A 137,626-nucleotide genomic window follows, 5' to 3' on the forward strand; every position below is an offset into this window, starting at 1 on the left:
GGCAAAAGTCAGGCTATAAGAAAAAGCTTGAATAGGGCGAATCCCCTCGCAAGTACTGTCAGCCATGGAGGGCTTCCTGGTAGAGGCTGTTGATGAGTTTGGGGATGGAGTGGGTACTGGGCTGGCCAATTTGGATGGGTCATCCTTTGGGCAGGTGTAGGATATCTGGCTTTCCCAATGGTGGCCAATGCCGCTTCCCACCATATCCTACTGTCTGCCCCCCTTTGGCCACCTGTTACCTCCACCCCCCTAGCCAAACCCCAGGAACCCATTTCGGGACCCTCAGCTCCTGGGACCAGCATCCCCAGCCAGCCACCCTCCACCCCCACCTCTGGGGCCTGGGAGGACAGTATCCATGGAGGAGAAAGTCTTCCTTAGTCACATCCCTGGACTAGAGCCTTGGGCTCCACCTGGCCATACCTGGCCTTCCCCCTACCCAGGGCCTTTGCCAGGTGTTCCCTCTGCTGGGAATGTCTGTCCATCTGTCCCACGGAGTCAGCCTTGCCCACTGCTCACACTCACCCAGCCTTCTTCCAGGCTCTTCCCAGCACTTTGCCCAGCTTGCTACCACAAGTTCTGCCAGTGGCACCATCTTCCCTGGGGACTGGGGAGGGCCCAGATGAGCCCAGATGGGAAGGAGATGTTAACTGAAAGATCAAGGGACTAAGGGATGGAGGGGTAGGAAGCAGGGCTCAGAGCCCTCTGTCCCACCCACCCCCAGGAGCCATTTCCCAGAAGCCCTCCAACAGGCCAAATGGATGGAAACGTTTTCCAGATGTGAGTGTTGGGGGGGTGGTAGTGAATGCACAACTGGGGCTCTCCACCTCCACACCTTAGCACGGGGACGTGGGCTGAGCAGTAGGCCCTGACCCCCAAACCTGCTCCCTCCTAGATCTCCTGTCTTCCAACCGTTCTGCTGTCTTTCTGGGTCCCCGGGGCTCCCTGGACCTTCGGGCCATGTACCTGGATGAGTACCGGGACCGCCTTTTTCTGGGGGGCCGTGATGCCATCTACTCTCTGCGGCTAGACCAGTCGTGGCTGGATCCCCGGGAGGTGAGCGGGACTGATGGAGGGGAGGGTCTGTCTGAGAGCTGGGAGGCGAGACGGGGAAACCGGCTGTGAGGTCAGGAGTCAGCCAGGCTCTGTTTCAGGTCCTGTGGCCACCACAGCCAGGACAGAAGGAGGAGTGTGTTCGTAAGGGAAGAGACCCTTTGGTGAGTGCTGTCAGGAGTGACTGCCCCCCAGCCCTGACCAACACCCTGGGCTTGACCCCCAGGACAGCCTGTGGCCACTCTCCCCAGGTACTTGTGCTGGGGGCATTTGGAGCAGATCCTGAGGGCTCTGGAAGGTCTGTGAAGAATGTCACCCCCGCCCTAGATCCCCAGAGCCGATCAGCCAATCAGGGCTGAGTCCCGGGGCCCAAGGAGACAGTAAACACCTCCTCACCCCCTCCACCACACCCCTTCTCCCTGCTAGGTGGAGTGTGCCAACTTCATACGGGTGCTGCGGCCCCACAACCGGACCCATCTGCTGGCGTGTGGCACTGGGGCCTTTCAGCCCACCTGTGCCCTCATCACGGTCGGGCACCGTGGGGAGGTGAGCCTGGGGCAGGCCCCACAAGGGACTGGGAGGCAGTGACATTTCTGCCCTGCTGTCTGAACACTCCCCATTGAGGCTGGCTCAGGGCAGAGAGGTCAGGGGCCTGAAAGGCATCTTTGTGCCAGGCTGACCCCATTGGTGAGGCCCTGAATGAGGGCGCCTTCCGCCCACTCTCCAGCTGCACGCGATGGCCACTGCCCGGGTGGGGGGCTGGGGCTGCTTTCCCAGGTGACACCCTTCCCTCCCTTCCTCCCTCTCCCCCAGCATGTGCTCCACCTTGAGCCCAGCAGTGTGGAAAGTGGGCGGGGGCGGTGCCCGCATGAGCCCAGCAGTCCCTTCGCCAGCACCTTTGTAGGTGGGTGATGCCCAGGCCAGGACGGGCATGAGGAGGGTGGGTGCTGGCTGATGTCATTGGGAAGGGTTGGGGCCAGCTATGGGGCCTGGCCCTCCTCCGCTGATTCTGCCCCTTTCTCGCCCAGGTGGGGAGCTGTACACAGGCCTCACGGCTGACTTCCTGGGGCGCGAGGCCATGATCTTCCGGAGTGGGGGTCCCCGGCCAGCTTTGCGTTCTGACTCTGACCAGAACCTCCTACATGGTGAGCCCAGGGTCTGTCCGGGGCAAGGCTAGCTGGGGTCTGCCCCCGGAACTGACAGGGAGGCAGGAGAGCCTGGCACTGGAGTGGGGATGGGAGGGATGGCCCAGCCCCACTCTACTTCCTGGAATTCCAGCCTCCAGTGGGATCCCTGTGCCTCTTCCCCTCCCTGCTGGGTTCACCACCTCTCCACCACCCCCATCCTCCCCTCTGAGGCCCCCCCCAGCCAGCTGCACCCTGTTACCTCCCAGACCCGCGGTTTGTGATGGCCGCCCGGATTGCTGACAACTCCGACCAGAACGATGACAAGGTGTACTTCTTCTTCTCGGAAACTGTGCCCTCGCCCGATGGTGGCCCAGGCCGTGTCACTGTCAGCCGCGTGGGCCGTGTCTGTGTGGTGAGAGCTGTGAGGAGGCAGCGGGGTTCAGATCCTCACCACACCCTCTTCCTACACCCGTCCCCACCAGCAGCAGGAGGGAAACTGAGGCGAGGGGGTGAAGCCCGCATCCATGCCTCTCCCCCCAAAGGGTGAGGGTGGAGGAGCAGGAGGGGGGCCCATCCCCGTGGAGCTCGAGGCTGACTCTGACCCTCACCCCCCAGAATGACGCAGGTGGCCAGCGAGTGCTGGTGAACAAATGGAGCACTTTCCTCAAGGCCAGGCTGGTGTGCTCCGTGCCTGGCCCCGGTGGTGCCGAGACCCACTTTGACCAGCTGGGTAAGTGCACGGCCAGGGCCAGGCCTGGGTGTGGGTGCGGAGGGCCCAGAGCCAGTGAGGGGGTGGGCATTGACGGTGGCCTTCTGTCTCCCAGAGGACGTGTTCCTGCTGTGGCCCAGCTCAGGGAAGACCCTCGAGGTGTATGCTCTGTTTAGCACAGTCAGGTGGGCACACGGGCCTCCCCTCACATCCCCATCCCTGGTCCAGTCTCTGCACCCCCAGCGTCCTCTGTTGAGCCTCTGCTTTTGTGTCCCGACTTTACCATGGGTCCCTGTCTCTGTCCCTGACTCAAGGACTCGAAGGCTCTATTCTCTCTCTCCCTCTCTTTGTCTTTGCCTGGGTACCCTCGCTTTCCGGTCTCTGTTGTCTGCAGGCACCACCACCCTCTGTACTGTCCACGGAGCCAGGCTGCCCCCTTCCCACCTGTGACAGCCACCCTGGCCTGACTGTCCCTGTCTGCCCTCGGCAGTGCCGTGTTCCAGGGATTCGCCGTCTGTGTGTATCACATGGAGGATATCTGGGAGGTTTTCAAGGGGCCCTTTGCGCACCAAGACGGTCCCCAACACCAGTGGGGACCCTATGGGGGCAAGGTGCCCTTCCCTCGGCCTGGAGTGGTGAGTGTCTGCCTGGAGCCTGACCAGGGGAGAGGGCTGAGCGGTGACTAAAGGGACTCCACCTTGGGACAACTTTGCGGCCGAGCTGGGGCTCCAGAGGGGCCAGGTGGGGTAAGGAGGGGAGCCGAGCCCCGACCACATTAAGGAGCCTCTGCTCCGGCCAGCGCAGCCCCTCCGAGATGGGCATGCCCGGGCAGTGAGGCCTGGAAACAGGCTGGGGCGGGGAACGTGTGGTCCCAAGATGCTTCAGGTGCTCCCTCTGCTGCCACTCACAGTGTCCTAGCAAGATGACAGCACAGCCGGGACGACCCTTTGGCAGCACCAAGAACTACCCAGACGAGGTGCTGCAGTTTGCCCGAGCCCACCCACTTATGTTCCGGCCCGTGCGGCCACGGCTGGGCCGCCCCGTGCTTGTCAAAACGCACCTGGCCCAGCAGTTGCGCCAGATCGTGGTGGACCGCGTAGAGGCAGAGGATGGGACCTACGACGTCATCTTCCTGGGGACTGGTGGGTGGGCCGAGTGGGGAGTGGGGTGGCCCGGCTGGGGAGGTGTGCCGGTCGGTGGGGGGAGGGGGGGCTCTCCCTCTCCACTGACCCCTCCTCCCCTGCCCCAGACTCAGGCTCCGTGCTCAAGGTCATGGCCCTCCAGGGTGGGGGCTCCACTGAGTCTGAGGAGGTGGTCTTGGAGGAGCTCCAGGTGTTTAAGGTGAGAACGGGCTGTGGGGAGGGGGGACTGATGGGAAGGGGCCCCTCCAGCCCCACTGCTGGGTCTAGGCCTGGCTCCGGGGACACAGGAGCAAAATGCAGGGGCCGGGGGCCTGTTCTTACTGACCTCGCGGGCAGCAGGAGGAGAAAGTGAGACGCTCGCTGCTGCAGGGCCTTGATGGTGCTCCGTCTGGCCGTGGGGCCCAGAGAAAAGTTGGAGGGCCCAGGGAGGGTGTCCAAGGTGGTCACCCCTTGACAAAGCCCTGCCAGGCTCAAGTCGCAGTGAGGGGGTGGCTGAGACCCCAAGTCCCTAAGGGCTTCTGTGGGCCCCTCTATAGAGCCAGGCAGGGCGTCATCTGTATCTGGGGGACTGCTGTGCTCCTGACATGGATGGGTGGTGTGGGACAGTTGCCTCATTGCTGGAGAACAGGGCTGTGGGAGGGGACGCTGGAGTTTTGTGCTTTTTGCTAAGCCTCCTCCCTGGAGGCCAGCCAGCGTGAAGGGACCTTTCTAATAACCCAGCGTCTGGGAAAGACTGTCTGGCCTTGGTTGCCAGGGAGTGCACTGACCCAGGCTGGGAGGTAGGTGGCTCCCACGCTGGGGCTGGAGGAGGCTGAAGCAGGGACACAGGGGAGGTCTGGCCCCAGCTCACCCCTCTCTGGGACCCTCCTCCTTCTGCAGGTGCCAACACCCATCACTGAGCTGGAGATCTCTGTCAAAAGGGTAAGAGCAGCTGCTATCCCGCCCTTCCTCCTTCCTCTAACCCCTACCCTGCTGAAGCTCTTTGAGCGCGACAGGCTGGCCGCTGTCTGCTGGAAAGCGGTGCTGCAGCAGGCCCCGGGCTGCCTGATAATGAGGCCTTGTAATGAGGCTTGAGAGTCCAGCGGGGAGCTGAGATGCCCATGTAGGAAACCAGTGGGCAGTGGGAGCCCTGAGTCAGTGAGGCTGTGTTCAGAGAAGGGGAGATCTACAAAGGCCAGTCCCCCTGGGGAGACAGCTTCATGCTTGAAAACAAAATCCAGAATTTAAATCCAATAGGGGAGAGCCACTTTTTAGAGGCCTGCTTCGTCCTTTCACAAGTGGCAAAATCTCAAGCCTATCTGCCCCGGTTTATCTTTGGGTAAGTCCCAACTTTTGTATTGGGATTGCTTAAAGCAGAGTGTACTAAGCTCAGAGGCAAGTCAGGATAAAGGTCATCGAGGTAAAGAGCAAAAGTCAGCAGCAGGAAGGGCCTGGACAAGCCCCTTCGAGAAAAGGTCTGCCCCAAGCCCTCCGTGTCCTAGCACAGGATCTGGTGTATGTCAGGTGCGTGATAAACATTTTTGGTATCTGGGGATGCATCCAAGAGGTTCTGGAAGACTGCCTGCAAGTGGTGGGGCAGTCTCAGGAAGCCCAAGGGGGCCAAGAGCCTAGCTGCTTCTAGGTGGGGGCCGAGGCTCACGCTGGCCCTGCTTGTGTCCCTCCCAGCAAATGCTGTATGTGGGCTCGAGGCTAGGCGTGGCCCGGCTGCACCTGCACCAGTGTGAGACTTATGGCAGTGCCTGTGCCGAGTGCTGCCTGGCCCGAGACCCGTACTGTGCTTGGGATGGTGCCTCCTGCACTGGCTACCGGCCCGGCACCAGCAAGCGCCGGTTCCGCAGGCAGGACATCCGGCATGGCAACCCTGCCCTGCAGTGCCTGGGCGAGAGCCAGGAAGGTGAGTGGTGGCAGGCACGGGGGCACCAACTGGGCTCCCATAGGCCCCTCCTCGCCCCTCTGGCCTGGGCTTAACCCCTGGGAAGTGTGGCCTCAGACTGGTCCCGTGTTAACAACCCGCCCCCCACCCCCGGTATTCCTACGTGTGCAGTTCCCGTCCATGTATGGGTGGAGGGTCTTTGGACAAAGTGATGGACACCTAGGTCCCTGTCACACCGGTGGGGGCCCCGGGGTCCCACAGTCCTGAGCTGAGCCCCCCTCCAACTCCCCCCCAGAAGAGGCTGCAGGCCCCGCGGCAGCCAGCACGGTCTACGGCACGGAGCACAACAGCACCTTCCTGGAGTGCCTGCCCAAGTCTTCCCAGGCTGCCGTGCACTGGTTCTTGCAGAGGCCAGGAGGCCAGGGGCCCGACCAGGTGAGCAAGGACCCGGCCTTGACCCAGTGCAAGGAGCCTGCACGTGTCCTGATGCCACATCCCTCCCTGAACCCCAAGTCCTGAACCCTAGGAAGGGGCTCTGGGGGGAAGCTGCCAGGGCAACTGAAGAAAAGTATGTATTAAGTCGCTGGGGTGCCTGGAAGAAGGTGCCCTTCCTCCTGCCTCCGGGAATCCCCAGGCGAGATACGGCTGCAAGCCATTCAGTGACAGGGAGCCCGCTAACTCCCAGTCACTGAGCTGAGCTCTGGGAGGCGGGTAGCAGAGATGGAAGAGAGGAAGGGGGGCTGGGCGGGTCAAGAAGTCCCCCATGCTTACACATATGGCTCATCTGTGAAGGGATCTCTTTCCCAGGGGTTCGTGGTTCTCCTCTGCCCAGGGTGGCGCCTAACTTGCACTGAAACTTGCACACACATACCCCCCTACACCCACACCCACTGCCTAGCTCAACACTTCCTCCATGGAGTCCAGCTGTCTGCCCAGGCCCCTCTCCTCCCCCATCCGGAAAGGTCTGTCAACCCCAGAAATGGCTTCAGGCTGGGGCCTGCAGAGGGAGTGGGTGGGGCAGGGCGAGGATCCATTCTCCAGCCTCTCCCAGGGGCAGAGAAGGGGAGGGAGTGGGTTGATTATAGGAGGGGCTCTCCTTCCAGCTTGGGAACTGGGGGAGGCCAGCTTTGGGCCAGCTGTCGGGCTAAGCACTAAGAAGATGCCCCCAGGAGGCCAGAGGCAGCGAGCAACAAGACGGTTACACAGTACTTACCACCCAGGCAGTCCAGAGTCCATGTGCAGATGAGCAGACAGGGTCCAGGCTGGGTCAGAATAGCACTTCGGCCTCCTGCACTGTGATGGGCACTCAGCCCGCCCCTGGTTGGGGGAAGTGAACAGTGCAGACAGGGGCTGGGAGGCTGTGTGTGTGTGTGTGTGTGTGTGTGTGTGTGTGTGTGTGTCTGTGGGGGGCGGGCAGAATGGAGGGGACTTCTGGTCCTAGGGCTATGGGTATAGCCCTCCCTGAATAAAAGCCCATAAATACCTTTACCCACCCTGGTCCCTGGGACTATGTGGCGGGGCCCCCTAAGGCCAAGGTAGGTGCCCCAGAGCTCTGACTAGGGGAGAAACCAAAAGCCTTCTTTGCAAGCCCCGTCCTGGGTCCTGGGAAGGTGAGACCCTGCCTGCAGGGTCACAGTCTGGAGGAGGAGGCCAGCCTGGGCAGGAGAGAGCGGGGAGGGGGCAGTGCTTCAGCGTTGGGCCCTGAGATGTGAATCTGGAAACGAGCGCGCCCCAGAGAGAAGCTGATGGTGTGTGTGCGCGCTGCTCCCTGCCCCCCTCACACCCTCCCACGCTCCCAACAGGTAAAGACAGATGAGCGAGTCCTGCAGACAGAGCAGGGGCTGCTCTTCCGCAGACTCAGCCACCTGGACGCTGGCATCTACACCTGCAAGACACTGGAGCATGGCTTCTCCCAGACCGTGGTCCGCCTGGCTCTGGAGGTGATTGTGGCCTCGCAGCTCAACAGTCTGTTTCCTCGGGAGCTGAGGCCAGAGGAGCCCCCAGCCCGGGGAGGCCTGGCCTCTACCCCCTCCAAGGCCTGGTATAAGGACATCCTGCAGCTCATTGGCTTTGCCAACCTGCCGCGGGTGGACGAGTACTGTGAGCGCGTGTGGTGCTCCTCCAGGAGCCGAGGCAAACAGGCCAAGGGCAAGAACTGGGCGGGGCTGGAGCTGGGCAAGAAGGTGAAGAGCCGGGTGCAGGCCGAGCGCAATCGGACGCCCCGGGAGGTGGAGGCCACGTAGAAGAGCGTGGAGGAGAGGGTGGTCGGGATGCACCGGGTGGCCCAGCAGCCCCCAGAGTCTCCCACCCACCCAGCTAGGGCAGAGGGGGCCCAACATGCCCGATTGCCTCTTAGAGATGGGAGTCCCTGCCCCCCATACTTCTACCAGGCTGCCCACAGGAAAGGCTGGGGCCCGATGGAGGGGCCCCATGTCCAAGGCCTGTTCCCTGCCCCTCTGTGCTCCCAGTCCTAGGCTGGAGCCAGCACCCTCTGGCTGCGGCCAACCCCGGCGGGCCTCCTGTTTGTTCTCAGATATGGCCCCCAGAGCACATTTCCGGTTGTGCCCGGCGGTGAGAGGGCTGGGTGGTTCTTTCCCAGCCAGCAGAACAATGGCCATTCTGAGTGACCCTTGGAGTGGGTGTGTGGGTGCGTCCGAGGAGGTGCCTGGGCAGGGGGCCTTAGGCAGCCAGAGGAAGATAGAGGTTGCCTCTAAGCTAGCACCCATTAAGAGGACCTAGTGTAACTTGGGGTGGGGAAATAGAGGCGCTGGGAGGGTGGAACAGCAAGACCCCCCCCCCACTTTCTGCCCTGATATCTTGGTGGCTCCCTGCTGCTGCCCACCACCTCTTCTCCATCACAGAATCGTAGAAGCATTGGCAGTCAGAGCTCTCTGGCACCCGGGGGGTGGTCTGGGTCTCAGGCCCTACTTCATAAACCAAGCTGTGTCCCACAGCCTGACTTGCCTCCCCAGACCCCAAGCTGCCAGGCCAGGTTCCCTGGGATGCCCAGACCTCCTGATGGGATCCTCCCTTCCCACCGTCAGGGTCTCCATGCTGATGAACAGGGAGAGGGTGGGTTCTAGGAGAATGTCATCCCTCTCTCTGTGGACCAGACGTGGGGAGAGGGGAGCTGGGGAAGTATGGGGCAGGAGGAGGGGGCTGTCTTTCACAGGGCAATGCAAGCATGCCCACAGCTGGGGAGGGCGGGAATGTGGCAGCTCCCTGAGCAAGCTGCAGCTGGTGGGAGAACCAGGCACAGGGCTTTGCCAGGGGCCACAGAGGACTGGGAGGCTTCTGGGATGGGGAAAGGGTGAGAGACGCTAGGACGGGCTATGGGACCCCGGAGCAGGCATTCTCAAGAACCCAAGATAGCATCAATTAGCTCAGGAGGCACAGGAAACCCAGATGTTTCCCAACCTGGAATCTTTGGTTTCTACTAAGTCAGGGTTGGTGGTGAATGGTTTCATTTATGAAGACTTTTCACTTTTAAGGGAAATAAAATGGAGGGCAAAGGCCAGTTAAGTCCTGCTGGCTCTTGGGGGTGAGGCTCAGGTGGCCAGGATGCACTTTGTCTGGGTGCGTAGGGGGTGTTTTGGCCATCAGCAGTGATGTGTTTCTTGGGCTGGGGGGCACAGATGGGAGGAGGAGAAGGACTGAATGAAAAGTCATTCCCAGCCGGCATATGAGCAGGTTAGTGACGCACAAAACCAACAGGAGGCGGACAAGAGCATCAGGTTCAAGATTCCCTCCATGAAGACAACCAAAATGAAGAAAGGAGGAAAAAAAAGAAAGATAAAAAGCAGGACCGGGCTTCCTGCTCCATTGAACTCGAACCCAGACTGTGCATCTGCCTTGGGTATTATCTGAGTCACCCCATCACGCCCAGAGAACTGGGATCCAAAACAGGTCCCCCCTTCCTCTTTAAACTTCACAGGCAATGAACCAGAGGCACTGAGACCGACCTGACAACCCTTTGGGAAGCCTCGGGCCTGGGGCTGCTGCGGCTGGGCTGTCCGCAGGTAAACGCAGAGGAGAGGAGGACTGTGGGGAGTGGGGCCGGGGAAGGGAGCAGAGGGAGAGGTAGGGGCCACGGAAGAGGGACAAGTAAGAGCCCGGAGCCCCAGGAATGGGTGTGCAGAACTGCAGCCCCTCTGTCCCAGCGAAACAAGGAAGAAATGCCGAGGCTCTCAGAGGCCTCTAGGCTGGACCCAGGCATCGCCCGCTCCAGGCGTGGGCCACCCTACGCAGGGTTCTCTGGGGAAGTGACTCTGGAAAATGGAAGAGAGGAGCTCAAAATCCCGAACAACGAACACCTGCACTTAGAAAATTATGGACAGCTTCTGCCAACTCCCCACACCTCCCACCCCGGTGGTACTGTGTGTGATTAACTCCTGGAGATGCCTCTATGTGTGAATTCTATTTTTATATTCATATGTTGAGATCGGCCTTGTGGTTTCTCTGTCTTCAGAGCACCCTTCTCATAATTACTATTGTTATTTTTATTGTCACGACCACCTCTGTGCTCTGAGGAGGATACACGGTGGTCTACCACACAGACCTACAAGGAAGGCGATGGAGTGAATATTTATATCACATAATTATATCATTATTGTATCTCTTTATTTCTGTTCTAAATTGACTGATGCCCTCTGTGTGAGCTAGAAAGGAAGAGCCTTTCCATCCATTCCAGGAGGGAGACGGCCACCCTAAGGGGTATATTCTAGAAAGGAGGGAGATGGGCAGGAGGGGAAGGAAGGAAGGAGTCAAAGGGCTTTGTCTAGGAAACTGAGTTCGCTTATTAAGTTAGGAAACTCCTGCCCCTCAGGCTTCTGAACTGACCTTCTTGGGCTTCAGGAAGATCTTGAGTCAGAAAAAAAAAATGCTGGCAAAGGGCAGCTGGGCACGTAGGCAGCCCTGTTCCTTCTCCACAATAACACTTGATATTTGTAACAGCAACACTTGGCTTGGCGCCTGTGTTCCTCGCAAGCCACATACCAACGTATATTAAGGCTGGTGCTCTTGCCTGGGGGGCTGGGCTGCGCTGTGGGGGTTGAAGCTTCTGAGGAGGAGGGGATGTCTGGATGCCGCTGAAGGCGCCACTGACTGTGCCCCCCCCCCCCAAGTGACATCATGCCCCTGCCCAAATAGCAGAGCCCAGTGTGCCGGAGGGAGATGGGAAAGGGCAGGAGCGATTCGAAGGTGGGAGGGGTATCTTGCCAGGGAGACTAGCCTCTTGCTAGTATGCTGAGTATGGGCCCCTCAATCCATACTAGAGAGTAGGGGGGCTTAACAAGTCAGTCATCTGCCCCATCTGGCGGCCCAGGAGCAGGGCCCCGCCTTTTGCCCCTGGGCCTGACAGAACTGAGCCTCTGTGTCCTGCCCTAAGCTGCCACCACCACGGCCTCCCCCCACCCGCGGCCTGAGAGGCATCAGCAGCAGTCCCTCGGCCCAGAGTGTGGGGCTGGGAGGGACTTGACCTCCATAGCCACTTCTCTCCCTAGGCCGCAGCACCTCTGTTCCCACCTTCCCACCCCGTGGGCCTGGACTTCTCCCCCTCATGCCTCCCACCTTGAGCCCTATTTCCTGCCTCAGGGGCCTCCCTCTCTCTCTGGCAGCTTTTTCCTCCAAGTCTCATACTTCCCCTAGTCTTTGGGTCAGTGTCATCATTTCCCAAATGGGTTTAGCATGACAAAGGTCAAATAAATATGGGGATCTCTTTCCCTTTAGTCCTGCTGCTGTGTGTGCAGCCCTTTTGCCCTGTGAAATCCCTAAGAAGCCCACGATAATGTCTGGTTAACTTCCATGTCTGCTATGAGCTACATGATTCTCCCAAACCTGGGGTCCTTTTTTCCCATCAAGTAATCACCACCTCATGTTTCTAATGTTTTGAAGCACACTTTGGGAAAACGCGGATTTGATTAATTCCTTCCCCTGCCATGTGGGATTAGTTTATTCATCTCTGCTTTCTAAGCCTGTAAACTGTGGAGGCCCTGGCCTCCCAGATCGAATAGCCACAACTTGGCTTCCCGTGGCAGGCACCGGAGCGGGACCCGCCATCCCAGGGCCAGGGCTGCCAGGCCGCCAGTCTGCTGGCCCCTGGGCCTGGCCTCTGCCCATCCTCCCACACTCAGTCTGCCTCCACAGGCCACTTCCCGGCAAGATCCTCTGTGGATGGCTAGGGTTCACCCCAAGCCTGTGGCTGTCCAGCAGTCCAACAGACTCATTTCTAACGGGGGGGGGGGGGAGCAGAATAGAGGAGGAAAACAGCTCTTTTCACTTCCTCAAGTGGCCTCTTTGCACTCAGCTAAGCCCAGGTCAGTTTCTAGACATCCCTAGAATCCCCCAGTTGGAGGAGGGAGCAGGCAGTAGCCATCAGGAGCCAGGCTGTCCTCTCCATGGGGCCAGGTGCAGGTACAGCTGGGGTGGGGGGCTGACCAGGGAACCCACTGACATGCCTCTGCCAGTCCAGGGCACTGAGGCTTCCCCAACCAGCCACATCTCCTTCGTAGAACTAGGAGACACTTGCTCAGAAACAGTCCGATTTCCATTCCTAGTTAGGGATCCACCCCAGCCTTCCCCAAGTGCTGGCTCTCAGGGTCTCCCAGAGGAGAAGTTTCAGGCCACACCAAGATCAAATCCCCAAGGTTTTCTGAGACTACAAACTTGGCCCTGGTGTAGGGAGAGGGTGAGTGGGTGGGGCTAGGTTTCATACAATACCTGACTAGGAGCTTAAGGATTGTTGGGCCCCTGCCCTGGCTCCTCTCCAGGACTCACCCCGCACCCCTGGGGAACAGATGAGGCAACAGCAGCTATGGCCCTGTGCCCACTTCCCACTGCCCTGCCCCTGCCCACCCTTACCATGGCTACCACTACTGGGCCTGTTCCCTAGAGGCCTCGTCCTAATGAAGCCTTTCACTTTCCGCTGGATTTTCACTAAGGAAACTCCTGGTTCCTCAATGGAGCCTTTTAAAAGGTCATTCTCCACCAAGGATGGGAAATGTTGCCCAGACTCACAGAGAGGCCTCAGAAGGGACACCTGCTCCTATCCTCACCCAGACCTTAGCAGTCAGCTAGGAGCTTGCACTCAGGGACTCTGCTGAGGGGGACTCAGGTGACCTGTCTTGACCCCTTTCCCCCAGGGAGGAAGATGACTGGAGTGTACCCTAATCCATCCCAACGGGGTGTGTTTCACTTCCATAAGCATCCCGTTGGGCAGAGAGAGACCAGGAAAAGGGGACCGTTGTGGGCTGGCAAGGATTTCAAAATGGACCAACAGAGGCCTGCAGCAGAGTCCAGGTATCTGTCATCAAATGGAAAGAACTACAGTAGTAGGGACACATAAAGCCCAGAGAGTTAGGAGGACAAGGAGGGCTCTGCCCTCACAGATAAAGGTACAGAAGAATGATGTGGCAGACCAGCAGCTTGCTTTATGGACATGACCTCATCTGTTCACGCTGTCCCCCACCCCCAGCTGATAAGAATCTGGTGCTGTTTCCTGTAGTCCAAGGGTCTCAGACAATGGTGTGAACAGGCTGGCCCTCCTGGAAAGGACATTGTTTAGGGAAGAAAAAACACACCAGCACAAAGACAGGGCAGGACCTGTCTAAATGTAAGGGTCTGTTTACAAATCCCTGATTTCCAAGAGGGGGGAACACAATGGGGAATTGTTTTTGGTGAGTCTGGAGTCCCCTCCAGAATGCTCCTGGGGTCTGGGGATGGCTTTGATGGCCTAGACAGGTCTCAGATGCTCTGAGGGGGATGGACACTGATGGCGTGGATGTCTTCCTGTTTATCAGAGGTGCTCGCAGGGCAGGGTCAAGGAACAAGGTTACACCAAAGACAAGAGGGAGGAGCCCTGGGCCTCTCTCCTTCCAGCCCGGCCTCCTGCTGTTGCACATGCTGAGGTGGTTTGCTACAGAGAAGCTAGAACAAGGTTTTCGTTTTTTGTTTTCTGAAATATATCAACTTTTTGGTTTATGGCCTCCAATTGCCAGATTGCTTTTTGGAAAAAAATGTACAAGGCATGAGACCCTTCCAAATAGCAGACCCTCCCCGCCCCACGATGGGGCTTCCTAGCTTAGTCAGTAGGGAGACTTCTCATACCTGGGCACCCCACCACCACCACCACCATGATGCTGCACTTCACCTCCAGCCAGTCTGGGAGTATATAGGAGCTAACACAGTGTCCCTGGGGGCCGGGCCAATGGAGATGCTATTTCTCATAGCAACCTCCTGTCTGGTCCACAGGTTAGAGCCTTTGATGCCACTAACCAGAGGCCTTAATATCAATGTGTGTGTGTGTGTGTGTGTGTGTGTGTGGAGAGTGAGGCAGAAGAAGAACAGAACTGTATCATCCATTTCCCTTGGGACTGGCAGTTCTCATTTTGCGGGGGGGGGGGGAGAGGAGGGCAGCTGGAATTAGGAGGATCACTTTGGGTCTGGAGGGACCATGAAGGCAGACCTGTCTGAGAATACGACCTGTGATGGAAGTGTCATTGGTAACTTTTATACTAATCTCGAAAGCCAACAGGAGCACACCTCTTGCATAAACGCAAATGGATGTGTTTAGAACAAGTGAAGAGCAGTAAGTCCTATGCAATCCCAAAATAGCAGCAAGCTTTCAAAAATAAGCCTTTCTCAACCTTCCAGCTCCTGAGCGGGCAGCATCTTCTCCCTCGCTATGCTAACAGTGCCCTCTGGTGTTTGACAGCAAAACTACAGGCTCATGAGTACAAGGTCCAAGCCCTTCCATCTCTTCAGTAGACATCAAACTGCCTCTGAATGTGAGGTCTGGAGCCACACACCCCGGGAGGGAGAAAGGTTAATAAGACAAACAGGCCCCTGCCTTTAAGGGGCTTCCCATTTAGTGGGAGAGACAGATACACAACTGTAGGACCAGGTGGAGAATGATGCCTGCTCTAATAGGAGTATAAGCAGAGACCAGTGCAAGTGAAAAATGGCCCTTTGGCTGGGTTCAACAGGCCGAGGAGAGAGGCTATGGCTCTCCAGAGTGCAAACCTTATGCTCAGGGCCCAGTGTTCCGGGGTAGCCAGGGCAGAGTGCCCGTGGGTGGGGTGTCCAGGGAGATGCTGCTGAGTAGGCCCATGTTTGTGGAAGGTCTTGGATGCCAATCTCAGCAGAGCCATCCTAAGAAAAGAGCTAGCAGATGTTTATGGTAATTAGCAGAAGGGAAAAGGGTGGATCTGTCAGCAAAGCAAGTGGACATAGGAAACCGTGCAGGGAGAAGGCTTTTGCTGCAGTCCTCTGAGGCACAGGGGTCTGAGCCGAGCACTAGCAATGGGATAGCAAAGAAGGCGAACATTTGTAAAACAGTCAAACTGACAAGAAAGAGGGTGGTTGAGGATAAAGGGAAGTAGAAGGAGATACTGAGATTTTTGGCTCTAGTTCATGGTTCCTACAAAGGTAAGAATGAAAGGAAGTAGAGAAGGTGAATTTTGGGGGAATTTTTACTTAACATCTATTTCTACCCTCCCCAAGCGAACTATCTGTTCCAGGTCCTAAGTTATAAAACAGTAATTAATTCTAACAGACGGATCCCTTGTGAAAACATGTATTTAAATCACACAAGAGGAGCCTGGAGCATCTTGTAGTGCCAAAAAGTAAAGAAGGGCCCAAAAAATCCCCAAAACCAAAATAACAAAACAGAACAAAACACACAATAATGGGGGTATGTGAAAAGGACTCAGGAGCTCCCAATGGCCAGAGCTGGAATAATTTGAACAACAAAATAAATCAAGCAGTATTGGATTATAACCCAGAATACACTATGCAAATCCCTAAGTCTAGACTGACATAAACGAATGGCCGAATAAATAAGTGGGAGAGAACGGGTAAATCTCCCATGCAGAAGAATTCCAAATAATGTAGATATTCTGTTCGCAAGGAGGGAGGGGACATAAATCGCCACTCATTAATTGTGGGCTACACAGAGCGACTTCCTTCCAAAAGGCACAGTCTGGAAAGTGGGGAAAAGAAGTAACTTTATGCTGGAGAAACCTGACAAACATACCTCACCAGCTGATCAAGGTCACCATCAATGGTGGAAGACATGCTGACAGTCGGTAACTTGGATATGATGTGATAACAGCACTTTACTTGTGTGGTCTCCCTCCCCCAGGCCCATAACCCTAGCCTAATTGTGAGAAAAACATCAGACAATACCAACTGAGGGCTCTCAAGATACCTGACCAGTACTCCTCAAAACTGTCAAGGTCATCAAAAACAAGGAAAATCTGACAAACTGTTACAGCCAAGAGGAACCTAAGGAGACAGGATGATTCAATGCAACGTGGTCTCCCGGATAGGGTCCTAGAACAGAAAAGAGACATTAGGTAAAAACTAAGGAAATCTAAATAAACTCTGGGTTTGAAAATAATGTATTGGTTCATTAATTGTTACAAATGTACTATATTAGGGGCACCTGGGTGGCTCAGATGGTTGGGTGTCTGCCTTCGGCTCAGGTCGTGATCCCAGGGTCCTGGGATCGAGTCCTGCATCAGGCTCCCTGCTCGGCGGGAGGCCTGCTTCTCCCTCTGCCTCTGCCTCTCTCTCTCTCTCTCTCTCTCTCTGACTCTCATGAATAAATAAATAAAACGTTAAAAAAAATGTACTACTTTAATGTAAGATGGTACTAAGGAGGGAAATAGGGTTTGGGGTATTTGGGGAATCCCCGTACTATCTTCACAATTTTTGTAGATCTAAGACTATCCTTAATTAAAAGTTCACTTAAGACAAAAAACCCAGTTATTTAGTGGGGAATGACTGATTAGGTGAAGAATAGAACATTTCAAAATTGGGGACTTTCCAGTCAGCTATTAAAATCAATGGAGAGTACAGGGTATAGAGATGAAGAAATAGTTAATAGGGAGGAGTGTGTGTGTGCGCGCGCACACGCACACACACTGTTTTCTAGGTATCCATAAGGTCAACTGCACCCAGAGATCAGGCAACTGAATAAGTGACAAAAGCACGCTCATCCTCCCCCCACCACAAGCTGTACCTCCCACCCACTGCAGCTGGATTCCAGAGGTACTGCCAGAGGACCACTACTTTCGGTTAAGATGGTGTCTCTCACACTTGAGTAGTATCCAAGTGGATCCTTTTTTCCTAAGTTTTATTTATTCATTTGGGAGAGTGCGCACACGAGGTGGGGGGAGGGGCAGAGGGAGAAGGGCCCGGAAAAGCAGGCTCCCCACTGAGCAGGGAGCCCAATGTGGGGCTCAATCCCAGGACCCGGAGATCATGACCTGAGCCGAAGGCGGATGCTTAACCGACTGAGCCACCCAGGCGCCCCTCCAAGTGGATTCTTTTTAAAGGGAAAGATACTACCCCAGATGTCTGAGAATATGCCTGGTGACCCAAGTTATAGAAATTCTAGATTAAGAATCTGAAGTCTTAATCTTGGAAGTGTCTTGCAGTTGTGAATTATCACTCCAAGAGTTGAGTCTTTAGGATAGGTAAAATATCATTTGTTTTTGAAATGAAAATCCACAATTTAAAAACTGAGTCACTTGCAGAGCTCTGACAAGGTGTCCCTGGAAACCCAGGTTAGGAAGCACAGCATTGAGTCATCAAAATCATGGGAGAGAAAAGGAAGAGAAAAGGCATAGGTGCTGGCCGCCCTGGGGTGTTAGCTGTGCAGGAGGCCCAGTGAGAAGCCGGCTCAGGAGTAGGCTCTCGGAGGCCGGTCTTTCAGAAAAGAAGTGCAGCTAATAGTGATCTGGTGTTTGGCTTATGAGGAAGATTGTATTTTGAGGCAACTGTCATGTGGAACATTTGGGAAGAATTAGCCATAGGTACCTAACAAATTGAGCAAATACAAAAGGGATAGGTATTCATTTCAGGAAAAAAACCCAATTATGGGAGAGGAAAAATAATCCTAGTGTACTGCCTGGCTCAGAGGTGGGCAGCATTTACATGGTCATAGCAAGTAAACTGAAGGTTACTAATGTAATCACTGAAGGTTAATTCAATAAAAACTGTGATGCAATTATAAAAGATGGAGAGAATGAAAGTGGGAAAGTCTTAAAGGAGCAAGATCTTACATGACATAATCGGAAGTCAGTAACGCCTAAGACTAATGAATCAAGAAATGGCTAAAATAACGGACAGTAGTTGCCTTTAAGGAGCAGGATTGAGGGTAGGGAAGGATAAGACAAGAGACTGTTTTTCGTTATAATCCTTTAAGTACTTCTTGACTTTTAAAATTCTGTATTACTTTGCCTGCATACTTTGATAATAACAAAAACACACAAACACCCTACCCCACACCCCATGTGACTCCAAGTGGATCTGGTCAAATTTGAAAGTGATCGCTGTAAACACCAAGGATGGAAGTCTCCAGGGCTCAGCAACTTTTGAACCAAGAACCCCGTCCTCCACCATGGGTTACAATGACTCAGTGAGACCCTGAGCACTGAGTATCTGGCAATGGTCCTGATTTCCCCTGCTAATCTAAATCCCACAGAATCATTAAAAACAAAAATATGTGAGATAGGTTCCATTCAATTTCTCCCAAGACCTTCTGCCAGATTCCCATACCCGCTGCCTTGCCTAATGCAACTGTCCTGGCGTGGTTCCCTTACCCGAGACGGAATTGCCTGAGCCACCAGGCAGCGAGGTTCTGGGTGGAGGTATGCTGCAGACCACACGGCCTGCAGTGGACAGAGTCCTTCCAACCAGTGTGAGCATGGCCGTCCCTGCCCTGTTTGAGTCCAGGGCCCCGAGCCTTGCAATGGTGGCCTATTCTCAGTCCAGTATGGCCTCCTTTGCTGGCTCACCTCCCTGGTGAGGGCCTGTGTTTATTTGTGCAATGATGAAATCTCTGTCCCCACCCATAAAGTTAATTTCCCAGCAAACTGCTTCCCTCCAAAGCAACATGTCTATGTTGGAAGTTGAAAATTCTACATTTATTCACTGAATTTTATGGATTAGAAGGGTGCATTTTCTGTTTCCTCACTCTACCCTCCAGATTCCTCAGGATGCTAAGTTCCAGAGTGAATTTGTAAGGAGACACCGATGGAGAGAAAACCTTTATTTGCATAATAACAAACACGGGTGAAGTAAGAAGCAGCATATGAGAAGCAGATTAGGGTGGGAGAAGAGGAGAAGGCTCTCTAGGGCCCAGGCAGAAAGAGCAGAGGCGCGCTCATGACTGCTAACACATTCCGAGGTTGGCATCTGGACTCCACTCTGTCCTCACGCTCCCCTGGGACTTCTCTTTCCTTGGTTCATGCTCTCACTGCTGGCCCTCTTTCCTTGTCTCACAGTCCCAGAGGGCTCCCTCCCTCAAACCCGGTGGAGGAGCACAGCTTCATACCCAAAATGTGCTTGGCAGCGACTACTCAGAAGCTGTTACTTAGATTTTTTGCAGCTCTTAGAGATTTTGACACGCTTGGACCGACAGGAGTGGCCCCTCCTGCCACCAGAGGACTCTGGCTTTTCTAGTAAGGAAGGTCCTGGCCAATCAGTCCAAGAAGGGCCTGGATTCCCTTCCAGGCTGGTGTTTCTGCAGAAATGCCCCCTGGGGAGGAAGGTGCTGCTGCAACAAGGGATGTCACCTGAGTTTTCAGGTGTATAGTCTGTGGTGGTGGAAAAGCGGAGAGGGAGACTCAGGCCTCCTGTCTCTCCAGGCTCAGGTCCTTGAGCCCCTCCCTAGCCACTTCCCTTCCCGAACCAAAGGCACCAACTCCAAGTCCCCATCCGGTGGCATGCCCTCCTCCTTTCCCAGGCACCACAAGGCGCCCCCAGCCCCCGCCCCCGCCCAAGTTCTTAGACCAGACCACCCCTCCGGTCCCACCTGCGGCTTCAGCGGAAGGTGCACACTCCTCACACTCCCACTTCTTACTGTTGGATCTAAGAGAGGAGCAGTCCCTGTGGGTTCCGTGGGATCCGCAGGTAGTGCACAGAATGAGGCGCCACCTCCTGCAGGAAAAGCCAAGGAAGGGTTGTGGGGACAAATATTACACTCACTACCACTCTCAGAATGTCTGCTACAGGCCAGGCCTTTGCCGAGGGCTTCCCAGGCAATTTTCACTGTACATTTTACCCAGGACCCATTGTGGCTGAGTGCCAATCCTTGGACCCTCACTTAGGCACAGATACTTGAAAGGTGGATTTGGAAAGGAACCGGACCCAAGGATTGCTCCACTGGGCACAAGGAGGAGCAGACCCTGTAGGAACCTGTCCCCTTGTGCATGAGTGAGTCCTGGGCTGGTCAAGTACAGAACTTGGGTTCACCCTGAGGTCTGTAGACAAGAGCAAGTTTCTTGCTCCTGATAACTGGGCCAAGGTCTAACTCCAGGATGGCACCAATGAGAGATCTTTCTAGCAAGGAGTCTTTCCCTACCCTTCTTCCTCAAAGCTGTCTCTGCCTTTTTCATACAGACAGATGGGGGCATCACAATGTTGATAGCGCTCATACAACTCTGAGAAAGCCCCTGGCTCGAGCTCCCAGGCGGCATCTCTGCAGTGGGAAAAGAAACAGTGAGTAAGGGGCACATAACTGGTGGTGAAACCTTTGTCTACCCGGGAGGAACTAGAAAGAACTCAAGCTAGCACTGCAAAAGAGCTCAACAGGCTGCGTGAATACCTTAAACAAGATGGGCTGAGTGGTCTGGCAGTAGGAGAGGGTGGACGCAGGATGAGTGGAACATGGGGGTTTCTTAGTTCCACCCTGGAATTCAAGAACCAGCCCCCAGGGAGTTCTGATCCCCAAGCACCCTTTTCAGGAACATGTCTACCCCATTCCCACAGTGCACCCCCACCTCCTTTTCTTTTGATAACTCACAAGCCCTCCCTCCACTCCCTCCCTCTTTGCCATAAGCCGGTGCCTGGGCTGCCTCTTCATTCTCTGAACTAACCTCACACTCACCTCCTCTCTAGAAATCTAGGCAACCCACTCCCTGGCTCAATTCCTGCCTTCGAGTGTCCACTACCTGTCTGGAATATGTATTCCCATTCTTAGCATTTCTTGAGGAAACTCTTCTCGATTGTTACACTGTGGACATTTGAAGAAATGTTTTGCCGATGTGTGGGCATACTTCTGTAAGAGAAACATGGAAGAGCGTTGTGCTTATAAAAACACCATCTTTGATCACCTTCTCTCCACCCCAACCCTCATCTCACAAAGAGGATGTTGCCAAGAGAGCTTGATGGGAGATTTCCATAAACGGGCTACGGGTGGGCTAGTGGGAGGGGTGCAGACCCAGGCATCAGACCAGAGACCACGTTCAATTCGAGAGAGCTCCCAGGAGTGGCTCAGCTGTCATCTCTGGCTGTGGGGCCTGCAGTACTGACCCATTCAAGGGTCTCTTTCCTTCTGTCCCAGGAAGCAAGGCTGATTCTGAGGCTGCTTGACTCATTCCAGCTTGTCTGCTCTAGCCCTCCTGAGGACTTTGCTCAGTCTAAATGTTATCACGGATGAGGTCTTACAGGTCAGGGGTGACCAGAGATTGGGCTGACTTTCCTCTGATTGCCTGGAACCTTCCCTGCATATAGGCCTCCAGGATGGAACACAGAAGCTAAGACGGCCTGAGCATTCCTAGGGTGCTCCGAACTAGAGAAAATGTGGAAGGTCCCCAGGGCGGAGAAAGGCCCACCTGTATGCACTTGCGGTGGTAGATAGTTTGACTACAACATGGACTCTGGATATTTTCGACACTTGCTTGGGATAAGTCTTCACAACACAAGACACAGCTTTCCTCCCCTGCCTTCCCCCATTGGATGTCCTGTGTTGGGCGATGTTTTCCACAAAATGATCTGAGGCAGAACAAACAGACTTGATTTCTGGTTTGTCACTGATGCAGTCTTCCGGCTGCCTGGCCTAGGAAGGGCAGCCACCCAGGCCGATGCCCAGCGAACCTCCATGCTCACGGGGAGGAGGAGGAGCAGGGAGGGGGAAAAGCCACATGCCTTCTCACAGCTGTTCCCCCACCGAGCAAAACTCCCGGGACTAACCCCACAGTCTCCTGTTCCTGAAAGCCCTGCTGAGCTCTGAGCAGCTGTCTAAGAACAGCAGCTGCTTGTAATTTAAGAAGGGGCTGGGAAGCAAGAAGGAAGCCCTGGGAAATCGCCAAGTCAGGACACTGTTTCTCATTATTGAATGGTAGGACAGATTCACCAGTGAATCAAAACAGGCCTGTGAGAACCGGACTCTGATTTCACTGGTGCCTAATTAAGAGCAACTTGCAAAAGGGCAGCCCAACTTTTCCCCTTCATCACTCACTTGTACTCTCCAAAAAATTGTGAAAGGCAACCCCTTTCTTGGCCACAAGGAAGATGGAAGTTTCTGATGCACTGATCCTTCTGGCAGTTGATGGCAGCTCCCTTTTTCTTGCACACAAAGCAGATCTGCAAATGAGATCCCGGGCAGTGCTCAGGGCCCCAAGAAAGACAAACAGACATTCTGCAGCACATCATTCTATGGAATGGAAATTCTAGGAAGCAAGAGCCATTTCCTTTCCTCAGTTGACCTGAAAGTTCTTGGGGGCACCCTGAAGCTGAGCTTCAAGCAGCATTAAATTATTTTTTCCCCCTAGGATGTTGCTCCTTCTCCTCACTTAGGATACTACACCCCAGAGAAGCATGCAGCTTAAGAGAAGGACCTGTTGGGAACTCCAAGAGTCCTTTGACTTCTGAACTAGCAGCTAGGGAAAAGAACAGAAACAGGGACGATCAGAGAGGTGTGAGAAGAGACCTACTCCGAGGCCCCCATATTGGGGGATTCTAACCTTCCTAGAAGCCCGGGCTGCCTCCTTTTTGATGTCTTCAGGCAGGAATCCATGGAAACCTCTGTTGGACTGGCCCCTCTGAGGCAGCTTGCTAGATAGGATCTGGGGGAGCAGTAGAACCAGGCTGTCAACATTGATGATGGGTGAGTCAGTGCAGTGGGGTGAGGAGGGTGACAGGGTAAGAGAGCTAGAATATAGAGCGCGGTGGGATATACGTGCATTTACAGGATAATTTACTTAACAAAGGCTTATACAGCATTCAATGCTCTAAGTGCTCTTCAAATATTAACTCATTTCATCCTTGTAACAACGACAGGAGGTAGGTACTGTCATCATCCCCGTTTTATAGGAGAGATTATGTGATCTGCTCAGGGTCACAGGACTCCAGAACCTGGGCTCTAACATACCTCTGTGTTACACTGTCTCTCATTTACTGAGGATTGCTTTTCTGTGCTGAGCCCTTTGGGGAAACACTCCCTGTAGATTGACTCATCTTATGTTCACTACAACCCTGTGACAGATGCTATTGTGACCCTCATCTTACAGGGGAGCTCTCTGAGGTGTAGGATGGTAAGTGACACGGCTGGGGCCACACGGCAAGGAGGCAACAGAGCTGGCATTCACATCCAGGCCCACAGAATCCACACTCTTCCCCTGCCCCCTGTACTGCTCCTTAGTGCAAGATAAATACTCTTTTCAGAGTGTGTTCTCTACGGGAAGGCAAACAGGGCTTTAAAATCTGACTATAAGGGTGCCTGGGTGGCACAGTTGGTTAAGTGTCTAACTCTTGGTTTCAGCTCAGGCCTTGATCTCAGGGTCGTGAGGTGGGGTGCAACCCACATGGGGCCCCATGCTCAGCACAGAGTCTACTTATGACTCTCCCTCCCTCCCTTTGCCCCTCCCCCCGTGCTCTCTCTCTCTCCCTCCCTCCAAATAAAATAAAATCTCCCGACTGTAGCCATTCTGCCCTACTGGGGAAGGGGAGGAATTGAACTTTTCTTTAAAAACACAATTTTAAGGGCCTGGGGAAGGGGAGGAATTGAACTTTTCTTTAAAAACACAATTTTAAGGGCCTTTGCTTCTGAAAAGCCCCCGAAGCAGATTCTAGAATGGAAAATCAAGGAAGAGGCCGCGAAGCCGTTCATGTACCCATAAACTGCTAGGTCTGCGCAGGTACATCGGAGGGTCGTCAGCACCCCAGCCCCACCCCGAGAGTCTTCCAAAAACATGGGGAGGGTGCTGGACCTCCTACAGTGATTACATGTAATGTGTAATGGGGGCCCAGCTTATTTTATTTTGACATTATAGAAAAGATGACCCTACAAGGTTAGATGACTTGAACACCCTTGGATTATAGCTATATGTTCTGAATTAGGATTAAAACGTATCTGTTCCACACTAGTTTTCTCAGGGCTTTAGGACTATATGAGTGATTTCTGTTTTATTTATATTTTTAAGTATTACTAATGTTTTCTACAATGAGCATGTATTATTTCTATAAACAGAAAAATCAATAGTGAAAGATTAGAAATAATCTAAATGTCCTTTAAAAGCAGTTTGTTTTAATGCTTTTTGGTACCCCCATCCCATGGAATACCGATTAGCTATTAAAAAGAAAAAAAACTAGATCAATATGTTCTACGTGGAAAGATCTTCATAAGTATTAAGAGGTAAAAAAAAAAAAAACAGGCAAAATACAAAATACTGTATATAGTATGTTTATTTTTATGTTGAAAATGTGTATGCTTGTAAAGGCACTGAGATTAACCAAGACCTGACACCCAAACCAGACAGGATTTACAAGAGAGGAAAATCACAGACTAGTCTTTCTCACCAGTAGAGGTGTAAAAATGAAACAAAATATTAGCAAATTGAGTCCGGCACCATATAAAAAGGATAATACATCATGATCAAGCAGGGTTTATACCAGAAATGCAAGGTTAGTTTAACATTAAAAATTCAATTGACGTAACAAGCCCGTAAACAAAATAAAGGAGAAAAATGATCATCTCAATAGATGCGGAAAAAGCATCTTGACAAAATTCAATATATATTCATGATATCCTCAGCAAACTAGAAATATAAGGAAACTTCTTTAATCTGATGAAAAGTCTACAGCTAACATCATATTTTAATGTTGAAAAATTGGATGCTATCCTCCAATGTTGGGAGTAACACAAGGATGTTTACTCCTGTAACTCCTATTCAACACCCGATCGAAAGCCCTACCTAGTATAAGGCAAGAAGAAGAATTAAAAGAATTGAAAGAGTGGAAATGAAGAAATAGAACTGTTTTTATTCACACTACATGATTGTGTACACAGGAAATCCTAAGGCATTTACCAAAAAAATTTAAAAATAAAAACAACTACTGAACTAATAAGTGAACTGAACAAGATTGCAGGATATAAAATCAACATACAAAATAAACTGCACTTATATATACCAACATCCAAAGTTGAAACTGAAATTTTATTTATTTATTTTTTTTTAAAGATTTTATTTATTTATTTGAGAGAGAATGAGAGATAGAGAGCACGAGAGGGAAGAGGGTCAGAGGGAGAAGCAGACTCCCTGCCAAGCAGGGAGCCCGATGCGGGACTCGATCCCGGGACTCCAGGATCATGACCTGAGCCGAAGGCAGTCGCTTAACCAACTGAGCCACCCAGGCGCCCGAAACTGAAATTTTAAAATACCATTTATAATAGCATAAAAATCACAAAATATTTACACATTCATTTAATAAAAGATGTGCAAGGCTTCTTCACTAAAAAAACACTGCTGAATAAAAAATAAGGAAAAAATAAATAGACATTGCTGAGACAAATTTTAAAAGACCCAAATAAATGGGGAAGTATATCACTTCCATGGATTGAAGATTCAATACGTCAATTCTTCCCAAATTGATCTATAAATTCAATGCAATCCCAATATCAATCCCAACAGGTTTTTTTTTTTTTTTAAAGAAAAACTGACAAGCTAGGTGTAAGATTTATATGGAAAAGGACCTGATAGCCAAAACAATCTTAAAAAAGATTGTAGAGGGGCGCCTGGGTGGCTCAGTCATTGAGCGTCTGCCTTCGGCTCAGGTCATGGTCCCAGGGTCCTGGGATCGAGCCCCGCATCGGGCTCCCTGCTCAGCAGGAGACCTGCTTCTCCCGCTCCCACTCCCCCTGCTTGTGTTCCCTCCATCGCTGTGTCTCTCTCTGTCAAATAAATAAATAAAATCTTAAAAAAAAGAGAGAGAGATTCAAGAACGTATAACACTTAATTTCAAGACACTATAAAGCCACAATAATGAAGATAGTGCAGTACTGTTGTAAGGAGGATGCACAGATCAATGACATAAAATAAATCAACCAGATCCACAGATATATGGTCAATTGATTTCAACAAAGGCATCAAGGTAATTCAGCGGGTAGGCAAAGATATCTTGGGACACACACAACAAGCACTAATGATAAAAGAAAAAAGATTGGTAAACTGAACTTCATCAAAACTAAAAACGTTTGCTCGGGCGCCTGGGTGGCTCAGTTGGTTAGGCGACTGCCTTCGGCTCAGGTCATGATCCTGGAGTCCCGGGATTGAGTCCCGCATAGGGCTCCCTGCTCGGTGGGGAGTCTGCTTCTCCCTCTGACCCTCTTCCCTCTCGTGCTCTCTATCTCTCATTCTCTCTCTCTCAAATAAAAAAATAAATAAAAATTAAAAAATTAAAAAAATTAAAAAAACATTCACTCTTTGAAAGACACCATTAAGAAAATGAGGCATGCCACGGATTGGAGAAAATAGTGACAATACACATATCTGAAAAAGGGTTTGCCTCCAGAATATATAAAAAACTCATAAATTGATAAGACAAAATAATCTACTTTTACAAAGGAAAAATACTTGCACAGACACTTCACTAAAGAACATATGTGAATGACCAGTAAGCACACAAAAAGAAGCTCAGCATCTTAAGTCAACAGGGAAATGGAAATTAAAACCATAATGAGATACCAGTACACACCTAATAGGATGGCTAAAATTAAAAAGATTGACCATATCAAGTTCTGGCAAGAATACTGTGCAATTGGAACTCTCATAAATTGCCAGCGCGAGTGTAAACTGGTACAACCACTTTGGAAAGTGATTTGGCAACTTCACAAAAAGTTAAACATACGGTTAGCGCACAACCAATAAATCCACTCCTAGGCATTTGCCCAAGGGAAGTGAAAATACGTGTTCACAAAAAGACTTGAACATGAATATTCATAGCAACTTTATTCATAATAGCCCCCAGATAGAAACAATTCAAATGTCCATCAAGAGATGGATAAAATAAGCCATTTACAAAATATTCATACAACACAATACTACTAGGCAAAAAAAGGTACAAGCTACCGATACATGCAACAACATGGATGAATCTCCAAAACGTTGTCATTGAGTAAAAGACTCAATGTCTACTCAAAGTAAAAGAGTAGAAGACAGCAAGACTACAATTGCTGTATGATTCCATGTATATGAAATATAAGAAGAGACAAAAGTAATCTATAGATCAGAACAGTGATGATCTCTGAGGGGACTGACTAGGAGGGTACGGGAGGGAACTTTCTGGGGTGATGGAAATACTTTGATTGGGGTTGTGTTTACACGAGGATATACATTACGTCCCCATGATATAGGAGCTTATCAAAACTCATCAAACTGTACACTTATAATCGGTGCATTCTATAGTATGCAAATTATAGCTAATAAAAAAAAAAAGCATTGGGCACCTGGGTGGCTCAGGTGGTTAAGCGACTGCCTTCGGCTCAGGTCATGATCCCTGGAGTCCCGGGATCGAGTCCTGCATTGGGCTCCCTGCTCAGCGGGGAGTCTGCTTCTCCCTCTGACCCTACCCCCTCTCATGTGCTCTCTCTCTCTCTCTCTCATTCTCTCTCTCAAATAAATAAATAAAATCTTTTAAAAAAACAGCATAGTGGGAAAAAACAACTCGAAGGACAGTTGACAGCATGTGCTTCTGAGGAGAGGGAGAAAGATTGGGAACACTGTTTGGGAAGCAACTTTTTATTGTACATACTTTATACTGTCAGGATTTTATAGCAGGTACATACATTACTTCTTAAAGACTAGATTTTAAAAAGAGAAAAGCTATTAAGAAAAACAAGGCCATGTATTTGAGGCTGGACGAAAAACAGAGAACAGACTGTGCAGCAAAAGCCATGAAACATTCAAAGCAAAGGGGACCTTATACTCACAAGACAAAAATAATGCACGCTGAGATTATCTTTCTGAAGAAATTCCCCCAGTTTTTCGGGATCCCCAGGTTCTCGAAGGCATAGCCGGCAAACTGGAAGAAGGAATGTTAAGAATTCATTTTGGGAGCACAAGGAAGAGTCATGTATTGGGAAGAGGACATTTTGACAAGGATGGAGGTTGGGATGAAGTTTTGCAGGGTATCAGTTAGGCCTTTATATAATTTTGGCCACATGTGAGTCGGCTGCAGCTTCTCACTTTATATACTTTTCTCTCAAGTGGCTTTAAATAACTTGTTTCTTGAACTTTGGATTAGTCATTTAAAAATCAAGGACCCTGAGTTCTTCAGGATCTTAGAGAAGCTGGGAAATGAGTAGGACGGACAGTTGGAGAAGTAAGTTTGCTGCCCTACACAGGTGACCTTTGCTGAGGTCGGAAGGCAGCAGTTGAACAGAACCTCCAGTCTTTCTTACCAGGCCCTGAAGATGGCTTCCTTTGGGTTACCCTCCTTGTCTTGGCAGATTTTCTATACAAGAGAAGGAAGAAATATCCTGTCAACATCCCTTGTAATATTTCCCTCAAAATGCCTCCCTGGGTCTGATGAAGGACCAAAATATCAAAAGTCTAAGACATCAGTTTCTTTTTTTATTGCATTTTTTTTGAGAGCACAAAACATACCAAATCATTTGAATTATGTGAGATTGTAATTATCTTTGGCTGTGCCACCTGTGTAGACTGAATGAATGCAGGAGCAAACCCCCTTTTGCTCTTTTACTGTTTCTTCTGCCACCTACTCTGAATCTCTGGCGGCACCATGTTCACAAAGCAGAATGAAATACTAAAATTGAGGGACGCCTGGGTGGCTCAGTTGGTTAAGCGTCTGCCTTCGGCTCAGGTCACGATCCCAGGGTCCTGGGATCGAGCCCCGCGTCGGGCTCCCTGCTCGGCGGGAAGCCTGCTTCTCCCTCTGCCTCTGCCTCTCTGCCTGCTTGTGTGCTCTCTCACTTTCTCTCTGTCAAATAAATAAATAAATAAATAAATAAATAAATAAATAAATAAACAAACAAACAAACAAACTTTAAAACAAAGAAAAAGAAATACAAAATTGAGTGTGAATATCCTATTGCAAAACACTATTCCTGGCTCTGCACATGTATCAGCTCAATGAATCTACATTCATTGAGGCTCGAAAAAGTGGGTGCTATTATGATGCACATTTTCCAGGTGCGGAAACTGAGGCATCAAGAAATGAAGTAACCTGTCCCAGGTCACCTAGTGTCGGCAAGTGTTAGAGCCCAGATATGAATCTAGGCATAGGGCTCCAGAGCCAGCACTTTGCTATTAGGGACGGCCCTGGGGGCACAGGTTACCGGCCAGCTTCCAGGGGACCACTGGTGTATGTTTCCATGCTCCCCAACCCCAGCCCTCAAGACCACGCAAAGGGGACAAAAAGTGCAGCATATACCATGGGTCTTTGGACAATTTCTCCCGAACTCCCTTATGTCACCTGATCTACCTCAATCTTTGACGTTCCTTCTTCTTTTCTTTTACAGTCTTCATTCGCTGCTACCTCTCCCTCCTAACTTGAATTCTTCTATACTATTATGAGGACAATACAGGCTCTTCCAGCTATAAATATAAACAGGGCTTGATCAGCAATTTAATTCTACATTTGGTTCCACAGGGTCAAAGTAACAGTGTACCTCACCTCCCAACCCATGTGACAAAACAAAAGGGACCCACCCAGTATCAAGGCGAGTAGTAGCCAATAAATATTAAATTGCATCAAAACTGTTCTAGGCCGTTCACCTGTGTTAACTCACAAAAACTCTGTGCAGGAAGTACCACTGCTATCCCCATTTTCAAGATAAGGAGACCGAGGCACAGAGAGGTCAGAGAGAGGCACTTGCCCAAGATCAGAGTTACTGCTATTACTCAGCAGAGTAAGAATCAGAACCACTACCTGACCTGACTAAATGGGTCTTCGTTTTCTTTGTGCCTACTAAATGCACAAGGTAGCCCTCAGGATAAAGAGGCTCATTTTGCCTCCAAGTATAGGTGCCTTAATTCTACCCAGTAAAGGCTTAGAGAAGGTAGCTCTTTCCTAGGAAAAGGCACCCCTGGCAATTTGGCTGCCCGAAGCAGGCACTCCCTCTAGTGGGAGACAAGAGAGAACACGGACAAATCACCCCTTAGCTCTTCTCACTTGTCACCAGGCTCGGCTGGCCATTGAGGTTTGGTCTGTTCCCAACCTTTCTCTAGATCTGAGCCAAGAGTAAAATGTCCCAAAGTGGAGACGACATCCTGCCACCCTTCCCCCACCACGGTCAGCAGACCGCAAATTTAGTTTTCATTGGTTAATGGGGAAATCCCTGAAAGGGAAGAGACCATTGAAAAAGACATAAAATCCACTCCCATGAAGGGAGGACTGTGTCTAGCCAAGGGAGAGGGAGAAGGACAGCATTTCTTCGAAGGAGAGCTGCGTGAATCAGGTCACTCCAAGGACAGACACTCCAGCACCCATGTCCTCAGAGCACAGCTGGGAAGCGTAAACATCTGCAGGGGCTGTCAACTGTTCTCCTTGGATACAACTGCTAAGGCAACTAACTAGCTGTTCAGAAAACTAAGACTAGACTACGCTTCCTCTCATTGTGTTTGCTCCATCTCCTCTTCCGACCCATGAGTTGCGCTTGCAGACAGCAGTCATGGCACTTGATGGCTTCTTATTCAACAAAAGCACTTGGCCAGGCTGGAAGAGGAGGGAGGAGGGCGCGCACTAGGGGACCCGCTTTTGGGACTGCTGAGCGGCTCCGGGTCGTTGGGGGGAAATACCGGCCATCTAGCAATAGAAATAAAACCTTGAAACGTCAGTTCTTTGCATCGCTGGACCAAGACGTTCCTTGAGTGGGATTCTGTGCACACTGGTAATTACGGGAAGACGCAACAATCTTCAGAGCATTTGAGGAGGGACGTTGCAAATGCCGGCTTCCACGAGCAGCTCAGTCCGAGATTTCCTAACCGAGCGGATGCTCCCTTGGAACGGTTACCAAGCTCTTTCACTGGATGGTAAAGGCTTGTTGAAAAAATTAAAAATAAATTAGCGTGTTCGGCCCCGCCGCCGCAAGAATAAACAATGATTTATTTGGAAAATACGTGTCGGTGTGGCCACAACCGTCCCCCGGAGGTAACAGCCGGAGAAGGGGCTCAAGGAGCATCCCGCGGATGCCAGACCAGGCTCATGTCGCGCCTTCCGGGCGGCTGGTGCGGGGCCGGGCCGGAGGTCGCCTCCGCCGCTCGCTCCTCACGGTAGCGCACAGCCCGCCACTCCCGGTCGGGGCCGCCCGCCCAGCTGTCGCCGAGGGCGCCGCTGTCCGGAGCTTTATTCGTTGTCACAAGCCGTGGTAGCTACCTCACGGGCGGCCGCCCCGCGCGGTGACTGCGCCGGCAAAGGGGGCGAGCGCGCAAACTGGGGCCGGGTCACGCGGACTGCGACCCAGGGAGACTGCGGCCGCGGGGACTACCGCGTCGCGGACAGTTGGTAAGGGAGCACCGCTAACGGCTGCGCGCTAACGGCCACGCGTCTGCCCCGCCCCGCCCCTTCCTCTCGCAACAGCCTGCGTCCGGCCCCGTCTCGCCCCGCCCCCGCCCCGCCTTTTCCTCTTGCGCGGCGTGCGCCCAGCACCGCCCTCGCCCCGCCCCTTCCCCTCGCCCCGCCCTCTCACGCGAGCGCCCGGACCTCGAGAATCGATCCCGCGCAAGACAAGCCCAGAGGCGGGGCGGAGAACGTCGCGCCGTGGTGACGTAGTGTCGCCGGCGCGGGCGGGTGACGCCAACTGGGCCCGTTGTCTGTGTGTGGGGCTAGGGGCCCCGGGGCGGCGGGGGCTCCCGGCGCGGGCGGCTGTGGGTCGGGAGGGCCTGGACATGGCGCTGAGGGGCCGCCCCGCGGGAAGATGAATAAGGGCTGGCTGGAGCTGGAGAGCGACCCTGGTGAGGAGGGTGCTGGGCGGGCCGGGGGTTGGGGAGGCCGGGTGGGCCCGAAACTCGCCCGCCTGACCACCACTTGCTCCTCTTGTCGCCCCACCCAGGCCTCTTCACCCTCCTGGTGGAAGATTTCGGTAAGAGCCTTTCCTACCCGCCGGATCCGGGCTGTGGGGGCCCATTCCTGTGCCCTCGCTCTACAGCCTGGGGCTGCCCTTCCCGACTTCTTTCCTTCCCCGATCGCAGGTGTCAAAGGGGTGCAGGTGGAGGAGATCTATGACCTTCAGAGCAAATGTCAGGGGTGAGTGGCTTGGTGCCAGGGTCTTCCCTTACACCCCGAGGGCAAGGGGAGGGCCAGGAGAGGAGTGCCCCTCAAGGGAGGTAGTGTAGGAATCCCAAGTTATAAAATCTCATACATGGAAGCATCCCTGATCTTTGGGTGCCCTCCTCATTAAGCTGATATTTTTGTTTTCTCCCAGTCTTCCTTCAGCACTTCCCTTTATGTAGTAATCCCTTTCCCCCTGTACAAATCTAACCATCCTTTGGAGTACAGTTCAGCTGCCTTTTCTGGTCTTGTAGCAGGAAGGCAGCCCCTTCTCTTGACCCAGGTCACACAGTGCCTGCTGTAATTTATTAATTACAGTTTTCATGTACTCGTGTGCCGGTGGCTTTAATCCCTTCACAAAGGTCTTGTATTGATTGGTTGGTGTGTGGCATCTGACAAGGCCCCTCTAGGGTGACCAGCCTCAGGGTCTTGGTCGTCCTGCAGAATAGAGGTGTGGAGTGACTACAGTGCATGAACTGAGAGGTCTGTTTTTATCTTCTAGGAAAAAAGGGACTGATCTAGGTGTTCATTTGGTTTCTTCACTGCACTGGGGCCCAGGCCTTGGGGTTCACAGTGAGAATTAGTGTTTAAATTCCTCGATCAGAGTTTTTTTTTCTTTCCTTACCTTCTGTTCCCACCTTGTCGTGGGCCGTGGACTCCAGCTTTTCATCTCTTCTCCAAAAACCTTAGACTTCATGAGGACATGGGGTATTCCGGAGCATCACAGCCAGATGCTTGACTCTGGCTTCTGGGTGTGAGGGCTCAGGGCCAATTTAGGCATTGTTGGAAAGAAGTGAGGGTAGAGGTGGGATCACGGAAAGGGCACCTGAGTTGTAACACAGTGCGGGGGGAATAGGCAGGAAAAGAAAGGGGATGCTGATTGCCTTCCCCCACTTGGCTGGTTTAGCTTTGCCCCTTACTTTCCCCAGCCCAGTGTATGGATTCATCTTCCTGTTCAAATGGATCGAAGAACGCCGATCCCGTCGCAAGGTGTCTACCTTGGTGGATGATACGTCTGTGATTGATGATGATATTGTGAATAACATGTTCTTTGCCCATCAGGTCTGCTGGGCTCTGTGTGCGTCTGGAGGGTGGGATGCTGCCATTGTCTTTGCTGGGAAGTGGAAGTGGGGGAAGGCAGGAGGAGGAGATAGGCAGATACCAGGAGTGGCGGTTAGAGAAGTCCCCTGGCAGAAGGAACTGAGCTCTTAGTTCATTACAAAAGGGTGTATCTTTAGAGCAGGCTGGTGTTGAGTCCCCTCTGCATGTCCCCAGACATCTGGTGGGTATTTAGTTGAATGAACAAATGTTGGGTGGAGATGAGGAGAGCTGATGAGTTTTGTTGTTCAGATAGGACTGCCCCTCTCTGGGTCCCTGTTCTCAGTGAGTATGGCTTGGGGTAGGTATGCTGTATATGAGTGACTGTTCTTGGGTTTCACAGCTGATCCCCAACTCTTGTGCCACTCATGCCCTGCTGAGCGTTCTCCTGAACTGCAGCAATGTGGACCTGGGGCCTACACTGAGTCGCATGAAGGACTTCACCAAAGGCTTCAGCCCTGAGGTAGGCCGTGCGCAGTCCCTCAATCCTGGCTCACAGCTTGCTGGGCAGATCTGACTCCCAGGCCTACTTGTAATGCTACCATATGGCATATGATACTATGAGGCCCTTTTCTTTCAAATGATTTACCTTATGTTTGACCCTTAAATTTTAAGCTCAATTGTCAGGAAAGACCTAAGGAGGAAAGGAACATTCCTTAAGTGACACTATGTTAGGAATTTCTTTGTCCGGTCTGTATCAGGCCACGTTGCTCTCCAGTGTCCACTCATTACCGTGCAAGACTAACCCCATCCTTCTGGGGCTCCGGAGTTCTTTTCTGTCCTTACTAACCTTTCAGGAAAATCCATCTATGCTGCTTCAGGTTCCTGGAATGCCTCCAGGCCTTCTCTCTAGAGCTTTGCTTCCTGCCCAGAGGCCCACCTGAGAAATTGTTTTGATGTCTTATTTTCTTCTCTAGAGCAAAGGATATGCGATTGGCAATGCCCCAGAGTTGGCCAAGGCACATAATAGCCATGCCAGGTGTGTGGGAGCCGTGGGAGCTGATGGGAGTGGGGGCGGGGGGGGAAGGATTGTCCCATTCCGGGCCCTGAGTATGTCCTTCCCCAGGCCTGAGCCACGCCACCTCCCCGAGAAGCAGAATGGCCTTAGTGCCGTGCGGACAATGGAGGCGTTCCACTTTGTCAGCTATGTGCCTATCACGGGACGGCTTTTCGAGCTGGATGGGCTGAAGGTCTACCCCATTGACCATGGTAGGGACCCATTGGGGTTTTCTGCTTACCTTCTAGGGAGCTAGGGCTCAGGGTCCTCAGGTGTTTGGGGACCCAGTGGCAGGGGGGTGGTGTTGAGGGCATCCGTCTTTGGCTGGATGGCACCCTGCACCGTACTACCTGACCACCTCTCCATCTTCCTTCCCACTCCTGGCCTGCCCAAACTCAGGGCTTCCCACCTGCTGACTCCTCATCTTGGTCTTCCCTAGGGCCCTGGGGGGAGGATGAGGAGTGGACAGACAAGGCCCGGCGGGTCATCATGGAGCGAATCGGCCTCGCCACCGCAGGGTAAGGGCTCTGGGCTTGCCCTTCCCTCTGGAGCTGTGCCCCTGTTGGAAGGACACAGAAAAGGGAAAGCAGAGGGGTCAGATGACTCGTGCAAGGCCACATGATGAATCTGGCCAGGTCAAGCTTAGATCTTGGGCTTCCAACTCCTTTGCCCTATTTCCCGCCCAGGCTGCCTATGGCCTGCTTTGGGACAGGCTGGGGAGGGGCAGGCCTTGGTGGAGCCCTAGGTGGCCCAGACGTGCTGGCTCACTTGCTGATAGGCCCCTCACGCAGGTCGTTGGAAGGCACCCGCTCAGCTGCCTGGCACTCAGCTGCCTGGCGTGCATTACTGGCTGCTGCCCGCCGGGCGGGGCGGGGCCTGTGCCTGTGGCTGCAGTTGTGACTGCGGGGGGCCTTGCCAGATTGTTTGTCCCAACCTGATGGCGGTGCTGGGCGGGAGCTGCTCTCACGGCTGCGGCTGTGACTGCAGGGAGCCCTACCATGACATCCGCTTCAACCTGATGGCGGTGGTGCCCGACCGCAGGATCAAGTATGAGGCCAGGCTGCATGTGCTGAAGGTGAACCGTCAGACAGTACTGGAGGCCCTGCAGCAGGTGGGGACCCCTCCCGCCATCCCTCTTCCCCCAACTGGGGCGTGGTCTCTGATTCCCAGGTCACTCTTTATTATGGATGTGTTGAGCTTCACCTGACCATTCCTTTCCTTTGCTTTCCTTGTGGGAAAGCTGGGACTTGGGGTGGAGAGGGGCAATCGCTTCTAAAAGGAGGCTTGGGTTCAGCTGTTGTATTTCCTTGTGAGCGAGTGGGTAGAACCAAGGCCCTCTGCTATCCAAGCGAGCGGCTGGGTCTGCTTTCACGACTCTGAGCCTTGGATTCTGTTTTTAGCTGATTAGGGTAACACAGCCAGAGCTGATTCAGACCCACAAGTCTCAGGAGCCACAGCTGCCCGAGGAGTCCAAACCAGCCAGCAGCAAGTCCCCCCTGGCGCTGGAGGCAAGCAGGGCTGCAGCTGCCTCTGAGGCCACTCACACAGGTACCAGGGATCTTGGCGCCTCCCCTTGGCCTCAGAGCTTGAGCTGAGAGGCCCAAGCAGAGCAGGTCTTTTTGTATGGATACACTTGGGCAGAGGTTCAGAGGCTCCTTTGGGAGGCCTGAGGCCCTGGTGCCTGCAGCCCTCTCCCCTCGGATCATGGCGGGAGAGCAGTCATCCCCTAAAGAAAGGTACCTGTAAAGGGCTGACATCACCACAGTTCCTGAACCTTCTCTATAATAGATACTCCCTTTTTGGTTTTCTTAAGAGGCTTTTCTTTTTTTCTGCTTCTGTCTCCCTCCCTTTTTCCATCTCATCCTTCGTCTTGCTGTGAGCCCATGACCTAGAGCTTGCGGGCTCTCATCCCGTTAGCTAGTGCATCTGTTCTTCTCTGGCAAGGGAGGAGGGAGCTGTGCTATGTCTGGGGAGATGGTGGGCTGGGGACAGGTTTTCTTGGGGATCTGGCTGAAGGTCCCGCCTGTGCTCCTTGTCCTCTCAGATGGTGTGGAGGAGGTGGCTGGTTCATGCCCCCAAGCCCCAACCCACAGCCCTCCCAGCAAACCCAAGCTGGTGGTGAAGCCTCCCGGGAGCAGCCTCAACGGGGTTCCTCCCAACCCCACTCCCATTGTTCAGCGGCTGCCGGCCTTTCTGGACAATCACAACTATGCCAAGTCCCCCATGCAGGTGAGCTGGGAACATCCTTGCCCAAGCCCCTCTGGTACTTTCTTGAGAGGCTGCAACAAGCCGTTTCCTTAGGTGGTTCGTTGGTGTTGATCCTGTACCGCCTAGGTGGCCAAGTCTCTCTGCTACCCAAGAAGCCCCCACAGGGGCTTAGAGAGGCAGAACTCCCAACTTTCAGTCCACTCACACAGTAGTGGGGCAGGATGTTTAGGGCATGTTCCCGGTACCACTCAATGAGTTAGGTTTTGCTGGCAAAATAAAGGCACGTGTTTCAGGGTGCTCAGTTTGCCTTTAGGTGGGCAGCAGCCTCCCCAGGAGTCACGGGTGGGCTCGGAACACCTGGGGTTCGGTGGACTCGACCTGGAGAGCTGTGTTGGTTTTCTGGCCGTGAGAGCTGGGTCCAGCCCGGGCCGACTGGTCCCTGCTTACAACTGCCCTCGGTCTCTGCCTCAGGAGGAGGAAGACCTGGCAGCAGGTGTGGGCCGCAGCCGAGTCCCCATCCGCCCCCCCCAGCAGTACTCCGACGATGAGGACGACTATGAGGATGATGAGGAAGACGACGTGCAGAACACCAACTCTGCCATCCGGTCAGCCCCGGCTCTGGAAGGCTAGAGGCTCGAGTGCTGCAGATCCTATCTTGACTATTCCAACCCATGTCTGAGGTTGCCCAAAGCGTAGAACACTGAGCACCTGGGGGAGGCTGGCATGCCAGGGCTGACTCCAGATCCCTGGTCCCCAGGACTCCAGGAGGCCTTGGGGGAGTGTTGAAGACATTTCCCCAGATAACAAGGCCTGTCCTGTTGGGAGGTGGCCTTTCGGCTAGGCCTCAAAGGACTGGATGAAGCAGGGATGGAGGAGATGGGGCGGGGTGCAGCCCTGTCAGGGCACGGCATTGTCAGAAGGCCAGAGTGAGGCGGCTGGCGTAGAGGTGGCCTTTGAGAGTATGTGGCTGTGGCTTTTGGAGCTTAGGGAGCCAGGCTCAGCACGGCCAGGTCAGGCTGCTGGGTCCAGTGTGAGGAGCCGCAGCGTCAGTCCCTGGGGGCCAGGACACGTCCAGGGCTGTTCTGGGCACTGCTGGGCGGGGTCACCTGGCCCCTTCCCTTGGCTCACCTCTCCTCGGCACCCCCGACCCCCAGGTACAAGCGGAAGGGCCCAGGGAAGCCGGGGCCACTGAGCGGCTCTGGGGATGGGCAGCTGTCAGTGCTGCAGCCCAACACCATCAACGTCTTGGCTGAGAAGCTCAAAGAGTCCCAGAAAGACCTCTCGATTCCTCTGTCCATCAAGACAAGCAGCGGCGCGGCCAGCCCGGCCGTGGCGGCCCCCACACACTCACAGCCCTCGCCCACCCCCAGCAACGAGAGCACTGACACGGCCTCCGAGATTGGCAGCGCTTTCAACTCGCCGCTGCGGTCGCCCATTCGCTCAGCCAACCCGACGCGGCCCTCCAGCCCGGTCACCTCCCACATCTCCAAGGTGCTTTTCGGAGAGGATGACGGCCTGCTGCGTGTTGACTGCATCCGCTACAATCGCGCTGTACGCGACCTGGGTCCTGTCGTCAGCACGGGCCTGCTGCACCTGGCTGAGGACGGGGTGCTGAGCCCCCTGGCACTGACAGGTGCGCCCGGGACTGGCTCACTGGCCGCTTGGTGCACTGGGGGAGAGCGGGGGGTGGCCAAGTGACTGCCAAGTGGCCTGCACTCTGAGGGGTCTTCTCGTGCCTTCTCTTCCCAGAGGGTGGGAAGGGCTCCTCCCCCAGCAGCCGACCAAGCCAAGGCAGCCAGGGGTCCAGCAGCCCGGAAGAGAAGGAGGTAGCGGAGGCTGTGGACAGCAGAGAGAAGCCTGGCTTGGCTAGGCCTGGTGAGCCCTTGAGCGGAGAGAAGTACTCTCCCAAGGTGAGTCCCTTTGTGGCTTGCTCTTCTAATCTGGCCAGAGGGAGGGGCCTGAGGCACTGCCGCCCAGGGGCTGGGGCCTGCGGGTTCTGGCGTAAAGGTGCGTGGCGGAAGCCAGGCGCCAGGAAGCCTGTCTGGGTTGGGGAGCTGTCGGGGCCTTGGTAGGCTCTGTGGACGCTGGCTGCTCGTCCTTGCCTCCAGCTGCCTCCTGGTGGGGGAACTGGGATGCTGGCCAGCCCTCCTCAGGGCTGCATTGCGGGATTTTGGCAGGAGTTGCTGGCACTGCTGAAGTGTGTGGAGGCAGAGATCGCAAACTATGAGGCCTGCCTCAAGGAGGAGGTGGAGAAGAGGAAGAAGTTCAAGGTGGGTCATCCCTCCAGTGGCTGGTCCTCTGCCCCTGTCTTCCCAGACGTGGGACCTCCCGAGGCCAGCTGGTGGCTGCTCCGGGGAGCTGGGCTGCGGTGCTCTCATCCTTCTCTCCCGCAGATCGACGACCAGAGGAGGACCCACAACTATGACGAGTTCATCTGCACCTTCATCTCCATGCTGGCCCAGGAAGGTGAGGGCACTTACCGCCGCAGCTGACCTGGCATATGCCCTGCCGAGGGCCATGTCCCTCAGGCCTATCTTGGGGCTTGAGCAGACCGGGGGGCCCAGGGAGGGCCGGGAGAGCCTCAGCTCCTGGCCTGAGGCTGTGGCCCATGGAGCAGGTGGCTGCTGTGCATCCAGCCACCTGTTCAAGGGCCTCGGCCTCTTTGCAGGCATGCTGGCCAACCTGGTGGAACAGAACATCTCGGTGCGGCGGCGCCAAGGGGTCAGCATCGGCCGGCTCCACAAGCAGCGGAAGCCTGACCGGCGGAAACGCTCACGCCCTTACAAGGCCAAGCGCCAGTGAGGACTGCTGGCCCGTACTCTGCAGCCGCTCTTGCCGCATGGCCCCCGCAGGGGCCCCTTCCCCGCCCCACTCCCCCTCTTCCCAGTATTACTGAAAAGTTCCACCCAGAGAGCTCAGCCCCTGGCAGCGGGAGCCAGGCTGGAGCCCGTGCACTGTGCCCCAGGGCCTGGCAGGGCAGGGCAGCCCCATAGGGCTCTGGAAGCAGCAGCTGGAGCTGGGGCACAGTGAGGTGCTGCGGCTTCCTCCACAGCCGGCTGTGGAGTGGCAGGACCTGGCCTTTCCGCCTCGGCAGTAGAGTATATATTTTACCTACAGAGACGTCTATTTTTCTGGGCTCTGACCCATCTTGCCACCACTGTGTTGACATAAGCCAGCTTCCTGACTGCGTTCTTTCCAACACTTGTCATCCTGGTGGGCCCAGGTCCCTGCGTCATGCTGGAGTCATGACTGCAGGGTCCCAGCTGGGGGCCTGGGTGGGCATTTGGGCCCCGCACTCTAGCCCCAGCCACCAGTCGTCCCTGTTGTGAGGAAGCCAGGTCTGTTCTTCCTCCCGGGAGAGCTCCAAACTCAGGGACCCGGCTGCTGGGCTGGATTGGGAGCGGGGTGTCCTAGTAGGGGTGGAATGAGCAGCCCGCTGGGGTCCCACGGCCTGAGCAGAGAGAAGTATTCAAGCTGTTTATTGGCCTGTAAACTCCCGCCCTGGCTTCAGCCATGCTTGTCAAGACTGCTCTCTGCAGCAAGGCTCTGGGCTCTTTGCCTTCAGTGTTGTAGCCCTGGCAATGGGCCTGCCTTGGGCTCCTGCGCTCTGACCCTGGAGCCTGGGCTTCAGAGGAGCCCCTGCCCCGCCCCTCAGTATTAACCATGTCTCCCTCCTCTTAGGGATAGCAGAGACAGGGCTGCTTGCAGGAAGCTGACTCCACTTGGCTCTCCGTGCCACGCCAGCTTCTTCAGCCTCTGCAGGGCGCTCAGGGTGGAGGGCAGCAGGACTAAGACAACCAGCTGGAGCCCCCGTGTTCCCCGAGGGCCTAATGCCAAGGGGCAGTGGGCCCAGCACTGTCTCTGGAGCTCGGGCCCCAAACAGAGCCCCAGGGACTCTGCCAGATGGCTTTGAAGGTGATCTAAGCAGGCCCCTTATCTGTACATAGTGACTGGGGCAGGGGATGGCTGGCCAGTGTAGAAGCCACCTCTGTGCTGAGCACAGCCTGACTTCTCTGGCCCCTGTAAATATTGGATCAGTGAATAAAACTCTAAGAAATGAACTGTCCTGTGGTTGCTGGCCAAAGATTTATAGGCTAGGCTGTGGTAGGAGGGAGGACCTAACCAAACCTGGGCCCAAGAGCCTGTGACCAGAGGGGTGAGAAGTATGCATTCTCAGGCATCCATCCTTCTGGGGCAGAGATTCTTGGGACCCTAGACCCAGGATTTAGGACCTGAGCTGAGGAGGGGCTTTGGGTGGGCTGTGGAACCTGAAGAGGACACTTTGGGAGGAGAGAGACCTGGCTTTCATCCAGATCTGATGGCCTTGCTACCTGAACAGATGCCAGGGCTCTGGGCTGAAGAGGCAAGGTAGCCTCTAGTCTCACCAGGCGCACTGTCCCTGGAGGGGTCCCCTTGGAGGGCGCAGCTCTACCCTTGTTGCATTTGGACAGGTCCAGCAGGCCAAAGCTGCTAAGCACATTCACTCCTGAGGCCGCCGCAGCCCCTCACCCCCACCGCTGCCCTGGCAGGAATCCTGTGGAGGGGCATAGACATGAGCAGCGGGGACCCAGCTGGACTGCTTAGAAAACGGCTTTAATGGCCCCAACTCTTCTGTCCCGAGTCTAGTAGTCCAGGGCACAGATGAGGGCCACACCACGCTTTATCCAGTGTCGCTGGGGCTGATTGGAGGGGAGCTCCACAGCAATGATGTAGTTGGTGGAGTGGCCTGTGGTCGATAGTGTTCCTGGAGCAGACAAGAAGGGAGGGGTTGTCTGTCACGAGTAGGAACAGGGTAAAGGCAATGCACTCAGCAGATTCAGACGGTGACAAGCAGGGGCCCTGACCCGAGAGGAAACCTGCCTGGTGAATGGGTCCGGCCAAGGCCTGCCCAGGGTTATCACACTGACAGTTGAGGACAGGAATGGGAGAGTTGGGGCCACTGCTCATTCCCTGTTGGACCCGGCGCAGGCCCACCTCCCTGCCAGGTCTCCCTTACCCCCTCTGAACCTTCATTAGCATACTGGGGCTCCCAAGACCCAGGTGGGTCTGCTGAGGGAGGCAAGAGGATGGGGAGCTCAGGGGCCACTTATCACAGACTGAGCGCAAGCTCTGGGCATTACTCTCCCTGCCTCCTGGTGGTCCAGCTCTGGCCTGGCCTGCTCACTCTCAGGAGGGCTGACTGGCCTCTGTCAGCCATCCTGTTCAGCTAACCTGACCAGTTAGGCTGGCCTAGTCCTGGGCCCCCACCCATGGTGCAGGTTCCGCACCCTGGGCCCATACCCGCTCGGGTCAGCGTCTTGTAGATGGGGCACAGGTAGAAGTCCTCGTTCTGGATCTTGCGGTTCTGCGTCGGCAGGAGCCAGATAACGGCCATCTCTGTGTATAGCTCCTTGGGCCGAGATTCAGCCAGCTGGAAGGCTGCAGGGTCCCAGCGGGCACCTTCCAGGAACAGTCCATGGATGTAGCACCCCTCACTGGGCCTTTTCTTGAGCTCTGACACTGACTGCTGCATTACCTGTGGTGGGCACACAGACATGCCCGCACACGTGGACTTGGGTCAGGAGGCACAAACTCCCTCCTGAGAGTCCTGCCCACCAGCCCACTGCTCGCCCACCATTTTATTTTGTTTTATTTATCTGTTTTTCTAAGACTTTTGTTTGAGAACGAGAGATAGAACACGAGCAGGGTGAGGGGCAGAGGGAGAGGGAGAAACAGACTCCCCACTGATCAGGGAGCCTGACGCGGGGCTTGATCCCAGGATCCCAGGATCGTGACCTGAGCCAAAGGCAGACGCTTAACCAACTGAGCCACCCAGGCAACCCACTCACCCACCATTTTAGTTGGCAGCCTGCAGTCTATGCCCAGCCCCTAGGGATTTCCTGGGGGCTCACAGCTACTTCTGGCTTGGTTTTCCCTGCCCCCCAAGACCCACTCAGGACACCCAGCCAGCTGTGGCCTTGGCGCCCTTCCTGCCTGGCCCCTGTAAATAATGGGGGCCTGACCCAGGCCATACTCCAGCCTGACCCTGGCCTGACTTTGGCTGTGTGCAAACCTTGAAATCAAATGAGATGGTGTCAATGGAGATGACAGACTTGCGGGCAAAGTTCTGCAGCGTGCCTGTCAGGAAGGCCTGGGGGAAGAAGAAGCCACTGATCCAGAAGACAGCTGGGATGCCCCCTTGGATCCAGGCCTGCAGGAAGTCCAGGCGCTGCATCAGGTCCATGACCCATGAGGACAGTGGCTTGAGCGATGGGTAGGCCTTAGCGTTCCAGAGCTCAGGCACAATGTTGTTGTACAGGCTGGTGGCCATCAGCTCCAGCTGTGAGGACATCACCACCAGCCCCTTGAGTGCCTTGAGCAGGTCTCGCAGCGTCTCTGTGATCACCTGCAGCAGCCGGTTGTACCTACGGGGCCAGAGGCAAGGAAGCAAGCATGGCTGGGGGTGCTACAGCAGTATCTGTACCCCCACGCGCAGGCCATAGACAGAAAAACAATGGCCCAACGTGGGGGCTAAGAGCATGGAGCTGAGTCGGGCAGCCTAGGTACTGATCTCAGCTCTGCTCCTTAGCAAACATGTAACCTTAGGTCACTTCACCGTTTGGGGCCTTGGTTCACTCATCTGTGAAGTGGGAACAGTAAAATGTAGCTGTGTTAGAGCAGAGACATGGCATGGCGCCTGGCCCAGAAGAGCTGTTGCTGACACTTCTCTATAATAATAACTCTCCGTAATAACTCAGGGCTGGGGGTGGCCGGGGGGTTACCGAATGACCTCCTGTACTAGCACTGTGTTCATCGACTCCTCATACAGCACGGGGTACTTGGCCATCACCAGCTGCAAGTTGACGGGCTCAGGAATCTGGAGCAGAATATTGTGAGCCACATCCTCCACTATCTGTGGGGGCAAAGGGATACACACAGGGGTATCAGGGCCAGCACCCCTTAATTCTTGCAGGATTCCACATGCACAGAGTTCCTTCCCACGGCGAAGCAGGAGGGATGGTGGGAGACTGGCCCTGCCCAACACGTGTGCCCCTTTCCCCTGCGGCCACCTACCTCCTCCCGGCCCTGGCCGCCCACAGAGGATGATTTGGGCTGCAGCTGGATGATGGCACCAAGCAGGCCGTAAGTCTCATTCTGGGCGAAGGTGATGTTGGCATTGTCGTGCAGGCCAAAGATCTCAGGCATGTCATTGAGAGGGAGGCCTTTGATGTAGGAGAGGTAGCCCTGGAGAGTAGGAGGGCCACAACTGAAACCTCGCTCTACCCCCAGCCTGTGGGGGGTCCTCCAATTGGGCAGAACTCCCACTTGCCTCCCCGACTTGTAACCCTTATGCATCTCCCTCTTCTTAGGGCTGCATGGCTTCTGAGGCGTGGTGTGGGGAGCCTTCTCTTCCCTCCCAGCCCTCCGCCTGCTGGCATCCTGCCCCCCACCCCCGGCTCCTTCATTCAGCCTCTCCAGTCAGTGACGCTCCCCTCCTTACAATGATGACCCACACTCCGACACCCACCCCGGCCCTGCAGTCTCCCTGCACACATCTTAGCCGAAGCACCATATCCTCTGGGACCCTTGGAGAGGCTGCCCTGCCTCGACTGAATTACACTCAGGCAGCAGCTGAGCGGCCAGACGTCACCTCTCCCCACAGAGACAGAGCCCGAGCTCCAAGGGGCAGGGACTGGGTCTGCCTCCCTCCCTGGGGCTCTCTTTGTGGGATGGAGTAATCCATGGAAAGCAGCTGCTGGGGTGCCGGGGCCACGCCTCCTCTCATTCAGCTCCCAGGTGTTCATGGCACCCCTGCAACCCGGCCTGGCTGGCTGCCCACAGCCGCTGGGGGGCACGCTCACGTTGAGGTCGTAGGTAGGCTGGATCTGGTGGTAGATGCCCGAGGCACTGTAGCTGTGATCATGGAAGAGCACGGAGGGGCTGTAGTAGTCCTCCAGGATGTTCATGACGCAGCGACGGTCCCAGTCATCCGTGACACGGCCCCCGTAGTTGATCTCCCCAGCCGTGTACTTGAGGACCTATGGGGTGGGTGGGTGAGGGCCGCCACAAGCGCCCAGCGCCCCGCCCCAGCCTGTCCCCGGCCCACCTTGTAGGGGATGTCGTCATACTCATCCAGGAACATCTTGAGCTGGCTGATACAGATGCGCAGGTCCCCGTCTGTGAATTCGTAGGGGATGTTGAAGCCCAGGGGCCCAAACTTGCGGCGCTCCAGCGCATTCCCATGGAACAGGCACAGAGATAGCAGCAGGGACTTGAACTCCATCACCTGCGAGAGGCGGCGGGGGGGGGGGGGGGGGGGGGGCAGGAAGTGAGGGGCGGGCCCAGGCCGAGGCAGTGAGGAGGGGGCGGGGAGCGTTCACCCCTGCGCTTCACCTTGTGGCAGGAGTTGAGGAAGTCGTCGCTCAGGCTGCTGTAAGACTTGAGCAGGTTGGCCTTGACGCCACGTGGCGGCTCAATGGTCATCTTGGAGCCATTCTGCAGGATGGACACTGGGAACTTGTTGCTGGGCAGGCTGGTGAGCCACAGGCGGAAGTCCCGGTGCACCTGGTGGCCACGTACCATGTGAGCATGGGGACCCACACCTGGTGGCTGCCCCACACCAGGTTCCCTGGGCCACCGGCAGCTTGACCCTCCCCCTGGGTGGGCCGGGCCAGGCCAGGTTACGCAGACCACTGATTAAGAATATCGGTTTTGGGGCGCCTGGGTGGCTCAGTCGGTCAAGCGTCTGCCTTCAGCTCAGGTCATGATCCCGGGGTCCTGGGATCAAGTCCCACATCGGGCTCCCTGCTCAGCAGGGAGCCTGCTTCTTACTCTGCCTGCTACTCCCTCTGCTTGTGCTCTCTCTCTCTGACAAATAAATAAATAAAATCTTTAAAAAAAAAAAGAATATCGGTTTTATCAGGTCATGGTCTCAGGGTCATGAGATCGAGCCCCGCATTGTCTCTGTGCTGGGCCTGGAGCCTGCATGGGATTCTCTCTCTCTCTCTCCCTCTGCCCCCCAACCCCACCCCAAGGGGGAAAAAAAAGAATATGGGCTTTGGCAAGTCTCAGCATCACCAGTCTATGCTGGGTGGACGTGGGCAAGTCACATCACCACTGGTAGCAGTAACGCGAGGAGCCGCTGAGAAGATAAATCTAGTTGAGGCTTGTTTCATATATCACTTTCTGAGTGCTGTGTGCCCAGGCTGGGCTGGGGGCTCTGTGGGACGGTCTCATTCAGCCTCATCAGGCCTGGATGGACATGTCGGTAGTCCCTTCAGTGAAGGAGGCCACTGGGTCTGTGGCAGGTGGGGCAGCACACCTTATCGGGGTTGATGTGCTCAATGAGGTGCTCCAGGGCTGGCATCCAGCTCGGTGCCAGGTGGCAGTTCTGGAAGAAGACCCACTTGCCCCTCTCTATGGAGCTGCGCATCATGGCTTCTGCCCGAGGGCCCTGTGGGGGCGGGAGTGCTGAGTGGCGAGGTGCCAACCGGCCCAGCCTCCAGACCTCCACCCCTGCCCACCCGGTCCTTACCTGGCCCTGGCCCAGGGAGATGGCAGAGAGCTTCTTGGAGAACTTCATCTCTTCGGCAAACTTGTAGAGGTCGGCAGCAGGGTCAGTGCCAGGCGACAGCACAAAGATGAGGGGCGTGGTGGAACTGGAGTCTTTGAACACCACTGACAGGTTGGCTGCCTGCAGGTCAGGGAGATATGCTGGGTCACCTGGGGCTGAGGTAGGGCAGAGGGACCAAGGCAAGGCAGGGGGTCCTGAGGCTTCCAGAGAGGCTTCCCGGTGGGGCCTGGAACCTCCCAGAGCCTTTGGAGGGTGTGGTTAGGAGTCCCAGCCTGACCAAGGCTGCAAAATGATCTGTCCAGGTGCAGCCAGGCCCCCGGGGACCCAGAGGTAGGGATTACTCCAAGGCTCCGGCTGATGGCACTTGCCTGGGGCTCAATGAAGCGTGGCTCCAGGTTGGTGGCCACGAAATCCTGCATGGCATTGGTAACCTTGTCCCCACGCAGGCAGCGGAGAACCAGCAGCTTCTGGAACTGGTCCAGGTACTTATCCCAGAGGCCAGGCAAGGGCTCCCTGCAACAGTGCCCATGTCCCCCTGAGAGCTGACCTGTGGGAGGGCACTGGCCCTAGGGACTCTGCCGGCTGGATGGCTGGGGAGAGTGGAGTGCCTGCAGGGTACATGGTCCGGGGCACAAAGGGATGTAGCCACAGCTGCAGGGCACCCCTGCGTGGCTCCTCAGAGAAACCTCCTGGGCAGGTGTGTCCCTGGGGTCTCACCCCTACGTGTGCCCACCCTGCAACCCCCTGGGGCACAGCTCACCGGTGGGGCTCAAGGCTGTCAAAGATGGATTGGAATTCTGAGAGGTGCTTTGGGAAGTCTTCGGCAAAAGAGGAGAAGTTTGGCAGGTTTGAGAGTGCCAGGATATCTCGCCAGGCCCGGTCTGACAGCCAGTCAGGCGCCGGGTTCTCAGTCATGACCTGGATGGAGCCTCCGGACAGGAGGTAGCGCCACTCACCCTGGCAGGGGACAGGGGGAGCCTAGTGCCCAGGCCCCGTGACCTGCCTCTGGCACCCTAGCCAGCAATGGCCCCCCCTACCACCCTCAGCCAGAGAAACGGAGTCCTCCCTGGGGCTGGCAGTCAGACCGGTCTGGGTTAGTGTCCTCGTTCCACATTTTTCTGGCTGTGTGTCCTTAGGCAGAGGATGTGACCTCTCTGAGCCTCAGTCTCCTCATTTTGGAAAGTAGGAAGAATGAGAATCTCAGCTCCTTCCCAAGGGTTTTGGGGGGTTAGGTAAGAATAGACCCGTTAGCCTGGCACCTGCACACAGATAGGGCTCAGCCATAGTAGCTGTAATGCGGTAACGCTCACTCTCTCCGCATTGATTTCCAACACTCGGCAAATACCTGGGGCTCATGAGAGCACAAGCTGGGAGGCTCAGGACAGTCTCTGCTCACTTGGCTCCGAGAAGGCTGTGCTCACAGGACAGTGGGGGCCACAGTGAACCCAGGGTCTTCTGGCTGTTTTAAGTAAGGACTGTTTCCTGAGGCCTCTACCGCTTTGCTCTCGCTGTGCCCTCACGCCTGGCCCTCTCTTTCCCTTTACCCTGCTCTCCCAGGCCCTGCCACAGGGCACCTCCTCGGGCCATCTGTCCTGGGTCACCGGCCCAGCCAGCTGGTTGCCTCTCTGCTCACGTACCTGGTCGATCTTGTCCTCATTCATCATGATACGGACACACAGCAGGAAGGCAAACATCAGCTTGTGCTTCTCAAAGAGGCTGCGGCAGACGTTGCTGTAGAGGTTGTAGGTCAGGTGGCGGTTGATGTTGGCGATACGCTTCTTCAGGTTGTCTGCACGGCAGGGAGGAGATGGCAGTGCGTGGGGAGGGGTGAGGGGAGCAAGATCCCCGGGGCTCGGCCCAGGCCAGCCAGTCTGCCCCACAGCCACGGGGGCCATCTGGGCCTCCCTTTGGGGCCTATGGAGTTGCCAGTAAAGGGGCTCTGAGGAGGGTAGGGAGGGGGGTGTGTTGTTATGCCTGATCTGAGAGAATGTGCAAGTTTACATATGCGTGCCCCCTGTGGATATGTGTCCCCCTGTGTCACATCTGTGCCAGGCTGGAAGCCCAGCATCTGTGTCCATGTGCACGCACACCGGGGCTACCTGCCCTCTCCGAGTTGGCGATGCCCGTGAGGAAGATGCTGAGAAACCACTCCAGGGAGTACTGGTACATGGGGTCCACGTTGGCCAGGTCAGACACACAGAAGAAAAGGATCTGGGTGCGGACGGCCACGGGAATGTACTCCATGCGCGTGAGGTCAATGTCCTTCTCCGTCTGCTCTGCGATCCTGACTTTGGCCTGGAGGTGCAGCAGGGAAGAGGTGGTCAGGCCCAGGTCGGCTGGTGGAGGATGGCAGGCAACATGGGTGGGGACAGGGGTCAGGCCTGGGGCTGGTCGGGGGGTGGGTAGAGGCAGGAGTCACAGGCACGGACAGGCCATTGCTGACCTGGATCTCAGCAGCCTTCATCTTGGAAGCCTCCAGCACCTTGATGAGCTCCATGTCATCCACAGGGTTGCCTTCGGAGGAACTGAGCCTGTACAGGATCTGGTCTTCGATGTCCTTCAGCTCCTGGCGCATCTTGGCATTACTGACAATCAGCTGGTTCTTGGCTTCCTCCAGGTCTGGCCGCTCCTCGGCCACTACCTGGCCCAACAGCTGGTCCTCTAGGCCACTGCCAGGGGAAGGGACAGCATGTCTGTAACACCTGGTAGGCTCCAGAGGGTCAGCCTTGAGCCTGCTCACCTGTCTACCTGTGCCCCCAGGGCTCTGAGAGCCCAGCACCCCTTCCAGTGGCAGCCTGGGAGGTCTGGCCTCTATCTTGGGCTGCAGGGCTGAAGCAGAGCCTGCCTGCAGAGTGACCAGTTCTCAGTGAGACCCCAGGTGGCAACCTGGAATCCCAGAAGGGGTCAGGTGGTTCAATATGTGAGTTGCTGGGGTCGCTGAAAAACTTCATCTCGGCAGGAGGGGCCTGGGTGACGGGCAGGGGATAGGCCTTTCACCGCCTTGTCTGTGGAGAGGTTCATAGTGGCCACTGACATGAGGGCCTGAGTGTGGAGTAGGCCTGTGGGCTCTGTGCGGGTGGCCAGCAAAGTGTACCCATTAGCCTGGCACTTGCTCACGGTAGCAAGGCAGGAAACAGGGCTTGGGTGCAGGGTGTCAGGGTGTGCCTGACTCAGGGCTCCGGGACAGCTCTGGGGGTGAGTGCACAAGGGGCTGGCAAGGGCTGAGCTGTGGGGGAAGGGTACCCAGACAAGATGGGGCTATGTTGACCAGGGAGGCTGAGGGGTCCTGACCAATGATCAAGGGCTCTTGATCTTGGGGGTGGGGATTCTTAGCTGGAAATGGTGGCAAGTAAGGGGAGCTGGTGGAGGTGCTAGAAAGACCTGGGGCACCAGAGCACCTTGGAAGAAGCTGCTGGAGATTCTGGGAAAGACCCATGGAGTCTTGGCCTGGGGGTGGGCGAGAGGCAGCCAGGCAGAGCTGATGCTCTGGGTCTGGGGCATGGGGGCTTACCTGGGCGACAGGGTGAAGTTGATGAGGGTGAGTTTAGTGGAGATCTCAGGTGTGTAGTGTGGGTTGGGCAGCTTGGTGGTGATATACATCCTGAAGTCCTCATGGTAGGGGATCACCGTGTCCCCTAGCTTTAGCACTGTGTTCCCCTGCTGCTTGTATGTCTACAGTGGGTGGGATGGGCAAGCGCTGTGGCCCGGGCTTCACTGGGGAGGCAGTGAATGGGGGCTGCCCTGTCCCCTGTCCAGCCTGACAGGCTGCCCCCACTCCCCTGCTGCTGCAGGCCCACCTGCTTGAGCAGCACAGGCTCCAGGGCTGGGTCCAGCTCCTCGCCCACATTCTCCAGAAGGCAGGGCTTGCCAAAGCGGATGGCATTTTCCATGCTGCGCAGGAAGTCTCGGTCACTCAGCTTGAACACATCCAGGCCACTGTCCTTCTCCTGTGGGCAGAGGGGGTGAGTGGGGGCTGTGGGAGCTGCCAGCCTGCCCGGGGCTCAGCTCCTGTCCCTGCACCTGCTAAGCCTGGCTGCAAGGGGTGGCGGCACCAGGCAGGTGGGCTCACCATGTTCTTGATCCATTTGTTGGCCTGGCCCTGAGGGTCGATGAAGTGGGTCCAGCGCTGGGAGAACTGGTTGATGACCCCATTCTCCACTGACAGTGTGTCATTGGGGAGGCCAGCAATCTGTGGGGCATCAGGTACCAGACTGGGTCAGGGTTGTCACACAAGCAGGGTCAGCTGGGGTGCTAGCTACTCCCAGCTTCATGCTTGGCTATCTCTTCCTTCTCCTTACGGCTCCCCTGTGGAGGTAGGGGCAGGTGACAGTGGGCACAGGTGTCAGCCCACAGGGCCCCCTACTCTCTCCTGCTCCTCGGCTGGATCCCAACACCCTCCTTCTCTGGCCTCTCTGCCCTCTTGCCTACTGAGTCCCCCCTCAGTCAGGCCATCTCCGCAGAGCCCACAGGCCATCAGTACCCTGGCCTATGCTCTCCCTTGGCCTCTGCCAAAAGCCTCTGGGTTTTCTGCCCGAGCCAACTTTACCCGTCCTTTAGGGTCTAGCTCAAATCTGACTTTTTTGGGGAAAACTTTCTTAACCTCACCCTGGATGCTGCTCTCCTACCCCAGCCCACTCTGATAAGCACCCCTTGAATTCTCAGCCCCCAGTTACCTAGATCTGTGCCACACCATGTTCAGCTCGCTCCTCTCCTACCCACAGCCTCTTGCTGGGCCCAGGCAGGTTCGGGGGAGTCATCTCTGAGCAGGCCCAGGAAAGAGGGTGGGGGGGAAGAAGGAGGCTCCTGGCTCAGCCCAGTCACTCCAGCCCTCCCCCTTCCTAGGTAGGCACCTGCCACGAGCGGATCTTCACAGGGTTTCCCAGCGTCCCGATGAGCGTGGGCTCAGAAGTGTGAGGGACCTTGTGTCTTATGAGCTGCTTGACCCAGTGGTCGTAGAGCACTGTGCGGTACTGGCCCTGGGGAGATGCCAGACTCAGGGCCACCCCACCATGACACGTGGGATGCCCTCCCACCCCCCACCCCCAGTCCCCCAGCACTCAGTAGTTGTACACAGAGGTAGAGCTCAGACGTGGAGTCAGACACTTGCACTCAGGTCCCACTTTGGGTGACTTCTTTGGCCTCCATAAACCTCAGCCCCTCCTCTGTGAAACAGGCGTGATGACAACAGGCCCGCCTGTCAAGGAGGCTGTGAGGACCGAGTGAGATGCACCCAGCAAGCATGCAAGTGCGAGCTCAGGTTTCCCACTAGAAGGCTAGCCCCGCCAGGGTGGGTTTTCTGGCTGTTTCCATGCCTGGAACAGCACCTGGTTCGGATGGGACGGCTGAGAAGCTGAGTGAGTGCGTGAGGGAAGAGCCGCCCTGCAGGCTGCCCCTTGTGGAGGTGAGGCTGTCACAGGGAGGGCTGGAAGGCTCCTCACCGTGAAGGGGCCCAGGTAGGCCACAAAGCCAGCAGCCACCAGCAAGTCACCGGAGATGTTGCCAAGCATATGCTCCAGGTTCTCCACGGTCTCCTGCCAGCGCACCTTCTCATCCGACAGCCCGTTGATGAGCTGCAGAGGCGGCCCCAGGGGGTGGGCTGTGGTTGGCCGGGCCAGGGCCTGGGGAAGGGGGTGCAGGACCTGCACCCCCACCCCCTGCCAGACGCTCGCAGCCCACAGGCCCTCCCCGCAGGACGTGCTGACCTTGTCCGCCCGGCCCAGCCGCTGCTCGCACTGCTCGCACTTCAGCTCCAGCTCCTCTTTCTTGGTGATGCATTCCCGGTACTTGGTCTGCATTGTGGCAATGCCGTCCTCCACCTCACTCAGACGCTGCTTGGCCTCCTCCAGGATCCTCTGTGTCACTTCGAGGTCGTCCTGGGCCTCCCGCAGGGCTTGCTGCAGGCACGGGGCCCAGGGCCAGCTTGTGGAGCGGCCCCAGGAGAGACCCCCTTCCTCCCCTGCCCCCCCCCACCCCCAAGCTGGACCCAGGCCTCACCCGCTTGGGCTCCACTGCCTTGGCCACGAAGTGGTACTTGTGCATGGCGCGCACCCACTGGCAGATGGAGGTGCAGGCCTTGGACACCTTGGCAATCGCAGCCGGCTGGAACTCCTCATTGTCAATGTATGGCTGGATGGCTTTGATCACTGCCTCCCCGATGTTGTCCTGCGGGGGGGGGACCAGGGGCATCAGGGGGCTGTTTACAGCAAGGAAGCGGTGGTGGGGCCTGCTGAGGAACACCCTGCTCGTGCTCTGAGCCCCCTGCTCTGTGTAGGCTTCAATACAGGTGTCTTCCTCAGGGAATAAACACAGTCCAGAAAGGATCCAGGATTTCAGATAATACGATTAGAGACTTTGTCCACAAGAAACCGTGCAGTCTCAAGGTCTGGTAATGTGCAGGTCCCATTAAAAACTCACTTAGCAACAAGGGCTGCTTCCTGAGAGGTGTGGAGACCAGCGAGTGATTCTGATGCCCAACCAGGCTCACGTTCAAGGGTATTAATTCTCACCCTGAGAGCTCATCACACCCCCAGAGTTCCCGACCCCGCCGTGAGAGTCCAACCATGTAGTTCAGGATGAGCCCAGGAATCTGCATTGTTCATGAACTCCCAGAGCTCAGAGCCTGGGACCAGGGAGCCTGAGCACTGGCCATGAGCACTCCTGATTTGGGCTGAATTGGCCTCTGGTTTCTAGACTGATGGAAGTGGAGGAGGAAGAATGGGGAAGTCTGTAGGGGGCCCTGCTACCTATGGGTCATTATCTCCACCCTCCCAGCATGGCCTGGGGGGTCTGCGGCCCCACACTGCCTCATGGCTTCGGGGAGGGGGTGGTGCGGGTGCACAGGCAATTGTCCCCTACCCAATTTCTGGGCTGAAGAAGGTCCCCTAAGAGGGTGGTGGGCTCCAGGCTGACCTAACCATGAAGGAGCCCCCAAGAAAGAACACGACCGTGGATACTGAGAGCCCCAGACAGACAGCAGACAGAGAAACCCAGGGACAGACAGAAGAAGTGGAACCTCAGCTGAGGCTGCATAGACAGTGCAAGTCTAGGCCAAGGCCATGGGGGCCCTAGGAAGGAAAGGGCACAAGAGGGGATCTCCAGGCTGCACAGCTTTGGGGTGACCAGCCAGAGAGCTCCTCTGGGGCCAGGCTATGGTCCCAGTCAGCTATGTGTGGCCACAGGGCTACGTGTGTTCAGGTGAAGGGAGACAGGGCAGAGAGCCCTACACTTCTGGGGGGGGTGGGGGTGGGCAGGCTTCTCTGCCTGCTTCCCTGCCTCACTCACGGGCCTGCTCGCTTTGTGCCTGGCACACTTGCCTTGTCAAACTTGAAGAGGCTGTCGAGGAAGCGTCCAGGGTCCTGCAGCAGCCCCTTGCCCGGCTCCCAGTAGTCATCCACTTTGGAGCCAGGCCTCTCTCCAGGCACCTTCTTGGGCTTGATGCCCTTCATGATGCACATAGCCTCTATGACCAGCTTCACGCCTGGGGGTGGTCGCTGCATGGCCCGGACCTGCGGGTCAGGCCGAGAGTGGGGAAGGGGAGACCCATCACTGCCTGGATACCCCTGCGCAGGGACAGCTGTCAGACAGGGTGGACCCCACCAACACAGTTCCTACGACCACAAAGGGCATGCCTGGCTGTCCCCCGAGGTCTGCTTCAGCCTGTGGTTCCTTCTGCTCCCCCTCACCCAGGCCTGACCATGAGGTCCTAGATGCTCACTTCTCAGGACCCAAAGCCCTCCATGTGCCCGCCTGGGCCATGGGGGCTGGCGCAAGGAGGTAAGGGCAGACAGCTGGCTTTGAGCCCTACCTAGTTCTACCCACACCTCTCAGCACGTGACCCCCAAGCGACGTGGAGAGAGAGGGCCTGGGGGCCAGAGGCACAGGGACAGATGCCAAGGGGGAACTTCGGGAGCCGCCTGGCCACCCACCTCGGTCACATCATTCTTGTTGAGGTTGCGCAGGCTGGCCAGGGCTGCGTCCAAGGCAGGCAGCGCCTCATCCAGATCCTTCTGGGCATCGTCAGCAATAGCTTGTGCCTTCCTTGCCTTCTCATTGGCCTTGGCCTCCTCTGCTCGCACCGAATTCCGGGTCTCCTGAGCAATGGTTGTGTCCACCTGGGGGCCAAAGAAAGGGAGGGCCCAGCTGCTGGCGTGTCGGGGACAGGTGTGTCCCCCCCTTTCTCCTCCCTGCATCTCAGTCTCCCCGGGGTCAAGGGAAATGAGAGCAGGGATGCCCCCTTCTCCAGGGGCCCTCTCGGAGCTCCGGGAATGTGAGAAGCCCATTCCAAGTGCTCATGGTGGGCCCAGCGTGGGGCTCAGGGCTTTACATGCTTGAGCACAACTGCCCTTCAGGGAAGGACCCCCTAAGCCCTCAGGACATCGACAGGCAAGACAGAGAAAGGTGCTCCCCCACATCACGTTCTTTCCATCTGCTGGAAACATTTTTGATACACTGACTTTGCAGAGCAGGAGGTGACTACTTCTACCAGGAAGCTGTCCTAATGAACTTGTGAATCTGAGATGTCTGCTGTACACAGCTGGCCCTCAAACTCGGGGATCTCATGGAGACTCAGAGGGAGACTTGGGCTTAATGCCCTTCATGGTGCACATAGCCTCTATGATCAGCTTCACGCCTGGGGGTGGCTGCTGTGTGCGGTGGCCTGCCACTCTGTCCCTGTTGTGATTATCAGGGTTTGGGTTGCCTGTCCTGCTCTTCACCATACCCCCTGCCCGGTGCAGGGCCTGGCAGAGAAGAGGTTCCAAGCAAACTCTTGTTGAATAAACAAAGGACTACTGACTAAGGAAAACAGGCACTGAGAAGCTAAGCAACCTGCAGAGGTCAGGCAGCCAGCGACCTCATGGTGCATGGGGACCCCTAGCATCCTCAGACATGGTCAGAGATCAGGGAAGAGGACCAGGGAGCACCCCCCACCTTGATCTGCTCCATGGTCAGCAAGGTGTCCTTGGCAGCCTCTTCCAGCAGGGGCCGCATCATCTCTAGCTCCTCCTGCATCTTGGCCACATCCTCGGAAGTACGCAGCAGCTGGTGGATGGGGGACACAGAGAGGAAATCGGGTGTGACGGTACCAGAAAGAGAGCCGGGCATGGAGGGGACTGGGGAGAGGGTCCTGCAGGGCTGCCTGGCCCTCACTCATGAGTGAGAGGCTGTGGCCTGTTGCCCAGTGAGCCCGAGAGGAAGGGAGCAGTCCCCTGAAAATCTGTGGGGTGACCTGCTTTGGCCTTGCCCTTGTTCATTTGGTAAGGGAGGAAGCTACCCATTTAAACACTGCAGGCTGCTGACTGAGAGGGTGGGCTGGGCCTCCCCAGGTCAGGGCTAAGCCAGAATACGCGGAACCATGGGCTGCTAGCCATTGCCCACAAAGCCCCACCCTGGCCCACCTTGTCAAGACCACTCTTCATGCGGTTCTTGGCAGTTTTCAGCTCCTGTTTCTTCTGCCCAATTAGGATGGAGAAAATATTAAGCAGCTCTAGGTAGCTCTTGGGGGTCACGTAGTTGTGACGGGCCAGCTCGGCTAGGTACTCGACACACTTCTTGGCCACCGACTGGTGGATATATACGCAAACCTGAATCTGTGGGGTGGGAGACCACTGATGCCAACCTTGTAGAGCCCCCAGTAAAGACAGGGCACAAGGGTGCCCTTGAAGAGAGGGTGCCCATTGCAGCCTGGTCCCAAGGAGGGGGCCACATGTAGGAACCTCAATGCCTCTCACACTCACTGTCTCCCATGATCCTCATAACCTCCAGGTCAAGATCACCTATTCTGCAGAAGAAAAACTTACAACCCAGAGAAGTCAAGGGGCCCGTTTAAGTTCACACATCTGTTAAGGGCAGAGCTGCCTCTGAACGTGAACCAAGCTGTCTCCCAGATCTTGGCCCTGTGCTCCCAATCACAGCTCCCAAGACCTGCCTCTCTCTGAGAGTCCTAAGGGGGGACCCCCTCTCCCCTTGGAGGCTGGACGTGGGGGAACAGAGGGCCCAAGGCCTCAGATAGCTGGACAGGGAAACAGGCTCACTCTAGTTCTTGGCCCCCAGGTGACCATCACTCTCTCAGGTTTTACCAAGCAAATCTAGCCGCCCCCCCCCCTGCCATCTGTGGTCTTTAATTATATATTCACCGTGACAACCTTGTGGCACTCCCATGATACAGATGAGGAAACAGGCTTAGAACAGGTCAAGTTGTCCATCCCAGTGCCCATTGGTGTTGGGCCTGGGACTCTCACCCAGGCCCCAGTGACCGTAAGCCCAAACCTGAACAGTTCCCCCTGACAGCTTGCTCCTCACCAAGCCACCTACCAGTCCTCGAATTACTTCAGAGTTGGCTTCTAGGTCTGGGATCTCATTCAGGAACGTGGTAGCCACAGACTCCAGGGCCTCTGCCGGCCATTCGTTAAACCAGTCAATGGTACAGCAGTTGACAAGGGAGGGGAACTGCCTCAAACGGGCTCGGAAGACCTCTCCGATGGGGCTGGGGGACGAGGAGGCCAAATGAGTCACTGACTTCCACCCCCAGGAGCCCAGGACCCTCCTCATGGCAGGCCCCAGGGGCCGTCCCTGCATGGCCACAATGGCTGCCTGTACCTCATACACAGCACCACGTGGATATTGCTGCGCACACGCCCAATGTAGGCAGCCATGAGGTTGGCCTTGGTGGGCTGCAGGCCCTGCTCTTGGATGTAGGGCCGCATGGTGTTGACAATCTGGTCCTGCTCATCTGAGCTATAGAGGTTGGGAATGTCACCCGAGTTCAGGACATTGTTGATGTCCTCCAGGAAAGACTCATTCTTGATCTGGGGAGAGATGAAAGTACAAAAGCTAAGCTTTAATGATGGCCCCTGGGTGTTGTCTCCCTGGACCTTCATAGCAGCCCCATTTTACAGATCATACCAGGCTCCGAGAAGCTCAGGATCATACAGGTGACCTCACAACTCACAGTCTAGGGCTTATAGCCAGGCCTGCCCTACAGCTGAGACTCTGAACATCACCACTGGGCTGTGGAAGGGCCCTGGGTCCTGGGTGGGAGATGTGGCACCTTACTCTCACTTTCCAGGCCTCCCCCAGCCTCAGTTTCCTCACAGGAGGAAACCAGGCCACAGGCCGAAATAGGTCCTTGCCAGACTACATGAGGGGACCCTGGGGGTAGAGGCAGGGCTGGGAACAGAGGGGACCCTGCACAGAGTGGGACACATTCCAGGGCTTGGCCCAATTCCAACCACCAGCCAGGTTTAAGTGCTGCTCTATTTGTTTTGAGACCCCAGAGCCACCACCTCCCTTCCTCTTAGAGACCTAGGGACAGGCTTCCCCGCTAGGGAGCTCTAGAGGGAACAGCCCCCAAAAGGGGCACCATGGGCACAGTGCTTCGGGCATGAGTCCTGAGGTGGGGAGCCCTTGGCCAGTGAGTGTGGTGCCACCTGTGGTCAGCCATGGTGCCAGGGGCCTTATTTACCCTTGGGGTATAGTAGTGACCTATGCCTCCCTAGCTCTGACAGGCTGGGTTTGGTCCCAGGCACCTGGCCCACCCAACTGTGGGCCCCCCGCCCCGGGTCCCAGCCATCCCTCCAAACATCCACCCCAACTGACAGTAACGTGGGCATGAAGGACTGACCACTTTCTAGAATGCCACATTGGGGTGGGATTGTATCCAGCCCACCCTGGACCCTGCCCACTGCCTGTGGCAGTGGCACCTGAGTGTCGGAGAACAAGAAGGTGATGGGCAGGCTATGCAGGCCCGCCTTGAGCAAGATCTTCTTGACATCTTCACGCCACTCGGTCATGCCATAGTTCTTGGATAGCTCGATCTGGAAGCACTCGTACTCGGCCCTGGAGACAGGAGTTTGGGTGGAAGCGTGCCAGAGCTTGAGGCCAAGTGCCCTACCCCAGCCATCTGGAGTCTGGCTCCCATCCTGGGCAGATCTGCAGATGCTCCAGGCCCTGAACCTGCTCTCTTACCGCCAGACCTCTGCCTAAGCTGTTCCCATGGCCTGGAAAGCCCTTTGCTTCCATCCTCCCAGCTCTGACCCTGAGAGGAGGCCATGGCCACCTCATCTAGGAATTCCTCCTGGTCTGCAGCCACGCCTCCCTCCCCACAGCACCATAGGGCACTGCTGCTGCCCCTTCTTGGAGCCTAGGTCCCCTGCCCAGTGCGTTCAGAAGCCCATGGCTGGGGGACCTGGCCCGGGGTGGCCCCAGCTCCCCCAGCTGTGGAAGAACATAAATGGAAGCCACGGCCTGCCGCCAGCCACCCACTGCCCAGCACGCCTGGGGCCCTCACATGTGCGAGGCCAGCCGTGTGAGGGAGCTGCGGCCGCTGCCACCCACGCCCAGCAGGAGCGCGTTGCCCAGTGCCTGGCGCAGGGTGCGGCTGATGCGGCAGATGTGGCTCATGGCATCCATGAAAAGGACCAGCTTCAGCTTGGCTGTGTTGATCTGGTTGTAGTCCTCCATGTACTCCTCAATCACCTGCATCATCTGGGACCAGGGAAGATGGGGAGATCTGGGTCCTCTCTCTATCCCTGTGCACTAGGACCCCCAACAGGACATACCCCCTCCCACGGCCAGCCCTGCTCCTCTGTAGGGAGGGGTGTTGGGCCTGGCTTCAGAAGAGTATGGCCCTATGCACCTGACCCACCAAACTGCCAGCACCCGCGCCCGCCGTCCCAGCCATCCCTCCAAACATCCACCCCAACGGACAGTAACCTGGGCATGAAGGACTGACCACTTTTTAGGATGCCACACTGGGATGGGGTTGAATCCAGCCCACCCTGGACCCTGCCCACTGCCTGTGGCAGTGGCACCTGAGTGTTGGGGAACGGGAGGCCAGACCTGTTCAGAAGCCAGACCTAAACGAGGCCAGACCTGTGGGATACACAGAGGCCTGGGGGGCGGGGTCAGAGTCCTGCCTGTTTCCTCTGGGCCGCACCGGGTGCACTGAGCCAGGGCCCTCGTGAGAGCTCCTGGGACCAAGGATGGGATGTATGTACTGGGAAAGCATTGGGTGGCCCACTCCAGCCATGCAGCTCCGAGGCCTCTGATGAGGTCTCTTGCAAGCCTCCCTGCGGTCCTGACTCAGACCTGTGCCCCCAGGGGCCCTGCCGCCCCTCTGTGGGCGAGATGATAGCCTTCCAACAGGCCAGCACGTCCATGTTTACAGAGCCTGTCCCAGATGAAACACAGGCTTGTCCCCAGAGGCGGACCAAGCAGGGCCTGCCGCACCCTTCAGACAGGCGAGGAAACGGGACCTACAGAGGCAAGGGCTGGCCTTCCAAGTCAGAGTCCTGACCCTCTGGTCATAGCGCACTGGTCTGTTCGCAGGGCTGCAGAGGGCCCGGGGCCTGGGGGGCAGAGCGACGGGGCCCCTCACCTTGTTCTCACTGGTGATGAGCTCATAGGACTTGACGTCAGAGCCTGGCGACATGAAGTCCCCGTAGAGAATGGGCTGGAAGGGACAGACCTCGACAAAGGTCACCCCCCACTGCTCCATGCGGCTCTCCAGGAGCCTGTCGAACCAGCCTCGGTCCTCGTCGCTCACCAGGCGGTCGCGGAACACGCGGCAGCTCTCGTGGTACCACAACCGCAGCAGCTGCACCCCGTCCTGCAGCCGGCCCCCCGTCAGCGCCTGCCCCCTGGCCCCGGAGACCCCATCCCACGCTGCCCTACCCGCGCCTCTCCGGTCCCGGCTCCACGCTGGCCAGGTGCCTGCTGGGACCCAGCTGCATTAGCTGGGCATCAGCTTCTTCCCTCTTAGGGCCCCCACGGCTACTCAAACAAACCCTAAGCCTGGGAGGAATGCCTGGTTCTCCTTACACCTTCCCAGCACCCTGCCTCTAGCCACCCAGCAAGCCCCTCTGACTCGGCTCCCATCTCTGTGTCTGCTGCTGCCTCCATCCCGGCTTTCTCGCCTCCCCCTGGGTGAGTGGATGGCCCTCAGGAAGCCCCCAGGCCCTTCTCTCTACCTTTTTGGCTATAGCTTGGCAAGGCCAGGGCTGGTGTCTGTCCTGTTCACCAAGTCTCCCCGGCCCCAGGCTCTGCACACACTGACCCATCCAGCCCCCATTCCAAGGGCAAATCAGTCCCCCACCCACCCCCGGGCTCCCACCACCTTCAGGACCCTATGGCTCCCACGGTTGCCCCAGCCCCATTAGCACCCTGACAGCCCACTCCCTGCTACAGTCCTGCTCCGTCCACCTGGGCTTCCGGTTCCTCGAGTGCATCCCCCTCACTCTTCCTCCCCAGTCTTCTCCTACACAGGCCTCCACCAGGAACCCCCTCTCTCTCTCCTTTGCCTTGCCCTGGATCCTTCTGTGGGATCCCCATAACTGCTGCCATCCTAGGCATGGATCTGAGCCGAAAGACAGGGCTCAGCTGTAGGAAAACAGGGGCCCTGGGGCCCAGCCTGCCCCCAGCCCTACTCAGGGCCTGGCCAGATCAAGGCTGGGCAGTGGGGGAGTGGTAGCAAGCCCTAAAATCGAGGGGCTGGGGAGGACTGTGAGGGCACTGTGGGCTCTCCTCTGCTGGACACGGGGAAGGGAGCCTGCCGGATCCTCACTCACCTCGACCTTAGCCGGGTTGGCCATGAGCATGCCCTGGAAGACTTTGGAGAGGTCCCTGAGGTTGAAGGTGTAGTGGGACTTTGCCGGGGTGGGCAGCAACTGGGAGGTGATGGTGGAGTACACCATGATGGTGGCTTCCACGAGGGGGTCCGTGAAGTGGGCGATGGTGGGGGCCCCAGCTGTGGGAACAGGAGGGTGGGCCTGAGTCACACAGGCGGGGGCTCCCTGTACGGCCTCTGTGGATGCTACCTCCCTGCTTTTGCCAGTGCTGGGTTCTCCCCCAGGTGCCCTCCCCCCAGCCTGCGGGCTTGGGTTCCACCCAGCCTTCAGCCCCTCTTGGACGCCACCTCCTCCACAAGCTCTCCCTGATGCCTCCCAGCCTGGGGTGAGGACTCTCCTGCTCTGAGCTCTCCCCTTTTACCACCTCATTACCGGCACAGGCTGTCGGGCACTGGGGCACACCCTTGGAACCAGGGGTAGTAATGGGGTCAGTGCTGGGCGGGGCCCTTACTGCCTTGCCCTGTGGGGTTGTGGGAACTTGGGGCAGAGAGAGTGGAAAACGAGTACAGAAGGGGCAGGAGGGCTCATGAGCCCCAAAGGGGGGCTCATCGGTTAGTTAACACAGGCACTGTTCTGGGTCCTGGGTCCAGAGGGTGGTCCCAACAGACACACTCCTCACCCACCAGCCGCCAACCTGCGGGGATCTGCAGCAGTATGGACAGTGGAGTGCCATGCAGAGGCCTGCTGCAGGAGAGCAGTGGTCGGGGAGCCAGGGTTGGGGACATTTGACATAGTGCTAGGCGAGGCCTGGTGAGGAGGGACACTGGAACAGAGAGCTGGACAAGGGAGGTGTGAGCCGGCCCGGAACCGGAGCCAGTGTGTTGAGGTCTGGGGTGCCAAGGACCAGTGAGGAGGGAGTGAGAGCAGAGAGGTGACAAGGCGGTCCCAGTGTTGGGACTTGGGCTCTTGCCTGCAGTCGAGCGAGAAGGAGTGTGATCCCAGTGAACGTGTGAATGGGTCCCTTGGGCAGGCGTGGCTAGAGGGCTGGACGGGGTGGTGGGGTGGAGTGAGGGAATGGGGATCGGGGGTTGACCTGAGCTGAAAGGAGGGGCCACCCTCCAGCGACAGTGACAGCCCGGGAACGTGAGGAATGTGAGAGCTGACCGTTGGTCTGGCCACAAGACGCCACTGGTGACAAGGACACTCTCCAGGGAGTGTTGAGGCACAAGGGAAAGGGGGAGGGGGGTGATGCCAGCCTGAAGAGAAAATGCTCTTGAGCTGTGCTGTCAGTGTGAGCAGAGGAATGGAGAGACGGCCAGGGTGGGTGGGAAGGCCCAGAGTGGCTGTTTTGTTTTGTTGTTAAGATGGGGGAAATCAATGACCGCCAGATCCGCCCTGCGTGAGGCTGCCACACCAGACAAGCCTGCTCCTTGGATAGGGCCGGCCTCTTGGGAGCCTCTGCGTCTTTACACAGGGTGGGAGTTTGTTGGATTCCTTTATTCATTCATTCAACTCACATTTACCTTGCTTTTACTGTGGGTCGGACCTAGCCCATGCACTGAAGGACTGACTGCTACGTGAATGGTTGAATAAGCCTATGAAGACGTTTGCTCTAGCAGTAGCTCAAGGTCCCCACATGAGCCAGAGGATGGTTCTCGGTGGCCACTGGCACCCAGCCGCGGCCACACCCAAATAGAGCCCGGGGCTCACCCAGGCACTAGCGGCCCGCCCCATCCAGGCCCTCTCCAGGCCGGCACTTACGCACTGGCTCCCGGTAACTTCTCTCTCCGAGGAGTCCATCTAGTGGGTTGAGGGAGAGACATGGGGCTCAGAGTTAGGTGGGTCCCTTGCTGCCCACCTTGGCCAGCTGGGCCAAGCTGGACAGCTCCCAGAGCAGCCACCTAGCACCCACCCCCCTTCTCAGAGCAATATGGCCCCCACCCCTAGCTGGGCCTGTAGGCAAGTTCTGGCCTATCACCACTGACGGCAGGGCAGGCCAGGCCAGAGGAGGGAAGGCCTGACTCCCATCACCCACCACCTGGCGCAGTGCCAAGGGGAGTTCAAAGGTCAGAGTGTATGTTAGACAGGAGGTGGGCTGGTGGGGGAAAACTGCATCCTGATGCAGTGGAAGATCAGGACCACTCTGTCTATTCTATCTTGGTGGTTCTTCCTGATTTATAAAAGTAACATCCTTCCAACCAGCTTTTCTGGGCAAATACTAACATATACGTGTGTACTTATGCAGGTAAATGCCTAAGTGTACATATGTATAAATCATATATTCAGCAATCACCACGTGCCAGGCTTCATGCTAGATGCTACATCCAGTGTCTTATTTAACCTCCACGACTTGGGATGGTGGTCACTAATGTCATTGCCCATTATACAGATGGAGAAACTGAGGCTCAGGGAGGTTCATGAATTTGCAAAAGTAACAAAGCTGAGTAAAGGGTGAAGCCAGGGCTGAGGTCAGTGCCTCCATCACTCCACCCTTTCCAGCAGCTGCCCAGCTGTCCTAGGAGTAGCTTACCTGGCCTGGGCTTCTGCCTTTGCCTAGGGCCTCCCCGACTTCCCGACTTCCACCCAGTGCTCACCCATCCAACTGCCCAGGATGGTGGAGAAGATGCGCTTCTTGCTGACCTCGTCCATCTCGGCAAAGGACAGGTAGTTGAAGTGGCGTGTCAGCCGTGGGGTGATGGCATTCCTGCCTCCACCCGGGGGGCCCATGGCACAGACAAAGTTGATGTCCACCAGGTGCTTGAAGGCTCCTGGAGTGGAGGCAGGAAGTCAGGAGGGGGCCCTACCCAGGGCTGAATTATGACTTTTTGTGGGCCCTAGGCACTTGGCCTTCAAAGGGCCTCCTCCTCTATAAAAAATATTAAAAATGATAATTTATAACAGTACTGGAATAAAGACAAATATATTAATATTATACAATAAAAATGTTCTTTGACCCTTAAAAGTTCATTTTCCTGGTGATTTTAAAAGAATCAAAACATTTCTTTGGATCCTCTAAAAGTACTGTGGGCAATAGGCCTTGTGCCTACCTTGCCTCATGGATGAGGAGCCCTGCCCTGCCCAGCACACCCAGCCCGCACCCCGCTGGTCCAGGCCGGCCGGCACGCACCAATGACCTTGCGGTCATACCAGCCGCCGTGGTCCATCCACTGGCGCAACAGCTCGATGGGTGGCTGGGCGCCATAGGTCTCCAAGGCTGGCATATTCAGGTCATCGATGAAGAAGATGAAGTTGCGCCCCAGGGGTGGCCCAAACACACCCTTTCGCCTGCGGGAGAGGGGCTGCGTGAGCCCAGCACCCGTTGACACCAGGTCCTCCGGGAATCCAGGGGTGGCAGGATGGCGACTGCCTTCAGCTTCCTCTGAATTGTGAAACCTCTTGAGCAGCCCCTTGTCCCATTCTGAACATCCTGGGACATCACGTTGGCTGCCCCGAGTCTGGGCTCCCTTCAAGCTGGGTCCTGCCTCCCAGGCAGATGCATATCAAGCCCCCCCGCCCCGAGTACCCAGCCCAGGGCAAGCACCCATGGTGGGGCTTAGGAATTCCTGATGGATGAGGGCTCCAGAACAGTCTGCAAGAGCACCCAGGGCCCTCTAGGAAGTTTTTGGAAAGCCCAAGAGCACAATTTGGTGAGGAGCTGGGAAAACAGCTGGTTGAGGCAAACTGGGAGGACACTGGAGTACGGAAAGGAGGGAGGTGCCTGCCTCTTGTCCAGCTTGCTGTCGATGAGGTCCTGGGTTTGGTTGGCCGACGTTCGGGCTGAGAAGGTAAGGAAGTGGCTGATGTACTCTAGTGGCAGGTTCTTGAGGAGCTTGTTGGAGATGGTGAGGGTCTTCCCCGTGCCTGTCGGCCCAATGCACAGCACCTGGGAGAACAGGAATCATGTGGTCAAGGTTCTTACCAGGCCTGGTGCACGGCAGGGGCTTCCCCTTCCGTGTAGGAGGCCAGCCACCCCCCGACTTGGGCCTTGGTGTGGGTGAGGCAGGGCACGGTAGGCGCATTCACAGGCTTGTGGTTGATGAGTAGCATGTCCAGCAGGTAGGACATCTGCACTGTGTCCATAGTAGGCACGATGATGTTGCAGTAGTTGGTATCTGGCATCATGGTGAATGGAGTCGAGGAGTCCATCCACCTCACCCAGGCCACCTGGAAGCACAGGCAGCTCTGGGCTGGGCCCAGAACCCCACCCCACCCCGCTCCAGCCAAGTGCACCAGGAGGACAAGGAGACGCACTGCTAGGCCATGGCAAGAGAGCCCAGGTGAGGGGCTGCTTGGGACTAAAACAGGAAGCCCTGTGCCCTCCTCTCTGCTCAGGGTGGGGAATCCCAGAACAAACCACTGGGAGTGGGGGGCTTCCTAGAGACTGCTAGGTCTCAGCATCAGGGAGGTGTTCTGGCAGTTGGACAGCCCAGATGTCAAAGGCCTTTGCTGTTTGATTTCAGGCTATCCGAGGGTGTGGGGGCCAGAACCCTAAGTGTTGGCATCACTGGGATATGGAGAAATGCCCCAGCCTGGCCCCCCCAACCATCCCTACCTGTATGAATTCTTTCACCCACAGCCTTGACCCAGCTTGCACACCTCCCTTCATGAGGGGGTTTGCTACGGTCAAACCACAGGTCACACTGGGGACGTTAGACTCAAAGGTGCCCTCTGAGACCCCAGCAGGACCATGCATAGTGGCCATCTCTGAGATGCCTCTCTGCCTCCTCCTCATCCTGGGCTGGGGTCCTGATCCTGGAAGCACAACAGGCTCCTGGAGCCCCCACTGGCTGATAGGAGGGATGGGACACCACAGCAGGCCAGGAGGGCTTGCTGCCCCGCCCTAAGGGAACCCAGCCCCTAGGAAAATGGGACTTGTAAGTAGAACCAAGGTAGGCATCCCTGGGCTCAGCATCAACTTGGAGGAGGCAATGCATATGGTCGGGAAGGGAGGAATGCCAACATCTCCCAGTCCCATGTTCAAGTCCAGCTCTGCCACCCACTCGCTGGGTGTGGCTCTTCTGAGCCTCAATTTCCTTGTCTGGAAATTGGGCACAATAATAACCACACTGTGGGTCTGTGAGGATCCTTGAGGTAATGCAAATACCCCCCGCCTGAGACCTGTGGCCATCAGCTGGGCTCCTTTCTGTAGTCATTGTTCACCGAGGAGGACAGCCACCACCCAGTGGGCCCTTCCTGTCGGGCTGCCTCGGCACAGGCCTGCATTCACCTGCTTGCCCTCTTCATCTTCGTCCTCATCGTCATTGGTGCTGCTGATGCCTGCGTCCTCCAGCCTATAATCGAACACCAGCCCCTCCTCCGGGAAGTGCATGGTCAGCTGCAAGGGACCAGAGGAAAACCAGGCTGTGAGGCCCAGGAGTTCACATGGCTGCTTATCCCTGGGGGCCTGGGCTGAGTCGACGGCCCCAGAGCACCCAGCATTCAGCACACACATCTGGGACTTGGGACCCCAGCCCGAGGGCTGCCACCTCTCACATTTTCTATCTTCATCTTGATCCTGAGCCAGTGGCTGAAGCTGATGCGGCTGGCACTGTCCCCTGTGGCGCCCACACTCCAGATCAGGGAGAAGATGAACCAGGGCTCAATCAGCTCCGGGATGCGACTCAGCTTTTCAGCAGGTATCTTCCTGAGGCCCTGGGGACAGTGGGGACCACATCAGGCCCAGGCAAGAACAGTGCTGAGTAGCCCAAGGAAGCCAGGGTAGGGGGCATCCTTGGATTCTGCTGCGTGGTCTGGTGTCTCTGCAGCAGACAGGATGCGGTGACCCCATGACCCATGTGAGCCAATCTGAATCTCTTCCAGGAAGCTGGGCTTGGGGTTCAGGGCCCTCAGGTGCCCAGGCACAGAGAGCAGGGACAGGAAGGAGCAGGCACCCAGCCCCACTTGCTCAGAACTATACCTCTTTCGGCAGAAAGGGCTTGAAGAAGCAGTCTAGCAGCTTGAGGAGACTCAGGGTCAGGTTGCTGTCGGTTGAGGTGATCACCTCCCTTACCGAGTGCCGGACGAAAGTGATGGATCCCTACAGGGGATGAGTACCTGGCTCCTGTGGCTGGTGGCCATAGCGCCCTGCTGCCCCACCTGAGCCGGGCAAACGGTGGCCTCACTTACCTCCAGGAAACGGACAAAGAGAGACTTCAACTGCTCCTCATAGGGCTTGAATAAGTCAGGGAGCCTCCTTAGCCAGCACTCAACAAAGGGCATGAGCCCCAGGATGCTGGGCTCCAGGTACACCATGCCACAGCGGGACACTGTGGCTGGGGAGGCCACTGCCAGGTCCTGCACCTCGAACATCATGGTCATTGCCTGACACCAAGAGGAACCATGTGAGTGGGCCAGCCGCCAGTTCCTAGGGCCAGGAAAAGGGCTGCAGAGCCACGGGGAGGGGTTGCCCATCCTGCAACTGTGGGCATGCTGTGGGACAGGCTGTGGACCAGAAGCAGTGGTGGGCTGGAGGAGCCTCAGGAACCCCTTGGTCTTCAGTTAACATAGCTCTCCTTGGGGCCAGGAGGAGAACAAAAGTCAGGAGATTCCTGACTGCTCTCTGGCCAGCCTAGGACCAGGGCATTTTGGGGGTCCCTGGAGCTATCTGATGAGAGCTGTATGCTATGCTGCAGAACTTCCAGGTGGTCTCAGAAGGGCTTGAGATCGGTTCAGTGTAGCCACCACGAACGGCTCTAATACCAGGTGACAGCCCTCCTTGCCTGAGAACAGCACCTCACACACCAGGCAGGTGGCCCTGGGGCCAGGTATGTACCGTCTATCTCCCAGACTCCTGGCACATTGCTAAGATGTCTGCTAGGTCTGGGCCCAGACTGGGCCCACATGGCTGCAAGTGGGCCTGGGAGGCACGAGGCAGAGTCAGCCAGAGAGCAGTGGGTGGTCGTCCCCGACCTGGACCCAGCACATCCCACAATGTGGTCTGCAGAAGGGCAGTCCTGGGCAGCCACCCCCAACATGGCCAAGGTGTGGGAGCTTGGGGATGGCCTGGGATGCAGCCATGGCCCGGAGAAGGAGAGGGATGAGGCTGGCCAGCATACTGTGGCCCCCAGGGCCACTCAGCTGCAGAGGAGAGCTGGGAAGGCAGACAGGTAGACAGACCTCTGTGAGCTTGATGATCTCTCCAGAACTGAGGCACAGCTTCTTGTTGTCGTCCAGCACCGTGTTCATGTTCTCTATCCAGACAGCGTCCACCGGCCCATCGAACATGTACCACTTCTTGTTGGTGTCGGAGGCAATGGCCCCCACCCGGATGAGGGAGGGGAAAATCCCGTCTGTCCTGCAGCCATCAGGGGGAGGGGGAGACAGGGCAGCACACTGCTGGCTCCCAGGGAAACCTGGCTGCTGGTCTGGCCCTGCTCTGCTGGGGTTTTTCTCTTAATATCTTCATTCATTTAAGAACAATAATGGGGAAAATGGGACTTTTTGGTGTAACATGGTGTTATAAAAATGTGTGTTTACATTCCTTCTCTGCTGAATCTCCACTAAAGTTATATTACAGGAAGATAAAAGATGACATCCTGGGGAAAAGAAACGAAATGGGGGAGGAGGCAACAGCAGAAATGGGGGTTCACACAGTTCTGGGAGACAGGAGGAGGAGAAGGGGAAAAGGACCTAGCAGAGAAAGCAAGGGATGGGTCATGAGATGCATCCAGTCCTGCCACAGAACCCAGGAAGGCTCAGGCTTCAGAGGCACCAAGTGCCTGGGAAAGTGGTGGGTAGGGGAACATTTTTCTGGTCTGATCCCCAGGACCCCCACCCACGCACGCAGCAGCCTGGAGTGGGTGTAGATGAGACCCTTCACCAGAAACAGGGAAGTAGGCCAGAGTCACATTCGGAAAGATGGGTGACTGCCCCTCTCCAGTGTCCACACCCCAGAACACTGGAGCCAAGAAGAAACCCCCCGCAAAAACTGGACACTTCCCCAGAGAAGCAGAATGGCCCCAGAGAAAATCCTCCCACATGCTGATGTCTGGAGGGTCTCCACCTCGTTGTCCTTCTCCAGCTCAGCGAGCACACTCTCCCTGATACGCACATGTCCTCCTGGGGGTGGAGGCCCTGAGAGGGAGCACCAGCCCTCTGGGGTCATGACAGCAGGCAACATTTACTGAGAACTTGGTATGTGCCACGCTGTCCAGACATCTTCCTTATATCAAGCTCGTTGTCTCCTTACCATAATCATGGCGCCATTATTATTCCCACTTTGCAGATGACGGCACCAAGGCCCGGCGGGGAGGAAGGTCACTCAGCAAGGAAGTGCGGTGGTGAGTAGAGTCCCAGGCATTGGGCTCTAGAGCCTGAGCTCCTGACCTCCCACTGGGCTAGGGGAGGGAGGCCCATGGCCCACAGCCCCCAGAGGTCTGGGCGCAGGGTCGTCCCTGGAGAGGGGCTGGGACCACTCACCACTCATGGGTGAGCAGGTCAAATTCTCCATACAGCTGGCCCATTGTGATGGACTTGGGGTTCAGCACATAGTAGTTGACAGCCTCATACACGCCACCACTGATGGACGGCTGTCCTTTCAGCAAGGTCATGGCAGCTGCCAGGACTCTGTAACACTGGGGGGTCAGCCACCCAAGAGTGAGCCCCCTGGCTCTCCAGAGCACAGGGCTGGAGTGGACTGCAGGCCACAGGGGGCAGGCGGGGTACTCTAGAGGCTACAGAGGTACAAATGGGGCCCAAGACCCCTGCTGAGGCCCCACCCAGCCCTCGGGCCCCTGCCTGGGTAGTGAATTGCCTGGCTTGGCTCCACTTACGTTGCTCTTGCCAGAACCGGTGGGCCCCACAAGCATGAGGCCGTGCCGCACCACCGTGGTCTCGTAGAGCTGGATGCACTTGGTCAGGAAGCCTGGAGGGACAAGGCAGTGGAGCGCGGGGGCAGAGCATGGGCTTGGGTCCTGGCTCTGCCACTAGCTTGCTGGGCCACCTCAGGTGGGTCACCCTGAGCCTCAGTTTCCTCATCTAGGAAATGCAGCTGGTGATATACCTACCTCATAGGTGGGAGCAGGTGAAGCCCTAAGTGCAGGGATGGACACAAAGTAGGCACACTCTGCGAATGGCAGCCATGATTGCCACCATGACTATTATTCCCTACCATGCGCTGGTCAGGTGTCCAACTGGCACAGATCTGCTCAGTGTCAGCTGTCACAGGCCCCAGAAGCAACTCCAGCCCCAAAGCCTCCCCCCGGCCTGCTGAAAGCACTACCCTGAGGAAATGGTGGCCAATACATGGCAAAATCCCAGGGACAAAATTGGAGCGTCAGTCAGGAGCTGCGACTGACCAGGGACAGCTGCCCGCTGTGTGTAGCCACACAGGTAGGGAATGAGCGTCTCATTTGGCTCAAGAGCGGCTTGGGGAGCTGGCAGGGGGAGTCGTAGCCCTGCATGTCTGGGAGGCCCTGCTAATGGGACAAGAGCCAAATATTCAGTGCTAGCTAAGCTGACCCAAGGCCATGAAGGAGATTTTGAGGCTTCATCCGACAAGCCCGCTGGGACCTGGCTGGCAGGAAGTGGCATCAGAGCTCCATGTGGAATGAAGGACAATGGAGGGCGTGGGGGACAGACCTCGCACCAAGGAGCACACCAGGCCCCAGAGGAGGGCCCCGTGTAGCCAGGGTGGCCTCGTGGCCAGGTGTGACTTCCGGGAGGAGCGTTGCCCAACTCCACAAAGGATTGGCAGGGAGGCTCTTAGGAGGAGAGGAAAGGTCCCCCGGCCTAGGGACGGGAGGACCAGAGCTGGAGCTGCGTGGCTGCACAGTGGCTGCGTTGAGACCCCCGCCTTCTATCAGGAAAGAGGGTTGGGGTCAGAGGGAGACCGAGGGTGGCATCCCCCAGAGTTCTTCTATCAGTGCCGCGGCCTTTATAACAAGCTGGTTCAAGAAAGGCCCAAACGTTCTTTAGCCCAACAACACCAGGGCTGTGTTCCACGGGGACTGTGAGCAAGTCCTAGATGAGAGCAATATGCTTTGATCCAAAAGAGGACAGTATGGGCTGGGGTGTGGTGGGGCAGGAGGCATGGGCAGGCCATAGCTCACCACTTCCCCCAGTGATGGCATCAAACCCCATTGCTGCCCCAGGCAGGTAAGGATGGGGTAGAGGAGAGCCTATATTGGGGAGGAGCAAGGCCCAAGAGGGGCCCACAAGGTGAGGGGGGTAAGCAGGGGGTCTCGGGGAGGTGACAGGATCTGCTTCCCTACTATAAAATGTTCAGCAAAAGATACATTAGTCTCTGCCCCTTGTTCCTGATACAGAGCTCCTCAAACCATTGTTAAGTAGGATGCTAGGAGAATCTTCTTTTCTGACACTTAGTCTTTGACCCTGGTTCCTGACACAGAGCTCCTAAGACCTTTATTATTTCCTGAGTGCTAGGAATGTCTTTTGTTCTAATGAGGCACCTCTTGGTTTGGGCTCCTGGGAGCAGGCTGGTCACCAGGAAGACCAAACCAGGGTTAGACGTTTAGAACTTTTGGGCTCACTCCCCCACTCTCCAGAGAGGGCAGAGGGGCTGGAAGTGGATAATAATTGATAATAATTTATCATGCCTACCTGATGAAGGCTCCATAAAAATCCCCAAAGCATGGGGTTTAGAGAGCTTCCTGGTGGATGAACACATCCATGTGCTGGGAGGGTGGTTCACCCCAAACTCCAAGGGGTAGACCTCAGCCTATGTATCTCTGCATCTGGCAGTTCATCTGTATCCTTTCTCATATCCTTTATTATATAATAAGTAGTAAATGTGTTTCCCTGAGTTCTGTGAGCTGTTCTAGCAAATGATCAAACCTAAGGAGGGGGTCATGGGAACCTCTGATTTGTAGCCATGCTGCCAAAAAGTTGTGGGTAACCTGGGGACCCACTACTTGTGACTACTTGTGACTTGTGACTCCGCTTAGTGTCAGAACTGAGCTGAATTGCGGGACAGCCAGTGGAGAATTGGTGTCGGAGAACCTGTTGGTGTGGGAAAACTCCCACGTCTGGTGACAGAGGCATGAGTGGGAGAGAGGGCTTTCTCCTACACATCTGTCACCTGCCCTACCCTGGGGACTGCCTGGCGAGGGCCCCAGCCTGCCACACACTTGGCCAGGTGTGAGCGACCCTGAGGCGGCACTGCCCCGATTCTGCGCCCCTGTGCTGGATCCCGGGGTGGCTACTCCAGGACTTCAAGGGCAGAGGCCAGCGGCTCACCGTCCACATCCTTAAGGTTGCTGTTCTCACAGGCCTTGCGAATGGCCTTGTCCAGGATGCCGTAGTCAGTCTCCTCCTCCTTGATGGTGGGGAACAGATCTGATACGATCCCAGAGAAGAGCTTGAGGTCCTCTTGCAGGAACTTGGGCACATTCACATCTCGGATGGCCCGGAGGCATATCAGTTCCTGTAGCAGAGGCCGGTGGAGCCTTCAGGGGACCCGGGTCAGACATGCCTTCGGTCCCTCTGGGGCCCTCCTGTAGTCCCGCTCCCCCGGCTCCTCTAGATGGAGCTCACCTCATCCATACTGGGGTTTTCTCGCTTGAGGTTCCCGGCAGCCGAGATCACGGTCTTCACAGCTCTCATCCCGAAGTCATAATGATCCTGTCACCACGGCACAGGAGGGGCGGGTGGGCCCTGTGCCTTAGGGGGCCACTGCCTGGAACACTCTGCCTCCCGGCCTGGTACCTGGCCCTCACCCAGCTGGAAACTACAAGGTCACACCTCCTGCAGGCCCCAGCCTGAGCCAGGTGTCCTCATTGTATGCCTCCGGCACCTTCTCCTTACCATCCCAGCGGCCCTCTCCCTTCCCCGGCCTACCTAGTCCGCATCCCCTGCTTGACTCTTGAACCCTGTGGGTGAGGACTCTCTGCGGGTCTGACCCTGGCAGAGTCCTGCGGTCTCAGCACTGTACCAGGGGCAGGGACATACTCGGGTTTGTTCAAAACATTAAAGAAGGAGTTCCCGCCAGTGCAAAGGCAGGGATGGCCCAGAGGGCCTTTGAGCTTCCTTCTAACATTGTCTCAATGTCTCTCCAGACCCACCCTTTCAGCCATACCACTGTGGCTTTTCCCTTCTTTGCTGCTGGTTCTGTTTCTCTCCTATTATATAGCAGGTGTGTTGGAAATGGTTAAATTTTTATCATTTTCCCCCAAGGGCCAGACCATGAGAGCTACATCTGGACCTGACCCACAGACCAGCACACTTCCCAGAAGTCCTGGACTTGGAGCAGGATGAAGTGACTGGGCTAGATTGTGACTGGGGGGGGCAGTGCGTGCCCACATAGCCAAAGGCAGCATGGTTTCCCCCTGGCCACAAAGATTGGTGTTCATGCAGGAGCAGGTCATGCAGAGAGGGCCCATTAGGACGACACCGGGGACTTCTTCTAGAACTTAGCGTGTAAGCCTAGAGCTAGGCTCATCTCTGCCACTGCAGAGGGGAAAGCCTGCCTGGAGAAGGGAGCCAAACAGGGAAGCTTAGCCAGCAGTGCTGGGGTCTGTACCAATGGCGGCTGCCCCCGGAAGCTGGGCTCAGCACGCTGAGTGGAAGGCCCACAGTGTGTGGGGCTGCTGTCCTGCTCTGGTCCCACAAGACTCAGTGTGCTCGCTCCTCAGCCCTGGGTTGTGTGGCTCTTGGTCTCCTAACGCTTGACCCAACTAGCCCTCAGCTGAGGAGTGGGGATGTAATTCCTATCTCATGGGGCTCACAGAGGGCAGACGGTGGCTCTCACACCCTGGAACCTGGTGGAGGCAGGGCCTCACCTGCGAGCTGAGCTGCTCAGAAGACAGCTTGAAGGTGGTTGTGATCTTCTTGGCCAGCACATTGGCCTCATTGAAGCCAAAGGAGTAGAGGGAGATCTCTGCGATCATGGCGTAATCCGGAACCATCATGGCCACAGGCCGGAAGAGCGCCTGGGGCATGGGGCACCTGTGTGAATGGAAAGGCAGGCCTCCCCTCCCAGAGCCCCACCGACTCTCTGGACCTCACCGTCCCCAGTGGTCCTCAGGCCTCGGAAGGCAGGCTCACTGCCCTCCTGCCCCACCGATGCTTGGATTCCCCTCTGCACCTCACCCGCCATGGCTGAGGCTGCTTATCCTCCCTTGTGGCTGGACAGCTCTTCCGTTAGAATCCGGTCCTTCGTGTTGACCTGAACCCGCCCCCTGACTTCTCCCAAGCCTGAGGACCAGCCTGGGGCCTCCTGTCCATGGCTGGGGGTGGGTCTCAGGACCCCCAGGCAGGAGGGTTGCCCCGGGGAATCCTTGTATAAGCGCTTAAGCACCTCTGAGGCCACAGCCTCCCGGGCTTTCCAGTACCCTGGGAAGCCCCTTGGGCCGCCCGGTGCCTGAACTCGCCTTCAGGTTATCCGGCAGCTCGGTACGGCCAGCGTATCCTGGGTTCATGGTGATAAACACCGCACAGGATGGCACAAGTGGGATCTCGACGCCTTCAAACATGAAGCGTTCTACCTACGGGGGGGAAGGGGTTCGACTCACTCGCCTCCTCTCTGGATAGGCCCCTTGTCCCTGTGGAAGCCCTGTCCTGGCTAGAGCTGCTCAGCCCAGGAGAGAGGCTTGGCTCCTCTCTCAGGATCTGGCCTAAGACCTTGGGTCCTGGGGGGCACCGGTGGCCTCCGAGGTCCCGGATCCCTGAGGTCTTCACGCATCTCCTGCTACCCACACCCTCCCCCCAGCTCCTGACACTGGATCTCCTGGACTTGGGCAGCTCAGCTCTGACTAGGACCCAGAGCCCTACTGGGGTGGGGTAGGGCTCCTGCCAGCCTCCCAGCTCTTGTCTCCAGGAGGAGACCTCTGGCCCCTCTGAATGAGGCTACAGAAAGGACAAATGGCTGGAGCTTCCCATAAGGGTCAGGATGTAGGAGGGATCCCTTCATCCACAGCAGCTTGGCCTGGAAGTTGCCCCCAGAGTGGGGCAGGGACATGGGGCTCCCTGACCGGCTACAAAAGCCCCTTAGGGACAGTCCCACATGGGGGAGTGGGACTGCCCGGTCCCCTGCGGGACGAGTCTGGGCTCGGGGCAGGCCCGAGTGCCCGGCTTTTGACGCCGCCAGCATGGGGAGCCCGCGGCTGCGTGGGCATGCTGGGGACAGCTGACATGATGTGATGGTAACCAGGAGGGGCACCCTGATGCTCACCCGCTGTTGCTGAGCCTTCTGGATGGTGGTGATCTGCTGTGCCACCACCGACAGCACCTCAACATCAATGCGGTTGAACTCATCGAAGCAGGCCCAGGCCCCGGCACTAAGTGAGGTAAGGACAGTCGGGGGGTATGAGTTCGGAGCCCACCTGACACCTCCGAGGGCCCCCTGTGACTCTGCTGGGAGGAAGCCTCCAATGGCCATCTTGGCCAGCTCAGCAATATTCCCACCACCCACCACCCCACCCCAGTGCCCACCAGGGGCTGAGCCTTTGAGTAACTATTATTCCCTCCTGTCCCCTCCACCATCCTGTGAGGGTCCTCTTAGGCAGTGTCCCTGGGAGAGGTCAGCCTTCCTGCCCTGCCCCGTGCCACCCTCATACACTTCCTCACCTGGCCAGGCCCTTGAAGAACTTGCCCATGGCCATGAAGTCGAGCTGGTCAGAGCAGTTGAACACCACAGTCTGGATGGCCAAGGCCTTGCCCAGGTCTTTGGTGGTCTCAGTTTTCCCTGTGCCAGCCGGGCCAGCTGGGGCGCCTCCAAACTTGAGGTGCAGGGCCCCGGTCAGAGTCAGGTAGCACCTGTAGGAGTGAGAGGAGGTAGGCATGGGCCACGCTCCTTCCTCAGGATTCCCGGAGACTTAGGGAGTGGTTCACTTTATAAAGGGGCTGCCTGTTCTTTCTCCCAAGTCAATTCCTCTGGTACCCTGAAAGGCAGCTTTGACTGATGGAACTAGTAAAGCTCATACCCTTGAGATGCTTCCTGAGTGCCATGTGTGTGCTAAAAGCTTTACACCTCGGTGCATGAAATTCTCATAACCACCCTGAGGAGGCTGCAGAGGAAACTGGGGCACAGAGGGTCAAGTCAGCTGTCCAAGATCGCCCAGGAGAGGGACAGAACTGGTTTTGAACTGGAAGCCCATGCTCCTAACCCTGCATTGTTTTAATGGACCGGCCCAGCATGGACTCACTGGGCCTTATGGTCCCCAGGCTCTTGCGCCAGCCAGAGCTGGAGGGACGGTGCCAGGGCAGGAGGGTACGTGGGGAGGGAGATGCTCACCTGTCGGTCAGAGGCGTGATCACAAGCCTCCCGCTGTTTCCCAGGTACTCATAGCCGTAGATGAACTCGGCATTCACAGCCCGGATGTACAGGTTGTTATTTGTCCAGTAGTACCTGGCATTGCAGGGAGATAGGTTCCCGGACCATGGGGACCATGGGCCACTGGATAGGGCATGTGGCCAAGGAGAGGTGGGGAAGGAAGGCATCAAGGCAAGCTTGTCCCAGGGCCTACTGGAGACTGACTCTCCACCCTGCCCTGGCCGTGGACATGACCAGGCCAGGGGCTCCTGCATCCTCACCTCAGCTGCGAGATCCACTCAAAGTCGTTCACGCTGACTATGTTCTCCTGGATCAGCTTGCTCACCACATCCTTGGCATGGACCTCAATGACAATTAGAGCTGACAACACGGCCCGTTGCATGCGGGACAGCTTCCCCCGCACCAGGGACACCAGGTCACTGAGCTGTGGGAGCAGGGGGGACACTGTCACATACTGGCATGATCGAGCTAGGCAGGCTTCCCCTCCCGTGCACAGATGGTGGGCTTCTCCCAGAAACAACCTCTCTATTGTGGGGGCTCCTGGTGATCTAGGATGGGAAGGGGTGCAGAATGAGGCAGGGGGAGGGTGGGCAGGGCATGGGTCACACGAGAAGTCTGGCAGGAAAGCAAATAAAAACAGAGGCACATGCATGGCATCTGCCTCCCTGTAGCATGCGGAGATTGTGAGCCTTCAGGAGCCAGGAGGTGGAGCCTGGCAAGGAGCTTGAGGAAGGCGTGTGGTGAGGAGCCGGGGCACAGAGCAAGGACAGCCCATGAGACAGTGCAGGAGGGCCCCAGACGTGTGGCTCCCTCACTGACCACTGGGAGAGGGGCACCTGCCTGGCCTCAGAGCTCTCCTCAGACCACCAGACCCTCCCACGGGTGGCAGGTTGTGAGACACTCATCTCAGGAGTGTCTGACCTATTGCTCTTGGATCTAACTCCAAGCCCCTTCCAGGATCAATATAGGGAAACCCCCCCGGAGGGAGCAGTTTCTCCCAGGGTGCGGGGTGGATGGGGGGAGCAGACCTGCCGGGCCAGCTGGGGGAACAGCTGGTTACTGAGGTTACCGGCCCCCAGAGCCTCTGCCACCTCCATGGTCCAGTAGGTCTGGCACCCGGCGATGGTCACCTGGCCAGGCCACTTTAGAACCCACTGGGTCCTGGGCATCTAGAAAGATAACACAGGTAGGGCTGACCCAGGCCAGCAGCTAGCCCTGACCTTGCATCCTCTTTTTTGCTTAAACTTCTTCTGTGTTTCTGGGCCCAAGTAGTTAATTCCGCCTCAGAAGGAGAGAAGCCATTATGCTCTGGGCCTCTGGGGTTTGGGCCAAGTCCTCACTTCCTCAGCAGAGGAGACCTTGAAGCAGAGGGATGGGAGCCTAGGATCAGGGAACACAGTCCTGGGTTCACTCCACTTTCAAATCACATGCCTTTGGGCAGAAAGCATCTCTGAACTAACCCACAGGTGAGCTGCTGACCATGGACTAAGAGGGGTGCTGTGGGGGGAGGCCCTGCGCCAGGCCAGGCTCACAATGAGTGCTTAAAACACAACCACAGTAGCTGGCCATTATCAGGGGCACGTCTCACTTTTGGGAACGTTTTCAGATTCCTCCTCCAGTGGCCCCAAGGACCACCTGCCCCCAGAGATCCTGTGGCTGGCTCACTGAGAGCAGCAGGGTCAAGGCAGAGCCTGAGGACGAGGCAGGCAGGCAGGCGGCTGTGTGAGAGAGCAGGGGGTCTCTGAGGCTGTGTTGGGATGGGAGGCACGGCTCACCGTGGGGTAGGCCTTGATGGCTCTCTCAATGATGTCCCGCACGCTGGCCTTCATGCTGCGCTCCACCTCCCGCAGCCAGTCCTCCACATTGCTGGACGGGTAGATGGAGAATGACAGCTGCACCTCTTCACCCTCCGCCGAGTACATGTGTGTGATCTCCAGGTCCTCCTGGAATTGCAGCTGTGGGCAGGGGAGGAGTGAGAGCAGCCTTACCCCATGTGTTCCCGGAGGCCCCGTGCGCCCCAGCCCCAGGGCTGGCCCTGCCCCCGCGACTGCGCGCCCCCGACTGCACGTGGGTCTGCCTTGTCCCCAGCTGCGGCCCAGCCCGCCTGGGGAAGGAAGTTAAGCCTGCCCTGCTCGTCCCCCTCCCCCACAGGTCTGTATGGACTCCCTTGAGGATGAAGAGGAGGATGAGGTGATTCAGGAGCCACTGCTTCCTGCGTTTCTCGGGTCTTGGCCCAGCGGGCACCTCAGTGCACTGGCAGGGGTGGGGGGGCAGGACGCCACTGAGCTGGGGGTTCTACAGCTGCCCTTCCTCCCACAGGCCCCGGCTGTCGCCAAGGGCCGGGAATCTCACAGGCCACCTCAGCTCCTGCTAAAAGGACTTGGGGCCAGAAAAGAGCTATCCTCCCTGGAAAGGTGCCCCAGAGCTCCCGGGCCTGAACCCCAGGCCCAGTTACCCACCCGGGCGATGTTCTCGAAGCACTTGCGCAGGTGGGGCTGCACGGCCATGGGGTCCTTTGTCTGGGACAGAATCTCGAGTAGTTCGTCATCTGACAGGAAGTAGAATCTGCCAGGGGAACAGGAGTGAGGGAGTGGGTCAGGCAGCCTCACACCCCAGCCCCGCGGGCAGACACCTACAGAATGGGCATGGGCCAGGTGGTGCCCACCTGGGGAAGGCACCCCGCTTGGTCTCCAAGTACTCGCTGAGGCCCTTCTGCACCATGTCCAGCAGCTTGTTGCAGTCCCGCAGGCTGTCCAGCAGCCTCTGGTCAGAGCACACATTGATTACCTGCATGGCCCAGGCCAGAGAGTGGAAGTGAGCACGGTCAAACTGGGAGGCAGCAAGGTGGGCTCAGAGGGCACCCATGCTGGCCAGAGACCCCAGTAGGACCTGGGAAGAAGAGAGGGCAGGAAAATGGCCCTGAGTCAGGGCCCACATCCATCACCCCTATCAATCCACAGGAAATAGTCCATGGTAGAAAAATATTAGGGTTAGGGGCACCTGGGTGGCTCAGTCAGTTAAGCATCGGCCTTTGGCTCAGGTCATGATCCCAGGGTCCTGGGATGGAGCCCTGTGTCAGGCTCCATGCTCAGCGGGGAGCCTGCTTCTCCCTCTCCCTCTGCCCCTTCCCCCCACTCATGCTCTCTCTTTTTCTCTAATAAATAAATAAAATCTTTTTAAAAAATTAGGGTTAAACAAAGCCAAGGAATTTGATTTATTGTGGGCTTTGTCAGTGCCTTTAAAATCCTACGTAGGGGCGCCTGGGTGGCTCAGTCAACTGAACGTCCAACTCTTGGTTTTGGCTCAGGTCATGATTTCGGGGCCCTGGGATCAAGCCCTGCCTTCGGGCTCTGCACCCAGCATGGAGTCTGCTTCAGATTCTCTTTTCCCTTTTCCCTCTGTCCCCACCCCACCACGCTCTCTCTCTCTATATATATATATATACAATGAAATAAACAAATACAATCTCTAAAATCCTAAGAATGTAGGGGTGGCTCTGTCGGCTCAGTCGGTTAAGCGTTGGACTCTTGGTTTCAGCTCAGGTCGTGATCTCAGGGTCGTGAGACTGAGTCCCATGTCGGTGCCACGCTCAGCGCAGAGTCTCCTTGTCCCTCTCCCTCCCCCTCTGCTCCTCCCCTTGCTTACGCTCACTCTCTCTCTTTCAAATAAATACACAAAATCTTAAAAAAAAAATCCTAATGTAGACTGTAAATCTTCAAGGGGAAAACCAGCTATCGTGTTTCTGAGGAATATCTCTCAAGACTGGGGAGTCCACTCAAAGGGACACAGGTCTCGGACTTGTCCTTCAGTCTTTCTTGTTCAGAGAGAGAAGAGACCAGGAGGCTCCCAACAACGTGACCAGGGTCCTCAGCGGTCCCAGCTGCCCCCTCCTCTCCCCATGTGAGCTCGCCTCATGGTTCTCATAGGCATTCTTCATGATCTTCCTCCAGATCCGCTCCATTGTCTGGTAGCGCTTGCTCTCCACGGGCAACTGCCGATTGATGTCCTCAGAGCTGAAGATGGGCTCCAAGTAGAGCCAGGCCCGTTGACAGTTCAGCCACTCCTCCAGCACCTCCTGGGCAGGGCATGGACTGTCAGGGCCTGGGGTCCACGTTAGGTCCTATCCCCGCTGACCTGGATCTCTCACCCGACCGGAGTGTGGGACCGAGCACTGGACATCAGAGCCAACATCCACAGGGGGATTTCCAGATGACCCTGCCAGCCACTGCTCCAGGGAGCCAAGGCTGCACAGAGGCCCTGGCTTCCAGAGAAAGCCAGGGCTTTCCACAGGAAAGCTTTTGTCCCCACAGAACACCCAAGCCTCCAGCAGAGCCAGGGGAGCCACCCTTCCCTATGAGAGATCCACCCTCACACCAGTGAGCCCTGCAGTCACAGAGGAAAGAGCCCAGTGCATGGAGGCCCAAACCAGTCCCCTTTCCTGGAAGGACTTTTGGGTTTATGACCCCAGGAGTCTCTGAGGTGTACTGGGATTTGAGCTTGAGATGCCTAAAATACTCTCTGAAACCTCAGTCCAAGATCAAGACACCTCCAAAACCAGCCGATTTCTCCTTCTACCTTCAAACTCCTCTCTACGGATTTATCTCTTTTCCCATCAATGCAAACTCATTCATTCGTTCATTCATTCATTCCCTTCCTCGAGAGATGTGTGCCTCAGCCAGTTTGTGCCAGGCCTGTGCTAGGCCCATGTGGACATCAGGAGAAACAGAGAAACAGGATGTGGTCCTGCACTTGAGATGCCCATAGCCCACGAAGCTGCCAGTTCTGCCTCCGAATCACCAAGGGCCCAGCATGTGTGATGGGCTTTGTAAGAGGCACCGAGGGCCACCTTGCTGGTAGGTGTGGGGGAGTCAGTGAGCGCTGCTGGATGCTGAGCCTTGGAGATGGCAGGAAGGAATGGAACTGCAGGTGGAGGGGGTGGTGTGAGCAAAGGAGGGAGACCCAGGGACAATGCTGACCAACTCAGACATCTCTGGGTGATCCAAGGAACGTATACATAAGCCCTCCTCACTCGGCTCCTGACCTTCACTGGAGGTTCCTGAGCAGCTCCCAGGAAGGTCCCAGGGAAGTAAGTGACTGTAAGAATCACGCCAGTAGGCCTAACCCCAGGACTGTCCTCCAAGGCTCAGCAGACAGCCTTAAAGAGGGGCAGTCCCCAGTGGCCCGGCCCCTTCACCCCAAGCCAGCTTCAAATGAGAGAGGAATGGGAGGCTCAGAGCAGAGCAGATGGCACTGAGGAGCCTCAGGGCCTTGTTGTGTCCAGCCCAGAAAGTTCTGAGACTGGAGGTCTTAGTGGTCCCAAGACCAAGCATCTCATGCCCCTCCGCAGCCACAGCATCGGACCATACACGGCCCCACCCTCACATCCTGAATCGCCACTTCTGGTAGCCAAACCTCCGAGATGGAGAGCCTCATACTAGACGCTCTGCTCTGAACGAGGGGCCTGTCAGAGATGGGGCAGCAGGGCCGACCGGGTAAGGCTCCTCCCCGCTTCGAGCCCCACCCAGACACCACCAAGGGCCTCCTCTGTGAGGGCTGGGGAGGAGGGAGGACAGTGAGGCCCACCTGGGTCAGCTTCAGCTTGTTCTCCCAGGAGTTGATGCGCTGCTCGAAGGGCTTCTTGTAGGGTGAGAAGGCCATGCTCTGGGTCATGACAATGTGGTCGTCAAGCAGCTGTGAGGCCTCATCCGGGCTCTTGAGGATATAGGTGTCTGTCTCCTTGTACGGCAGCACGTTGAACAGGATGGCTGACCACTCCTTCTCCATCTTGTCCAGTGCCTAGTGCGGGGGGCCAGTCAAGGCTGGGTCCCGGGAGGGAGCTACCACACGTGCTGTACGACCAGCACCGGACAGCAAAGAGCAGGCTCTGACCAGCCACGACCGTGGCCATCTGGCAAATAATCTCCGCTGGTCTGGTCACCAAATCCCCCGTGGGACCTTTTCTGAATTCAAGGTTGGCTGGTACTCACACACGTGCTGCCCAGGTACAGCATATGCACCTGTGTTGGGAGGCAACTAAGGTGCTGGTTAGAAGCTCTGGTCCCAGTTCTAGCCCTTACTGGCTATGTCACCCCAGACAGTTGCTGAACCTCTTTGAGCCTTAATGTATTCATCTGTTACATGAGGGTAATACTATCAGCTCCTTCCTGGGCCAAGAAGTACTTGAAAGGAGTAACTGAGTAATAACAGGGATGGTGAACATTGCGCCAAGCACTTTACATCCACAATTAATCCACCGAGTAGAATCCACCTCAACGCCTGAGCCTGGGGAACAACCCCAGGGGTGGGGCCCAGCAGTGTCCTCCTCTTAGGCCCTGGGGCTGGGTGGGCCTCCTGGTGGCCACCCACCTGCTCAATGGCATACTCCTTGCCAGCCACCTCGGCCACCTTGCTGATGCTCTCAATGTGGTCCTGCAGGTTCATCTCGAGGCAGCGAGTGAAGGTCAGGTTGGCCTTGGGCCTGACATTAATGTTGATCTCATTAGACAGCACCTCCCAGTGCCGGTTCCGCATGCCAGGGTTGCGCAGCCCCTGGATCAGCGGGATGTACGGCTTGAACTCCTCGATGCGGGCCCTGATGTCTAAGGCCACGTCCTGGCAGGCTGCCGGGCAGGACAGGCAGGCATGAGAGGCAGCGAGCATGGGCAGGGAAAAGAGGGGACAGACTGGCTTGGCTGCCTACCTGGTATGTCCTTGAACTGCTTCACACACTTGTGCATGGTCTTGAAGGACTCAATGACATTCTTCTCCAGCTGCTCAGCGTCAATGGCTGACAGGGGGTCATTCATCCAACTCTCAGACCAACGCAGCCAGTCGGAGGCCGTGGTCCAGAGGTCTAGGTAGGGCTGGAACTCCTTCACCATCCTGGAGAGCTTGTCATACTGTAGGGGCAGACGAACCAGGGCTGTCTGGGGACGTTGCCCGGGCTCTCTGCGCACTGCTCCTTCTTGGGCCAGGTCCTCTCCCCCTCGTTCCTGGCTGCCGTCCCTGCTCCTGTCCCCACGAGCCCTGGCCTGGCCTCCCTTCCTCCTGCTGTGCACAGGCTCTGGGGCTCTGAGTGGCTCAGTGAGGCGTTCTGCCTGGTCCCAGCCAGTCTCCTTGCCCTGAGGGCCAGGACTGGGGAGTCCCTCTCTGCAGCCTGCTCAGTCCTACCCGCCAAATGCTGGGGCCCTGCCACCTGGGAGCTGGGTTCAGATATGACCACAAAGGCCACAGGCTCTTCCTCAAGCCCCGGGGCTTTGGGGCCAGCGTGCCCTCAGGAGGCCTACATTGGTGATGGGCAAGCCGAAGATGCGCTCGCGGTTATTATAGAGCATGGCCAGCTGCTGGCAGTCCTTCAGCTGCTTCTTGACCCGCCGCACCTCGTTGGCGATCTCGTGCGCTCGCACAATCTCCACATGGGTGGAGAAGCCAGCTACCACCAGCTGTTGGCCAAGGAGCAAGGGGTCAGAGGCCTCTGGGACCCCAACCGTGTGCATGCAACCCCATACACACCCCATACATGCCCAAGGTCCTCCCAGTTCTCAGGGCACTTTCTTCTCCTGGAGTAAGCAGGTCTCTCGCCCATCACAAGTAGGCTGACTGTCCCAGGGTGACATAGCAAGGTCACAGGGAGACCCAGTGCCCCGAACACTCTGCCCATTTTTTTTTTTGCCCACCGGGGCTTGGAGGACACCATAGAAGAGTTGGGATTCTTTGTAACCCTGAATTTTCTGGAGCTTGCTGCCCAGGCACCCCTCCAGCCATGTGTTCATCCACCCACTAGTCCACCCACCAAACATCCCCACAGCCCCCCCTGCGTGCATGAAGCCAGGCCCGGCCCAGAGCACATGGTGGGGTGTGAGGTATGGCAGAGCCCTGAACCAGCCCCACCTGCAGCCCCTCCAGCTTCTCCTGGAAGTTGCTCTGATCCATGATCTGGATTTTGTGGAACTTCTCCTCATCTTCTACGTGCTGCTGCCGTACCATCTCTATCTGCCCAAGGATCTTAGAAGGCCAGTTGCTGGCAGCCCACCTGGAGGGGGCAGGGGTGGGCATTGGGGGGGAAGGTTACAGGGGAAATTGTGGGGTGGCCCGGTCAGGCAGGGGCACCCAGGGTGAAGAGGAGAATGGGGGAATCCAGGCGGCAGCTGGAACTGGCCAGGGCCGAGCAACCAGGAAGTGGAAGGGAGCTGGAGACAGCCACTGCCACCGTCGGGGTGATGGTGGCCGTCCCTACCCTGTGGCTGTGGTCTGGGAGCTGTGGTGGGCATCCAGCAAGATGCGGGTCCACAGTGCCCAGTGCAGTGATGGGGCAAGGGGGAGAACGGTGTTGGAAATGAGAGAGGTGATGCTGGGTACCCCCTGGAGGGGCCTCACCTCCCATGAGGCAAAGCAACAGCATCTAGTCTGCATTTCCTTGGTGACCAGCCAGGCCACCAGGCCAGCTTCCTTCATACCAGACTGACTCCCTTTGCTGGCTGATGTGGGGGCTCTGTGAAATTCAGGGATTCTGCCTGCATCTGGCCTAGGAATGCTGACCCCGGGGAGGTGCACCCTGAGTATCAGGATGCCCTGGGAAGCCGGTGCCTTGGGGCTCTTGGCAGGGCTCCCAGGGGACAGTGCCAACCTCTTCCAGGCCCCAACATTCTCAAGGCACCCCTGGCCTGTGAGGCAGTGTGGGCAAGGGGTTTCTGGGGGCCTCAGTAAGGCAGTCCGAATCTAAGGCTGTTTCCCACAAGACTCTTGAGCTGGGTGGGGACAAGTGCTGCTCCCCAGGGATCGACCACCAGGCTGGCTTTGCCTTCTCTCTGTGCTCCCAACGATTCCAAAGGGCCCCCACCACAAACAAGGGGATTCCAGGCCCGTGTGAACATTTGTGTGTCAGGCTGACAATAGTATAGAGAACGGAGACAGGGTGAGGGGGCAGCAGGGTCCCTAGACCAAGAGGCTCAAATGATTTCCTTCTGTGCCACCGGCCACTTGGCCTTGGCCCATGTGGAGCCACGGTCGTGGACATCTTGACTGGCACTCCTAGTGCCACCACACAGCCCGTGGCTGCTGGGATATCTGAGAGCCATGTGTCTGAGAGCCACACTCCCACTCACTTGTCGTTGAAGTCCTCTGTGCTGAGGTTGTAAAGGAATTCATCCATGACCTGGTAGTCATCCATGACCTTCACAATCCGCTCCTGCATGGACAGGTAGGTAATGAGAACTGCATGGGCGGGACCCCAAAGTGGTCGAGCGCTAAGGAAAGGCGGCTCTCTTCCAGAGAGGGGAGGATTGGGGTTGGGGAGGGGGCGCAGGGTGGGCCCTGGGCTCAGGGCTCCAAAGGCCATGGCCACCACACCTCCAACCCCCAGCCCTCGTCCCATACTTTCCACCCTCCTGGCCTCCCAGATAGCATGGTTCTGAACCACTACCATGCACCCAGCCTCATAACCTCCCAACCCCCCCATCCTCTGTGTCTACCTCACCTCTAGCCTCCTGGCTCCTAATCTCCCAGCCCCTGCCTGTCCCCGACCCCAGCCCCCAGTCCCCCTTACACCCGCCTCACCTCTAGCCCCACAAGCTTCTCAGGGATGGCCTTCATCCACTCGCGAAGTTCAGCCAGCTCCTCGATGCTGTTGGGCTTCTCATAGATCTTGCGGCTGATGCTGCGAAACTCCTCACAGATCTGGCGGTGGGCGGAGGGCACTAGGGAGGCCGTGTCCCTGTTCCTTCGTGGGGCCTGCTCCTCCCCTTTGGATCCCAGTGTCTCCCCATAGGTAACTGTCCCCAACCCACCACATCCCACAGCCGACTCGCTGGGGAGCTGAGGTCTCCCTAGCTTCCTGGGCCCAGCCAACACGTGCATGGGACTTCTGAGGCCACCCGCACACCCTCGGCTCCATGAAATAGCCCATCTTCAGGAGAGGTTCCCAGGTCTTTCCAAGTCTAGGAAAAGAGGTAGCAGCCCCCATTTCCTGGGACCTTCCATATGGGACGGCTCCCTGCAGATGGGGGGGGGGGTGGTCAAGGCAGGGTGACTTCCAGATCCTTCCATTGGTCTGGGCATCTGCAGACAGCCCTCGCCCTGCCTAGGGACACCTTATTTGTGGGAGCTCACTGTGGAGGCAAGAGTGAGTGCATGTGTTGTTGCAGTCACCAGGTCCGGGTGCTGGGCACTTACATTGTCCACTTCCTTGTGCAGGTGTTTGGCCAGGATGTCGAGCATGGAAGTGGCCAGGGCCTTGCGCTTCTTGGACAGGCTCTGCTTGACGTTGTCGATGTTGATGTAGAAGGGCCCAATAATGATACTGCTGGGCAGTGAGTTGTCCAGAATCTCTTTTTCCTGCAGGTGGGTGAGCACCACCTCTCGTACTTCTGAGGCCGACGGGCAGTGCGTCTGGTAGGCTCTGTGGACAGTGGGCACACACGAGGGGCAGAGGGTGGTAAGTGGGTGGCTGGGGGTCACACCGATACCCAGACGCCCTCAGATGTATGCACGCACTTGAGGAAGGTGGGAATGTCATTGTTATTCAGCTCCAAATACTTTTGGTATTCCCTGGCATAAGCCTGCAGTGGGATCATGGCCTTGCGCACAGCATTGGCAATGACAGTCCGCAGCTCCTCCACCAACGGCTCGTGGAGCCCCACGGACTCCAGCAGGGGGTCACCGCTGATAAAGATGTCCTCCATCACCAGCTGCGGAGCCAAAGGCAGGGGCGGAGAGCTGGATGAGCCTCGGGGCAGGTGGGCAGAGGGGTTGGGGATGGGATCCGAAGCCTGAGTGGGCAGCAGTGTGGCCAGTCACAGACAGCGTGGTGAGGGTAGGGGTGAGGGTTTGCTGTGGTGTCTCTGAGAGCAGGCTGTGGACTAATACAGGGCTGGAAGCCCCGGGAGCCCTACCCAGGGGCGGCATCTTCCTCTGCCTGGACCTGACTCAGTCCAGTGCCCAGGAAAGGAGCAGACAGGGCCACCAGATCACTGATAGCTCTGGCTAACCAGTAAGGAAGACAAGAGGGGCCTGGAGTTCCAGAAGCTCTTGGGCGGGGAGGAGTGAGATGTAACCAGGTGTGTGATGAGTGGGGATTTCTGACAAGGGGTCCCAAGTGTGGAGCTCAGTCCGCCTCCACATCTTAGCTGAAGAGAGAAGCCAGGAGCTGGGTGGGATCAAGAGGGTAGAATCTGGGCCAGAACAGCTGTGGCAGAGGTGGGTGAATGAGCCAGTTCGAATCGCAGTTCTGAGTCGCTTTGTGCCCTTATGGGGCACAACAAGATGGGGACACTAATGGTTCCCAGCACAGCTCGTGGTGAGGATTAAGTGAGCTGTTCAAGAACTGAAGGTCTGAGCACACTGACAGCCAGGTGGGAGGCCTGAAATAAAATTGAACTGCTTTAATACAGTTGGCCTGTGCCTCAGTAGCCATGAGCAGCCAGGCCAGCAGGTGCCCTGGGCCTTGAACTGCGGCCATACCTTCTCCAGTTGGGGCACCGCATGCGTGGCCAGGATGCCCTTGTCAAAGAGGTTGAGCAGAGATGTCTCGAAATGCTCCAGTGGCGTGCTATAGTGCACCCCCGAGCTATCCAGCACCAGGTCCACAATGAAGAGGGGATTTTTCCGGGGCCTGTGGGGCAATAGTCGGGCTGACTGTGGGCAGGGGCCCAAGGAGGCCTGTGTGCAGCAGATCCAGCCCTCTGCCCTTCCTGCCAGCACAATGGCTCTTGAGCTTCTCCATGCATAAGAATTGCCTCCTCCCTCCTTCTAGAAACCTCTAAGTTAACAGAAAAACACGCACCAGCCAAATATTACTCCATCCCTGCCACTTGCCCAGAGGTCCACAGGTACCAGGGAGAGGGAAGACCACCAGGCAGTCCTGAGGTCATCAGGGCAGGTCAGCCAGACCCTGGGTCCTTGCGGCATCCACGCTTTCCCCAAGAGGCCACCATCCTTGACTTGAGATGCCCACGACATGCCAACAACCCTCAAGCCTACATACCAGCCAGGCCTCCCTGCTGCACTCTGGATTGCCACCCACCACCCACCTGGGCCTTTAATGGGCATCTCAAACATTGTGTCCCCGGGTCCCGCCAGCTCCCCTCAGGGCTCGGTGCTAGGGGTGGACCCCAGGAGTCAGCTTGTCTCCTCCCCTCCTCTCCTCCCCCTGTACATCCTCCTACAGCCAGGCCCATAGCACTGCCACCTGGGCACAGCCCCAAATCTGCACCCCCCCAAGTCCCAGCCATGTCACCCCTTGTCTAGACAATGGCAGGAAACTTGGTCTGACTTGTCTTCTGCCCTTCATCAAGGGCACTTGTCCCCACAAACCCAGAGCATTGTTTAATCGGATTATAACTCCCCTCTGATGGCTTCTGACCACACTTAGAATAAATCTAGCCCCCAACCATGACCCCGGGAGACTCTGTGATCTGGCCTGTCCCTGTGACCTCTCCCACATCATCCTGACCAGCCCTCCCCACTCCAGCCATAGCAGCCAGCCCTGCTCTCCTTGACCGCCCCGCGGGCTTCCTCCCTTCTGAGCCCCTGCATGTGCTGGGCCTTCCAACTGGTGCCTCTCCTTTACCTCTCCTTGACCACTTTCCTCTCAGTCTCAGGTCTTGACTCAGATGACCCTGACCCCTTGGCAGAGGCTCCTGCCCCACCCAGGGTCTGTCACAGCCCCTGCCAAGATTGGCAGTGACTGTCTATTGATTCATTGGCTTGCTGTCTGTCCCCCATGAGAGCAGGAGTCAGGCCTCTCTGGTTCCCCTAGAACGCCACCAGGTTCATGGCAAGTGCTCAAAGAATATTTCTTTTGACTGAGTAACTCAGGGACTGACAGAGAAAATGAAGGTCACCCAGAGATGTGCAAGTCGGAGCCGGTGGAACATTCCCTGGCCACTAGCACCAGGGCCGGGCTCTCCCTGCCATCCAGGACCTGGCAGTGCTGGGCACCCTGGTCCCGGCTGCCCCGCTCCCCTCACCCCTGCCAGCCTGGCCACTGGGGCCTAGCAAGGAGGAGTGGTGGCGTCACCCAGCGCCTGCGCTTGGCCGGCCCCACCTGTAGGGGCTGTTGATGAGGTCCTTGCCCCAGACCATGTCCTCAGGGCAGTCCAGCACGCTGCAGCAAGCATCGCTGATGAACTGCGAGAAGCTGGCCAGCGAGTCCTGCACCAGGAAGCGCAGCGTGTCCTGAAGCATGTACTTGAGCAGCTCCATCAGCTTGCGCAGCTTTGACATGAGGTATACCTCCCAGTTGGTTTCGTAGAGATTGTACCAGCCCTTGCTCATGTCACGCAGGCTGCTCCGCATGGCCACCTTGAGCGTGCTGATCCAGCTGTCCTTTAGGAACATCTGCACCTGGAGTGGCGGTGGGTGGCATCAGGCAGCACCCCTCCCCCAGGAACCTGCTGCCCACACTCAGGGACCCCAGGCATCAGGGTGCTGGGGCAGCCTCAGAACCCAGATGACCGGGGAAGGTTCTCCCCCCACCCCAACTGACTGCCAAACCCTACCAGCCAACACCCTCCTGTGACCCTAGGGACTGGGGCTCCTATGGGGGAAGGAGGGGGGAGGGGCAGCAGAAGCAAGAATTTCCCTCCAGCTAAGGGAGAGACAGAGAAACTGAGACACAGGGCATGAGCGGAGACAGACACAGAACAAAGCAGGACAGGGAGCTTTTCTCCTGGGCCATCTGGTGATGGTCTCCCACAAGGCTGCACCCTTCTTCCCTCACACCCCCATCCTTAGCGGGTATGTGGAGTTCCTGCTCCCCAGGGTTGTGACTGGAAAGGGACTGGAAAGGGAGCCTACTCTGGGTCTCCTTTCCTCTCTGAGATGAGCCACCCCCCTGGGCAACCCCCGGCCTCCCACAAAGTCTAGGTTTTAAGGAGAACAGGGGCTCATGGCCTCACTGCTGGCCAGTCAGTTCCAAGGCTCTGGCCTGCATGTGGCCCTCCAAGCCCCGGATGCCCACGTACCTGCGAGAAGGTCTGGGACTGAATCTGCTCGAACTCTTCCAGGCGGCTGTACTTGGAGAGGTTTGAGTGGAACAGGGACATGGCGGTCACCTTGTTACACTCAGCCCGCACCTTGCTGAGGGCCATGATGACCTCTGGCCGTGTAAGCAGGGACACAAAGGTGAAGTCTTCCTTCTGCTCTTGGAAAGGGTACTCGGGGACACTCACCAGCCCTGCAGGGGTGGAGGCAGAGGGCCAGTGTCAGATTGGCCTGGGACACACCAGGGTTTAGGATGGATCTACAGGGTGGTGACGGAGAGATACAACTCGTGTCTCCTCCCTAAGAGACAGCCACATTCCCCAGGACCCCTCTCTTCCCAAGGCTTGCAAGCGTGGCCCCGTAGCTTCGCAGTGAGCTTCCCACTCTGGGGTGAGTAAATGGATCCCCTCCAGGCCCCTCTGGGCCACTAACCCCTTTGAAGTGGATGAGAACCACAGACCCTCTCCCCCTTCACTCCTGCCCACTCTGCACAGAACCCAGCACCAAGCAAGGGAGATGTGGGCACCAGGACTCTCGGAGTGCCCCCTGTCTACGCCCGACCCCAGCTTCCTGGACCCCTCACACGCATAGCAGCTCAGTCCAGGAAACAAAATCCCCAGGCATCGGGGAAGTCAAAGCAAGGAGGGTTTGGGGGAACTGCTGTCCTACTCGGAGACACAGTCTGCCAGGGGTCAAATGCGCCACAGCAATGCCACCTGCTCTTGCTGCCCTATGTCCCTCAGACCATCAGAGCCCTTCCATCACTTCTGAGCAGTTGTTGTCCTTGAACACATTACCTGCTTCCTTCTGTGCTTCTCAGACTACTGGATTTTATTTATTTATTTACTTACTTACTTATTTTAAGAGGGGCAAAGGGAGAGGGAGAGAGAGAATCTTAAGCAGACCCCATGCCCGTGGAGCCAGATGTGGGGCTGGATTCACGACTTTGAGATCATGACCTGAGCTGAGATCCAGAATCAGACGCTCAACCGACTGTGCCACCCAGGTGCCCCAAGACTCCTGTTATGTGTTGTTGTTTTTTTTAAGATTTTATTTATTTATTTGAGAGAGTGCAAGGGAGCAAGAGAGTGAGCGAAAGAGCAAGCGAGGTGAAGAGCAGAGGGAGAAGGAGGCTCTCCGCTGAGCAGGGAGCACGACATGGGGCTTGATCCAAGGACCCCAGGATCAAGACCTGAGCCGAAGGCAGCTGCTTAACCGACTGAGCCACCCAGGTGCCCCAAGACTCCTGGTTTTTAAAAAAGCCTTCATGGACCACCCCCCCTCCCCACCCTGCCCCGGCTCCCTAGGCAGCTGGGGAAGCAGCAGGGTGAGTGCTGGGAGTGTTAGGTTTATGGACCACCTTACAGGGAGGGTGGGAGGGCTCCGGCTGGGGGGGGTGGCCACGGGGACCACCTTTGTCCAGCTGCCCTCACCTTGCCTGGGCACCTTCTCCTCCTCCTTCTCAGGCAGGGTCACGTAGGAGAACGTGTCAGGCTTGGATGAGACAATCTGGTCAAAGTTGATTTTGTTCATGCTGCGCTCATAGTCCAGGTTCACCTCTCTGGAGAGACTGCTGAGGTGCTCCAGAACCCTGCGAATAGGGAAGGGGGACAGGGAAGTCAGGGGGCTCCGCACACCCTGTCACCCCCATGCTATGGGCTGGCTGGGGCCCACTCTGCTCTGGCATTGACCTGTGTTTGGGGATTCCCCTCCAGATTCACAGGCACACCTCCCACCTGGCCCCCAGCCACCAACCTCCATCACCCTTGTCCCCTGCCTTTTAAGTGTCACACCCTCCTCTCCCATCACACCAGTCCAAGTCTGCCTGTTTTGCTTCTCATTTCTCAGTGTCATCCCAGCAGGGCACCATCCCTGCCTGGTCCCCTCACTTCCACCCCTGCCCATTCCAATCTACTCGCCACAAAACTCAAGTCTGAGCACATCTTTCTCTTGCTAAAAATCCACCCTGGGCCCCTGCATCCTAGGACAAAGCCAAACCTCTTCCTGGGACAAGCCCTTCCCTCTCCTCCTCTCTGGTCACCTTCCTGTCCCCACCCCCACCCCAGCTCCAGCCACAGGCAGCCCCTCTGGGTTCCTGGAGGCACTCTGAGCTCTCACCTCATGGCCTTTGCATATACTGTTCCTTCTGGTGGCCACACTCTGGTTGATCCAGCCCCTACTGCTGCTGGACCAGCCCAGGCTCCTCCCTTGGAGTTTCTAACCCAGGCATGCTTTGCCCCCTCTGGATGAGGGCAGCCTCATTTGTGCCCCAAAGTTCTTCCCCTGTCTCAATGATCCTGACCCCCTGAGGGCATTTTTTTTCATTCATGCACTGTTGTTCCCCCAGCCGGAATCCTCTTCACCCCTTACATTTTCCGGGACTTAGATCAAATGTTACCACCCAGTGAGGCCTTCTCTCGACAGGAGAGCCCCTCCATGACATCTCTATCCCCTTGTCTTGCTTTGTCTCCACAGTACCTATCAAAACCCTGAATCACCTTGTTTTCTCATGGTGTCTCTCCCTGGCCAGACTGAAAGCCCAGGACGGCAGGCCCTTTGTGGGGTACGTTTGCTGCCCCGCCCCTGTGCCTGGCACAAGAGGGAGACGTGCCTGCCTGCCTGACATCCACTTCCGCCTCATTGCACCTCACTGTTGTTCTAGGACTCTCTCCTTTCTCACTTGACTTAGGGGAAGCTGACATGTCCCAGCTCTGGGGTCATCTCACCTAAGCCGGTGGAGCTTGATCAGACTGTTAATTGGCTTAGGAGTGGGAACATGATCCAGTTATAATCAACAACTGCAGAGCTATAAAATCAAGCCCCCTTGTCCCATCTTCCTCAGGACAAGTTCTGGGGTGTTGTTCATGCTCCAGAGCTCGCTGTGAGATCTGAGGCCCTACGTCTCCTAAAACAGAATGTCTGCCCAGCTGTTCCTTCCATTATATCCTGCTGCCTTCGCTCCCTTAGATCTCCTGGGAGGACTCCATCAATACATCAGTTGTACAAGAATCCCCCCAAACAGGCCCGGCTTCGAGGGAATCCAATCTAGGGCAGGACCCACAGGACTCTGGACTTTGTGCTTCTGAAACTGTTGCTGCCATTTGCCTGGGGATGAAGCTAGCACCCGCTGGGGACAGAGCCCTGACGCACTGAGCCTGGCACCCCCTGTGTCTGATTTCTAGTTATCAGTAAAGCAGGGCATTTTCCTGCTGTCTAAGCCAATCTGAGCCCGGCGTATTTGTTATAAACAGCCCAAAACATTCTCAGGAATATAAAACCCGAGAAATGGCATTCTGGACAACCAAGGTAATGGTGGCCACATGAATGCCAACCTCCCCACATGCTCTCAAAAGACAGAAGGAAAGAGAAGAAAAAAATAGAAAAGCCAGGACAAATAACACTACCAACACCCATACTGTTAGCATACCCAGCATATAGAAAACGCCCAAACTTCACATTATCTTTAAGTAGAAAAATAACTGTCAGTCCCCAGGGAGCTGCAGCTCACCCTCCTGCTGCCAGCCTGCATGGAAGATGGGGGTAGTCTGGGGGAAATGGTGCAGAAGAGGGGTAGCCCCAAGCTTGGTCTGAAGTCCTGCCAGAAAGAGAAAGTCCACCCCAACTGCAAAAACACTGACCATGAGTCCCGGAGAATCAGAGCACTTAGGACAAGGAAGGGACTTCCGTGCATCCATTCAAGGTAGCATTCTTTGGGAAAGGCATCCTGACGTAGGAAGGGGAAGGTAAAAGAAAAGGAGGACTTTAGAGATTGAAGGGTGATAGGAAAGGAAGCAAAAGTAAAAAATTAGAGTCCTGCAAGGTAAGAGACAACAACTTGGGAGGACAATCCCTCTCCCCACACACACACACACACACACACACACACACACACACACACACACACGAAGGGTGATAGGAAAGGAAGCAAAAGTAAAAAATTAGAGTCCTGCAAGGTAAGAGACAACAACTTGGGAGGACAATCCCTCTCCCCACACACACACACACACACACACACACACACACACACACACAGCCATCCACTTAGAAAAAGAAAAAAACTGGTTTAAGAGACAACAACTTGGGAGGACAATCCCTCTCCCCAACACACACACACACACACACACACACACACACACACACACACACACACAGCCATCCACTTAGAAAAAGAAAAAAACTGGTTTGCTTTCCTAACAGAAGAGGGCGCCCTGGAACTGGGAATCTTGTAAATCATCCCAAATCCAAAGATGGAATGGGTGAAAGTAGAGGACACATAAAGCTACTGAGAGAGAGCACCCACCTTACCTGATAAAAATTCTCATCCAACCCTCAAAGAAAAAAACAAAGACAAAGCAGAAGAAAACTAGCACAGCACTTCAAACCAAACTAAATATCTTCAAACAAGTGTTTAGGAATATGAAAAACACCTTGAATCAGAATTTCACAACTAAAACAGAGAAATGGTCTTTAAAAAAAAAAGAAAAGAAAAGGGGCGCCTGGGTGGCTCAGTTGGTTAAGCGACTGCCTTCTGCTCAGGTCATGATCCTGGAGTCCCGGGATCGAGTCCCGCATCGGGCTCCCTGCTCACCGGGGAGTCTGCTTCTCCCTCTGACCCTCCTCCCTCTCGTGCTCTCTATCTCTCATTCTCTCTCTCTCTCAAATAAATAAATAAAGTCTTTAAAAAAAATAAAATAAAATAAAACAGAGAAATGGGCAAATAATAGGAAGAGACGAAAAGCTATTTCATTGAACTCGGGGAAAAAATGGAAGAAACAAAATTAACTCGGGAAGGAAGGCAAAATTAGGAGGTGCCTAAGGAAGAATAGAGTCAAATAAAAAATGTAATAAAGTACATTGAAGAAAGACCAGAATATAACCAAGAAAATGAAAATGAGGGGAAAAAAGAACTAAAAAGGGACAGAAATGGTTAAATTAGAAATAGGTAAAGAAGAAGCAAGATGATAGATGAAATAGACAGAGAAATATAAGGGAATCTGATAAGAAAAAACAGGATAATGGAACAGAACTAATATTTAAAACTATAATCCAAGAGGGGCGCCTGGGTGGCTCAGTTGTTAAGCGTCTGCCTTTGGCTTAGGTCCTGGAATCGAGCCCCACATCGGGCTCCCTGCTCCACGGGAAGCCTGCTTCTCCCTCTCCCATTCCCCCTGCTTATGTTCCCTCCCTCACTGTGTCTCTCTCTGTCAAATAAATAGAATCTTAAAATAAATAAATAAATAAATAAAAACTATAATCCAAGAGAAATTTCCAGAAATAAAGAATATCTGAATCTATGTATTTAAAAGGCCCACTTTGTACTTAGGAAAACTGACCCAGAATGATCAACTCTGAGACATACCTAGTAAAATGATTAGACTTTAAAGATTAAAAACAAACAAAAAAACCCCAAGGCCTCCAAGCCAAAAAAATCAAACAACTTACAAGGGAAGGGAAGTTAGACTGGCATCGGGCCTCTCAAAATCAACATTCAAAGCAAGGCAATAAAAGAGCAGCAAGGGCGCCTGGGTGGCTCAGTTGGTTAAGCGACTGCCTTCGGCTCGGGTCATGATCCTGGAGTCCCGGGATCGAGTCCCGCATCGGGCTCCCTGCTCAGCAGGGAGTCTGCTTCTCCCTCTGACCCTCTTCCTTCTCGTGCTTTCTATCTCTCATTCTCTCTCTCAAATAAATAAATATCTTTAAAAAAAAATTAAAAAAAAAAGAGCAGCAAAAAAAAAAAACCCAAAAAACAAAAAACAAAACAACCCTCAAGCAATGACAGTGTGAAACAAGAATTTTATATCAAATCAAGTTGTCTGTCAAGTTTTAAACATGCAAGAACTCTAGGAACACTATACTCTTGAGCCCTCGATGAGGAACATACTAGAAGAGGAGCTTCATCCAACCAAGAGATTGATGGGGTTCAGGACACACTTTCCCAAATATGGCATCTTGGCATATTGAATGTTTTTTTTAAAGATTTTATTTATTTGAGCGATAGAGAGCACGAGAGGGAAGAGGGTCAGAGGGAGAAGCAGACTCCCCGCTGAGCAGGGAGCCCGATGTGGGACTCGATCCCGGGACTCCAGGATCATGACCTGCGCTGAAGGCAGTCACCCAACCAACTGAGCCACCCAGCGCCCTTGGCATATTGAATGTTTTAAGCTGAAGGAATTTGAGAAACGGCTTCCCCTGAAGCAGCTCATAAGATCCTCATGTGAGACGTGCCCTCTTTACCCAGAGGAAAGAGTGTCCTTAGCTCCAAGATGGAATGACACCAAGAGGAATCCCAATGAAGAGGCCTTGCTAAGTTTTCCTCAGTTTACTACCCTTAACTCATATCCTGTCTTGCCACAATTCCCACAGCCTTCCACTCTTCATCAAACCTAGCGTAGGTTTAACCTGTTCAGGTCTTCATTTCCTTATGAAGGCTCCCATGTCAAGGGAAACATATAAATTGGTAAGCTCTACTGTTGCTAATTTGTCTTTGTTACAGAGCCTCAGCTAAAACCTGGAAGGGTATAAAGAAAGAGGATTGTTCTTTCCTCCCCTGCAAAATGATAGGAGAAACTTCAGGAAAAAAGTCTGATATACTCAATCGACTTAATTGTAGATTTAAGACTAAAACAAAGATGGGGCACCTGGCTGGTTCAGTCGGTGGAGTGAGTGATTCTTGATCTCGGGACTGTGAGTTCGAGCCTCACGTTGGACATAGAGCATACAATCAATCAGTCACTAAAATTTATTTTAAAAAATAAAAATAAAACAAAGATAGAGATGATAGTAGAAGAATATTATATTAAAATAGTAAGGAGAAAAAAGCAACTAAAAATGGGAGGAGAGGGGCGCCTGGGTGGCTCAGTCGGTTGAGCCTCTGACTCTTGGTTTCCACGCAGGTCACCATCTGGTGTGGGGTGGAGGTCCTGGGATTGAGCCCTGAAAAAGGTTCTGTGCTCAGCGGGGAGGCTGCCTCTCTCCCTCTTCCTGTCCCTCTGCTCCTCCCTCTGCTCATGCTCTCTAAAATAAATAAATAAATCTTTTTTTAAAAATGGGAGGAGAAAGGGATGAGGAAAGTAGAATAAAGTCAAGGTTGTTACAAAGGAAATCAAAGGGAGTAGAAGAATACCATTAAAAACGGACAAAGCAGATATTAAGAGGTTAAATAAGAAAGCAGGGGACAAGGGGCACTATAAAAGGCTTAACTACAAAAGAAACTGCTAAAATAAGGTACAAATCTGCCCAAATACCAAATGAAATTTAAAAAGTGAGGGGCTCCTGGTTGCCTCAGTTGGAAGGCCATGGGACTCTTGATCTCGGGGTTGTGAGTTCCAGCCCCACGTTGGGTGTAGAGATTATATAAAAATAAAATCTTTAAAAAAAAGAAATTAAAAAGTGAAAGAACAAAGAAACTACATCACATAAAGAAGGAAACAGAATTGAGATAAAACATAGCAGCTCTATCAATAAATATGAATGGGTTTAACTCACTTATTACAAGAAAAAGATTTTTAATTTGACTCACAAAGACCTGACTGTATGCTGGTAACATAAAACTAACTCAGAAAGGCTAAAAATGGAGGGATGGGCAAAAATATATCAGGAAAATGGAAACAACAAAAAGTCAGGTTACAATTCTGATATCAAACAAAGTAAAATTCTGGTCAAAAAGCATTTGACCTAAAAAAAAAAGAAAGCGGGGTGCCTGGGTGGCTCAGTCGTTAAGCGTCTGCCTTCGGCTCAGGTCATGATCCCAGGGTCCTGGGATCGAGCCCCACATCGGGCTCCCTGCTCAGCAGGAAGCCTGCTTCTCCCTCTCCCACTCCCCCTGCTTGAGTTCTCTCTCTCACTGTATCTCTCTGTCAAATAAATAAATAAAATCTTAAAAAAAAAAAAGAGCATTCAGCAAAAACCTGGTTATATATTAGGTCACAGAGAAAACATCAGCAAGTTCTATAGAGTAGAAATATTATCTAAATGCGATAAAAATAGAAATTATTAAAAACAAATTTTAGGGCGCCTGCGTGGCTCAGTTGGTTAAGCGACTGCCTTCGGCTCAGGTCATGATCCTGGAGTCCTGGGATCGAGTCCCGCATCGGGCTCCCTGCTCAGCGGGGAGTCTGCTTCTCCCTCTGACCCTCTTCCCTCTCGTGCTCTCTATCTCTCATTCTCTCTCTCTCAAATAAATAAATAAAATCTTTAAAAAAGAAAACAAATTTTAGCAAGTCCTTTTCATATGGAAAATTGGAAAACCTGACATTAAACAACTCTTTAAAGAAATGGGAAATACAAATCAGATTTTTGGAATGAAAAAAATGAAATACTACATATCAGAATCTGTGGACTATTTTTTAAAGCAGTTATCAGAAGAAAGTTCATTAGCCTTAAACACATTTATCAATAAGAACATAAATAAGTAAATTAAATTCCTATAATATAAATTCCTATAAATAAAATATAAATTCCTATAAACATAACAAAACATAAGCCAAAAGAAGGCACAAGAAAGGAAATAATAAAAAGTGGAAATGGAGGTGCCTGGGTGGCTCAGTCGGTAAAGCTAAGCGTGTCACTTCAGCTCAGGTCATGATTTCAGAGTCCTGGGATGGAGCCCGGTGTCACATTCCACACTCAGCAGGGAGTCTGCTTGTCCCTCTGCCTTCCGCCCCCTTACTCTCTCTCTCTCAGACAAATAAATAAAATCTTTTTAAAAAGGAGAAATGAATGAGGTAAATGTAGAAAACAGTCAAATTAATAAATCCAAGTCCTATTTTTAAAAAATTAACACATCAAACAAATCACTAAGTAACTTAATTAAGCAAAAAAAAAAGGAAGAGAGCATAACTCTACAAAATAAGAAGAGACCAGGGGAAGTCAACTTTGAAACAGAAAAAAATTTTTAGGGGTGCCTGGGTGGCTCAGTTGTTAAGCCTTCAGCTCAGGTCATGATCCCAGGGTCCTGGGATTGAGCCCCGCATTGGGCTCCCTGCTCAGTGGGAAGCCAGCTTCTCCCTCCCCCCACTCCCCCAACTTGTGCTCTTCCTCTCTCTCTAATAAATAAATAAAATCTTAAAAAAAATTTTTTTTAAATCATGAGACCACTTATCAAAAGTCTAGGCAAATATATTTTAAAACCTAGAAAACATGGATCATTTTTTAGAGAAACAAAGTATATCAAAATTGACCCCCAAATTGGAAATACAAAGCTTAACTAGACCAATTCCCGTAGAAAAATGAAGTTATAGAGGAACTATCCCACCAAAAAGCATCACGTCCAAATGGTTTCAGAACAGAATAACCAGATAGTCTCAATACAATAAAAATTGTTCCAGATTTTTTTTTTAAGATTTTATTTATTTATTTGACAGAGAGAGACACAGCAAGAGAGGGAACACAAGCAGGGGGAGTGGGGGAGAGAGAAGCAGGCTTCCCGCGGAGCAGGGAGCCCGATGTGGGGCTAAATCCCAGGACCCTGGGATCATGACCTGAGCCGAAGGCAGACACTTAACGACTGAGCCACCCAGGCACCCCGTTCCAGAGTCTTAAAAATGAAGGAAAACATCAGTATTCTTATAAAGCAAGTATAACTTGCTTCAAACCTGATGACAGTACAGAAAAAAAATTACAGACCAACATTACTTATATCGATGCAAAAGTTCTAGACAGCATACTAACTAACAGAACCCAATATCACATTTTTAAAAAATGATACACCACGGCCAGGTGGGATTTATTAAAGGAGTCCAAGGTTGTTTCAATATTAGAAAATCAATTAATATAATACACCATATTAACAGATCTAAGGAGACAAATCATACGATTATCTCCAGAAGTACTTTAAAAGCCTGTGACAGGGACGCCTGGGTGGCTCAGTCGTTAAGCGTCTGCCTTCGGCTCAGGTCCTAATCTCAGGGTCCTGGGATCGAGCCCCACATGAGTGGGGAGCCCGCTTCTCCCTCTCCCACTCCCCCTGCTTGTGTTCCTGCTCTCACTATCTCTCTCTCTCTAATAAATAAATAAAATCTTAAAAAAAAAACCTGTGACAAATAAACACTTAAGAAAACAGAAGTTTCAATGGATATGTTATTAAATACAGTCCTAAAGCTAGCATTTTCTTTTTAAGATTTTATTTATTTATTTGAGAGAGAGAGAGAGAGCACATGAGAGGGGGGAGGGTCAGAGGGAGAAGCAGACTCCCTGCTGATCAGGGAGCCCAATGCGGGACTGGATCCTGAAACTCCAGGATCATGACCTGAGCCGAAGGCAGTCGCTCAACCAACTAAGCCACCCAGGCGCCCAAAGCTAGCATTTTCTTAAGGGGGAAACTTACTAGAGGTACTTCCACTAATATTAGGAACAAGGTAAGAATCCCTACCCACTCCACTACGATTCAGCATTGTACTGGAGGTATTAGAAAATGCAATTAGGCAAGAGAAAGTGATTAGAGGAATAAGAATTGGAGAAGAATAAGTAAAACTATCTCTATTTACAGGTAATGTATTCTTAGAAAGCCCTAGAGAATCAATAATAAAACACATTCAAACAATTCAGTAAGGATTGTTTGTAACGGGATATAAAATTAGCATACACAAATCAGTAGACACCATAATAGAGAAAATCCCATTTATAATAGTAACAAAGAAGATAAAATACTTAATATGCAAAACCTATATGAGAAAAACATAAAGCATTCCTAAAGACACAAAAGTAGTCTTGAACAAATGAATGAACATTCTTTGTTCTTGGACAGGACACTTCAAGATCCTAAAGATGTCCGCTGTACCTAAGGTAATTAAAAATATAATGCAATCCCATTAAAAATACAAAGGGTTGGGGTTTTTTTTGGTTTTTTGTTGTTGTTGTTGTTGTTGTTTTTTAGAGAGAGATAGCACAAGTTGCGGGAGGGGCAGATGGAGAGGGAGAGAAAGAATCCCAAGCAGGCCTCGCACTGAGTGCAGAGCTTGACTAGGGGCTTGATCCCATGACCCCGAGATTGTATCCTGAGCCAAAATCAAGAGTCAGATGCCCAACCAACTGAGCCACCCAGGCACCCCCAAAATACAAAGTGTTTTTAAGGTAGAGCTAGAGCATACAATGCTCATGGGAAAATAAGCATACAAATTCCTATCAAAATCCCAGCAACAACAACAAAATCCCAACAACATTTTTTGCAAAAAAAGAAAAATCTATCCTAAAATTCATATGGAATCTCAAGAGACCCAAATAACCAAAACAATCTTGAAAAAGAACAAAGTGGGAGGACTCACACTTCCTGATTTCAAAACTTAATGTAAAGCTGCAGTAATCAAAACAGTGTGGTACTGGCATAAAGATATAGAGACCAAAGGAAGGGAACAAAGAGTCCAGAAATAAACTCTCAAATATATATGGGTCAAATGATTTTCAACAAGGGTGCCAAAACCGTTCAGTGGGCGAAAGAACAGTCTTTTCAACACACTGTGCTAGGAAAACTGGATCTCCACGTGCAGAAGAATAAAACTGGACCCTTACCTAACCCCATACATAAAAATTAACTCAAAATGGATCAAAGATCTAATGTAAGAGCTAAAACTATAAAACTCTTAGAACAGATGGGGGAAAGCTTCATGACAGTGGATTTGGAAAACACCAAAGGCACAGGCGACAAAAGAAAAAATAGACAAATTAGAATTCATCAACACGAAAAACCCATGTGTCTTAGTAACATAAAGGACGCTATCAACAGAAAAAAAAGGCAAACCATGAGATGGGAGAAAGTACCATATACCTGATGAGGGATTAATATCCAGAATATATAGACAACTCGTAAAACTCAACAACGAAAACCAAACAGCTGGATTCAAATACGGGCAAAGAATTTTAATAGACATTTCTTCAAAGAAAGACCTACTAATGGCCAATAAGCACATGAAAAGATGTCAACATACTAATCATTAGGGAAATGCAAATAAAGACAATGAAATCCCAGGGCACATCCATTAGGATGACTAAAGGAAAAGAAGTTTCGGTGAGGATGTGCAGAAATGAGAACCCTGGTGCTCCGCCGGTGCAGCTGCTAACTAAGGCAGCTGGATGATGGCATCTCAGAAATTACAAACAGGGCTTTGCAGATGCCGCTGACACCACCCGTAGTTGCCCTGTACCACCCTGCCACGGTCAACCCCATGATGTTCTAAGATATTTGCCATCAAATTTGCCCTTGGGCCATGTATCTTTCGAGCCGTTTGCAAAGTTCTAAAGAGAGCCAAAAACTTTTGTGCTCTTAGGACTGGAGAAGAAAGGATTTGGTTATAAAGTTTCCTGCTGTCACAGAATTATGGGGCTCATGTGCCAAGGTGGTGGCTTCACACGCCATAATGACACTGGCGGCAAGTCCAGCCAGAGGGAGAAATCTGATGATGAGTATTTCAGCCTGAAGCAAACGGGTCCTGGCATCTTGTCCATGGCAAATGTGGGACCCAACATGAGTTTTCCATCTGCACTACCAAAACTGAGTGTTTGGGTGGCAAGCATGTGGTCTTTGGCAAGGTGAAAGAGGGCACGAGTACCATGGAAACCATGGAGTGCTTTGGGTCCAGGAATGGCAAGAGCAGCAAGAAGCTCACCGTTGCCGACTGTGGACAACTCTAATAAATTTAACGTGTGTTTTATCTTAACTACCAGACAGTTCCTTCTCCCATCTGTTCATAATGGCCTACAATCTGTGCTTTTACCGCAGTTCTTTGGGTTCCATGTTTTCCATACCCCTCTCCAAGTCTAGACGGATTGCAGAGTTAAATTTATGATTATGAAATAAAAACTAAACGACAACAACAAATGGAATTACCATATGACCTAGCAACTCCACTTCTGGATACACACCCAAAAGTGTAGAAAGCAAGAACACGAAGGGAGATTTGTACACCCTCGTTCACAGTAGCCAGAATCTGGCAGCAGCCCAAGTGTCCATCCCCAGATGAGTGGATAAACAAGATGTGGTATATGCACACAATGGAATATTACAAGGAAAAAGAGGAAAGAAATTCCCATACCTACTACAACGTGCATGAACCAGGAAGACGTTATGCTCAGTGAAATGAGCCAGACACAAAAGGACAAAGTCCGTATGATTCTCCTCATGTGAGGTACTGAGCGCAGTCAAATTCACAGAGACACAAAGTAGAATGGTGGTTGCCAGGGGCCGGGGGGAGATGGGGATGGGGAGTTATTGTTTAACGAATACAGGGTTTCACAAAGTTCTGTGGATGGTTGCACAACAGTGTGAATGCACTTACTTCCACTGAGCTGTACACTTAAAAACAGTTAAAATAGTAAATTTTACATTATGTATATTTTTCCACAGTTTTAAAAAATAACTAAGTAAAATAGACAAACATGTAAGAATAGTCAGGAAAACACTGAAAGGGAAGAGGTACAAAGAAGGCTGGCCCTACAAGACATTAAAACATACTATAAAATGTCTGTAATTAAACTGTAGTCCAGGGCGCCTGGGTGGCTCAGTTGGTTAAGCGACTGCCTTCGGCTCAGGTCATGATCCTGGAGTCCCGGGATCGAGTCCCGCATCGGGCTCCCTGCTCAGCAGGGAGTCTGCTTCTCCCTCTGACCCTCTTCCCTCTCGTGCTCTCTAGCTCTCATTCTCTCTCTCTCAAATAAATAAATAAAATCTTTAAAAAATAAATAAATAAACTGTAGTCCAAGTGCATAAATAGACAAATGGAACGATGGAAGAGAACAGAAAGTCCCAAAATAGACCTGAGTACATATGAAAATTAGTCTACAATAAAGGTGGCATCTCAAACCACTGGGCCAAAGATGGAGGTTTTAATAAAGGCTGTTAGGCATTTAATAAACCATTTAATAAATGCTGGTCATTTGGAAAAAGATAAAATTGGATCCATACCAGACACCATACATAAGGTAGGAACAAGGATATGAAACCATACAAGTACGGGAAGAAACCTTCAGTATGGGGAAGGGCCCTCGAACTATGACTCAAAACCCAGATGTAATGGAAGAAATGATTAATAACATTGTTTAAATATTTTTAAAGTCATATTGCAAAAAATTACCATAAGCAAAGTCAAACTACAACTGACAAACCAGGAGAAAATATTTACAACATAAATCACAGATGAAGGACCAATATCCCTAATATATAAAGAACACTTAAAATCAGAGGAAGAAAAAAGCTCAAAAGCCTGAGGGGGGAACAAAATGGGCAAAAGACATGAATAGGTGAGTCCCAAAAATATAAAAATTGCCCTTAATCGTATGAAAAGATGGAAAAAATGTTCCGCCTCACTTATAACACTTCGGTCTTACTTATTACTTACCTTGCTCGCTTATCTTCCAGACTGGCAAAAAAAAACCACATAGCATGACAACACACTCTTGGCAAGGCTGTGGGGAAACGGGCACTCACATGCCGCTGGTGTATGCGAAAGGGCACAACCCCCATGGAGGGAAATTTGGCGACACCTAACCAAACTACTGATGGGCTTCCCTTTTGACTTAGCAATCCTGCTTCTCAGCTACCCTTAAAGCTACCCCTCCATCACTATGAACATGGAATGCACAAGGTTTTCCACTGTAGCACTGTTTATGATTGCAACATCCTGGAAATGACCTAAATGCCTATATGGTAGAGAATGGTCGAATAAACCGCGGTAAGTGCGGTACATTCACGCACTAGACTGCTCTGCAGCTATGAAAAAGAAGGAAGAAAATCCCATGAACTTGTATGGATTGATTTCCAGGATATGCCGGAAGTGAGAAAGGTTAACGTTCAAAAGGATATCCAGAGTGTGCTGCTCTCCGAGTAGGAAGGAAGGTGGTCTAAGAATACACGTGTGTCCGCTCATTTGTGCGAAAAGAAATACAGAAAGGACATAGCAGAAGCTAGTGACACTGGCTGGCTATGTGTGTGCGGTGGGAACAGGGTGGAAAGGGGGAGATGCAGAGAGGACAGAATGAATGGGGTGGGGAGGGACAGATCCAGGGATACCTTTATGTATATCAGTGAGAGAAACAGACACAGAGAAAGCATACGTTACATGCATAAAACAAGCGGACCACACTATATTTCATCAAATGAACATATCCCACTGAAGGGGTGGGAAGGAGAGCAAATAACTTTTGAATATGGTATTGGGACTATATGCCCCCAGCGTGAAGAGAAAAGGAATACTAAATGTGTATAAGGTCTACTTAGTAAGGTTTTTCTTCTAAAGAGCATGAACTAGCAGTTTGGAACTACTTTCTGTGCATTCTAGGACGGAGCAAAGATACTATGAACACTGAATGGGAGCTGGTTTTCTTCTGGAGAAAGAAGTAACAAATATGAGTAAGTGAGCCGTGTGGTATCAGGGTCAGTTTTAAGGTATCATTATGAACCCATGGTTTTTAATGGATAGATCAATAAGCAGAAGTAGACATGGGTGTGTATGGAGGTTATATGTAATAACAATATAATATAATGTCATAATATATGTATTCCCCGATTTGTCTGGTCTAAAAACCTCAAAGCAATGATTTTCCAGTAGCAATGAAAATATCTAGTGCCCAGATCTTGGCTTCTAAATACCATTCCCCACTGAAAGGAACCAGGGCTCCTTGGAGAAATAGCTGATTTCAAGGCTGGGTCTGGGGAAGTACAAGATGAGCCCAGAACTTCTTGCTGTGCCCAAAAGTAAAGACATGCTCAAAGAACAATAGGAACGTATCAGAAGGACACAGAAATCAGCGTGAAGAGGCTCCCTCTGGCCAAATCTGGGATAATTTGGGCATCAAAATATAAAACATTAGTAACAGATTATAACCCTTCAAATAAAATAAGAATCCGTGAGTTGTATTGATAATGAGAGATCTGGAGATGAACAAGACACCATCTAGAGCCCAAGAAGTCCACAGCGCAGTGGGCGAGATAACCCACAGATGAGCTCTCAGAGGAAGTGATGCCCGGGGCAGGGAGGGGATAGGGAAGGGTCTGGTGGGGACTCACGAGGGCCCTTTGCGCATCCGGGGTGTGCTCATGGCCCACTGCCTGATCTTGCTCAGGCTCTGCTCACTGATGAGCTGGTGGCCCTCGGAGGGCATGCAGTCCACGTACAGATGGTATAGCAGCAGAGCCTCTGTGTTCTTGCGCAGGACGTTGGCCTGGACCACACGCTGCGTGAACACACGTGGGTCCTCGGCGCAGAAGAGCAGCTGGATCCGGGGCACCCAGTACTGGCAGGTGAGGAGGGGGGGCCTTCCTGGGGCCAGGTGGGAGGGAGAAGGGGACACAGAGCACAGTCAGACTCTCTGGGCTGGAACACTGGGCTCCAGCCTGGCTCTGTGGCTGAGGTGTGTAGCCCTGAACAAGTGGTCTCCCCTTTCTGACACACTGTCACATCTGTAGAATGGGCACACTCCTGGGGCCTGCCTGCCTCACAGTTTGCCATGGGTGAATGTGAAAGTGCTTTGTCAACTGTAAAGAGCTGGGCACAGACAAAGAGTCCCCCGGGGAGTGGCTGCCCAAGTGCCCAGCCCTCACCGCCACACCCGGTGGCAAACAATCACTGATCAATGGACCTCAGATGCCTTGTCTGCAGCACGTTGGAAGTAGCACTGTCAGCGGCTCAGAGTGGGCCTATCAGATAATGGCCATTTGCCCTTCCTGGGGTCTCTCTCTGAGTGATGAGTCCTCTGGTTTTCACTGGTCAGGGCACAGACAGCCACAGGACACACAGAGCAAGGCAGAATTCAGGCCTGATGGGGCTGTGCTGGAGGGTGGGGGTTGGCCTCAGTCACAGGCCTGCATGGGGGACTGCGTGGGGCGGGGCAGAGAGCTCCCACCTTCAGCGGTGACCCCTCCGTTCAGGATGCACTTCCCCGTCTCATCTCGCACCAAGCCGTTCGGATCTGTCTTGTGCACCAGGTACAGCTTCTTCTGCTTGTCATAGTCCAGTACACCAACACTGCACCATTCATACTTCAGCTTCGGACTTTTGGGGTCCTCTGAAACAGGAGGGGAACCCGTTGCTCTCTGCCGTAGGGTTGGGAGGGGCCTCTGAGTGTGGGCAGCAGGTGCTGGGAACGAGTCTCAGCGGCCACTAGTCGGGCCTCCCTCCCTCCAGGATGGACCCCCTTTAGCGCCAGCAAAGCAGGGACCCCGCTTCCTCTCGCCTGAGCTGGCCCCTGGGGGACCTCTGGTGAGGAGCCAGAAGGACCAGGCTTCTCTGTCCCTGTGCTCTGTTTGACCCCTTCGGGGCAGACAGACACACAGGCCAGCAGGGCTGGGACAGGAGGCAGGCAAGCCCCAGGCATAGAGACCTATTGAGGATATAGTTGTAAAGCTCCTCGTGTCTGAACTGGACCCCTTCAAGGTGACCAAGGCCAGAGTGAACCCCTTCCCGTGGGCTGCACGTGGCAGTTGAGCCCCTAGGCCCCTCATATCAGGACAGGTCAGGGCAAAGTAGAAGATTACTGTCCTACAGTGGCCCCAAAGTGGGCCTCAGGGCCTGTTGGTCAGGATGGGCCTCCCACCCACTTGCTGGGCTGAAAGCCTTTGCCCTATTCTCCAGCTCATCTCCGGCCACTACCTGCCCTACACATTTCTCTCCAGCCATACTGCATGTCTGGCTGTTCCTGTGACTTTGGAGCTTATTCCTGCCTCAGGCCTATGCTCTCTGCCGGGAATAGTCTTTGCTCAGGTCACCTTTTTGCTGGTTTGTTCCTTGCATAAATGGCTTCTCCTTGGAGAAAGCATCGCTGCCTAAAAGAGCACCTTTGGGTGCCTGGGTGGCTCAGATGGTTGGGCGTCTGCCTTCGGCTCAGGTCATGATCCCAGGGTCCTGGGATCGAGTCCCACATCGGGCTCCCTGCTCGGCGGGGAGCCTGCTTCTCCCTCTGCCTCTCTCTCTGTCTCTTAATAAATAAAAATAAAATCTTAAAAAAAAATAAACAAATAAAAGAGCACCTTTGCCCCAGGCACACTCTGACTTGATACCCTATTTGTGTCCCTCACAGAGCCTAAAATCACACTATGTATGCATCCTATCCTGGTTTCGGTTGGCCTCCTCACACTAGGGGCCGCTCCCCAGGGGCGGGCGTGACCTTGTCTGTGTTGGTCACAGCTGTTTCCCTGTACCTAGAATGGAAACTGGAACACAGTAGGTGCTCCATATACTTTTGTAGAAGGAAGATATACGTGGCACGGTGCCTAGCACAAGTGCCTTAAACTGATGGGTTCTACAGACTGGGTTGAGGAAAAAAGGCTGGAATTCTGGTTGAAGCTGGAAAGACGACTAAAGGGGCTTGCTGTGGTAAACCAAGCTGGCTTTGGTTCTGGTTTGCTTTTCCCTTCCCTTCCTTTCCTATAAGCTTCTTTTTTGAAAAGGCTGACCTGTCTTGGCTCAACTCAGAGAAAAAGATGTCACAAGAAGCCCCCCACAGAACACCAGAAGTCTCGGGCAGAACGGCTTTCCGCTGGGCTGTTGTCCCGCGGGCGCTGGAGCCCGCGACCAAGGCCTGTGTGAGGGGGCGGAGCCTAGAGAAGGGGCGGGGCCTAGTGAGGGGCGGGGCCTGTGTGAAAGGGAGCGGACAGAACTACCTCGGGGAAGCTGGTACTCCGTGCATTTAAGGTTAATGCAGCCCCACACCTGGTTTTATCACTAGGAATTGGAGATCTGGGAACAATTGAGTTAAATTATTTTTGTAATTAAGTCCAAAGTAAAGGGAACATTCTGGGTTTCTTGTCTAGTTCAGAGAAATTGATTCCAGCATTAACATATTTTTAAATCGAAACCTAAACTTACAGCCTGCTCAATGGACTTGCTGGGGGGGCCCCTGGAGGCTGAGCAGTCTTAAAACCAGCCAGCATGGCTCTCAGTCCCGGGCGCAGCCCACCAGGGCGCACTCCCCATCCCAAGGGGGCAGGGAGCAGAGCAGCCCTCAGCCCTGCACAGGGGGACAGCCACCTCCAACATCCAACCTCCTAACCTGGATCTTCCTCGGATGCCCACACGGAGACCAGCCACGCAGGCCAGGGTGGCAGTCAAGGAAGCTCCCCCTGGCTCTGTTCCCTCCAGCAGCACACAGGCCCCAGGGCAGAGGTGGGGCCAAAGGAGGGGCAAAGCATTAGGGTGTGTGCGGTCCACCCATTGGTGAGATCAGAGAGGCGGCAGGGACAGCTGGAGCTACAGTGATTTCTGGGCTGCAGGATGGAAGGGCTTGAATCTTGCCCCTTATGCACATTTGAACATTTCCAACAAGCTTACATAGTTTTTTATGACCAATAAATCAAAGATTAAAAAAAAAATACTAGACACCATCCAGCTGTCCCTTCCCCAGCCCTCCCACAATGTCGTTCTTGGTCCTTGTATTTTTTGCCTCTCTATGGCCTGCGCCTTAGCCTGTATCCCAGCTGGGAGGCCTCAAAAGGTGGGGGCCTCACCTCCCATGGCCCCCAGGCCCCAGGGCAGCCCAGGAGTCCATGGCTGGGCTGTTGCCAGACAGGAATGATACAGACCCGGACCCTGCCTCCCACCCCACCCGCCCTGCTCACCGTGCCCCAGGATGTCATCGGTGGGCAGGAGGGCTTTTCCAGGGACAGGTTTCCTGTCCTGAGACCCTGGCTCCACGCCCATGTTGATCCACTCGCTGGGAGTCCGGCAGTCAAACTCCTCGTTGTCAAACACCTGGAAGAAATGGGCAGAAGGTAGGGGGAGAGAACTCACCCCTGGAGGGGCCAAAGGGAAAGGGTGTACCAGAGGATGAGGGTGCCTGAGTAGATGCAGGAGCTACAGACGGGACCAGGGGGATGAATGCCTCCTCTGCTGTTCACAGGGGTCTGGAGGGTCTGGCTCCATGACACCCTGGATCCCAGTCCAACCAGGCCACCCTGAAGCAGGCAGAGGGGGTATCTGGGGACTCAAAGCAGGATGTGGGCTCTCTCTCCCACTGACCAAGGATCATCCAGCTCAGACCCAAGGGAAGAGGTGGGCCCTTGGACTTTCCTGAGCACCCCACATACGCTCAGAAATGGAGATTCGGGGTTGTCAGGAGGCCACCCTTAGTAGGATGATCTGGATTCAGCTCTACCTCCCCATGGGGACCACCAAGCAAGACACACCGGGTCATGGAGAGGAAAGGCAAGGAGGCAAGTGAAAGCCAGAGCAGGCTATGCTCCCTCTTTCTCCTCCCTGGACTCGTTTTCCCCATCGGTATCCCAAAGGGGCTAAAATGATGCCCTCCTCCACCTCAGTTCCCCCTCATCTCAGTGAGTCCAGAAGCAGTGGTCAGGGAGATCTGTTCAGCTGGGCTGCTTCTGGTGCCCGGAGGTGGTGGAGGAGTGGAGTGGGCGGAGACTGTACACAGCTTCCCCAGGCTCCCAAGGAAGAAGCAGAGTCAGCATCTCAGGGGTTCTGGGCCCCTCCTGCCCCAGCCGAGGATGCTCAAAACCCCTGGCGGGGGGCTTCAATTATGCGTGATAAGTGAGTGTTTAGGATTGCCATGGTTTGGGATTAGGATTGGGATCTGACCCTTCAGCCGGGCTCCTGTAGTCCTCCACCCCTGACCGTCAGCCCTCTATGGAAACTAGGCTCACCTTCAGCGGGAGATAGACGGGGAAGAGCGGGTCGTGGCCCTGCTCAATGGTCTGGGGGTTGTGGGGATCTGGGTGCCTGGGCATGAGCGCGTTGGAGTCGATGCCCTCATGAGCCAGCAACTGCTCAATGTCCAGACTCAGGTACAGCCGCTTCCTCCTGGCCGAGGGGAACAAGGGGATCTCATGACAGCTCAGCTCAAGTGAGGCAGCTTCACAGATGCCAGCAAGGGCCCACAGGGTGGTGGGGGATAGGGATGTGGCCCAGGGATGCCCCCAGGCCCCCCTCCCCCACCCCTCTGGAACTCATCAGGAAGTGGTGTGGTGAGTGGGTCTGGTGTTCTGGGCCCCAGCTGCCCTCTGTCCTGCCTGGCAGTTCCACTACGGTGACTTAAAGGCCACGCTCCCCAATTCCACAGCAAGGAAAGCAATGTGTTCCTATTAAGAAACCAAAAGGCTAGAAGATTTACACAGAGACCCATTTTTGTAACCTCCTCCATGAGGATGGTCACCTAGTTGCCTCCCAGAGGACTGGCCCGCCCACTGCCAACTCAGCCATACCTCTCAATCTCAATCTTGCGGGGGCACTGGCCTGGCAGCACCAGGAAAGGCACCTGCACCTTGGGTTCATAGGCCTGCAGCGGGAAGTCAGTCTGGGTAAGCCTCTGGGTGGTGGACCCAATACACTGCTGCTCCAGGTATTCCTTGAAGTCCTCAGGAATCTCAAAGGTTCTGACTATAGGCAGAGGCACAGACAGGGGTGGCAGGGGCTCAGGCCAGGGCCCAGTACGCCACAAGACAAAGTACGAGGTACCAGGCATGCACACTCAGAGCTTGCTTGTGGCGGGCAGTGGTGAGGAAAAGGCAGATTTGGCAGCAGGTGCCCAAGAGAGCTCAAGCCTGGAGGGATGAGGGCCCCTGGAAGGTGTGTTTTGGTCCTGCTCTCCCTGCTCAGAGCCAGCATGCTCAATCATTCTCTTGCACACCACCCACCCCTGCACCAGTGGCCTTTGCTCAAGCCAGATGCTGAATCAAATGACCAGTGGGGATTATAACTGGACAGGAAGGCGAAGTGGTAGCTCCTTGCCACCCTTACCCCAGAAGCCCCCCTAGGCATATCACTGGTGAATGCTATTCACCCCCTGGGAGCATTTCCAAACTCAAGGCATCCTGGATACGGTATGAGCAGGTGGCGCCATCACCCTGGCCCTGTGGAACATTCAAGGCACAAAATGGCCATCCCTACTTAGACAACCAGGGCAGACAGAGGCTTCCATTCCAGGTCTGGGGGCAGGACAGCTGGTGGGGAGAGACCATTCCAGTCTGCCTGGAACTGAGGGATGCCCAGGATTTGGGATGTTAAGTATAAAGGAAAGTCCTGAGAGGTGGGGAAAGGAGGTTTGGGAATATGCTATGGGAGATGAGCCACCTTTCCCAGGAGGTGGGTGGGCTCAGGAAAGCTCAGTGATGGCCCCTGTCCAATCTCCTGGGAGGCCCTAGCGACCCCCTCCTTGGGCCTCACCGCCTCTCCGGAGACAAGAGGTAGTCAGTCACACTGCAAGACAGCCCACCTTGGGATTAGCCTCTGGGGCTCCACAGAAGACTCAAGAGCCTCAGCAGAGGCCACCCGTTCTCAGCTGAAGTCTGCTCTCCTACCAGAGTTGCCGGGTGCTCAGGGAACCCCACAGTACCAAAAAGGCATGGCTGAGAAGGCAGTTTTCAACCCCCCTGACCATCTGCTTTTGAGCCTGAGGGTCCATGACACCATTCCACTCCCAGGACCACAGGCTTCTGGGCCCAGTCCTGCAACCCAGGGGCCAAGAAGGAGCCAGGGTGAGCACAACCAAGCCTGGCCTCCAGCCCTGCTGTGCCCATGAGTCCCAGGCAGGCTCCTCAAGTCCTGCCCTTGGCCTTCCGGCGGCAGAGTGGACTGTGGCCAGCTACCACCACCCTGTGGCATTCTGGGGGACTGCTTTTCCTCAGGCGGGTGGGGATGCAGCGTCCCCACCCAGCCCTACCGTGGATGGTGGGAGCAGTGCTCGGCCCACAGATCCGTGCTCTGTAAGCATTCCTGAGGCACAGGTGTCTGTGAGACTGTAGAGTGCCATAGCCTGGGTCCTCAGCTCACTGCACAAATGTACATACATGTGATCTTTCCTGGGCTACTTCTGGGGCTTCCCAGACTCCAGGAAGCTCGTGGGCACTGAAAGGACTAATCTGGGCGGTGCCAGCAAAGAGGGCTCTCCTGGAGCTGGGCCCTCTGGGCCTGATTCCAAGGAGGGATCCTGTCTGCCATCCAGGTGGGAGGGTCCCCAGCCAGTTCCTCCCCGCCACTCAGGGCCCCAGTGAGCTTGCTGCCTCTCCTGGAGCCACCCTATTCTCCCCTCTGCCACTGGAGACGGCCCCACACCCCTCAGTCCTGTCCCAGACCTTACAAGACTCAGCGCAGAGCCTGAGAGGAAGGAGAGTCGTCCTTCCCTCCTTCAGCAGAGATCTCCTGTGCTAGGCCCTGCTCTAGGTGCTGGGGTCCCAGCAGGGACCACTCAGACACAGCCCTGGCCTCCTCCCAGCTCATGTTCCAGGGGAGGGAGAAAATCGAATTTACCCATGTAAACACCCTAGTGTCTCCAGCCAGGCAGAGAACAGATGCTCTGGCCCTGAGCAACCAGCCCACCGTGGCGCCCTCGTTACAGCTCTGCTAAGAGGGACAGAAAGCGTTGCTTCACTGAGCAGTAACCGTTAGCTTGGTCCTCACAAAGCACCTTATGTCTTGTTACCCCCACTTTACAGCTGAGGAAACTGAGATCCCGAGCCAAGAAGAAACAATCTCCCTAAGACCAGAGGCCCCTCTTCTAAATGCACCCACCCATCCACCCCTCCCCTCCGGGCACTGACCGTTTGGAGTAAACTGGCCAAGGTCGGCCTGTCGCAGGAGGTCTTGGTTCATGCAGGGACCACGGCATACTTCCTAAAACCAAATCCCAGAGCTCTGAGGGGGTGTAAACATCTTGAGGACAGGCAGGAGCTGGGAGGGACCACAAGGCCAAGTGTCGCCCCCAAGCCCCCAGGGCGCACAGGGATAGGGCAGAACCAGTGAGTTTTCACAATTCCTCATTCAGAGGCCGCAGTGGACAACAAGCTACAGCCACCTGGGACACCCCTGACCCCACCCGCTTCTGGTCCTGCACAGCTCCCCTCCTTCCCCTGAGAACACTTCTGCTGTGTCCAGAGGCTGAACCACAAGATGGAGGGACCACAAGGCCAGCAAGTGTCTCTGTGCATGTCTCCCCCAGCAAGGGCAACTCTGGCACCCCCCGCACAGTGAGGATCAGTGGGGCCTTGCCCTATCTCTCTTGACCCATCCCGGCTAGAACTTTCCTAAGGCTGTCCAGGATTCCGGGGCTCACTGAACCCTTCCCTAAGTTATCCCCTGTCCAGCGTCCCCCTACCCCAAAGCCTCCATCTGTCCCGTCACCTTCTTTCCCCCTCCTCTACGCAGGCCATGGCCTCTGTCAGGGTCCCCAAGCCCCCTGCCAGCCACCAGACAAGGTGGCATAGTATGCCACCTTGTCTAAGGAACCCCTCCCTAACCAGAGCTGGGGGAGGACTCCCCCACCAAAGCTATTGCCCCATGACAGTAGGGACATGGATGTCTCATCCTCACTGTCACCAGTGCTCAGTCCAGGGCCTGTCACATAGGAGATACTCGGTAATGAACTGTTGAATGAGAAGACAAATACATGGAGGGACTGAGGGATGGGCGGTCAGAAGAATGGAGCGGTGGACGGATGGACAAATGACTAGACAGACAGAAGGCTAGATGGAGAGAAAGAAGGAAGGGAGGGAGGAAGGAAGGAAGGGAGGGCTTGGGCTTGGAGGGGACAGCTGCCACACTCACCCCAATTTGATCCAAGCTTCCAGGACTGAGGATGTCAGAGTAGAACCCACGCTGCTTCATCAGGGGGTACTTCTTATCAGTGCCTGTCAGGGGCAACTTCCGTGGCTGCCCCAAGTCTGAGAGCGCGGGTGGGGATAGGGGCAAAGGCAGGGGACTGGGGTCAGCACTTGGAAGAGGCTTCTCCGACCCAAAATCTGATCCCAGAAGAATCCTCCCCAGGTTATGCTCTAGGTCTGCATGGGTCCTCTTCAGACTACACTCTTGGCCCACAGGAGTACCATCACACTCTGGGCTCTGAGGGGTCCTTCGGGGGCTCTGGCCTTCTCTGCTAGGCTGCTCCATGCTGCTTTTCGGGGCGCTCCTAGGAGAAGACACTGGCATCACTGGGATCTTGCCAGCTTCTGCTCAGCCCCCAAGGGCACCAGGATACAAGGACGCCTTGTCCGCGTCCTGCAACAAGCCACAGCCCCCCAAGCAGGGGTTGGAGAGGGAGAGAGTGGTTTCCTAATCTGGACAGACACACAGTGGCAGGCAGGTCCCACTTGGAGACAGCAGGGCCTTCCCTGGATGTTGCATGTGAGAAATATCTTAACAAAAGGATACCCTAACCCAAGCAACACCCTCTCCCCAGGCCCCATCCCATTCCCCACCCCCTGTAGCTGGGAGCCTGTGGTACAGGGGGCTCTGTTGGCTGGGTATGTCGTGCTCTGTCATCTCCATTTTAGCCACCAGGTGAGCCTGGCTGGTGTAGGTTTCCTGTTGGATCACTGCAGGGGAATCCTGCCTGGATTGATCTGAAAGGCCCCCGGGGTGGGCAGCCAGGACTGTCTGGATCAAAGCTACCCCAGCAGTGCTGAAGCCGCGGGCAGCTGCTGAGTCCGTTTCTAAGAAGGGGGTGGGGAGTTGGCAAGGCCACTTTAGGGCCCATGAAAGGCAGATGGGGCTCTGGCAGGAAGCCCCAAACTCTGAGCCCAAAGGCTGACCAGCTTCTAGCCAGTCAGGCGTGGCCTACCAGAACTCAGCTCCCTGGTGGCCAGCCACCTCCCGGGGCAGGTGCCAAAAACATTGTTGAGGCTGGCCATCCTCCTGACAGTCACCAGCCCTTCCCAGAGCACCCTAAAGGACAGGGGACCCCCTGGGGCTCAGCCCCATCATGGCTGCAAACCCACAGATGTCTGTTCATCTTTGAACAAAATCACCAAACAGAGCAGCTCTTGGAGAGGTCAGGGACCCCACTCCACAGGAGGGCACCCTACTCCCTGGTTTGCCCAGCTCTCAAATGTGCTTGAATATATTTGGCTGCTGAGCTGGTGTGTCGTCAGGCTCGGCCAAGATAACAGAGGCAGAAATGTCCAGGAAAGCACAATGTTGCTGGAGACAAAAGGAGCCTGTGATCGGGGGTTGGGGGGTGGGGGTGCAGTTCTTGCTTCTATGAGCCCTCTCCCTCTGAGCAGATTGGCAGTGGGAAACCCATCCAGGTACATCCCAAGAAGGAAGGCGTGAGAGTGAGTTGCAAACCCAAAATCCTGTCTCCCCTCCATCCCTCAGCCCTTTACAAAGATCCAATGCTCCCTTCCCATCCCACCCCAGCTCTGAGCACCTGTGCATTGCTGGTGTGCACAGGACCTGTGACAGAGAGACAGACACACCTCTATCTCCTGTCAGCCCCACGGGTGATGGCTGCGTCTGTGTGGGAACAAGCAGGGCTGGCAAGAGCGTGACGACACCGTTGCCAGCAAGCCTCTGCAGGTCACTCTGGGCACTCTCCCCTATTTGCATGAGGAAACTGACCAGTAAGAGGGCGGGGGTGGCCCCGGCAGGCACAGTGTCTGCAACGGGGCGTGCTATCAGAGGCTTAGATGTAGTTGGTGCAACATCTCATTCAAACCTCTGAGGTGAGAACTGAGACTATCCTCATTTCTCAGAGCTGGGGAAAATGAGGCTCAGAGAGGTTAAGAGACCTGTGCAAGTTCAGACAGCCAGCAAGAGGCGCTGGTGGAATTTAAACCCAAGGTATTCTTTCTCCCCAGTCAGATCACCTGGGAGTCCTAATAGCTTGGCTAGAGGAAGCTTCAGGGTGCATTCACTGTCATTCAACCCCATGTGACCCAACCACCCACCAGGCACTGGCTGGATGGACACAAATGAACAAGGGCTTTGAATCCCCACAACAAATACTACTCTCATCACTAATACACAAACAAGGAAACTAAGGTCTAGAGAAGACAAGAAACTTGCAAAGGACACACAGCCAAGAACTGGCAGAACCAGAATGGAAACGGAGGTCTTCGCTTCTGGCTGACCCAAAGGTCCATGTCTCTAAGCACCACAACCGTGGTTCACAAACTGCATCGAGGAACCCTGAGGTTCTGCAAAATGAGTGTTTATTGATTCAGTGAAGACCCTGCACCTGTTCCACACACCAGGTTCTAGGTTAGGTGTCATCTAATAAGGGGATCTGTGGCTTAAAGGATTTTTGACGTCTCTTCCTTTGTTGGTGTTAGCTGGCAAACAATACTGTGGATAGTAGTAACCCCCACAGGCTTTGGGTTCTCTCTACTTTTTTGGAGTACTTGCCTAAGGTGAGCCCCTGTGTGTCCCCCCAGCTGTCTGAGGCTCCTCCCTCCAGTGAACAGCTCCCTGTATTCTATGTGCACACCTGTCAGCCCTGCCAGGTGATCATGAGAGCGGCAAATGCAGAAATTTTCGAGTAACATTGATCTCTGGAACCTCAGCACCTAGCACGGGACTGACATGCGCCTGGCACACCATAGGTGCCTAGAAAAGTGCTTGCCAAATGATTTCATGAATAAATGTGGAGTGAGTCAAGCAAGAAAGGAAGTTGATGTCTGTAACCACCCTGAGACAGGTGCAGCGGTACTCTGCGGATTTATATGTGGGGACAGGGAGAACTAAGGTGACCGGACGCAGTGGCGTCAGGAGAGGGACTGAGTGGCTGGTGAGGAGGTGTGCTCCCTCCCTGCAGGGGCCTTCCACAGGGCGGGGAGCGGCCTCGCCATGTGGGGGGAGGGGCAAAACACCGGCCTAGTAAGTACAGGACTTACCTGCAAGGTTGTTTAAAAGTGCGCCCCACTCCTTTCCCACGGGCCAAGGTTGGGGAAACCCGGTGCGCAGACTCGTAGGCAGGAATGTGGACCCTGCGCGGGGAGGGCGTCCTCCTTCCCGTCCACTCGCCCTCTGCGCCTAGTCGAGGTGCCCCTGCCCCGTCTCGCCCTGCCGACCCTCGGCGCCACCCACTTACTGGCTCCAACGAGCAAGAGTGGGATCAGGCGGCCCGTCTCTAGGGAGGGACGCTGGGTCTGTTGCTAAGGGGCGGGACCATCCGCGCGGCGGGCGGGACTTCCGACCGCGGAAGCTCCCGGGGTCTGCACGCCCGGTCTCCGACACTCCTCCCGCCCTGCGCTCGCGGCTTCCCTCCCCAGGACGGCGGCTTAGGGACAGTGGCCGCCCTCTAGGCTGTCCAACCCAGGCTCCATTACCCATCTCCCCTCCCGGACTCTTCTAGAGTAAGAGACAAAACAGCCAAACGCAGTGCGAGGACTTTGATTGGATCCTTGTAAAAATAAATAAAATAAAAATTAAAGTTATGTAAATAATTTGGGGGTAATTGAGAAAGTTCGTATCTAAGCCACAGCTGCGAGCCAGATGGTCAGGTCGCCGCGGAAAGGGTCGCTTCTGTTCTCTGGCGGCTCAGCTTACACACACACACACACACACACACACACACACACACACACACACACACACACCTGGGCTACAACTCCTCCTCAACCTCCTCAGGGTGGGCAGTGGGTGCTCCTGCCCCCCACCGCTGGCCTCAAGTGCCCATCTCTTCCAAGGACCTGGCATGGGTTCAGGCTTTGATCCTCCTGTCTGTCCTGGATATTGAATTTCTGTTAATTTTCTTAGATGTGAAAAATGGTATTCTGGTTATACAGGAGACTGTCTTTGTCTTACCCGATGTGGGCTGAAGAAATTCAGGACAAATGTCAGGATGTCCGCTGCTGCTGCTTCCTTTCAAATGGTTCAGCTAAATTTATATATAGATAAGTATAGAGAGGAGATGAAACAAAAGTGGTCCAATACTAACAATTGAGAAATGTGAAAGTTTACAGATGTCCACTGTACTAGTCTTAACATTTTTTTTCTGTAAGGGTAAGAGGTGGGTTACTACCCAAAAGAAAATTTAAAAACCATCCCACCTCAACCTGAGAACCCTTACCCAGAGAGCTTTCTCAGAGTTGGCCTCATTTTGCAGTTGGGGAAACTGAGTCTTGGTAAGGTGGGTTGGTGTTGGGGGAGGTGGTAGGACTTGAGGTTCATTAGACAAACGTCCAATTTTATTTGACCTTTTAGCAATGCTGGCTTAGTGCCAAGTCGGAGCTGGGCACTAAGCATTCAGATTTGAACTGGATTCTACTTTAAAGTCTTTGTTGTTGAATGGGAGAGCCAGAGAAGGCAGGCCATGAGGACCCCAGAGGCAGAGTGCAAGCTGTGGCTGGAGACAGTAATTTGGCCTTTGCGCAGGCTTTGCTTCCTCTGTCCAAACACCTCTCTCCACCAACTCCTACTCCTGGCCAACTCCTATTCATCCTTCAAGACCCAATGCTGGTGCAACTTTTCCTAAGACCAGACTGTGGTGTTATTTGCTTTTCTTGTTGGCATTCACACACTAGGTGCTCAGTGACCATTGCGGAAGGAAGGAAGGGGTATGAGGGGGATTGGAGGCAAAGGTGGCCATAGCTCTTCGAGGAGACAAGGCCCCTCAAAGCCCTGTTTAGGGCCAGCCTGGCTCCTCTGTGGGTCTGGGGATAGGCTGTGTACCCTATTCGGCCCGTAGAGAGGCACCTGCTTCTCGGCTTTTTCCTGGCACTCCCCACACTGGGTACAGCTGTCCAAAAAGCTGCAGTACCCATCCGGGTTGCCAGGGCAACATCAGCCCATGGTGGGACGTCAGGGATGACAGGGGCAGAGTGCTAATCCTGGAAAGTTGCCAAGCAACGCAGTGGGTTGATGACGTCACAGGGGCCATGGCCGCCAGACAGATGGATAGGCCACTGCAGGAAGGGTCCACTCTCAGAAGGCCCAGCCCACAGATCCACTCACTACCCCCACCATGAGATTGTCACCGCTGGGTCCCTGGGGGGGTGGGGACCAGGGGTTGCTTCTTCTCCCAGAAATCCTGCCAGCTCCACTTTGCCCCTCTACGGGTGTGGGCAGTGGGTGTGACTGCCCCCCTCCCTCCCTGGCAGGACACTGGGTCAGTCCTGCTCTCTTGGGTCTCAGATGTCCACCCTCTACTGCCTCCATCTTCCCCGATGGTTTGACACGGGCTCAGGCTTTGCTCTTTCTGCCCTGCCCTAAGGGCCGCCACACCTACTTGTTCCCTGAGGGAGGAACAAGGGGCTGAGACATGACCCCACCCTGGGCCCCTGCCCCTCCTGTGGTGGGAGGGCAGTCTTCTGCCCTGCATGGGCTAGAAGGGAAGCCAGCCTTGCTCTTGTTGAAATAGGGAAGACTGGGTTCCTTCAAGAGCTTGTGCATGGGGGCGTTCTCTACCCCATCTCTGGTGGGCTGGAAGCTCTGGGCCTGGGCAGACAGGCCTTTCAGGCAGGAAGTCTGAGGGCATGGCAGGTCTGGGCTGCCCCTCCCCTGCGCCTTCCTGCGGCTGGTGCTGAGGCTGGGAGCAATGCTTCACCGGCTGCACAGATGAAAGCCCCATGTGAATAGGAGGCAGAATGAGCTGGAACAGAGGGCGACAGGCATCCAGACAGGACGGCTGGAGCTATCCGCTCCCCACCTGCCCCCAGGCAGCCTCTTGGGCCCCCCAGGATTTCCCTCTGGTTTCCTAGGCCAGGAGCCCTGAGCTGCTGCTGAGAGAAACTGAGTCACAGGCATGGGGGCTTTCAGAGGACTGGGGTTTGAGGTCCGGGGTTCACCCTCTCCCTAGGCCTCCTCTGATCTTCCCCCTCTCTGCCATTGGCCAGCTAGCCTCAGCAGCTCTGACCAGCATTTTCTTTGTTGAATAAAAATGGAGAAAAATTAATTCTCCTTTGATCCATGAGGTCAGCTTGACAGACAAGACCTTAAAAGCCCAGAGCTCAGGGAGGAGTAGGAGTTCCTGGGGACTGGAAGATTGAGGACCCCATGAAGGCTCAGTCCTCATCCTGGCCCCCAGCCCAAAGCCATTCCCACCTGAACTCACATGGAGCTTCCCAGCTGGAATTTCTTCCCTCTTTCAGTTTTCCTACAACTTCCCATCCCGTCTCAGCCTACACTTCCTCAGGAAGCCCTCCCTGATTGCCTCAGCCCATAGTACACACTTACACTCTCCTCAGGGGCCCAGAGGACCATGGCCAATACCACTTAGTAGGCAACCAGACATTGGTCACTGCTGGGTCACCCAACTGGAGGGTGGGCTTGAACAGCAGGGATGGTGGGGGGTGTGGTGCTGCTTTTCCCAGCAGCCCTGCCAGTCCATCAGTCCTGCAAGAGCCCTTAGGGGATGACTAGGAAACAGAGCAACCCACATCTGGAGATGGTGACCACCGATAGCAGCCCAGTTGCACACAACCCCACCTTCACACCCCTTTCCCCAGCCTATCCCCCTTTGACCTGCAATTCCAGACCATGCTCCAGGACAGGGTCCAGGATGCTGAGGCTCTGCTCTCCAGGGGCAGGAGCCAGGAGGCGAGTCTAAGTGATAGGCCCCCAGACAGTGATATCTTCCACAGGAATTTCCATGGGGCCCCGAGGAGCTACACAGGCTGGTGTCTGTCATAATCAGTGCCTCTGATTTCCCCTTGGCCCCAAGGAGCTCACTGAACACTGGCGGCAGACCGGGACTGGCCTCATCATCTTGGCTGCATGACCCATCGAGGGCCCCCACCCCACTCCTCCCGGAAGCCTGAGTTTACTGAGTCTGGAAACCAGTCTGCCATTCTGACCCACCCCTAGAAAGTTCTATGAACAGGGCGGGAGGCCCAGATTCTGCTGCCAACTCACTGGCAAGTCTCTTCCCTTGCTAGGTCTTAGTTTTTCCACCTGCACAGTGGGGTACACGGAACGTGCCGAGGCCCGCACCGGGGCCACCTGTACGGAATGGTCTGAGGGACACCAGGACTGTTGCCGTGCCCCAAAATGCCTCCCTTCCTGGCAAAAAGCTTTGCCACCGCCACACCTCTGGGAGGGAGTGCGTAAGGAATTCCAGACAGGTCAGTAAGGATGGTTTGTTCTAGAGAGGGAATTCCTTATTAGCAGAGAGGAGGGGGCAGCCATCAGTGGCCAGCGTGTGACGACCCGGGGGGCGTTCAAACAGCCAGGGCTGCAGCTGGAGCTGACAGCCTCCTTGGCAATCTGCTCCCACAATCCAGGTGGGCAAACTGAGGGGGGCAAGAAGGGAAGGGCCTTGCCCAAGTATGAGGGGAACTTGGGGCTGGTGCATAGGATATAGGGAGCCACTAGAATGTGGGTCACAAGACAAAAACCAGTTGCTATGGGGACCCCCAGTGCTTTCCAGGAGCAGTGGGGACATTGGCAGGCTTCCCACTCCCTCGACTCCATTGTCCCTCCATTCCACCATCTGGTGGTAGGATACCAGAGAGCCAGACACTACAGTTCCTGGGATCTCAGTTTCCCCACCTGAACTGGATCACCAGAGACCCCTCAGGCCATCCCCTGGGAGCATGCATTCTTCCTGTTGTGGGGGGGGTCCCTAGTACTCCTGATAGGCCACTCAAGAACCTGGCACTGATGGGTTCCCTGCCCAGATCCCCTCTACCCCGGAGGGTCCTCTGGAAAATGTCATCTCCCCCTCCAAGCTGTGACCCTTAAGTGTGCAGGAGGGCATTCAGATCTCCAAGTGTTCTAACAGAGGTGGCCCTGAGAATATGGCCCAAAACAACCCCTTCCCTCTGCTCTTCCCAACCTCGCTGTCTACCCTGATCCAGCTCTGGCGATATCCTGGCCTCAGCTCTCCTTCCAAGCAGAGAGAAACTTACTCTTGGAGGTCCTGAGGGCAGAAATGGCTATTCCCATTTTACAGGTGAGGAGACTGAGGCCCCAAAGGAGGCCTTGTCATGGGCACACACACTGCTGGTCAGGCAGAGCTGACTTGGCAGCTGGACCCTCCGTCCTTCCCCAGGGCTCTCCCTGTGACCCCTCCTGGTTCCACAGCCCCTCTTGGCTAGCCCTCAGAGCAGGCAGCTGGGCCTGGGGATGGGCAGGGAGCACCTTGGGAAGAGAGCCTGGGCTGGGGAGCAGATGTGGGGGAGGGCAGCAGGTGCAGGATAATGGGGCCACCAGGGGAGGCGCAGGGAGCAGGTGCTGCCCCGGAGGGGGTGAGGTTGCCATTGTGCGCCTGGTTCTGGTGGGCCTGGAACAGGAGGGGAAGCCCTGTGAGCCCCTGGGCCACCCTGGCTTATGCTCAAAGGTCATCCAGATGCCTGGACTCAGGCACACAGCCAAGCCCCTCCCCTGGGTCCCAGCAACCCTCCAGGTTGCCATGACAACCAGCACTTTCATCCCTGTCCCTTTGTCTGGTCACGGTCCAGCTTTTGTGACCAGTTGTAATTGTGGGGGGAGATGCACTCAGCAGGGGTGGAGCTGTGAACCCAAGACAGAGGGGGCTGGAGGGCAGGTTAAAGAACACTGGAGACCAAAAAGCCTAGGCTTCTCTGGCCACCAACCCTGCAGCCTCCTCTCCTGGCCACTGACCACACCCTCAGAGCTGGGTCAACAGGCCTGGGGGTGACCTGCACCCCAGGTGTTCCTATCCCTTCCCTGCACCTCATTTTCCTATCTGTACATGGAGCTATAGACCACCTATCTCCCCTCGTGCACCGTGAGGGGATGCAAAAGAGTCCAGGCCAAACCTGAGTTGGTTTGTTAACTCCCCTGTACAATTGGGGAAACTGAGACACACAGCAAAGCTGGGCCTTGGCCTGGATCAGGCCACAGTTCACGAGACCTCCTGGGGGACCCAGGACCTCAAGGCCGGCCCCCAAATCAAACAAAACTGAGCCTCAGGAGGTTAGGTGGTCTCTCCTCTGATGAGCACCATAGGGAGGAGCCTGGCTACCAGGATTTGGCAGGAGTGGGAGCCAGCTGTGGTGGCCCAGGTCCCACCCGCTATGTGACTTTGGGCAAGTCCCTTCTTCTCTTGGAGCCCCAGTCTATAAAAACAAGGTGGGTCTGCAGTAACAGCAAGCCCTCCCTCCTGTAGCCGGAGGAAGGAGAAAGGCCTACTCTGCACAAACCTCCCTGCCCAGCCCCACAAAGACCCCACATCCTCTGCTCCCCCAGCATCACCCCTGCTACCCAGAACTTGGCAGCCCTGCATCCACCCGTCCTCACTGTTCTGGGCCTTTGCACCCTTGGTTCCTCCTCAGTGGTGTTCTTTTCCCTCAGACAAGAATCCGGAGGTCCCGGGTCCCCGGAAGTTGGTGAGCACGACCACTGCAGTCTTAAATCTAAAGGAATCCCCTTGAGACAAGCCCTGGTTGTCAACAGGGAACCACACCCTGAGCCTAAGCAGAGAGCCCTGGGGCGGGGCCGGCTGTGCACCTGGTTCCTGGAACGGGACAGCACAGAAGGAGGGTCCCAGGATGGCGTTAGGGATTAGGCTACAGCACCACGCGCCCTTCCTTCCTGGGCTGGGTTTTCTGACTCTTGAGGGGAGTCAGGGATTCCAGTCTCATGGGTGCCCTGAGAATGATCCGCAGCACCGCGCTATGTGGAGTGAGCTGCTGTAGGGACTGCCAGCCTCCATGGGATCCAGGGCTCCACAAGCGCCTCAGGCTCCGGAGAGACCCCTCCCCTGGGACAGCGCCACAGATATGACGAGTCCCAGTGATGTGCCCCAGAGACGTCTATTGGCAGACATCTCAGTCCCGGTCAGTCTGCGCCCCCCCTTCTCAGCCACCACCGGTCCCCCTGAACGAGAGACTTGAGAAGGGGGCCAGAGAGGAGGGGCCGAGGCTGCTCCTGCAGCCAGAGTGCATACTGAGCAGAGAACCGATTAGAACCAGCAGGGCAGGTGTCTCACATCTCAGCACCCCTCGGCCGTCTCAGGAAAACGTTACTTCCTCTCCCCCATGAACATCTTCCTCTGGGATTAGCTCTGTGTCTGGGCTGGATGTGAGAGGGACAGAGCACAGCCTGCCGCCTGAGGCCGACAGGGGAGTTCTGGGGCCCAGACTGAGGCTACATCACCGGCAGCCCACGCCAGGAGGAAGACAGGGTCTACCTATGTAGTTATTCATGGTTGTTAGGAGTTAGTGACCCATTATTGAGGAATTAGCATGTGTCCTGAGGTTTATGCACATTGTGTCATTTTTTTTTAAAAAGATTTTATTTATTTGACAGAGAGAGAGAGGGAACACAAGCAGGGAGAGTGGGAGAGGGAGAAGCAGGCTTCCCGCTGAGCAGGGAGCCCGATGCGGGGCTCGATCCTAGGACCCTGAGATCATGACCTGAGCCGAAGGCAGACGCTTAACTACTGAGCCACCCAGGTGCCCCCATGTCATTTTTTTTTTCAAGATTTTATTTATTTCTTGTCAGAGAGCGAGAACACGAGTCGGGGTGGGGGGGGGGTTATGTGCAGAGGGGAGAGGGAGAAGACTCCCCGTGCAGGGCTTGATCCCAGGACCTGAGCCAAAGGTAGACGCTTAACCAACTGAGCCACCCAGGCGCCCGGCACATCATGTCATTCATCTTCACACCAGCCCTAGAAGGTGGTGAGTAGTATTGTTTCCCCTTTTAAGGTGGGGATACTAAAGCTCAGAGAGGTTAAGCTGTTTTGGGAAAGGGGATCAGCAGACCCACCAGAGGGGCGGGAAACGGTCAGAGGCAGAGCTGAGGCCACTGTTAGACAGAAGACACTGTGAGGCTCAGGGTTTTTGAGCTCAGGGTAAAATTTATTTATTTATTTTTAGGGACGCCTGGGTGGCTCAGTTGGTTAAGCATCTGCCTTCAGCTCAGGTCATGACCCCAGGGTTCTGGGAAAGAGTTCTGCGTCAGGTTCCTTGCTCAGCGGGGAGCCTGCTTCACCCTCTGTCTGCCGCTCCCCGTGCTTGTGCTCACGCACGTGTGCTCTCTGACAAATAAAATCTTTAAAAAAGCAAAACAAAAAATATTTTTTTAAAGTAGGCTCCACACCCAGCGTGGAGCCCAACATGGGGCTCGAACTCACGGCCCTGAAATCAAGACCTGAGCTGAGACCAAGAATCAGACGCTTAACTGAGCCAACAGGCGCCCTGGTAAAACACTTTTTATAATGGCTGGAGCCAAGGTGGCAGGGAGTTCCCTGCCATGAGAGGCAGGCAGGAAGAAGCCAGATGGGGTACCTGTCATTGGGCATCAGAATGGAAATGGAGTGCCTGTCCCGAACATGTCAGACCCTAAGGTGTCAATCCCAGCCCCACTCCAGCCCTGGAGGGTGCAGAGAAGGCAGCACCTCCCAAGTAGGGATTAAAGGACAGAGTGGGGCACCCTGTCCAGAATTATCCCTCTTGCCCCAACCCTAGGGATGGCTTCCACTTTGTTAGTGAGAAATTTCAGAGGACCCGGGACAGGGCACAGCTGGGGACACAAGGCTGGGAGTGAATGCCCCCAATTTTGCATCCTAAGCACTTTACTTGCCTCACCTCACCCTAGTCCCGGCCCCATGGGGTCTCAGAAGCCAACCCCACTCCCAAAGCCCCTCCCCTGGGGGCTGGGGCCTCTTCTTTGCCTACCCCCTTTCAGCCACAGCCAGTGCGCCAAATCCCACCCCCACTACCTCAAACACGCCTCAAGTCCAGCCACTCTTCCCTGGCCTTCGACCCCGCCACGGCCCACCTGGCCCTCCCTGATCTGGCCCCTCAGTCTCCACACTCCCTCTGACCAGAAGGAGGCCCTTTCAGTTTCTGGCACACACCAGCTGCCTGACCCCCTCCTCACCTGGATCGTATTCACGGCAGCTCAGACAGCTTTCCTCCCAGGTCTGACAACACTGTGTGGCCAGGGCCATGAGTAGGTCTGCCTCCTCCGAGAGACCAAAGGTGCCACGGGCCGGGGTCCAGCCTGCCTCAGCCAGCCTGGCCTCCCCAGCGCTGGCCCCGCTGCCTGGCACAGAGGAGAGGCCCAGTGAGCCACAGCCAAATGGATGAGTGAATGGGATGGGACCACGGCTGGCAGGGCCATCCTGAAGCTGGGGCAGGAAGTGGGTTTGGGGAGACAACCGGGCAGGGGCCCCTGAAGGGGCCAGCAGGTCCTCTGCAGAGACCCCAGACTTGAGCGGCCCCACTCCCACCCTGAACCGCAAAGACAGGGCATCTCTTAGAGCCATCCGCCTGCAGGAGAAAGGAACCGGAGTAGGGATTCGAGCCAAATGGAGAGGGTGGCTTAGGTGGATTCCTACAGGTCCGACCGGCTGCCTCCGAGTCACATCCCCCTTCAGCAAAGCCATTTGACAGTGTTCGTGGGGACCGCCATGGGGCATGAGGGAACCCAAAGGACAAGCCACAGCGGGCCCACCCTACTTGGCCAGTGGGGACGATGCCTGCTGGTGACTTTGTGCACCGCCCCCCGCCACCGCCCAGTCTCCCAGCCCCCCGCACCCCTGCGGAGAGAAGAGCTAGCAAGGTTGAGAGTGCCAGGTTTCCCTGGGCCTGGCTGACCTTGAACCTGGACCACTGCTCTCTGTGGGTGGTCCAGGCCTGCTGGGCTTCCCAGCCCTCCCAGCTCAGCCGCAGCCTCTCAAACTCCCTGGCGGCTTTCCAGGCCTCAGAGGAAGCCACCGCCTCTGCCGCCACTGCTGCTTCAAAAATGCAATTACAGCAAACAGCCGCCGCCTCACTTGAGCCGCGCCATCCACACCTGGAACTAATTAACTTAATTAGGCCTTAATGAGCTACACTGGTCGGAAGGCCTATTTTTACTTAATTATCCCCCGATGTGCTTGGCATGGGGGAACGAGGGACCTGGCGGACGGCTTTGGCGGCCACCTCCTCGCCCTGCAGAGGGGATATAGCCAGGAGTGACGCCCGCCTGCCACGAGCGGGCCCCATGGAACTGGGAGTCTGGGCGGGGGAGTGAGGCCGGCGCCACGGGCCACGCCTGTGGGGACAGCGCCCCCTCCCCCGGCCCCATCATTCTGCCTGTCCTGCCTCAGCTGGGGCTGAAGGGAATTACTCCTCCAACTGCCTCCAGTGGGGAGGCCACCGCCCAGAGAGGTCGGAGGCTTACCTGAGGACACACAGCTAACTCGTGATGATAGAGGGGGAGGTAGTCCCAGACACTCTGAAGGAGCATTTTAAGGCATGATGGGGTCCTGTGAAGGTGGGCATGAGGCCTGGTTATCTGGACAGCTGGCCTCCAGGGTTTCCATGGCAACACCTTCCAGCCCATTTGGGCCTTGGCTCAGGAAAGCCAAGTTTGTGGAATCAGCTTATTTCTCCAGCTTTGGGGTGGGGTGAGGTGGTCTTGGCTCACCGGGCAGATATGGGGGGGAGCATTGAGAGCAGGGTCCTTCCCTGCTGGCCCCTGCCTCCCTTCTGGAGACCTCCAGACAATTGGCTCGTTTGAATCTCTGGGCTCCTAGAGCTGACTGGGGACCTTGGGTCTTGTGTCTCCCGCTAAATATGGATAAGCTCCCTCTCTCTCTGTCTCTGGAACTCCAGACTTAAACCCGACAACTGTTTCCTTGGTGCCTCCAGCCCTCAATCTCCCCGTCACCAGCTAGTTCTTCCCAGCATTCCCCTCTTCTGAAAATGGCCACACTGTTGGCTCATGTGCCCAAGCCAGGAACTGAAGAGCTGCCCTGACAACCCTCCCTCACACCCCACAGCCAACACCCAGGAGGAGCCCTGTTGGTCCGGCTTCCAAACAACATCCCGGATACCATCTTCCCATCGCCTCCCAGCAAGCATCCTGGTCCTAGCCACCATCCTCTCCCAGCTCTGCCCTGGTCTTCCAGCCTCCACACCACTGCCACAGTGATTTTTAAAAATCACTCCCGGGGTGGGGAGGGAATCACTCCCCAGTTTAAAACCCTTTAATGACTTCCTGTCACACACAGAATGAAATCCATGGGCCTCAGCCTGACCTGTAGATGCCTGACTGCCTCCCAGGTCTCGTCCACCTCCTTTCTCCTCTTTTCTTTGCCCCAGTCATGTGAGCTGTCCTTCAGTGCCTCAGGGCCTTTGCACTTGCTGCTCCTTCTGCCTGGAATGCTCTTCCCCCAGTCTCTGGATCCCTCAGATCTTGGTTTAAATGTCACTGCAGCCTTCCCTGGCCTCATAGCCTAAAGTGTCCCCCAGCCCTGGCACCTCACTGTGTTAGGATCTTCTGCATCACACCTGCATGACACTGCTCTTGTTTTCCTGTCCCTCACAACTAGGGTACAGGCTCCCTCCATGAAGGCAGGGATTGCATCTGTCTTGGTCCCTACTGAACTCTCAACCTAGAACATCATATGCCTAACACATGAAAGGGACTTTATGTTGAATGGATGTAGAGGGAATGCCTTGACCCTCCCACAAACAGCCAGGGTCCCCAGCCCCTTCCTCAAGCTCCCCAGAGCCCACCCAAATATGTCGTGCCTGAAGATGGCATCCCCACATCCTTACTCTGGCCTCCCAGCCTCTGCTCACACTGGTCCCACCTGAAGTACGTCCTCTGTGGACTGAAAGCCTTGCCTCCGCCAGGCCCAGCAGGTGCTGCCCCTCCTGACCAGTGAGGGAGAAGGTCAGATCTCTGACCTCCAGTGTGGCCCTTAGTCTTGGCTCTTCCCGTTGCTTACCTTTGCCTCCCCTTTGGAGGACACTTCTTGCACCTGGGTCTGTCTGAACCCTGAGGTTGTGAGCCCCTGGAGGCATTTACCCTCATCTCTGCCTGCCCATCACTTCCCATCCCTGCCCCCCAGTAACCAGGCTCAAGGTGCTCGGCCTAGAGTCAGCAATGAGCCAACAAGTCAGCTTCACCCTGACCATATAGATCTGGGACAGGCTCAGATAAGAGCAGAGTCCGGCCATCTGGAGGTATCGCCTATAAGATGAGGCACCACTGGGTGGGAGAGTCTAGGATGGCCCCCAGAGCCCAGCCCTCCCAGACAGGAGACAGGGACTCCCCAGTTCCAAAGGGCAGGGGGCCCAGCCTGAAACAGACAGAAATGCCAGTTAGAGATGTCTCCCCAGGGGCCCTGACAGCCAGGCAGGGCTCAGGTGGGACATAAAGGGGAGGGACATCTGTGATGACACAATTTAGAGGGGGGTTAAATAGATGTCAAGGTGGGTTCCACCTCCCCAGGGGCTCTGGACAGTCCCAGGATGTCTGAGACCATGGATCATAGATTCTCTCCTTTCACACAGGGAAACTGAGGCCTGAGGGAGAGGATAGCCCAGGTGACTCAGCCTGCCAGGGAGTAGGTTTGCTGAGGCCTGATTTCAGTTTTCACAGCAGATCCCGGAGCAGGTCCCAGAGCCTCAGTTTCCCCATTGGCACAACAGCGGTACTGTCTCCCATCTCCTCTCACTTCCCTGCTCCTGCCACCTAGGAAAGCTGTGGATGGTCTTGGGAAGGTCCGGGCCCTGCCTCCCGGCCTTGTGGAAGGGAGGGGAGGCAGGGGTCTGGGGAACCCCTCCCCCGCCAGGGAAAGGAGCCTAAAGGGCAGGAGACCTCCCTGAGCCTGAAGATGATCTGCCTGGGCTCAAGAAGTCTCCAGCCATGTTGGGCTGCCTCTTGGGGTCAGCGCTGCCATGATAGGCTTTACCACCTGCTGCTCTGAGCCTCAGTTTCCCTACTAGTCCAATAAGGATAACAGTAGGCCTTCTGGTCTGTGGCCTCACAGGGCCACCATGAGCAGCCACCAGGCCAGTGGGTATGAGACGGTGGCTCTTGTGAGCGGCAAAGCCCTGAAGACAAAAGACAGATCCCACTAACGGTGGCTTCTCAGACAGACACCCTGGGGGCAGAGGGGCCTGGAGTGCTCAGGCCCCCGGTCTCAGTCACCCCAGCCAAGCCAAGGCTCCTGCCCTGCCCTGGGGTTGTGCGGGTAGCAGCGTCCATACGTGATGGGGGAGGCGGGGTCTGGTCACCCCTCAGCCCCGGAAACTGCCTTTCCGCCCCGCCCCCAGCTGCCTCTCTGGTCCCATGCTGTCCCAGGCCGCCTGCAGTCACCCCCACTCATAGCGGCCCGCTGCCTGCCTCCCTCCCACGCGCGGGCAGCTGCTCCGGCCTCCATGCCCGAACCTAAACTGAATGAGCTTTTCCACAATGTCGCCTCCCGCTGGCGGCTCCTAATTGCATGTTGAAGCCATGCGATGGAGCCCAACTTACACTAATTATGTCATTACCCTAATTAAGTAAATACCGTATGTGTTAATTGGCAGAAATTGCTTTGGGGGATGGGCGGGGGGGACGCCTGTGTACCCTGGGCTCTCACATGGGTGGGGGGGTAGGTCGGGGGTAACAGATGCAGGGGATGCATTCCTCCCTCGCTTCTGCAGGTCCTGTGATCACCCAGCTGGGGTTTGGAGAGGACCCTCAGCCTCCACCCTGCACAGGCTCCCGCATGCTCCGGGGGAAGAAGCCCAAGGTGCTGAATAGGTGGTCAGAGACCCAAGCTGGAGGCCTGCCTCTGCCCTGACAGGCTGGTGGTCTTGAACAAGCCTTTTTCCTCTCTCGGGTGCGTCCCCTTGCCCAACACCCTCCTGCCACCTCAGCCACCCCAGAGCCTGTGGACTCTCAGTCAGTGGGCACAGGGGCATCAGAGAGACTCAATGTCCTGGCAGGACTCACCAAGCCACTGCCATCCATCGATGGGACACCAGTTATCTGACTGGCCATGGGCAGCAGGAGGGAGAAAGGCTAACGGCAGAGCAAAGCCGTAGGCTGATATAGCACCAGTGTGAACCAGCAAAGGAACAAACAAGGCCGGCATTCTCCAGAAGCCATGTGAGGTGGGAAGATCTGAGGAAGTCTGGAGGGCTTCCTGGAGGAAGAGGAATTCATCTCTAAGGGAGAGGAAATCTGGGCTTCAGAGCTCAGATCATCTTTCCTCGTGCGATTTTGTTCTCCAAATTTTTAAGTGTATTATTATGACTCATTCGATACAGGAGGTTTTAGTTTTTTTGTTTTTTTGTTTTTTTAAGTAAGCTCTACACCCAATGTGGGGCTAGAACTCATGACCCCAAGATCAAGAGTCACAGCCTCTGCCAACTGAGCCAGCCAGTCGCCCCTCACCTTGTGATTTTTAAATGCCACACTTAACCATAACCTTTGGATGGGGGTGAGGAGGGGTAAGAGAGAAGTCGTCTGAAGGACAGCCTCCAGATGGGACTGCAACCATTTGAGAGCACCGGGGGGACAGAAGGAATGCCAGCCCTGTGTCAGGGACCATCACATAAGCCCCAGTATGAGCCCCCATCCTGCCCTCTTTAAGCCAATCAGCATGGACCAGCTATCAAGTGGGGCCCCCTCCCTGGCCTGTCCCTCATGGGGCTGTGGGGAGGGCCCAAAGGCAAGAATTCAAGGCCTCAAGCCCACTCAGGGCCAGGCAGGCAGGACCCCATCTCCCGAGTGGGCCCAGCTGCTGCAGTGAGGACATCCCTGCTCTTCCAGCTCTACCCTACCCGCTGGCCGCGGGCACCACAGACATATGCAGCCCAACTCTCAGGGGCCTTGGCCAAGGGCCTCCAGTCCCCAGGCCTCGAGCTCCCAGGAGGTGATGTCCACTCATTCCTTGCCTCTTCCAGACCTTCATTCATTCCACACAACATGGTCCGGGCTCCCTTAGGCTGGCTCCACGAGATAGAAACAGAAGCAGATAGGAAACCATCCTTTTAGCCACATGCCTGCAACTTACTCTCAAATAGCTCAGGAAGAAAATGATGCATGATTCTCTCTCTCTCTCTCTCTCTCTCTCTCTCTTTCTCACACACACACACACACACACACACACACACACAGAGCAAATATGTAGAGTAAGTGAAAGAAAATAGTAACAATAGTTGAATATGGCCAAGGGTATATGAGTATCTTAGACTATTGTTATTTTGACAACTTTTCTGTAAGTTTGCAATTATTTCTAAATAAAAAGTGGAAGGAGGGAAGAGAGGATAAAAGGGAGGGAGGAAAGGAAGGAGGGAGGTAGTTTCTTTCCTTTCTCAGGCTTCCAGGCTACTGGAAGATGTAGTAAGACCACTGGCAGCTGGGTTGATGTGGCCTGGCTCAGTGGGGCTGGGAGGGCTTCCCTGAGGAGGTGGTAGGGGGTGGGGCTAGGCAGAGTCTAAGGGGCATCTAGCTCTTACCCTTTCCCTGTGGGGTGGGACTGGGGGCTGAGTGTCTCCCCCTCTCCCTGTCACAGCTTCAGGCCAGCCCATGGCTCCCTCCCTTCTCCTGTTCTCCAGAGAAGGTAGGTGCTCTGGAATTTCTACAGGGAGTCTTCAGTGGGACAAGGGGAACTTCCTTTGGTCAGAGGGCTTAGGAGGGCATTCTGTGCCTCTGGGCCTGAGAGGAGACTGGACCAGCCCAGAGCACTATGTCCAGGGCCAGAGAGGGATGGGATGCCTCTGGTCAAGGCCACCCTGCCTCCCCTGCCACCTGCAGCACTAACAGCACCAACACAGACTTGTCCCTGGGCAGCCCAGACTGACTTCCTTGGTGCCCTTGCCTGTCACAGCAGCGCTTAGAAGCAGGAGGGAAGTGGCTCATTAGCCTGTCCTGTATTAGGCAGAATTGTGGGGTGTGGAGAGGGAGGCCTCTGCTGCCCATGGGCCTTTTGAGGGGCTGCAGGTCTGGACCCACCCCTGTGGCCCCTTTTCCGCCTCATCTCTGCCCTGTCCCCAGCTCCCCACTCTCCCATCCCCATCCCTCCCATTCCCCGAAGTGCCCACCACCCTTCCCTCCTCCTGGGGACCCCAAATGCTTTTCCGTATAAGGGGACTTGCCCCACCCAGCTTTCAGGCCCAGCTTCACACCCTATCGACCATCCCCTCCCCCAAAGAAACAGTGACACTGGCATCCTGATGTGTGGCCAGTCCCTGCGGCCAGCGCGTTCGACCTCTCTCAGAAGGAAGGGGCCCTGCCCACTCTCACAGCCCATCCATTCTCCCCTTGACCTCGGGCCGCCACTTCAGAGCCTGGACCGCCCCAGAGTGGACCTGTCCTCCATTAGGGAGACTCCGTCCAGGACGCTGAGGACTGCGGCACCCGGAGGTCAGCAGGGGCTGATTCCTCCATTCGGACACCTTTGTTCTTCTCCCGCCTTTGTCCCCGGCCCCCCGTGCTCCCAGCCAGCCCGCCCGCCAGCCCAGCCCCTCAGCCCTCGCCTGGCCGCCCGCCTCCCCCTCCCATTCCCCTTATGGCCTTTGCCCGCCCACCCACCCAAGTGCCAGAGCGGGCAGAGGACGGGTGGGGCCCCCTGCCCCCCTCCCCGCTCCCGGCCCAGCCCCCAGCCCGCTGCCGGCCCGCAGCCCTGCCTGTCACCCGGCTCCCTCTCCTGCCCACGCCCCTCGCCGTGCGGCCCCTCGAACAATCTCTCCCCTCCGTCCCCTCCCCACTTCCTCTCCCTTCGCGCCGGCCCTTCAGTCCCGGAGTCCGGCGCGATCTCCCTGCGATCCCCTCCCTCCTGTCTCCTCCCTCGCCCTCTCCCTTCTCTCTTCCCCTCCAGCCTCCGCTCCTTCCCGCTCACTCACCCTCTCCCTCTCCCGCTGCCCCCCTCTCTCTCCCCCACCTCTTTGTTTCAGCGGAGAACTGGCTCCTCGGGACAGTTCCCACACTGCAGTGCCTCTGGTGCGGAGACAGCGCCACCGAGGTGAGCAGGGAGCCCTGGGGGGCGGGCGGGTGGGGACAGGGGCAGTCCGGCGCGGCGCCTCCCGCCCTGGGGCAGCCGGCACAGCAGTCACAGTGCCCGCTGCCCCGGCGGTCAGCAGGAGCCCAGGGCAGAGGGGCAGCCAGTTGGCTGCGGGGGGGGGGGGGGCGGGGGGGTGCGGCAAAGCTGCCGGGTGCCTGGCTTCTGCGGGTGGTCTTGGGCTGATGGGGACGTGGGCGGAAGGCGGGGGGAGGGGGCTAGGCTGCAGGAATAGCCACACCTGAAGGTCTGAGTGTATGCCCAGTCCTGGAGTCCGGGGCGCTGAACGCTGCCTCTGGCAGGGCTGTGGCTGTGAGGTTACCAGGTGGTAGCAGAGGCGCTGTCCACGGGGCTGTGACCCCTAAAGTGCCTGTCCCTGCTGGGCTTTGAGTTGCTGGTCAGGCATGTGCTGGGCTGCTCCCACTGCCCAGGTTGGGGGGTGTGGGCAGAGAAGGAGCGATCTGCCCCCCGCCACAGGCTGGCTGTTTCACCCCCAGCTCCTGACCACCAGCCCCACAGGGCCACACGTGGGGAGGAGCGCTTCTCCCTCTGCGAGGGGTCTCTGACCAGCTCCCCCAAAATAGGATCCCCAGGACAGCTTTACCCACAGTAGTGAACAGTAGGGATTCAGGCCAGAGCCCAGATGCTCCTGTGGTCAGCTTCCTGAGCTGGATGGGGAGGAAAGCTGGGAGACAGGGGGAGAAAGAGAACAGGTGGAGACAGAGTCCTGGCTCCAGCATGAGGGCTACAAACGCAGTTATACGAGATGACCCAAGGCTACCAGGAGATCCAGAGACCCTGAAGCTGGGCAGGTGGGTGGGAGTGGATGGAAAGGGGCAGAAACCAGTGCCGGGGGCCCCGCCCCCTTCTCAGCTGGAGCTGGGGATGGAGAGGCAGGGCTGCATGGGGACAGAGTGTGCTGCTCACACTTCTCTAAAGAAGCAAGCAGGGTGGCTCTTCTGGCTGCCAGAGGAGGGGCAGGAAAGGTTGGGAGTATGCAGAGCCCGGGGGGAGCTCCCCAGCGGGGTGCATCTTGGGGTGCAGCCTCTGGCTATCTGGCTGGGGCAGAGCCAGGTCCTAGAGCTCCCTGAACCCCCAGGGAGCCATCCGTGTACAAGGTCATGATGGGTAGTGACCCATAAGGTAGAGCTGCCATGGACATTTGTCTCCTGAGGACTGGTCAGATGGAGCACTTGTTTCTGGGGCCCAACTCTCCCTCACCCTCTTCCCTAACACGGCCTCCTCAACTGAGCAGGCAACAACCCCAGATGGACCAACATGTACTGAGAGGTGGAATCAGAGCTATGGGCATCAGATCTCAAGGGCCCAGGTGGTTTGCCACAGCCCAACCCAGCCAGGCCCAAGGACAGCCCAAGTCAGGGGAAGTGGGAGAGGATAAGCCTCGGGACTGGCCCCAGTGATTCCCCAGGAGTGGTTGACCTCCAGACACCCCTGTTCCAGGGAACAAGACCACCCCTGCTGGCTTGGACTCAGCTCAGCACAGCTCCGTGACCCCACTCACGTGCAGCACCCTGCCTGGGCCATTGGCTACACCCTGAGTGGCATGTCAGTATCCCCCCAGCCTTCCATGACCCCTGCCCTCCCCTAGCACACCCCAAATTCTCTCACTCGGCTAGGGATTCCTAGCCTGCAGTCAAGCTGGTTCTCCCCCACCCCAGTCTGGGCCTCATCATGTCCCTCACACATGATCCAGATCCAGAGGGATCAGGCTGTCCTGCCCTTTTTTTTTTTTCCTGAGACAGGAGGGGTCTCTCTCCCAGGGTGGGTCAGCTCACTTTGGTTCTGTGACCTCTCGGGGCACTGTGCATTGTGCCCAGTCATTTAAAACTCAAAGACCACCCCTTGCGAGTGCTAGTCCAGTGCCAGAGGGCCTCAGTCAGTGAGGACCAAGGCCTTACTGGCTCTAACCCAGGCCCTGCCTGGAAGAAGGGGGCCTCCCTGTGTGGAGAGCTCCCTGAGCTTCTCCTTGGAAGAGGCCAGCACCTCTCCCTTCTTTGCTTCCCTCGGAGCACCCCCAGAGCTTTCCTACCCAGATCCATCTACTGCTGACACCTCCCCAGAGTGGCGAGCGGGACAGGATGTTGTTCCCATTAGAGAGAAGAGAAAAGCAAGATGTGGAGAAAGGAAGGTGGCAGGGCCAGGATCTAGGGCCCGACTCCCACTGCAGGGCTCCTTCCAGGTCTTTTAACTGCCATCCTGTGAGAGCCTACATAAGGGCAGGGTGCCTACACTCACCAAAGCATCCACTGGTTGCCCAGCTGCTCCACCTTCCAGATCCTCAAGACCCTGAAGGCATTGAGAGGGGTGTCTGAGCCAGGGCTTCTAGCCTTGGTTCCAAAGTGACCCCTAAATGGTTACCTGGACTGGCAGAAGACTGCTGGGGTGAGGCTGCAGACGGACAGGCAGAGGGGAGCTGGGAGGGGCTCCCCAGCCTAGTGATGCACCTCTCCCTCATCTCTGGCACCTCCTCCACCTCCTGGCACGTCCCCCCGGCATCCCCCATCCCTGCAGTAAAGAAGGCCTCAGCACCTGCGTCCTAAAACAGCCTCCCGGCTGATCCTTGCCAAAATCCCAGGACGCTTGTCACCACCATCCATGGGAAGTCTCACCCCCTCAGCCAGGCACACAAAGCCCTTCATGTTGGCCTCTGCCAGCCTTTATGGCCTCCTTGTCCAACTTGCTTCACCATATCTCCAGTAGGTTGACCACACCAAACTGTGTGTCCTCACCCAGGGGTGGAGGGGAGCACAGCTCAGATGCCTGCTCAGGAGCTGGCTGTGGGTTGAGCTGGACACACGCACGCCCACATGCATCCCCACGCACACACATACAGATATGCATACAGATGCAGACACAACCCTCTGTGCAGAAGCCCATCACCCCAGTGCACGTGGTTTTCTACCAAATCATACGTGCAATGGAACTGTGAAATCTAAACCAAAAAGGGACCAACAAATCTGTTTTACGGTTCCCAGAGAGGCCAAATGTGGTCACGTCACCATCCCCAAGCCCTTGAGGGGCAGCGGGGAGGCAAGAGGGGATCCCTGACTCTGGCTGAGCTCTCTCTGGGCCCCAGGGTCTCTGAGACCCACAGGGTGGGCAAGCAGGTCCCAACCAGGCTTGCTGATTCTGTGGCAGACTTGCTGGGCAGCCCCAGGCAAGCCACCTTCCCTCTCTCTTTCTCCAGCTATAAAATAAGAGGACTTGGATTAGCTGATACCTAAGGGCTGTCCAAGCCCACTGCCCAGCTCTTTTTAGTTCATGCCAAGTAGAGAGAACGGAAGGGCCTGTAAAGGTGGCAGCAGTGAGGGGGGGCTGGGCACAATGCATGGCAAAAGCCTCCAGGTGGGCTGGGAAAGATTCAGGGAATGGAAATGAGGTGGGCGCAAGGGCAAGAGGAACCTGAGCCAGGAGAGACAGAAGCCAAGAGCCACAGGATGGGAACAATTATT

General features: G+C 55.4%; 4 protein-coding genes across 6 annotated transcripts in view; 2 read left to right on the forward strand and 2 right to left on the reverse strand.

Annotated features, from left to right (window-relative positions):
* Positions 1 to 8,148, forward strand: part of SEMA3G (semaphorin 3G) — a 9,090-nt gene extending 942 nt beyond the window's left edge. Inside the window, exons 2-16 of the mRNA XM_028124541.1 lie at positions 893 to 1,053; positions 1,152 to 1,214; positions 1,477 to 1,596; positions 1,864 to 1,954; positions 2,079 to 2,195; positions 2,444 to 2,589; positions 2,793 to 2,907; positions 3,002 to 3,071; positions 3,377 to 3,521; positions 3,797 to 4,028; positions 4,136 to 4,227; positions 4,908 to 4,949; positions 5,694 to 5,922; positions 6,197 to 6,336; positions 7,704 to 8,148. Of these exons, the coding sequence (XP_027980342.1) occupies positions 893 to 1,053; positions 1,152 to 1,214; positions 1,477 to 1,596; positions 1,864 to 1,954; positions 2,079 to 2,195; positions 2,444 to 2,589; positions 2,793 to 2,907; positions 3,002 to 3,071; positions 3,377 to 3,521; positions 3,797 to 4,028; positions 4,136 to 4,227; positions 4,908 to 4,949; positions 5,694 to 5,922; positions 6,197 to 6,336; positions 7,704 to 8,144 (2,204 nt within the window). The 3' untranslated portion in view covers positions 8,145 to 8,148. The remainder of the gene's footprint in view (positions 1 to 892; positions 1,054 to 1,151; positions 1,215 to 1,476; positions 1,597 to 1,863; positions 1,955 to 2,078; positions 2,196 to 2,443; positions 2,590 to 2,792; positions 2,908 to 3,001; positions 3,072 to 3,376; positions 3,522 to 3,796; positions 4,029 to 4,135; positions 4,228 to 4,907; positions 4,950 to 5,693; positions 5,923 to 6,196; positions 6,337 to 7,703) is intronic.
* Positions 8,149 to 16,165: 8,017 nt separating this feature from the next.
* Positions 16,166 to 31,000, reverse strand: PHF7 (PHD finger protein 7). 2 transcript variants are annotated; one of them, XM_088022092.1, is made up of 11 exons: positions 30,752 to 31,000; positions 29,410 to 29,522; positions 28,367 to 28,419; positions 27,896 to 27,987; positions 22,653 to 22,754; positions 22,148 to 22,272; positions 21,522 to 21,681; positions 20,859 to 20,965; positions 20,270 to 20,386; positions 19,721 to 19,845; positions 16,166 to 16,230 (listed from the first exon to the last, which is right to left on the reverse strand). In XM_088022092.1, exons 2-11 carry the CDS (start codon positions 29,451 to 29,453, stop codon positions 16,166 to 16,168), a joined length of 990 nt encoding a protein of 329 aa, XP_087878218.1. In that variant the 5' UTR covers positions 29,454 to 29,522; positions 30,752 to 31,000. The 2 variants fall into 2 exon arrangements, with proteins under 2 accessions (XP_087878218.1, XP_027980274.1); XM_028124473.1 differs by lacking the exons at positions 16,166 to 16,230; positions 30,752 to 31,000 and adding an exon at positions 19,276 to 19,502 and having other exon boundaries at positions 29,410 to 29,539.
* Positions 31,001 to 31,705: 705 nt separating this feature from the next.
* BAP1 (BRCA1 associated deubiquitinase 1) lies at positions 31,706 to 40,560 on the forward strand. Of its 2 annotated transcripts, none has more exons than XM_028124533.1 (17): positions 31,706 to 31,880; positions 31,979 to 32,008; positions 32,118 to 32,172; positions 33,126 to 33,258; positions 33,638 to 33,757; positions 34,212 to 34,273; positions 34,361 to 34,503; positions 34,731 to 34,809; positions 35,279 to 35,402; positions 35,692 to 35,839; positions 36,336 to 36,520; positions 36,971 to 37,104; positions 37,654 to 38,132; positions 38,249 to 38,409; positions 38,677 to 38,769; positions 38,893 to 38,965; positions 39,168 to 40,560. In XM_028124533.1, the coding sequence occupies exons 1-17, from the start codon at positions 31,844 to 31,846 to the stop codon at positions 39,299 to 39,301; spliced, it is 2,190 nt and encodes a 729-aa protein (XP_027980334.1). In that variant the 5' UTR covers positions 31,706 to 31,843; the 3' UTR covers positions 39,302 to 40,560. The 2 variants fall into 2 exon arrangements, with proteins under 2 accessions (XP_027980334.1, XP_027980335.1); XM_028124534.1 differs by having other exon boundaries at positions 35,333 to 35,402.
* A 561-nt stretch (positions 40,561 to 41,121) lies between these two features.
* On the reverse strand, positions 41,122 to 114,655 carry DNAH1 (dynein axonemal heavy chain 1). Its single transcript, XM_028124520.2, has 77 exons — positions 114,302 to 114,655; positions 113,299 to 113,371; positions 110,965 to 111,139; positions 110,407 to 110,563; positions 109,366 to 109,498; positions 106,656 to 106,817; positions 105,820 to 106,072; positions 91,259 to 91,416; positions 89,807 to 90,018; positions 88,888 to 89,186; positions 87,303 to 87,453; positions 86,337 to 86,530; positions 86,016 to 86,241; positions 85,401 to 85,520; positions 84,950 to 85,032; positions 83,736 to 83,877; positions 83,132 to 83,287; positions 82,546 to 82,744; positions 82,212 to 82,465; positions 81,429 to 81,641; positions 79,756 to 79,920; positions 78,511 to 78,632; positions 78,305 to 78,410; positions 77,621 to 77,800; positions 76,874 to 77,014; positions 76,106 to 76,269; positions 75,807 to 75,920; positions 75,140 to 75,328; positions 74,745 to 74,850; positions 73,945 to 74,058; positions 73,354 to 73,503; positions 72,110 to 72,196; positions 71,813 to 71,999; positions 69,388 to 69,479; positions 69,035 to 69,189; positions 67,733 to 67,910; positions 66,743 to 66,937; positions 66,534 to 66,653; positions 66,110 to 66,268; positions 65,844 to 65,951; positions 64,640 to 64,780; positions 64,339 to 64,499; positions 63,744 to 63,901; positions 63,211 to 63,384; positions 62,378 to 62,416; positions 60,617 to 60,795; positions 59,428 to 59,658; positions 58,339 to 58,535; positions 57,752 to 57,887; positions 56,649 to 56,857; positions 56,364 to 56,535; positions 55,448 to 55,639; positions 54,981 to 55,091; positions 53,978 to 54,163; positions 53,366 to 53,557; positions 52,047 to 52,214; positions 51,755 to 51,946; positions 51,491 to 51,622; positions 50,903 to 51,028; positions 50,122 to 50,241; positions 49,850 to 49,999; positions 49,564 to 49,724; positions 48,496 to 48,721; positions 48,152 to 48,347; positions 47,690 to 47,841; positions 46,813 to 47,009; positions 46,417 to 46,565; positions 46,014 to 46,168; positions 45,801 to 45,932; positions 44,873 to 45,043; positions 44,586 to 44,765; positions 44,341 to 44,517; positions 43,553 to 43,723; positions 43,261 to 43,391; positions 42,552 to 42,903; positions 41,780 to 42,014; positions 41,122 to 41,243 (listed from the first exon to the last, which is right to left on the reverse strand). Exons 1-77 carry the CDS (start codon positions 114,641 to 114,643, stop codon positions 41,122 to 41,124), a joined length of 12,807 nt encoding a protein of 4,268 aa, XP_027980321.1. The 5' UTR covers positions 114,644 to 114,655.
* Between the last annotated feature and the right edge of the window lie 22,971 nt (positions 114,656 to 137,626).

This window comes from Eumetopias jubatus, unplaced genomic scaffold, assembly GCF_037043125.1.
Source record: "Eumetopias jubatus isolate StellerSeaLion01/CBP00866 unplaced genomic scaffold, mEumJub1_p1.0 scaffold_1, whole genome shotgun sequence".
NCBI lineage: Eukaryota > Metazoa > Chordata > Mammalia > Carnivora > Otariidae > Eumetopias > Eumetopias jubatus.

Excerpts from the sequence above, each read along its gene's own strand:
- PHF7 (XM_028124473.1), bottom strand. The coding sequence starts at position 29,453 with ATGAAGACTGTAAAAGAAAAGAAGAAGGAACGTCAAAGATTGAG. Across the intron at positions 22,755-27,895 it reads GCGTGCATTATTTTTGTCTT|ATCCTATCTAGCAAGCTGCC; the intron begins GTGAGTATAAGG and ends CTGCTCCCCCAG. Across the intron at positions 22,273-22,652 it reads CAGCCCGGGCTTCTAGGAAG|ATCTGCTTTGTGTGCAAGAA; the intron begins GTTAGAATCCCC and ends TCTCATTTGCAG.
- BAP1 (XM_028124533.1), top strand. The coding sequence starts at position 31,844 with ATGAATAAGGGCTGGCTGGAGCTGGAGAGCGACCCTG. Across the intron at positions 31,881-31,978 it reads GGAGCTGGAGAGCGACCCTG|GCCTCTTCACCCTCCTGGTG; the intron begins GTGAGGAGGGTG and ends CGCCCCACCCAG. Across the intron at positions 33,259-33,637 it reads ACATGTTCTTTGCCCATCAG|CTGATCCCCAACTCTTGTGC; the intron begins GTCTGCTGGGCT and ends TGGGTTTCACAG.
- DNAH1 (XM_028124520.2), bottom strand. The coding sequence starts at position 114,643 with ATGGAGCAGCCTAGCAGAGAAGGCCAGAGCCCCCGAAGGACCCCTCAG. Across the intron at positions 110,564-110,964 it reads CGCAAGATTGAGATTGAGAG|GAGGAAGCGGCTGTACCTGA; the intron begins GTATGGCTGAGT and ends CCCCTCGGCCAG. Across the intron at positions 44,766-44,872 it reads TCCTCAACTCCTGCCACAAG|GTGATGGAGTTCAAGTCCCT; the intron begins GTGAAGCGCAGG and ends CGCCTCTCGCAG.